Below are 144,179 nucleotides of genomic sequence, written 5' to 3' on the forward strand. Positions count from 1 at the left end.
CCAGTATTAAAATACATGTTTTGTTCGTTTTCTTGAGTTTTTCTTTAATTTTCAAACATTTGAATGCATTTTCTTTTTTTTTTATCGTTTTTTGTTTTGGTTTTCTCGTTTTAGCTACGTTTTGAAATTGTTTGTCTGCGCTTAATTCATAATGATATTGCATATGCCACGAATTTGTATGTTGGCCTTGGTTGATTTTTGTTTGTAAGTTGTTTTTTGTTTTTTATCTCTTTGCTTACATTTTACGAAAAAGGTTTACTTTTCACTTTTTTTTTCTTGCTCACAATTCGAAAGAAAAATGATAATAATATTTTTATATGTCTATATATACTTATATATATGGCAAATCAAATGAAAATCAAAGTGTTTTGCATTTTACATAATGTGCACATTTTGCTTTTTGTGTTCTTGTTTCTGTCTCTGTCTTTGCGTTTTGTTATTGAGGTGTGTGTGTGGGTGTGTAGGTGAATGTGTTTTAATTCTACTCTTTTTTGTTTTTTTAATGTTTAACATTGATTTGCCCTTCTTACAATTCTGTTGTTCATCATCTTCAGTTGGTTGATTTCTTTTCTGTTTGTTGCACTTTAATACACTTTAATTGCTTTTGGTTGTTGTTGTTGATGTTGTTGCTCGTCCTTCTGTCCTTCTAGCCCCGCGTTTAGATCTTTTTGTCTTGCTAAGCTAACTACTACTGTAATAGATGTTAATTTTTTCTTAATGCAATGATGGTCGTCGTTTTTTTAGTTATTGCTTTTATTTGTTTTAAGTATGTCAAAAGTTATACTGTTTAGTTGTTGTTGTTGTTGGTCGCACATGTTTCGCATTGGCTTGTTTTTGTTGTTAGTTGTTTCTGTGTTGTTGTTGTTGTTGTTCTTGTGTGGTTGTCGTTTGCCTTCATTAACTGTTTTGGTTTTTTTTGTTTAGTTTGTTTGTGTGTTTTTTCTTTTTTGCATTTTATCACAGCTTTCACTTCATTTGTTGCTCCTTTTTTTGTTTGTTTTTTTCATTTGTTTCATAACTTTTTTTGTTTAAGCATAACTTGCAATATACATGTGTATATGTTGTTATATATATATATATATATATAATGTTCTTATCGCTTGATGTTGACATTTGACAATTGATTTAATTCATTTCTTATATATATTAACATGCTTCATCTGTATCTCTTTGTTTGTTTTGTTGCCTGCAGACATACGATATACAAATACGATATATGTGTTAGCATTACTAACTAAGTAGTAGTACATGTGGAATGATTTACATAAATTGTTGCTTTTGGTTTATTTTCCTTTCATATTTCATACGCTCCAGCGCTTTGTTTTCAAATTTAAATACAATAAATGGCATATAAATTATATATATACATATACATATATATAGAGATTGATAATATATATGTATATATATACATACGTAACTTGTTGGTTGCAATTTTTGTTTGTTTATTTGGAAGTTGCAAATAAAGTAAAGGGATAAAAAATTAATACTTTTTTCGCATTTGATTGTAACTCATATATGTACATATATATATATATATATATATATAATGATTAGTTATCCGTAATTGATCGATCAGTTTTTTAGTTGGCTTATCAATTTGGAAAATTCAAGTTAACTACAATACATTATGCCTTTTTTTGAGTTCTTCCTCTACACACTATGCAACAGATTCAACTTTAAATTCTTTTTTTTTTTTCTTTGTTTTTTTTTTTTGCCGAACTAACAACTTTTTGAGATATTAAGGCAGTTTTTTTTTGACTCCATTAGAGAGTCTTTGTATTCCAAATCACATGATCTATCTGTCTAATCTGATTCAAGTTCTTTTCACATTGAGCAATTTTCAAATAATTATTAGTGACAAGGTACAAAACGCAAGTTAAAAAGTTGTTTAAGGACTTAAATTGCACTAAATAAATGTTTATTTGACTAACTAGACGAATTTATCGCTTTAAATTATCCTTGTTACATATGAACCAAGTATTATTTAAATCAATGAGAAAAGTGAGTATGAGTTTTTACTTAAAATTGGATACATGAGTCCAATTACAATTTCATCATTATTTTTGAAACTTATTGCAACTGAAGTCCACTAAATCTAGTCAAAGATAAAATGGGGATTATGTTCATTAACCAGGTACACTTAATATCTATTTTAATGTGAAAACAAAACTGGGCTAAATACATATGTATATGTATGTAATTTGTTTTGCAAATAATCAGAAACTTGGAATTACAATTTTTGCTTCTATTCTATTGTCAGACAAAGATAGATAAATCTTACAAAATTACGAAAAAAAAAAACAAATTCGGCATGAATCTTTAGATGTTTACATTTGCTCTCTATCAAAATTCTTTTTATACTTGTTGCATAGTGTAATTTAGAAGGAGAGAGAGAGATAGAAAGAGCAGCGCATAATTCGATTTTTCATTTTGCTTCTTCAAATGTCAATTCAATTCAATTTCTTTGTGATTTCTTGGAAGCAGCATGACACTTTTTTTTTTGTTTTTATCACATTTTGTTGGTTGCTGTTGTTGTTTGTTTCTTTTTTGTTGTTGTTGTTTTGTATGTGCTAGACTTAAATTAATTATACAATTGCTGTTTACTTTTGATGTTGTTGTTATTGCTGCTATATATTTGCTTTTAGCTGCACTTTGTTTCGTTTTTTTTTTTTTTACATTCTATAATCATATTATATTTAGATTGCTTCATTTTCCATTCGTGTTTTGCATACAGTTTACAAATTAATATTCGCCTATTATGAAATTTGTAACAAAAAAAAAAAAAAAAAACATAGATTAATACAAATTATTACATACATACAAACACACACATATATATATATATATATATAAATATATAGTTTTGTGGTAAATTGATTGAATAGTAGAGTAGTTATAAGAGTTGTTGTTATTTTTTGTTGGTTGTTGTTGTTGTTGTTATTTGAGATCGATCGCATAATCCTTTTTAGCCAAAGAACTCCCCAATGTGCTATATATGTATATGTGCTCTTAGTCCCTTTTGCCATTTTGTCTGTTCGCTTCAACGGGGGGCCACACAACATAGCAAAACTTTTGTTATCATTCAGTCTTTTATTTAAATAGAAATCTAAATTTGAGCAATATAACATCATAATACATTATACATATATAATGTATATACATAAGCATATACATATACATATATATACATACATATATATATATATATATATATGTATATCTTGTGTTATTTGTTGTTTCATTTGTTTTGTTTTTGTTTTTTTTTTCTTTCTTTCTAAATGCTCAAATTGTGTTTGTGTGTGTGTGTGATGTTCAGGTACCATTGTTGTTAATGTTGTTGTTGTTGTTCCTATTGTTGTTGTTGTCTCCAGTAGACGGCAAAAAGGTAAGTGACTTTGAGCGGAGGCGGCTACTTGGCGAGTTCTTTGGCCATATACATACATACATACATATTTTTTTCTGCTGCGTTTTGTGCAAACATACATACATACATAAATCGAATATATATACATAGACATATATGTATATACATATATTGTACATAGTTGTATAACTTAATAATGCCTGTGCTAAAAAAATACTAAAAAATTGTTTTTTGTTTTGTTTTTGGCTTGTGCCTGTTTTTTGTTTTTGATGTTGTTCAACGTATGCCGACACACACACAGCAAATACACACACACGCACATACACACAACAAATGCACAATCGAATGGCAGCAATTCTTTCTACTCTCATCTTTCTACATACATATATTTCTAATTATGTCTATGCTTCTTTCTACCATTGGATTTACTCTTTCCCGAGATAATTCTCTTTTGTTTCTAAAGTAAAAAAAAAAAAAGAAAATTATAAATTTCCACATACATATATGATTGCAAAATTTTGGCATACAAGTTTCTATTGAAGCATAACACTAAGCCAATCATTCAAAAATACAAAATCTATATTTATTTATCGATATACCTCGAAAGATTTGAAACAAAATTTTACTAAAAAGTGTTTTACAAATTAGATGTCGAACAAAAAGAGGTTTTCTTCGAAATGTTTGCACTTTTTTCCTATAATACTTTCTGATTGGACTTGACATGGAAGCAGATTTTTGGGAGAATAGATTAAGGTATCAAATTTTAAACTAAATTCAGTATTCTACACATATTTAAATAGTTCCGTGATCTATTGGAAGTAATTGCAATTTAGCATAACTGTAAAGATAAACGTAAACTTTTCTTTCTATTAAGATTTACACTAGGATTTGATAATGTGTGTGTGTGTGTGTTTCTGTGCGTATGTGTGGGAGGTTTACATTTGAATAGGCGTGTATGTGCTATAATTTTGCTGGTATTGTTGTTGTTTTTGTTGTTAATATCACTTAAAACTTTACAAAAGGCGGCGCTTTACATTTGCTTTTGTTGTTTGTTTGTTTGTTGGTTGTTATCACAATTTGGCGCCAAGCTTCTACATATTTGTCTTCATCATTATCATTTTCTTTTACTACATTCTTCCTAGTTCTCTTCATCATCATTTCTTCTTTTCTCATTATACACAATATTACAAAAAAGTTTAACAATTTGTGCCAATTGATTTTTGAGCAAACAATTTGACATTGGTCGTAGTTTTTTTTTTTTTTTTTTTTGGTTTTAAAAACATTTTTGTTTTCAACATGTTTTTTGTTTTGTTTTGTTTAACTTAGCTAACTAGACAATTTGCTTAACAATTTGTTTCATTCATATTGTTGTCATTTGTGTGATTTGTATTTTTTGTTTTGTTTCTTTTGGTTGCTGTTGTTGCCATTGTTGTTGCTTGTTGTCATTGTTGTTAATGTTGTTGTTGTCACACACATTTGAATCACAGTTGTTGTTGCTTATAAAATGATGTTTTTCTCTAGCAGGTCAACACATTTTTTGCGCACATTTTCTCTTTGCTTTATAATATCTGATTTTTGTTTCGTTTTTCTTTTTTTACATTCTTTAGTAAGATTTTAAATGTGAAGTGCTCAAGTCTTTCATTCTATTCCTATTCTGGTTCCTGTTCACAATTTTTATTTTCCTTTTTTTTTTTTTTGCTCCCCCTTAATAGACCAAAATTACAACAAAACAAATGGAAAATAGAAAACAAAAACTGTATAAGGTCAACAAAATGGGTAAAAAAGAGTCTTTCTCAAGTAGCAGATGTTAACAAATAAAAAATAATATTAATAAGTAAATTCTACACAATTAATGTTTGCCAATTAGCTAAGATTTTTGTTTTCATTTTCTGTTTGCTTTGCTTGCGTTTTGCATAAAATCGATAAATCGTTTTAAACTAAATACAAAATAGATGAATTTGGATTAATTTTTCTTCTTTTTTTTTTTTTTTTTGTTTCTTAAAGTCTTTGCTTAAATTTTGTAAGAGTTTCTCATTATCAGTTTTTCGTGTGTTTTCTTATCTATTTTTTTGTTTGTTTTGTTTTGTTTTTCTTGTTTAGCTACGTAAGTAATTAATTTTCTATAATTATGCGTCATGATAATTGCTGTGTTTTGTTTTTTAGTTTGGTTCTCTGTTGTTTTTTTTTTTTTTGTTTGTTTTTTCTTTCTATTTTTTTAGTGGCTCCTTAAGTCCTTGCGTAGCAATTCGTAGACAAATTGATCGCAAACCTCATAGTCGACAGGACCATAGTCAAGCGATGGCGGCAGTTTGTCCGTGCTAATGGGTGCCCACTGTTGATCCAGTAATGTGCAGATTTCCTATTAGAAAAATAAGAATTTAAATGTTTAGAGAGTTACAAGGCGACAAAAAAGATTCAACAGGTGCTTATCTATTTAAGAGGAACTGAATTTTGACTTGAATAATTTAAAAAAAGAAAATAGTTAGTGAAATGAAATCTCAGAGAGCCCTTTGGAAGCGTTTAATACTCACCTCATTGAAGGCATTTAAGGCGGCCGCACTAGACCAATCGATCATGGATACCTCCAGACGTTTCAATTGTCTACCTCGAAGTCTGGCAATACCCACCAGATTGTGCGGATCCATTACATAGCCGTGCACCACTATTTCCTCAAGCTGTTTGCAACGCCAGGCCATCATAACGAATGGATCCTGTCGCATAAAACTGTGCCGTGTAAAATCCATGCGATTATTGGAATGCTTGTAGGCCGAATCAATATAATATATGCTACGCAGTGTATCACTATTATGCACTGACATCCAGTCCAAGGCCTCAGCATTCATGTACTCACAGAAGAGCAACCGGACATCCGTTACGGGCATATTGCGTCGCAATATACGCATCTGGAGCAATTCAATTGCCTCATAAGCATAGACCAAAGTAAGCACCAGACGGATACTATTGAAATGGGCTGAAAAATTTGCCCAAGCTGTCTCCGAGACAACAGCCTGCTGCTCCTCATTGCTATCCAGACCATGGACAACAATTAGAAATTTACTCAAGGGCAGCACTTGAATGGTGTGCAACAAATCATCACTTAGTGTATCATAATCCAGAGATAGCACATGCAAGGCAGCACATTTCTGCATTAAAGTTGTATCCAGCGTTAAGATGGGATAATGACTAGGATCATATTTAATGCTCGCCAAAGTTAGTTGTCTTAACTCCTGAGGCTTGCCCATGGCTTTGAGAAAATCTTGACCATAATATGTCAGAGCCTCAATGGCACCCAAATCCAGTATCTGGCATGATTGACGCTTGCGCCCTACAAATAACTTTAAAGGCTCAACAAAGCATCTAAGAACAGATAGAGAGAGAAAGAGATTTATTTATAGATTCAAATGCAGTGCAAATTCATATACATATGGATGTACATGGGTTTCAAGGGCAACTTACTGTTCTATGGCCACCAAATGTTCACTATGCATACTCCCAGCGGCCACAAGGCCAACATTGTGGGTTTGGAAACGCAAGGCCTGGATGTTATCACAGCGTGCCACTCTATATATATGAACATAATTTGTAATAAACAGACGAAATTGACCGTGAATGGAATTACTTACTTGTACAGTAGCCGTCGCATTTTTTGTATGTGAAAAGCATTATGAAAATCGAAGACTATGACCAGCTCTTTGGCCAAATTGGCCATACTACGATGGAAGAACGCCAATTGATCATCGTGTGCCACATCAAGTTGAAAGCGAAAGTTCTTAAAGTAACTGAAAGATGAAAAAGTATAAAAAATAAATAAATAACATATGTACATAATTGCATTTCTCTAGCTCTATCTCTTTTTTGTACACTCTCTTTCGCTCTGTCTCTTTTTGTGTGTATTCAAGGTGAAAAGTGCCAACAAAGCAAACATATTGCTTCACTTCGCTTCGATTTGTTGTTTTCCTTTGTCTTGTCTTATGTCTTGTTTTTATTGCAGTTTTATAAAAATGATTTCTTGCTCCCTGCCAAAAAAGGCAAACAAAAGAAAGCTGGCTCGACATTCATGTACCCTAGACGTTCCTTCTTTAAGACATGAACCTGGTATCAGCAAATTTGAATTATGAAATCTATGGGGAAACACTTTTTAAATTTATTAAATTATAAGAAACATTTTTAGAAAGAGTTTTTGACATATCATTAATATTTACTTCCTTTTTTTAGAATAAAATGATTATAAATTACGATACTTTCGATTTACCAGTTGAACATAAACAAAAAATAGAATTTTAAAAAATTATTCAAATAATACTGCTTAAAATCACTAATAAAATATAAATTTTTAAATTGTTTTGATGTAATTTCGATGAATTATGTTTTGGCCTAACAAAAATATTTGTAAACGTTTAGCTAAAAAGTGTTTAATACCCTTCAAGTGAGAGTATAGAAAGCAAAACAAACGCCCCCGCCCCTTCGGAAACTCTCGAACAGCTGTGCGTCACCCAACAACAGCAGCAGGAGGTCCCCTCTCGCTCTCTCGCCGTCTTTCGACACAACCAGCAATCTTCCGCAACTCTCTCTCTCTCTCTCTCTCTCTCTTCACCTCCTCCTTCACCCACTTCTTCCGTGTGTTGTCAATGCCAACAATGTTTTTGGTTTTTCTTTTTCTTCTTTTCTTTAATTTTGTTTCTTTTTGTTTTACTGTTTTTTCGAGACGCAAAAGCAAAACACACGCACACATACACACAGAGAAACAAACAAATAAATACATAGACGTAAAGACGCTGCTATTGCTGGCAGGTAGAATTTTAAATATTACTTACCGTTTTTGAAATAGACATTGCCGCCAGAAAAAGCAGACACTTGACGCTGATCTTCGGGAAACTGGATCCAGATAATCAAAAATTTGAGTTAATGCCACCGCTGGTAGGGAATACCATTGTGGTTGGCTTAAATTCATAACTCTTAACTTCGACTGGTTAACGTATTTGTATTATTCGCGGGAGTTGCCGTTGCCTAATACATGCACAAACACACACACACAGAATGGATTACAACTTCACCAGCACCGAAAAATTGCTTAACTTGGGAGGGGAAAAAAACTGAAAATTATATTGAATTTATTTTACTTCGATTTTAACAGCAAAAAATTCGTCGTCATTTAGATGTCCGTCAAGATAGCGTTGTAATGCACCTTTGTGCCACTTACGACAAGGTAGCAGTGTAATTTGTTTGCTTTTTGGAACGCTGAAATGGAAACAAGGCACGATTGGAGAATTGGGAAATGCTTTGCAGAGTGTAAAATTATGATCAGTGGGGTGTAATTCACAGGATTAACGGTATTTGGTCTATTATACATTTAGTTTTTAATATTAGTTTTCCTAATTTGATGTTTCAGATTTCTTTAATATCACAAAGGAGAAAACCAAAATTAATTGTCGATGTTTTTAAAAATCTGTTGGTTATAGTGAAATTTATGTTAAAACAAACTATTGATCAATTAAACTAGAACTATTTTTTCATGGTATTAATTAAATTCAATTAAATGTTAAGTTCACAAATGTATATAAATGAATGAATGAAAATAACATATAATACTTTACACAAGGTCTTAACAAATTTTTAGTAGAAAGCAACCACCGGAGAAATTGTCTAAATGCTAGAAACAAAACAGAGGCATTTTATAATTAAAAATTTCCTCCTTAATATAACATGTTGTTTGCAAGCTCCATATTAAGAATATTAAAGAAACTATATTCGAAGATGAAATATGTGGGAAAGTTGATTCTTACGCCTTATCGGAGCCAGAATGAGTGTTGGGAATATATACTGTATTGCTTATAAATGCCCTTGTGTTTTTAGACATCCAAAATCTTTAGAAATCCGTGAAACTCATTATTATGTGAATTATTAAATGTTAAAAAGTTATCGATTGTGTTGTGTTAATATGTGTTGTATCTTCTATAAACTGCACGATTTTATGTGGGGTTATCAAAAAGAAGAAACGACAAACGTCTAAATTGGCATACATTTACGAATCATATATGGTTTGTGTTTTGGTAAATATTTTTGTCCCAATTCCACTGTTTCAAATGTAAAACCAATTGTTGACCATGAACTGTTGCGCTTAACAGTACACTGTTAAATCAGCAGCAGCACCCACACTTACCTACCCACACACAAACATACATACACAAACACACACATACATACATAGGAAGCACAGACACACGCGCGCAGAAAACAACAACAAACAACCCACAAACTGGTGACTTTTGTTTAATATATTTTTTTTATTGCGTGTTTTACAATTTACGCCTTTTACAGCCCACCCACCAAGTGCAAAAAAAACAACAAAAAAGTACCAAAAGCTCTCTCTATGAACATTTCCTGCACTGGAATCAGATGTAAGTTTCGTCTAACCCTTTGGAACAGATTTGCTTTGTCTTTGTCTTTCGAAATTTTGCTTTTTGCGACTTGAAAGAAGTGACAACAATAACAAAGGTTTCTCTACATGTTTTTTTTTTTTCATTTTCTAATATTTTGGTTTTCTCTTTTTAGAACATATATAAACGATGTCTTGGTTTAGTCCCTGGGACGGGTTAAAGACAAAGACATGCCGATATTTGCTCCAGCGATATTTGGGTCAATTCTTTGAAAATAATCTAAATTTGGAGCAACTGAAAGTGGATCTGTATAATGGGAAAGCTGTCGTTAAGGATATATCCCTTAAAGTGAATGCCTTTAATGATCTCTTTGAGGATCAAGGCTGGGCCTTTGAAGTGGTATCTGGGCATATTGGTTGCCTCAGTGTTGTAGTGCCATGGAATGCTCTAATGACAAACGACAGTTCATTGGAGATATCAAATCTAACGATAACATTAAGGCCCGTAACCCGTTTACAAAGTGGTACCACAATGCTGGAATCGATGTGGTCATCGGTAAGCAGTTCGATGCAAATGGCCGAAGAGTGCATGAAGCAGGTGGATGATGATGTACCATTTCATAATCATAATAATGCCCTACTCGGCCTTGAGAAATTCGCAGAGACAATTGATAATGTCCTCAATCGTATAAGAGCCAAACTAACCAATACAACACTAAATATTGAGTACGTGCTGCCAAATTCGGCCAGAAAATTGATAATCTCCTTCAAGGCTAATCATTTGGATTATAAAAATAAAACTGGATACGAACAGCCATCCAGCAGCAGCAGTACCAGTGATAATCCTAGAAATAGGCATAGAAATCATAGCAATAGCGATGACGACAATGGAGATGGAGGGCATCGCGACGACAGTCACGACGACGATGATGATGATGATGGGAGAAATGTCGAGCCAGATGACAATAATTTCAATGCATTACCCATGATTGCCAAGCACAATCTAGTTATAAATGGCCTCAGCATACACACATCCGAGACAATTGACTACGATTACGATTGCTGTCCGACCCGATATGGGCAATTGTGTAAAATTGTTGAATTCAATGGTTCGCAGAACATACAGATTAGCATAAAGCAGACAGAGAATATTATTGGACCGAAAATCAATCTAGAGATAATACTAGATGATATATTTTTTATGCTAACGCCGCGACAAATACATCTATTCATTGAATTCTCTAAGGGATTTACCAAAGAGCGTCCCAAAGATCAGTTAATGAAGAAATGTCGCAGCATAAAGTCGCAACCGCAGACGCATCTGGCGGCGAATGAATATCCAAATAGTAAAATGACCGGAATATTGGGACAAAATGTTGAATGGTCATCGGAGGCTCATCTAGATGACTATTCCACATATTCAACCTACAACAAAACATCAGCCATTAGTACGGCAACAAGTCAAAATACCTATGCTACGAGAGGGGGACGTAAAATGTGCGAATCGATTGCCTCCTCGTCCAATAGTATGCTAACATCATGCACAAATGCTCAAACTGAAATCGGCTATGCAGAGACATCGGGTGAAATATTGAAGTTTAAAATTCAAATATCCCAAATCTATGGACTGGCTTTACATAATGATATTCTAATAGCAACTACAGCGAATATTGATGACTATAGGATCATATTTGATCCATCTAGTTATGACCGATATGTGGATATAGCCGATAATTATTTTTTAAGCACATCATCATCATCAGCCACTGGACAAATTGTCACAGATCCCACAAAACGTTTGCCGCTGGAGAACCAAAATTATTTATTTGTCAAGGCATCGCCGATCATTATAAATGGCAATCAGCAAAGATATTGCCAGGAATTGACATCGAAAACAACATTATCGGCCACAATGGTCGATCTGTGTGAGGTACTAGACAATCAAATGGATCATCTTATACTTTTCGATAGACGAAAGAATTGTCCCGATGGCTATCACATACGTCCCGAAATCGTACTAACCCAGAGCTCATCGTTTTTGTACAAACAGAATTCTAATCGTTGCACAAATAAATTGGAATGCATTTTCGATGAATGCACCACCGATCTAGATATATCGATATATGATCGTCTAAGCGCACTATTCGGCAGATCACCATTTGTACAAGGTTCGAATACAAACGAAATTCTTCTAGATGAGGCTAATCAAACGGAATTCTATATTAAATGTGAACTATTAAAGCTTCAACTAAGGTTCCCCATAGTCGATGGTCGATCGGAGCAAGATCCACAGAAAATTCCATGGTGGAAGAAGAATGTTCGAAAAGATTTTCTAGCTCTCGAGCTACGAAGTGTTTTAGTTAATTTAACAACAAATATAAGCATCAATGCGGATGAAATCGATGCCTTTTACTGCGAGACAGATGATATGCGAAATGCTGTGCATTTGGCCAAGTGTAAGCAGCGTGCAATGAATGCGAATAGAAAAATACGCATAGATATATTTCAATTGGAATCCAATAACAATGATATGATGATAAATAATAAGAGAAAACCAAAACGCAAATCACCATTTAGTTCAAAATGTCCATTTGGCTATACATCGAATGTTGAGGGTCTGGATGGTCATACAGAGAAGACGGATTCGTTTCTGCCCGGCGAAACGGAGGAGATCAATGATTTCTGTGACAGTTGCACACAATCGTCCAAGTTAAAAATAGAAGCGTATATACCACAAACAAAAATTGTCTTGCAATCGAAAAAGATCTATGAAATAATCTATAATCGTTTGAATGGTGATCTATTCATGTGGGAGCCGCGATCACCCTATTACGAGGAGACCCCTGAAGAGGAACAACAAGGACATGGTATGCGGGGGAATGCAGAAAATTTATGTTCAAGTGCCATAGATGATTATGAGGAGAGAAATATACTATTAAGTACAAGTACATTGGAGAGTAGCATCTACTTTTCAATGGCAGAACCCACATTGCCACAATCATCATCATCATGTTCATCATCAGGTAGAGCAGGAGTAGGAGCAGGTGCGACAGATCCTACTTCAAAAAAGATCAAACCCCGAGACGATGCCTTCTCATTTGAGGCCATCATTGAGGAAGGCTGCCTAATTTTATTTGCCCCAGTACGTGACTCGGATAATGTTGTGGGTAAATTTCAAATCAATTTGAAAGAACTTAAACTATTCACAGTCACTGGTTTGAATAATGACAAAAATTTGGGATATTTTTGCATACAATTGAAGCAAATGGAGGCACTGCATTGCGGTAACACTTCCATACAGGATGTTCATTTGGCGTGGAGTGATCAAATTGATCCCAATCTAATGCCAACAATTTATAATTACCCACAAGTTCATCATAGTTCGTCGAATAAGCGTCAAGAGGTTCTATCAATTGTGGCAGAGATTAAAAAGCAACCCGAGAAACGTATCAAACGAATGAAAATGTCGTTTGGAATAAATGGTGCCATCTTGAGGCATAATCCCGCCTATTCGGAACACATCTGGCTTAATCAATTGATCGATTTTATGGATGTCACTGATTATCCGATTGAGGCCTATGAACCATATGCCTTGGTGTCGGAAATTCAACTTCATGTCTGGAATGCTGCCATCGATTATCGTCCAAAATTCTTTACTTATCGAGCTTTCATTGATATTGGCTATTGTACGCTTAGCACAAATATCATATCATCGATGACTGGTTGCACTTTGAGGATCATTGCAGAGGATTGTGTACTTAATATGGGATTAATTGGAGCTGCTGGATCTGGGGAGGATTGCTGTGATATTTTGATACCAGTTTTAAATTTGGGATTACTTAATATTTCGTTTCGCTTGAACGATGACAACAATAGGATACATCCTGCTGTCGATTTGCGATCCTCCATACATGATATGCATTTACGAACGTGTTTTGACTCAGCCGCTGCTTTGGCTCAACTTATTGCATATGTGGCCAATGATAAAGATCTCATCGCTACCGATGAGAATACAACCCTTGATGATTCGGACGAGCACTCGTCCAATGATCCCAAATTGAATGAGAAGGACAATTGTGACCAAACGCAGATACATGTCAATAAACTGATGGCCGAAGCTGTTAAAGATGTGGAAACTATACCGGGAAAACATACCCAAAAGCAATCCAAGCGTGGAGAGGAGGGAATTGAAATATTTTACTTCCCCGATGAGCCAAATGAGAAGCCAGTGGAATATCATAAGAGGTCATCATCATCCACAGCATCATCGGTGACATCCCAGTCCCCATTATCGCCCTCAAAGTACAAAACGTCGGACAATCGAGAGGCAGAAATTTGCAATATATTGGATTTTGAGTCAAATGTTATGCTACAATCCTATTACAATCAAACAAAATCGCAAATATCCTTGCCCCAAGTCCAGGAGGATTTGGGAGCCTTAACATCGGCCAATTCATCGTTGGAGGAGAAAGATTTTGATATCATACACGATGATGAGATTTTACCCATGGATAAATTTGGTGTCAAGCAAATCTATGTCTCCGAGGATCCTCTACAAATTGTCGATAATCATTTCTGTTTGCCCCATGAGAAAGTGGACTTACTACGTCCACCAGCTAATTTTCCCATTCCTGAGCATAGTTATACGCTATGCGAAATGACTTTCACATGGCATATGTTTGGTGGCAAAGATTTTCCCGATAGAACCGCAAATGAACAATCCAAAATGAAAAAGAATCCAGGTGGTGGTGCTGCTACTTCTCCTGCTTCTGGTATGTCGGAAACCTATAAATATGGTGTTTCCCAGCCACAAAATGAGTTCGATAAAAAGTCAAAGAAATCGACATTAAAAGAACCAAAAGGATCAAAGCGAAACATGGATGTGTTGGTCGAAATACAGCTTTCAAAAATTCGCTTCTCCTACGAGATATATCCAACAAATTCCATTTACTCATCGCGACAGGTTTTGCTTATTTCGGAAATCGAGATACGCGATCGTTTACGTTCATCGGAAATTAATAAATTTCTCTATCATCCGAATATCAATAACATATCACATAAACCCGATGAGAATATGGTTATTGTCAAGGCATTGAGTATACGACCGAATCCGCAGAAAAATGCAGCTGAAGAATGCTCTTTGAGAGTATCAATATTACCCATTAAGCTGAATATCGATCAGGATACATTGCTCTTCCTGGAAGATTTCTTTTCGGCTGTCTTTAAGAACTCAACTGCAACCAGTTCGTCAGGTGGTAGCCCCAAAATGGATAGCAATTCATCAGCGGAACGTGATATGCCTGTAATGTCGGTTAATAAATTACCCGAAGAGTTGGAGGATTCAGAAGTTAAGGAGTTGGTGGAGAGAAATTTAGATGTTCTCATCGATGAGAGTAAAGAGGATAAGGATGCCATGGAATATGGCGAGGATGCCGCATCGAATGATGTCAGTCCCGTTTACTTCCGTGAGGTAATTTTCAGTCCGGCTCTGCCTATTTGCTTTGACTATCACGGCCGGAGAATTGAATTGTCTCGTGGTCCCATCACAGGCCTTATAATGGGTCTTGCCCAATTGCAAGGATCGGGCATTTGTCTGCGTGAGATTGTCAATCGTCGTGGTATTCTGGGCTGGAATAAACTCTTCGAATATCTATGCAGGGAATGGCTCAAGGATATTAAACGCAATCAATTGCCAAACATCTTAAGCGGCATTGGTCCAACGAATGCTGTTCTTCAACTATTCCAGGGTGTTTACGATCTCTTCCGGTTGCCCATTGAGCAGTATAACAAGGATGGTCGCATAATACGGGGATTCCAGTTGGGTGCCCAAAGCTTTACGGCACGTACCGCCTTAGCGGCTCTCGAGATAACATCGAGAATAATTCATCTATTGCAATTTACGGCAGAGACCACATTCGATATGCTATCGGCTGGACCGTCATTGAAGAAACGCAACACCAAGCATGGTAAGAAGCGTCAGGGACGACCCAAGGATTTGCGCGAGGGTGTTGCGAATGCCTATGCCATTGTCAAGGAGGGCATCAACGATTCGGCCAACACACTAATTGAGGCTGCCATCACTGAACACGATCAAAAGGGCTATAGCGGAGCTGTTGGGGCTGTTGTGCGGCAAATACCACAGCTGGTTGTATGCCCAGCCGTTTTGGCCACACAAGCAACGACTAATATATTGGGAGGAGCCAAAAGTTCTCTTGTACCGGAGGCGAAACTAGAGGCGCGGGACAAATGGAAACATGAGTTACACTAAATGTTATTTTTAGCTTAATGTTTTTAATTTTAAATTTTTTCATTTTTCGGGGTCTATATATATATATAGAAATATATACTTATACAAATATTTTTTTATTTTATCAAAAATACTTGTAAATAAAAACAAAAATTGATGGAACATGAAAAAAAGAACAACTCAAATTCTTTGAATGCAATGCAAAATATTTTGGAATTACAATTTTGATTTAGATTTTATTAAGTTTCATAATTTGGTTTCGTTTGTCAAAATTTGGTAATCATCATTATATACTATATACAAAGAAGGATATATGTGTGGAAAGTGTGTGTGGGGGGAGGGACATTGATCACAAATATAGTAGTAGTAGATATACACAGAGACATCATACAAAAGAATAGAAATGCCGTAGAGTTGGTGGCGGTCACAATGTTTCACAAGATTTTAGCGTTTTTTAAACGCACATCCTTAAGAGGCAGCCGTTTGTTTAGATTATCGACTTAAAAGTTCTCCTTCCTGCCCTTGCTTTAACTGCTCTCTAACTCGTTTGCCACTGCAAAGATAAAGAAACATTAATTAGAAATTTCACTGAATCACAACCTCAAGGTGAACAAACAGAAAGAATGATATCAAAAACAACTAGCTTAGTTTATCCATCTTGAGTAGAAAATAAAACTTTGTCGTCTCATATTCTTTGATGAAAGTAGCTTTCTCTTTTTATATAGCTTTCTCCCTTCATTTTATAGACTCTTCATTTTGGCTGTGCTTTTCTTGAATCTTATAGAAATTATCAACCAATTACCTATATATGTATGCATATATACCTATCTGAAGACTCTCTCACTTTATTCGAAGTTTATTCTATGAGAGTTTCTTTGTTGCTTCTGATTATTATATGGAACGCATATCTAAATAAATATAATACAAGTGGATCAACCAATTTGTATGTAAACTTCCGATGCCTAATTTAACTAATGCAAGCAACTAATTCCTTTTGGGTTGAGGTAAATTACTTATTACAATTTTAACCTGAATACTAGATTAGTTGACAGAACATTATAGTCGAAAAGTGACTCTAGTTTTGAACATACTCCAAGAGAAGGAGAAACAGATCTGTCTATATCTGTTGATCCTGGGAAAACTAACGATTAGAAAACTGAATTAGTAATTATACCCTTAAAGCAGGACCGTCCTGCCTTTGGCGTGCCGCCTCCGCTTCTCTACGCTCCAGTTCGGCAGCCCGCTGCTGTTGCTGGCGCACTCTGTCCGGATTCTTAACGCCACGGGATTCATTCTCCTGGCGACGTTTTTCGGCTGCCTCCAATTGTTGTTGACGACGCTCCTCCTGAAAGAGGTAAACAAAAGGAAAAATAATTATTCGACAAAGACTAATGTTGTTTTGTTATTCTCACGGGTGAGGGCATTAGATTTGCATTTTCGGCACTATCGCCGCAACAGGAGAAACACATGCCCATGATGTGGATGTGGGTGTGTGTGATTTTGGGCTAGAAGTTACTTCAGTATAAACGGAATGAACGGATAGGGCTTCCGTCTGCGCAGCTATCTTTCCTTTTCTATATTTTGTGGACTTGTTTTGCTGTTGACACTTTGCACAGCTGTTAGGTTACGTGAAGTTATCGTAACGTATCATCACAATCGATAAGTTATCGTAGTTTTAACATTGTGCTGTTAAATGCTCAGATGTTTTGTTAGTCTCATGCAATGTGCTGTTATACGCAACAGCTGTTTTGGCTCTCGCATTCTAATTAATATCTGTTCTTCTTGTTATTTGTTGCGTCTTCGTTTCAAAAGCTGTTGTTGCCGTCATTCAAAAAGTAACAGAACCAAAGTGCCCAAAACATAATTTTTTCCCCTGTGTTTAAACAAACTTCGACAGTTTCTGCCAGTTTATTGCGTGTTGCGGGTGGCTGTTGCCAATATTTGAATTTTGCCTCTCTTTGTGACGTGCGAGCTACTCTTTGTGTCTGTGTGCGTGCGTGCGTCGGTCTAGTGGTTGTGTGTGTGCAAGTGTTGTGGCTTTTTTGTTATTGGTGAATTGAAAATAATAAGTGACGCTTAATTAATAAACTATTTGAGAATAAAAAGACCATTCTCAATATGTTGGATATTCCCCAAGAAGCCAAGGTGAGGCAGTCAAAAATAATTAACCTGTATTCCCTCGACTCTTTTCTACGCGCGCATTATTTATGTCTTACTCGCTTGCACTCACGGTGTAACTGCATCATGCATTCCAGCGTATGCAACAATAAATTTTTGCCGGCTCCAGTTTCTCGCTCACTATTTTTAGACCCTTCTCAAGCCAATTTTCTGACAGGTTTTCCAACCGGTCGCCCGCCCACCCATCTTTGTTGTCTGGTTGCATTTGATTTGACATGTTAACCTTCAAGTGACCTACCGCCAGAGAGCCAAGTACAAGTACACAGCCAGACCCAAAGAAGCATAGGCATGTGTCGTCGCCAACATCTGTCTCTTTGACTATGTGTATGTGTGTGTGTGTGTGTGTGTGTGTGGGTCTCTTTGGTTGTGTATTTGTATTTTACGTGCCCCCAAAAAAACAGTTTTTTTTTCATGGAAAATCCGTTTAACACAAGTTTTAATGACCCATTTGTTATCTTGCCTTTTTGCCTTGATTTAGTCAACAAAAAACAAGAAGAAAAAACAAAAAAAAAAAACTGAAACAAAAATGTGGAATCTAATCACTATTGCTGGTAATTTGTTAGTTTTTGTTTTTTGTTTCAAGTGATAAGACTAACAATAATCGGGAGCGGGTTAACGACATACACACGCACACACACATGCTTACAGTGGGAGTGTGTATATGTATAACTGTATGGGGAGAGCGATGGCAAGGGCGTCTCAAGGGGGAAAAGGGCAGTTACAGAGATTTTGCTACCAATTATGACGAAATATTTGTATTTAATATGAAATGTTTACAGTCAAGGGATAACAAATAGCTGTCTGTTAGCCTACAAGTTAATCAACTTTTATGAGTAATGTTTATGTTAATTGATTCAATTGAATTTTGTTAACTATCTCATTGCGTCTCAGGCGTCAATTTTCTCGTGCAGATTCTAAGTTAATTAAGAAATAAATGTTGAAATAATAAAAGTAGAATTTCCCTAGAATAATTCTTAGTTACAAGTCAGTTAGTTGTATAACCCAACACCGAACACAGTCATTAATGGTGTGGGAATGCGGGTGCTTAACGACCCCTTCTGGCCAGCTTCTGTGCACATCACTGACAAAAAACTATCGTTTTGGCAAATTAATCGTCAGATGCTTGTATGTGTGTCCATGTGTGTAGTGGGTGTGCGTTGCCTTTGATAACAGCCTGCGGCTTTGGCCTCCACTCTTCTTCTTCTTCTTGGTACTTGACCGTTACGTGCCAGACTCTATGTATGTCGTTGGTTCTTCTTTATTTTTCCTTTTTGGGTTTTTTTATCTTTTGCTATTATGAGTTTTGATTTTCTTCATTAAGTGGCCGGCAACTACACAACTTGCTGCTTTTTTAACATTTTATTTTTGTTATGTTGTACGGACACACACACACTTGCAAGAAGGGAGCGTAGGAGAGGCACTGTGTGTTTGTGTGTGTGAGAGAGAGAATTAATTTTTTTTTTGTTTTTTTGCTATCACTTGTTGCTTGTCAGCGCAAAAGTGTCTGTATCGCCGTCACTGCCGCTGTCGCCGTCACTGCTGCTGGTGCTGCTTCTTCTTCTACTACTATCGACTGCTCTGTCTGCTGCGTTGTATTGAAATTCAAATTCATATTGAATTCTGGCTTTATATTCAATTGCACACTCGACGTGCTAGCTTCGCGCGCGTTCTTCAAAAACAAAATATAAAAAACACTCATATATTTTCAAAAAAAAAAATAAATAAATAAAAAACGTCAGTTAAACCTTTTTTTTGTGTTCAAGTGCAAAAGACACAAAACAAATTATTGTTAACAAAACATAAAAAATGACAGCAAATATACGACCCATTGATGTTCTGCTGCAACGTGCCGGTGTAAGTTTTCCACGAATCGCGCGATCTTCATTATACGTTACCCGATACGATATACGATATTTGGCACAAGTTTGCTTTCAATGTCATCCATCTTCAATTCCGTTACGCCGCAGACCTCAGAGCTAAAAATTTCTTTCCAAAAAGTGTTCTTAACAATATTCATTTTGTTCGTTTAATTGTGTTTAACTAAGTATATTAATTTCCATATTTTCCTTTTGGGGCCCATGGAAATTCTGAAAATTGTTATATGTATGTACTGGTTATTGAGGCTTGTTGTCACTTTTTTTTTCTTGTACTACAAATAAAGCATTGAAATCAAATAAATATTAGTTAGCTTTTTGGATTCTTATATAGAATTTACAGAATACTAATGATGGCAAATCGTGTTTAATTTTTTGTTTATTTATTTTTTAAATTTACTCGCGAATCAGTTTTTTGGTCGTAGAACTTGTCATTTAAAAATTAAATGGACATTTTTTTAATCCTCAGGCTCACACCTATTAATTTGGTCATGAGTGTAGAGAATATATTCATTTAAAAGAATATATTAAAAGTGATTGGAAAACATATAAAAGTTTGTTTCGCAAAATCTTAACAAACTTAAAAACTCGCGAAGAACAGAACTTCAAATATACCAAGGACTCGACATTTGAGTTTGTATTTTCTAAATTCCAATTTATAATCTTTTGAAACTGAGAAGCTCAAACATTTTCCTAAACAGATACCTTTTTTTTATTGTGCAATTATTATAGTCTAAACTTTATTGTTTGTTTTTGTTTGATTTCTCAAAAACTATTAAAGACTTTGATTTTAAAATCATCCAGTAAATTTTATTTTATTTTGCAAATTGTTAAATCTAATAATACATTTTCTTTTCAATAATTGCTTTATATTTATTTTCTCTCTCCCTCCTAAATTTTGTTAGTTTAATGCATTAATGATGCCTCCTTTCTTTTCAATCTTAAACTTGGCCAAACTTTGTTTCCCTTTTCTAATAGATTTTTTCTTAGTTTTTTTTTTAACCGGAAAATGTCATCGTTTCAGAACATGGCAGAATTTTGCACAAATGTATCAGTTTTTAATTATTTTTCTACACAAGTGTGTTTCTGTCAAACATTTTTATACTCTTGCAAAATGGGGATATTAATTTTGGTCAGAGCTGTGCCACACACAGGATGAAGCATCTCCGACCACAAAAAGTATATATATTCTTGATCAGCACGATGAGTTCAGTCCGTCAGTTTGGATCGACGCGATCTCCTTCTAGACCTTACGAGCTACAGAGCTGAAATTTTGCATGTCGGTTTCTACATATATACTGCAGGGTTTGTATATCGTGGATCGGATCATTATTTCATATATTTATAGCTCCCATACAAATGTCACGAACAGTGATTTTTCTCAATAACTTTGTTCTTTTCTAAGTCATATCCATAAAAATTAATATTTGTTAGTTTTGTATACCTGTTAATCATAGTCCAAAATTTTATTAAGATCGGATGACTAAATCATATCGCTTCCATCGGTCAATAACAGTGACTTTTGTCAATAACTTTGTTACTTTTGAAGCGAGTTATATAAAAAATTAACATTTGTCAGTTTTATATACCTATATTCTTCTAAATTTGATCGAAATCGGATAACTAAATTATATAAGGCCTATGGGTAAGGAAAGAGTAACAAATACACTTGCAAGAGTATAGAAACTTCGGCGCAGTCGAAGTTTGCTCCGGCCCTCTGGTTTTTGTAGAGTTTTCTAAAAAAAAGGCTGCTCTCAAAAGTTTGGGGCACGTGTCCGACCTTTAAACATGCTGCAATTATAATACAATTTGTGAGATGTCTTTTTAATGTGACATTATAATTATTGTAACAATCAAAATAACGAGGAGCTAGTACATACAAAAATAGTTACAAATTTAGTTAACACTATAAATAGCAAGTCGGAAATCGAAATAGTTTGACAGGGGAACAGCAGCCCCAGCAAGGTTAATATCTTATCGAAGACACTTACAAAAGAAAGCAAAAAAAAAAAAAAAAAACTAAAACATTTAAAATTATCTAAATTGTTCGATCCAAAGACAGCGAGACAGAGTGCCACACGACAGGCAATAAGTTAACAAGTAAAATTACCTTTAAGTAATTTTTTTTTCTGAAATGGAACGGAAATTCTTTCAATATGTTTGATAATGTTTAATATGCGGGTCACAGCAGAACACAACAAAATGCACAAAACAAACCTTTTTGATGACAAAACCTCGTCGTTTCTATATACAGTGAAACCTCGATATAACGAACTTCGTTATAACGAAAAACCCAATATAACGAATTTTTTGTTAAGTCCCTTGAAAGGACTAAGGTTTTACATTTCAGTACCTATAGCGAATCAATAGATATAACGAATAATTTTGCGATCCCCCTCAGATTCGTTATATCGAGGTTTCACTGAGGGGGGCACCCATCTTTTACTTTATCTCTCTGGTTCTCTCTGCTTAAGATAGCATATGGAATTTTTCCCTTAATTTTTTGCACAATTTGTGTGTTTTTTTTTTGCAACAAACAATAAGTTAATAACAAAATAGTGTTTGAAGTATAAAGTTATCTAAAATTTTAAAACTAAGAACTATCCAAACTTGATGAACTTGATGGATTCCCATTAGTTGGGCTTAATGAGATTTTTGTTAATAAAAACATCAAGAGAATCAAAGAGAGAGAGGGAGAGAGAGAGAGAGATGTGTCTCAAAGCGACATTCATATCGAACGAATCGTTGTTAGCGCACAATTATAATTATCTTTTGAGCAAGTTGACCTTGCTGAAGTTCAAGCACCTGCCCTCTGACTTTGGCTTATCACACAGGCACTCGCACTCGGTGGCAGTGACATGCAATCCCCATTTAGGCATACGCCTATATTACCCATATGGGCGTGGCATTTCAATTTATTTCATTTTCTTATTTCCTATTTTTTTATATTTTTTGTTTTTGCTTTCTATAAATTTTCACGTAACACTGGAAAATACACGCAAACACACACATATGTGTTTGTGTATATATATGTATGAATGTATGTATTTGGGCGATTACCTCAACAATCAGTTGTTGTTATTGCTGCTTTTGCATAATTCAATTGCATTAGTCAATTTTGATTGACATACCCCGAAACCCAAAAACGTTGAAATATTTGCACCCAAAATAAAAATTTAAAAAAAAAGCAGTGTCTATTTCCTGTAAATGATTTGTATTGGTTTCTGTTTTTATTTATTTGCTTCTCATGGTTCAATTGACAGTATCGATCGATCTGTTCTCTCTCACAACAATTGTCTTCATCTTGAGATGGTTAAGGCCTTGTGTCACACTTTGTATTACCTATATCATAAATATTTACACAAATTTTAAAAGTTTTCTTAGTGTTTTTTTTTCGTTTTGTTGTTTTTCTTCTCTTTGTTAATGACATATTAAGCAGTTAAACAAAATATACTTGTATAGTGTATAGCTAGAACCACAAAATATTGATAGCTTTGATGGTTGTTGATTGTGTTAGAATAATCACTTTGATTCTTTTCTAGTTTCATTAGAATATTGAAAAAATGAAGTGTCAAATGCGTGTAAGTTCTATAAACATTTTACGCGGTATTTATTACGTTTCTTTTTGACCTTGCATCACCATTAATAGACTTGGCCATAAATTGCTATAGGTTAGATAGTGATTTAGTCTTTATTCTAATGACAAAAGAAACCATATGGCCGGAGTTAACTTCGATCGCGCCGATGTTTGTATACTCTTCCTACTTGACGGATAGTTGTCAACGTGAAAAAGGTATAGTCGTGCTGATCAAGAACATATATATGTACTTTACATGATCGGAGATGCTTCCTTCTATGCGTTGCACACTTCTGACCACAATTAATATACCCTTTTTGCAAGGGTATAAAAATTATACCTATGATAATGTGCACAGAATCTAATCGATATTTATTGGGGCAATTGCAATCTCTACTGAATATTTCATAAAACCAAATTTTGATAAGTGAATTCACTTAACAACAAATTCCCAACTAGCATTTTAGTAAACGATTGAACTAAGCCAAGATTCTTTGAAGGTCGTTTCAAGACACATTATCCAAAGTCTCTTTGTTTGAAGTCTCTCCACTAAGACTTATTTATTTTTCTATACAAAATCATTAGTAGTAAACTTTTTCCTCTAAAGCAAACATTAAAAAACAAAGCAAGGTATTTTTGAGTGTTAGAACTAGTTTTATCATAGAAAGCTAGAAATATGTATACATGAACAATTTTTTTTAATTCGCAATCGTCTTAAAAGAATCTTTCTTTAAAAATGCTGTTTATAAAGATTTAGTTTTCACAAATTAAGCCTTTATAGGAACCTAAACATGGTATCTGATTGCACCTGCATTAATGTTTAGCCATGAACGATCCTTTTGTCTAAGAAATATACTTTATGGTACTCGAAGGACCACCATCATATATATTTTTACATGTGCATTTTCGTAGGGTAACGACTATATTCGTAATTGAGTTAAAGTTAAAAACGACAACGTTACTATTAGTAGTTAGTTTACTTGAACTAGAATATCATCATTGGCAGGCAAAAAATAATACAAAAAATTTGTTCATTTTGCAACTGATGAAATATATTCTTGATATTATGTTAATAGTCTTCTTATCAATTATGAGTGCGACTAAGTACTAACCGCTACAAGTCACACAGAGATAAATATAATATTTGGGTTTTATAATTTTATTTTTATTGGAATGCAATGAAGATTATATACATTAGATAGGACCAGGAACTGACGGGTAACTAAAAACTAACTAGCACGCCTACGTAATGTGATGGCAAGTTTACGCAATTATTGAAATTATATTATTTGGCTTATCAATACATGAATCGAGCGGGAAAGAACCATTAGCCAAGTTTAAACGGCGGCATCATCATTATAACCTCCAGATAATCTAGATTAGGTTAATCTCATCGATGTGATTAGGTTTTTTTTTGACTGATTGATTGAGACTGACGTCAGTTAATGTATACCTAAGCCAAATGATGCTAATTGGCTTTAAATTTTACCTCAACCAAAATGGAATTTCGAATCGAAGGAACAAATGTAATGTGGGCAACTATGAGGGATAATGAAGATAACATTATCAGCTTAGTTGTTGATAACAACAACCAACTATCTAACAAACTAACTAACTATATAGACAGTAGCAAAGCCGGGATGACAATATGACCCAGACAAATATATTACACAAGTCCAATTATTATATTGCATTTTTTGTTTTCATTTTTTTTTTTTTTTGTTAGAGGTCGTTTCATGGAACATTGGGTTTATAAAACCCAAAAACATTCAACGCGCTGATGCTTAGCTGCGCCTTATCACAATCAGAATCGAGTTAATTACAAAAACAAAATACAATAAAATTATATACTATATTTTTTATATAATAATACGTATTTATTGATGAACTAAAAATAAATCAAATACAAAAAAAAAAAACAAAAAAAAAGAGAAATCGAATTGGAATTCGAAAACAAATTATTATGATGATCATCTGAAAGATTATTCAAATATGTATAATATATGAAACAGAGACAGCGATTATTTATGCAATAGAACAGAGTTTGCATAATGGAGAAACCTTTATGTAGTATTCCAATACTTCAGAAATGAATTTTTGGTAGTATTTTCATTTCAATTTTCTATCAAGTGTTTGATTTCTGGGACAATGTTTGGCATAACGTATTTCACAACTTGAACCATGCTCACGAAATTCATCCATGGTGGGTAAATGTTTGAAAAAAACTCCCGTATTGAAGTAGCTATTATCGCCTTGATTATAGTCATCCATTTCGGATTCGGAAATGCCACTTAAACGTTTCTTTAGCGATTTTTGCATGCCCCATATGATGGGAGAACTTTTGCACATTAAGAGTTTAAGGCAAGCGGCCTCATTGCCCGTTTGAGAACTCTCCTTGGATTCGATCATATCGACAATACGTTCGGGTAATTCGCTATCCATAATCTGGTTGAGCAATTGTTTCGTGTGACCATTCGGTGGTCGTTCTAAAAACCAATCGATGGGCGACCCCAAGGGCAATGAACGCGGCTGATGTTCACTTGGCTCGTAAAGGGCTTCGGGACCAGTTGAGGCATTGCCGCCCCCACCTCGAGTCGCCTGCATTAGAGTGCTGCCAATCTGAAAAAAAACAATCACAATTTATGTATATTCCCCTCTAATTTTGTGACACTCACCGCTTGTGCAATCATCACTAGAGCATTTATGGCCAGGGCACCCAATTTCCTTGCATCGAATCCCACCATGCGCAACATATTGCTCAACATTTGCCCACTATTGAATTCGGATGGCCTATTGGCTGAAGGACGCTCCATGGGAGGTGTTTCTTGGGCATTCTCTGGCTCTGCCTGTTGGGCCGATTGATCCTGTTCAACTTTCTGATCCTCCTCCTCCTCTGAGTTATATTGATTTTGTTGAAAACCATGTTGCAGGATGTTCATTAGATCGGGTTTACGTCTGTTGCTACTGGTACTCCCACCACCTCCACTAGAGAAAGCCTTGGCCACCAAATTGGCCACATCGGCTGCTGTATTAATGCCAAACATTTGACCAGCCATCTTAAGGCCATCATTGAAATTATCCATAACGCCAGCCAATGCAAGCTCCTGCTGTTGGCTTATGAAAAAGACTATGAGCAAGAGCCCAATTCGTTGACGACTTGCCATCGCTATTGCCTAGGGAAAACTGTCCTAAACAACAACAAAAAATTAAGACGACTCTCTTACTCGAGCGGGTGACAGACCAACCAAGAAATTGGGCAAACAATTTGTCTATGCCAGACTTAATGCCTGTTGTTGTCACTTGAGTGCATTTGACAGTTGCGCTTTGCTAACCACTTTAATCGATTCCATTTGAAAGTTTTTCATCATAATTTTCATTCATTTATTTAATTTTTGTTGTTGTTTTTCTTCTTTTGATAGGTGCGCGGCCATCAGCGTGCTCCATCCGACTCCAAGGAGTTCCATGAGGTAACCAAACGTGATGCTTTGCGTCTGTTGGAGAACGATGTGGAACGCTTGCTCAAAACCACAGAGCCGGCACGTCGTCCCGCTCTGCAGGCGGAAATGGGACGTTTTGCGGATCTCTTTGGTCGCTTCTTGCAAGAGGGTAAGTTTTCGTATAACAGCTATTCTTACAATTAGGGCTAATTCAGTTTAGTTGGTAATAAATTTGACACGTTTTTACACGAGCAATGTGTAAACTGATATGAAAACAAAACGTTGTGTATTGCGTCATCAAAGTCATAAAGGCAACTAAAAGCAACGAGAATATTTAACTGTTATTTGTAATACTATTTCTGTTTATTGACAATTGTAGAAGATATGGCAAAGTTATTAACCCACATTGGGCAAGGTGTGAGGGCAAACACCAAAAGGCCAATAGATAGAACAGTTTTGTATAATTTGTAATATGTTTTAGTTAATTGTTAGTTAACTCTTTAATTTTAGTTGAATTTCACAACACTGGTTTGCGAACATTAATGGCATCGAGTCAACCTTAAAATTAAAGACTATTTTTAAAATGTATTAACAGAGAGAGAAACACCACAATTATTTTCGCGAAAAGTTAGTTTTTAGGCAATAGCCAAATAGCTTCAAATAGTCGTTAATATCTCGTGAATTGTATTGTCAGGTACATATAATTTAAAAGGTATATACCATGGTATAGTGATCGAGAGAGTAGATCAACTTAAAACCAGAGGGCCGGGGCTAACTTCGACCGCGTCAAAGTTTGTATACCCTTGCAATTTTTTTGGTAACTCTTTCCTTACCTATAGCCATCAAAGTGGAAAAACGTTTAAGCTAAAAAGGCTAATGTTTCCGAAAGAACGGCCTACATAGGAAATAACGAAGGTATTGATCAAAGTCACTGTTTTCCACCGATTGTTCCTATGGGAGCTATATGATATAGTTAGCCGATCTTTATCAAATTTGGCACAGTCATTAACAGATATATTAAACTGACAAATAATCAATTTGAAAGCAATCGCGTCAAAAGTAACGAAGTTATTGACAAAAGTCACTGTTTTCGAAAGATCGTTCCTATGGGAGCTATATGATATAGTCAGCCGATCTTGATCAAATTTGGCATAGTCGTTTATATGTGTAATTAACTCACCAATATTAAATTTTACGACAATAGCTCAGAAAATAACGAAGTTATTAAGAAAAGTCACTGTTCGTGACTTTGTCATTTGTATGGGAGCTATATGATATAGTGATCCGATCCGGCTGAATCCGAAATATACAACGCCTGCAGTATATACAAGCCTACATGCAAAATTTCAGCTCTGTAGCTTTAACGGTCTAGGAGGAGTTTGCGTTGATCCAGACGGACGGACGGACGGACGGACGGACATGGCGATTTGAACTCGTCTCGTCGTGCTGATCAAGAATATATATACTTTATATGGTCGGAAATGCTTCCTTCTATGCGTTGCACACTTTTGACCAAAATTAATATACCCTTTTTGCAAGGGTATAAAAAAAAACTACTTGTTATGCTCTTTCGACCATCAGCTTCTTAAGTCGTAGTTTATATTAGAATCTAGGAAAAATCTAGGAAAATGTTGGTACCGAAATATGACTAATATCAAACGATGCTGCTAACGTCTCTGATGACATTATAAAATATGAAAAGGACTGAAAATAATTAAATCATGCAGAACAGATAAATACTCCTTGATTTATGTATGTTGAATCAGTATGTTATATACAGCTGCCAGAATATATACTGTAAAATTTAAATTTAATTTTGCAGTACATAAAGAGACACTTTTTACTTTTGTATTACGTTGTATTACGCTGAACTTTTTTTTGTTGTGCTAAATAAGTTTTGTTTTCCAAATATTTTGGAATTTAATAAGAATTATATATATAAGATATTTCTCAGTAAGCCTACTTTTATAAGAGTTTTCTATATTTCTACTTTAAAACTTCGCCATAATGAAGGACTTATCGGTCGGAGGTTTCTATATCAGCTATATGTTATAGACGTCCGATCCGACAAATTCCCAAACTTGATCTTATTTAGGCAATTCCAGAATATATGAACATTCTGTGGTCGAAAACGTCTCCATTACAAACATCGGAATAAAGTTATAATACCCTCAAAGTAATTTAAATTTTTAAGTTGTAATACCCTCTTTAAAATTTAAATCAATTTGATGAGCTCACATAGCTCAGAGCTGAATCATTTTATTAAATTCGAAGGAATTAAAAGAGGCACTCTTAATTACTTTTACTTGTGAATTGGAGCTTAGGGAAATGTATGTTTTGACTGAAAAGTCTACTTAATAAGTGCTAACGAATTTGAAGTTTTTTATAGCCAAAACTTAGTTTTTCTAGCTTAGTTTTAGTGTTAAACACAAATAAAATTCTTAATTAATTTCAATTAACTTTATTTCAGAGGGACCTGCTCTGGATTGGAACAAAATTCAAAAGTTGCCCGAAAACGCTGTCATGAATTACTCCAATTTGAAGTCGCCGAAAAATGAGCAGGTATGTTAAAAAGTGTGTTTTGTGCACAGACTTATTTGAAATTGTGTAATCAAATTATAACTATTTATATTATTAAAAATCTACATAAATAAATATCTTACTTATATTATTATTTTTTTCCCCCCTCCCCCCTACACATCACAAACTTTTGCATATTTTCATGTTCTTTGATTTGAATATAAACTGAAATGTTTCCATTCCGTTGCCGTTTGTTTGGCAAATCCTATATATATATATATATATATATACATATATATATATATTCCACATATATAGAATGAGGTAAAAGCGTTTTCTCTTACCTAATCTTCTACGCTTCTCGCTGTACTACTCTCTTGCTCTTGCTCTTAATATAGCTGTCTTTTTCGCTCTCTTTCTCTCTTTGTTGTTGGAACCAAAATTAATTGGCTTAAATTCTAATTCTAATCGGGCTTATGGATGCTTATTAAAATTGATGGTTTATTTTTTTAATTGTGTATTATTGTTTTATTTTAATATTTTGGCTGTAGCTACTAAAAAACAAAAAAAGTAAAAAACAAAATAACTTAAAAACTTTTGCTATAACCTCTCTGTGTGTACAAAAAAAAAAAAAAAGAAACTTAAATAAGTTAAGCTTAATATAGTCAATAGAATATAACTAATAATGAAATCTGTGTGCACATAGATACGTCACATGCTGGACAAATTGGTTGTCATCAAGTTGAATGGTGGCCTGGGCACTTCTATGGGCTGTCATGGCCCAAAGAGTGTTATACCAGTGCGTTCCGATTTAACCTTCCTGGACTTGACGGTCCAGCAGATTGAACATCTGAATAAGACCTATGATGCCAATGTGCCATTGGTATTGATGAACTCTTTCAATACCGATGAAGATACCGAGAAAATTATACGCAAATACAAGGGTTTCCGTGTCCAAATACATACCTTCAATCAGAGTTGCTTCCCACGTGTGAGTCGGGAACATTTTCTACCTGTAGCCAAGGACTTTGATGTGGAAAAGGATAAGGAGGCGTAAGTATTCATAATTGTTGTGAATGAATAAATCTTCCACATTGTCCTTTTTTTTTTTGTTTTGCTTTATAGTTGGTACCCGCCTGGTCACGGCGATTTCTATGATACGTTCCGTAATTCGGGTCTATTAAAGAAATTCATTGAGGAGGGTCGCGAATACTGTTTCCTATCGAATATTGATAATTTGGGTGCAACTGTCGATTTGAATATATTGAATAAATTGGTGGGTGAGGAACGTGCCAGTACACCAGTTGAATTCGTTATGGAGGTCACTGATAAAACGCGTGCTGATGTTAAGGTAAACCCCTCCCTCTCCTCTCAAAATCAAATATGAGATTGTTATGATAATCTTTCTTCTATACAAATATGTCTTTATAATAGGGTGGCACACTTATACAATTTGAGAATAAGCTACGCCTATTGGAAATTGCGCAGGTGCCCAATGAACATGTGGATGATTTCAAGTCAGTGAAAACATTTAAATTCTTCAATACCAATAATATTTGGGCCAATCTCTCAGGTGAGTAGTTTTTTCGCTCATTTTTTGTTGCCTACTTTTTGGCATTTGTCATAAACTCTCATTTAAATATATCACTTTTTGCGATCACACAGCCATTGATCGGGTGTTGCGTGAGCGCACTTTGAACATGGAAATCATTGTGAACAACAAGACATTGGAGAATGGAACACGTGTCGTTCAGCTGGAGACTGCTGTGGGTGCAGCGATGAAGTGTTTCGATGGCGCCATTGGTGTCAATGTGCCACGTTCACGTTTCTTGCCCGTTAAGAAATCTGCCGATTTGTTGCTCGTCATGTCGAATTTATATACTCTCAAAAATGGAAGTCTTGTAATGTCACCACAGCGCATGTTCCCAACCACACCCTTGGTCAAGCTGGGGGATAATCACTTCTCCAAGGTCAAGGAGTTTTTGGGCAGATTTGCCAATATACCCGATATAATTGATCTCGATCATTTGACTGTCAGTGGCGATGTGACATTTGGACGCGGTGTTTCTTTGCGTGTAAGTATTCCATTAACAATCTAACAAAACCATCTCAAGAGCTAAAGCTAAAATTGTTTCATTCTTTTTGCAGGGCACTGTGATCATTATAGCCAATCATGGTGATCGTATTGATATACCCGCCGGCGCTATATTGGAAAATAAAATTGTTTCTGGCAATATGCGCATCTTGGATCATTAATTGCAATATCAAATCAAAAACCTACACACACAGAAAATTGGAAAAGTTCGCTGCTCTATTTTATTATTATGTAGTAGCTTAATTTATCTAGTTCAAAATTCCAAAATTAAGAATTTCATTTAGCCAAAAGCAAAGAAAAAAAAAAACAAATTGTTGTAAGCACAAAGTGTCATTTAGCCATTTGTTTTTTGTAGCATGCATAAATCTCTGATTTGTATATATTGTTAAATTGTAAACTGATTTTAAATCGTAAAACTAAAAAATCAAAAAAAAAAAAAAAGCGTTTTCAAAATTGTTAAACTGTAGAAGAAATCGTAATGCTGTTGAAACATTTTTAATAAAAGCATGTTTATTGCCATAAATTATGCTAAATTGTATTTTACAATTGAGTATCAAATTGATTTTGCCTTAAAACAAAGATAAAGCAAATGTAAATGTAATATATATGACACAGTTATATATCTCTAATTTTTGTAGCTTAAGACCAATGTGCCCAGTTGGCAAAACTTTCATAGAGCATATCAGCCTTGTAATCTTACGAATTACAGATTACAAACTACATATGCATATTGATTGCATATATTTATCAAAGCTGAAAACCGTAAATATTATTTAATTTTATCTTTTTTTTTTTTTGTGGCATCTAAGGCGTCCAATTTGTAAAATTTGCAAAACTTTCGTAGAGCATTTCGGCCTTGTAATCGGTAATAGTTGGCTCTAGATTGACGGCCGCTGTCAAACGATAGTTTGGTGCAATTTTGCCCAGACTAACACCATTTTCGAGTAGTAATCGTGTGACACTCAATTGTTTGGGTGATGGCTTTTGCTTTCGAAAGGAACCAATGTAGGCCAGACTTAGACTACGATCATTATAGCCACGCATATGGGCTCCAACCTGATCCCAACCGCGTCCTTTGTATACATTGCCATCGCCGCCAATGAGAAAATTATAGGCTATATCATCCTGTTGCAGCGATTCAATATCGAATGTCTGACGGAAACGTACACGGAATACACATTCCGCTTCTGTGGTGCAATTTTCGCTATTGGTGGGCATTACAATGACAAGGGATACGGGTAGGTTCAGAGTCGGTAAAGGTTTCTGTGCCGGTTGGGCCAACCATTCACCGCGTTGCAATATTCTCAATGTTGAATTGTTATTACTATTATTCTGATCAATCATTTGATAATCCTTTTGTATGTGACCCAATCGTACGCCCTGTTGTATGAGCTCGTGGGCCAATAATTTTTGTTTGGCCGATGGCTGCGTTTTACCCATAAAAGCCAAAACGAATCCAGTGTAATTGTCCTGGGAATTGAAATCCCAGCCCCTGCCCACATAGACATTGCCATCATCGGCCATTACAAAATTGTAATTGATATCGGACAGTTGGAGGCTCTCAATGTGATACGTTTGTAGGCTACGCATTCGAAATGTGCACTCAGCCTGAGTGAGGCAAGTCTCGGTCTCAGCTGCCACAAACCGGACACGTTCGATGGGCGGCTTCAGGGATGTAAGCGGTTGGGTGGCAGGTTGGGCCAACCAATATGCGCGTGGCACAAACTTGAGTGTTTCATTGTTGAGGCGACGCACTGCAAAAAGGCAAAAAGGTGGCATGAGTTACGCTTCGCCCCAACATACATACGAATTTCGACTTACATGAGTCTACCTCTTGGGTCCAGCGTGGCCAATGCTTCATTAGGTTGTACAACTTCTCGCCGGGGCTCTCCGTGGGACTTAGTTGCCTATGGGCATAGATATGATAATCTGGATGCAGCTTATGTAGGCGAACACCCTCTTCCATTAACCTTTTGGCCGCTTCGATTTGGCGAGCCGGTGGCTCCACATTCACAAAGGTGCCAATGAAGGCAATGCTAATTGACACCGGACCGTAGCCCTTAACATGCTGTCCCTGTACATGCCAGCCTCGTCCCACATAGACTTGACCATCGCCGCCGACAAGAAAATTGTAGCCAATATCTGACCAGCCCAAAGATTTCATATGAAATGTTTGTATCACACGCATCCGATAGATGCAAATTTCCTGTGAATTGGCAAACGAAATCGAAATTCATTAATAATCATTCTTTCAAGTGTTTGTTTTCATTCTTCTTTCATTCGATGTACTAATCCTTTATCCCATTAACCCTATCTTATTGATCTCTCCAGTTTGAGTCTCTGTGAGTGAGTCTATGTAGTCTCTATAAATTTGTACAAAAATAAATGAGGGTTTCAAAAATTTTAATTTCTTGGATTCGAATTTCTCTAAGATTCAAATTACTTAAAGGATTCATTTGTAAGTGTCTATTACATTTTAGAGCAACAAATCAGAAAAGAAGGAAACTAAACTGCTTTATTCATATCCACAAAAAATTCATGCATTCATTTGAATTCAATTTTAAAAATTTTTCAAACAAATGAAACCGAATCATTGAGTGATATGTTTCATAGAATAAAATGTCGCAGTATGGCAAGATGACCAATTTCTTAAAAGGTTGTTTTGTTTGTCTGAGTACTCATTCGTCTCATTTGTTTTATTTAATTCTATTCAGTCGATCATAAAACGAATAAATAATTGGACTCAACTCAGCACTACAATTCTACAATTTCTAGCTTTAAGACTCATTTATTCAATTCATTATTACTAATTAATTTGTTTTTTTTATATTCAAATTATTAAACTTGGTGGCTCTAGCTTTTATAGTCTCCGAGATCTAGGTGTTCAAACGGACAGACGGACGGAAAATACATCATTTAGACGGAACTTCAATTGTTTTAAAAAACAAAATATTGTCAGTTTTAGAAAATATCTTAATTATAAGGAAGAGTTTTCTCTGTATGTGCACTATTGTTGGGTCGTTGTAAGTGAGTGATAAAAATTCACTCACTTGTTCATTCACTCACTTGCTCACTTGTTAAGTTTTTCCAACACTTTACTTAATTTTAACCAAAAGTAAAATTCTTTAAAAAAAATTTTTTTTTTTTTTGTTTTTCGTAAATATTTTTAAATAATTAAATGAACTGTCTGGATAATCATTGTAAGCTTTGGAAGCTCGGAAAACAATAGAGTCAGTACAAACTGAACAAACGAATCAGTGAGGAAACTGAACAATTGAGTCACTGAGTGAGCAACTAAATGAGTTAGTAAATGAACGTGTTCAGTCATTAAAAGGAAAGTAACTGAACTTGTTTATCAAAATAAATCGTTGGTCCTAACAGCGATAGAGTAGACTTTGATCTGATCATATCAAGATTAAGTAGATTTTTGAGAAAAGTAATTATAAGAAAACCCCGGAATGATTGACTAGTTTTGTCTACATAAATTGGATCATTAGTTGTACTTACCTCAGTGTCGCATCCCTCGGATGCGGTGTGGTGAATAATCACATTGGAGACAGGCAATCGAAGATGTGCATATAATTGTGTCGGTGGTTCCCCTTGCCATTCACTGCGATCGAGTATATGAAGATTTTGATTATTCGCTTCCGATGAATGAGCTTTAGGGGCAAACATATTGATTAATCATATATATGTACCTATTAATAATAAAGTCCATACTTACTTATTAACCATAGAAAGTAACCGACTACAGTGGCCACCACAATCAAGAGTATGGCACATAGCACGATCAGTTCTCTTGGCTGTTTTTTAACATTTGTATTCTGAGCAGTTTGCGTATTATGGGCCTGGGGTTTTAACATTTTCGTCAAAAATTTACGACTCAAGGTGGGCCAATTTTTTTTTTAGTTTTCGTTGTGTTCGCTGTAATTAACGTTGTGAGCCAGCCAGCGACTTGTTGTGAACTGAAATGGGAATTTAGAGACCTCCCTTCCAAGTGAAAATGTTGTTAAACAACTCAAATAAGTAAATGATATTTTGTTGTTATTGACAGACCGAGAAAAAAATCCCCGGGTTTTAAACTGCGCAGCGGCGTAGTGCGATCAGAAAGACAGACAGGCAGACAAACAGACAGACAGAGAGACAGATAGAGAGAGAGAGAAAGAGAGAGAGAGAGATAGAGAGAGAGAGAGATAGAGAGAGAGAGAGCTTTGAGTAAAGCTCTTTTAGAGAAGAAGAGAGACTGAGAAAGAGAGAGAGAGACTTTACTCTCGAATGACGCCGCCCACTTACTTGCGGGGAGATAATAATGATGATATGCGTACCATCTCGAGGCTTTGCCCTATAGACAGATAGATAGATGGATTGGATGGCATAGATGAGCGTGGCCAACCACAATCGCAATTAAGTCACGTTTTCCGGTTTGCCATTAAATTCCAGAAAAATCCCCGTTTTTTTTTTTCTTTTGCTATCAGCGAGTCTTGAACCTCTGACACCCAATTGATTTCCTTAAGTTTGATTTTCATTCTTCATCATAATAATATCACAATTTTATTTTTAAATGAATCTTAAGATCTAATACTTAGACAAATATGCCACATAAAAAATAAAACGAATTTTAGAAAAAAAAAACTTACGAATTACAGATTACAAACTACATATGCATATTGATTGCATATATTTATCAAAGCTGAAAACCGTAAATATTATTTAATTTTATCTTTTTTTTTTTTGTGGCATCTAAGGCGTCCAATTCGTAAAATTTGCAAAACTTTCGTAGAGCATTTCGGCCTTGTAATCGGTAATAGTTGGCTCTAGATTGATGGCCGCTGTCAAACGATAGTTTGGTGCAATTTTGCCCAGACTAACACCATTTTCGAGTAGTAATCGTGTGACACTCAATTGTTTGGGTGATGGCTTTTGCTTTCGGAAGGAACCAATGTAGGCCAGACTTAGACTACGATCATTATAGCCACGCATATGGGCTCCGACCAGATCCCAACCGCGACCCCAATAGACATTGCCATCGCCGCCAATGAGAAAATTATAGGCTATATCATCCTGTTGCAGTGATTCAATATCGAATGTCTGACGGAAACGTACACGGAATACACATTCCGCCTGGGTGGTGCAATTTTCGCTATTGGTTGGCAATACAATGACTAGGGGAACGGGTAGGCTCAGGGCGGGTAGCGGTTTCTGAGCTGGCTGGGCCAACCAAGCGGCACGGGGTACAAATCTCAGGACGAGGCCACCGCCTATATTGTCCCGATCTGTGAAATAGTTAAAAGTCGAGTTATTAGAAATTAAAATGTAAAGGTTTGGCTGTCGTTAAATTTCCATTGCCGCAGTGTTAGTGTTGTAAAGAAGCATATGATTTGATTTTTAGTGTGGGCAAAGTGCATATGAGGTATGTTAGTAGTGTTATTTACAGAAAAAGCGTTTAACAACTAAAGAGTGCTTAAAAAAAAAACAAAATAATAAAAGTACACAAGTGTTGGGTAAGATAAAAGTTTTGATATGTTTATATATATATATATATAAATATGTACATATGTATATCTTTATTTTAAAATTGAATACAATAGGTTTCTCCTGGTTTCCACATCTATTTCTGATTACTCCAATGTGGCCAAGTTGTTATTATGTTGTAGAGTGCATCACCGGGACTGTCCGTGGCCACGAACTGTCGATGGCCATATATGCGATAGTCCGGAGCCAATTTCTGGTGACGAACACCATGGTCTAATAGTAAATGGCAAGCCGTCACTTGTACATCCGTTGGTTTCTCCGTTTGGAAAAAACCAATGAACGAAATACCAATGCTTCCCGTATTATAGTTCTTGGTGTGTGCACCAACAGTGTCCCAGTCGCGACCTACATAGACACGTCCATCGCCACCAATTAAGAAATTGTAGCCAACTTGTGACCAATTTAAGTTCTGCATATGATACCTTTGAGCTGAACGCACTCGATCCTTGCATGTATCCTGCAGAAACAGAGATGTCCCAGAGTGTCTAAATCTAAACAAAATTATTTTCTTTTGCTCGGACCAACTCACCAGCGATCTACACATTTCTGTTGCAGTATGCGATATTATCACGCGATGTACGGGCAGCTGTTGGGATATTTTACTTGTAGATGGCCTGCCACCCCATTCCGCGATTTTAAGGATCACCAATGTACCATTTGTTATATCGGGCGTCTCCTCTGGATCATCGAGAACAACGGGTGCTTCAAAAAGAACTCTCTTGGTTAGTGTATGCTTCAATCGACAATCGACTATGAATTGTGCACTTAAATTAAGGTATGTATGTATGTATACACGTGCAAAATACATACGAATAGGTGAGATAATATACGTGCTCCTAAATTCCAATCAATTTAACTCGGACAACGCAAAGAAAACACTTCACAAAGAAAAACAAAACAATTTACAATTTTATGTTTTTTGTTTTTTTTTTTTAACACAACGCGACACAGACGTCAAACCTTTTTTTTTTTTGGTTCTTATGATGATTTTCTGATTTCAGTGTTGGACAAGCAATAATGAGGCGAAACTGTACTTAAATTTTTTTATTTCTTTCAATTTGACAATGAGTATATTTTTGAAATGATCTTATTTATATACATATATTTACGCACAAACATTTATATTACATAATTAAGCGTCTAAAATTTGTGCGTTTGGTATTTGATCCGTCCAATGTGGCCATTTTGTGATAATCTGATACAGCAACTCGCCAGGACTTTCGGTGGCACTCATTTGCCGATGTCCATAGAGCTGATAATCTTTGGCAAGCACTCCAAGTTTTACACCTTCGGCAATTAGCAACTGACAGGCCACTTGTTGTCGCTTTGGTGGCTGTATTTTCGTAAATGTACCAATGAATGAGATACCTAAACTATCTGCATTATAGCCTTTAGTATGAGCTCCTTGTCTATCCCAGCCACGACCCACATAGACACGTCCATCGCCGCCAATAAGAAAATTATAACCAATATCATCCCACATCCAGCTGTCTCGATGAAACGATTGTACAGCTCTTACACGATCCGAACAGACGGCCTTCCGAGAGGGGATATTGTAATTGCATTTTATTTTATTTCGAATGGATGGATGGGTTGACTCAACTTACCTGTGAGTTGCAACCTTCGGCTGCTGTATGCGATATGATAACACGATGTACAGGCAAATCAAGTTTTGTCAGTGTATGTCTTGGTGGGTTGCCCACCCAATCCGTAACATTTAGCATTACCAGAGTTCCATCATCGATCACATCGTAGTCGATGTCTATTGAAAAGGTATTTCATCGTTAACCAACACAAAATCACACCTGCACCAATTGGTATATTCCATTCAATTTAACTTAGGTAACACTTTCTCTTTGTCACTCACTTCACAACACTACAGCAACAAGTACAGTTTCGCATTTTCAATTAAGTGGAAAGCAAAAGTAGTAAATAGTATGTAGGTATGCTATGATATGCACTTTACTTGGTTATTATTATTTAGTAGTAGTCAGTTAAAAAAAAAAAACAAATTAATAATAATACAGAAAACAATACATTCTACATTTATGTAACGGTTAAGCATGCAAATAGAGGGATTTTGAGAACAGTGGGAGAGGGGTTCAAGGGGTTAAGCATGAAGTAAGCATTTTCCCTTGGAATTTTGTCGACAATTATTAAATCTAACACCAATTTCTTGTGGGATTTGGGAAATTTGATGATTATAGCAGGTAAACGTTTTGGTTTCATTTTTTTTTTTTTTTTTTTGGTTTGTGGGGGGGGACAAGACTGTACCTATTGTTGAATTGATTGGAATATTTAGTCTGGGATCATCGCCATCACCGACAAGAAGCTTACTTTTATTCATTGTCTTGCCAAAAAGATTTGTTGTGGTGGCCAATATAATGCCCAGGATGATGGTGAACAGTACAAATGTTACCGTTATTGTGATGGCCTTGCGACTTATGGTATTAGGCAGATATGGGCATAATAATGGCGCCTGTGTTGGAGCATTCAATTTGGCATCTGCAAAAGAACAAAAAACAAAAAAAAAACAATAGAAATTATCAACAACAGGATTTCGCTCTATCTATATATCTTGCTCTCTCTCTCTCACTTTGTTGAAGACTCTCTTCTAGTATCTCCAAACGCTTTTCATGCTCTCTTAAACAATTTTCCAATTTTTGGCTTATTTGACACAAGGAACAATATAAAATTGGCATTTGATCACATTTAGGACTATAACACTTGTCACGATCCTCAATAATTCTGTGACATTTGAAACACTTTTCAAAATCATCCCCGTATTTCGACATTTTGCGTTCGCTGTAGTTGTTCAACTGCAGTTTCAGAACAAATATCGGCCTGTTTTTAATTGAAATGTACTTTTATTTTTTTTGTTTTCTTGTTGTTTTGTTTTTTTTTCAATCTATATGTATTATAAAGACAGTGGAAAAAACCCCCATTTATATACTGGTAAATTATATATAGAGCTTGATTCGTATGATGGCGAGGGGAAGCACATATGCAGGAGTCTTCGTTAATTTCTTTCAACATTGTATGATTTAATTTCTTTGCTACAATTTAATTATGCTAATTGTGAAATGAAATTCCATTGTAAACAATTTTCGAAACTGTTTTGCTGCCACTTTGACCAGAAGATTTGGTTGTTGTTTTTGGGCTTTTGTTTAAATTCGATTAATTTATGACTCTGATTATTTCAGAAAAAATTGCAGTGTGTGTGGGTTGTCGATATTTGGCCTTGGGATTTGTTTTCCCCGTATGGCGTAACAATAACTAAATATGTATATGAATAAGAATAATGTTTTCAATACAAATCAATCGATTTTATATGTATGTATGTACATACATATATGTATACTACTTATGTATAATATGTATACATATAAATATGTAAATATTTCAAATTTGTAAAACGAGAGAAAGAGGCTATAAAACGACTTTAATATGTCTATGGAATGAATTCGCAGTTTTCACAAACTACCTGATAAAGATATTGTATTACATATTGCCATTTACAATGTCTTTCCTCATTTTTTAAATTATGTCCCTCATATTCTTTTTTTTTTTTTGGGTAATTTGGGGACTCCGGCTTCGCATATGAAGTTGGGCTTACTCGGTTGAATCTAGTTTTCAAGATTTTCAAGCAAAAACGTCTATAATAGTTACTATAAGTAATAGATTCAAAATGATTTACATTACACTTTCTGTCACTATTTGGGAAAAATCACAACTAAGTGTGGAGAACAAGTAATTTTTGAAACTTTTTTCAAAATTCAAAAAGCTGTTATTTAAAAACGTTTAAAAATCCTTTTTTCTAATTTGTACTGCGAGTCACAAAATACTAAGAAATTCTGATACTGAGGAAGGGCAATAATAATAAATTTACAAGTTCTAAATTTCGATTTAAAATAATCTTATTTATGTAGTTTTTTTTATTCAGCTTGGATCGAGAATTGGGTGTGAAAATTGTGTTTGCCAATATATAAGGTATAAACTTTTTTTAAACTCGAAAACGATTTCAAAATGCAATCGATTTATGCTATAAAAGATTCAAAAACGAGAATAAATCGTTCCAGAATTTGATAAGTTTTTGGCTATTTTTGACTACATTTGGTATTTGTTAATCTTTTAAATCAATGTCAATAATTACAACTATTTAACTAAATTTTATTTCAAATTTAAATTAAATTTAGCTAATGGATTTTCTTACTCTTTTGTATATAAGTCAATTTAAATATTAATATTTTGTTTAAATAATTTTTTACGACTTTCAAGAATGCGCTATGAAATTCTGAGCTCATTGATGATGAAATAGTTGTTTTTTTTTTTTTAAGTTATTTTATGCTTATAAATTGAGACACAGATAATAATACTTAAATTAAAAAAATAGCAATTTAAGATTTGAATATAATTAATTTGACTGTGTTAGACTAAAAGCTAAAGAAAACTTAGTTGAGAAACCTTTTAAGCTAAATTGTTTCTGCTTTATGAAGTTTTGAATATACATTTTCTTGAAGGGTATAGGAATAATATAAATCAACTTATTTGTTATTATCAAGTTGATAACGTACTTGAACGGTCAAAGGGCAAGATCTAAGTTCTTGATGAGTTTTAATTATGCCCCATTTGCATGGCAATTAAATATTAAATTATGTAACTACTTCTAGATCACACCTCGCTGACCAATGGCAGATCAATAAATTAGCAAAGTTTATACATGTGTCTGTCTATATGTGGTAGGGGCTGGGCCATCTGCTCTAAACAATCATCACAACATGTGGAAGATCGTAAAAATTAAAAACAAAGACAAAGGAGCACACTCACCTCCATTTGCTGTGGCCCTACCGCCATTATAGGCAGGATTATCCTGACCCCCTTCGCCATCGACTGGTTTCCATTTCTCGCGATTATCGATAAGAAACTGTTGGATCGTTACGGGTCCCTCGTAGAAATGTTTATCACCAAAGGTTACATCTGTGGAATTATTGACTGCCACATGACCGATCTCCGCCGATGGGCTAGAAACAGCAGAAGCAGCTGTGGCGACCACACCAGTGGATGAGGCCACATTTAGTTGGCCATTGAGCAGCTGTTTGGCCACAACACCAGCAGCTTGAGTGGGCGTGGGTGTCGATGTCAGTTGCGTTGTCGGTGTCACTTGACGACTGATTACTGTAACACCGGGTGGCAGGTGCTGATTGAGATCGCCACTGTTTGCCGGATAGCTAATCTGTTGTCCCAGCTTCTGTACAGTGTATTCATCGTTTATACCTTCGCCATCTAGCTCTGAGTCGCTATCAATGCAACTGGAATCGATGGCATTCTCATCGATGGAAACAATTGATATTGTGTTGCTTCGTATTGAGAGAGTAGGTGAAATTTTATTATTTCCCACTTTATTGACATTTATTGTATGACTCTGCTCAATGCTGATACGAGGAGGCTTGACTTCCGTCTGAGATTTCGCCTTGGCAGACTCCTCTCCTTCACTGCTGCTACCGCTGCTGTTGCTGTTGCTGCTGCTGCTGCTGTTGATATTGCTGTTATTATCTTTGGTCGTTGGCTTTATCTCCGATTTGTAGGCAGCTGCATTATCAATTAATATTACACCCGAATCTGTGGAGGATGTGCTGCAATTTTTGCTTGTCGATAGATTAATTGTGCGACTGTTTAAATTTGGACATTGATTCATTTCCGTTTCATTGTTGAAATGCATGTCGATTGATGTCGATTAATTCTAACAATTTGTACAAAAATTTTCCGTTTTTGTTTTTAGCTTTTTCTTTTGTTTTTTTGTGGTTCTTATCTTTTTAACTTGTCTATTTAGCACTTATTTTGTGGCATCTTGTTTGAGGAAGTGACAGACAAAAAAGGCGAGACAGAGGGAGAGATTTTGCATCTTCTATTGCCGGTTGGCAAATATCAAATCACATCATGGACACCACCTGTAAGTAGATTTGTTTGTTCACTTTTTTGTGTTGTTTTTGTTTGGTTTTTTTTTTTATATAGCACTGATAATAAGAAACTCAAATTGTGCATTTTGAACAGAAACACATTTTATATAATAAGTATATTTTGGGTAGGTGCCTATTTTAATTATGTACACATTTCACTGGAATTTTTCAGTTTGTCAGTTGATATATCAGTTTTTTTTTTTTTATTTTTTTTTGTTATATTGTTATACATTTATTTGTTTAATTGACGAATGAAAATCATTAAATTAATTGTTTTAATATGATCAAAAAATGTTCATTGTCAGCATTTTGTTTTATTACATATTCCTTTTGTTTGTTGGCCTTAATGATGGGCAGTTATCATTGGGAAATATTTAAAAAAATTGTTGATGGCAAGTTAACCACTAATTTGCATCCACATACCCCCCACATGAATAGAAATTTAAAATTCTATTTAAATATTATTTTAGTATATATAATTTAATATATATAACATCATTTTTATTGCAGATATTTCGAAAAAAATTGATTAATTTTTGCATAGTTGCTCAAAATTTAGATATGGCATTAGTCACGCTTGGTAAAATTAATCAGAAATTCACCATTTTTCTCTTTTTCTATCTTATTCTTTAATACTAGAAGTCCTCGGGGTACAATTTCTACCTTCTTTCCTATTTTCTGACAACATAAACTTATATGTACTCTTGATCAGATTGATAATCCAAATCGATATTGCCATATCGGTCTGCTTGTCTGTACATATTAATTTCAATGGAAATGCTATCGGAATGAAATTTCATAATTAAGTCTTTTTATTGCCCTATTAAGGTCAAGTTTAACAACTCGTCGAATTGGACCACTTTAACGTTTTGCTGCCATAGGTTTCTATGCCTACTTTAATGGGACATATGTCAGTAGAAATATAGGACAGTATTTTAAAAGTAGGTTTAAAGAAAAATTTCTCATATAAAACAACGTTATAAAATACAAAAATATTTTGAAAAGGTAACTTCTGTAAGGCAGAAGGAATTACAAGGTTAAATGACGTTCGGTGTAGGCAAAGTTAGCTTCTTCTCGTTTTCTTGTACATTTCTAAAAAATTCGTTTGAAAATGCCCGTACTAAATACTTTACGAAATTTTAGAAATACCCTAGGAATCAAGAAACTTTCCATAAAGATTCCCTTATATCATCCCAACACAAATATAAGTTCTAAAAAAAACCTCTATTTGAACAAAAAGCTACTGAACTATTTTAAGACCAGTGTTGCTTTTAGACCGCATTTTGTGGAGGGAAAAATTATATTTGGTTAATATTTATGACCGTATTAATTAAAATATTCCATAGTTCGGTTCACAAACCGAGAGACTAGTTTGTATAGAAACAGAAAACAATATAGAAATGAATAATTTTAGTTAACTTTTTGCAAAAAATATGAAAATAAATCAATTCATTTGCAAAAGATTTGTTCACAAGAAATGTTTTAAACATGAATGTTTGTAAAAACAAATTTTTGGAAATTAGATATGAATTATCGTGGAATTCGGGGGATACGCCGAATATTGTGAGTGGCAAACTTTTACCAACAAATTTGCAGGAAACTGCATGAGACTTAGTCCAAAACTATCCACTATATCCATTTCAAATTAAAGTTATAACGGTATATTGTAGATCTTAGCTAAGGGAAGACTTATCTCAAAATATAATTTAAATGAAAATAAATGGTGACATTTTTGTAATAAATCTGAGATCTAAGATAAGATAGTCATAAGAATCCCAAATGGATTAAATTTTTAAAGAGCTTTAACTACTCACAAACAAATGTATATTATTTGTATATTTATATAAATTCTTAATGCACACACACAAATAAGTTTAACTGTTCCTGGAATTTTGAACCGAAAGGTCTTATCCAGTTGTCGCTTTTAATCTATATCTTGTTAGCGTAATTTTGCAACAGTAAAAACTGAATATAATGTAGAGCTATTTGAAAGCTTTCCAATAATAGACTTACATTTTATTTAATCTATGCAAGTATATCTATGTATCTATCTATCTTTATATTTTCACTTGGCATTTGTTCAATTCGAAAGTGTTTATATGCTGCACAGTGTTCATATCGAGCCAAAAAATGGGGGACCCTCATAGCAATGAATGTAGGTGATAACCAGAGCTGGATCTAAAGATGGGCGGGAGTATGCCCCGGTATTAGTATTATTTGGCCGATTTACAGATGTACATATGTTATCAAAAATATTTCATTTCTACATTGTAAAGTCTATGTTACTATACTTGGTTTGCATTTTTTTTGTCTTTAAGAATCATAAATTATTAATTTAGGTTTGCTTTTGAGTTGAACTCAAATTGTTAGCCGATTTTCTCATTTCTGACATTCGTCAATTTGGCTCCATTGACTATAGCTTATGCAAATTATAATCATTTACGTAGTAAGTTTCCAAAGTGGATTCCGAGAAATGATAGCCAACTAAACCGCCCCCCTAGCCCCTTTGCCCGCTGTCACTCCTTCTCTATAATGAATAAAAATATCTCAAAAGAGCAAAGTTTGAAACGCTCTTTCCCAACGCAATTTTATTTATATACCTTTTTTATGGAAAGTCAAATAAGTAATAAATAGTTTATATGTAGCTAATGACGTATAGAGTTGCCTTTTTCTTTGTGGTGAGGGGTAGGGGTGGAAGTATTGAAAAGAGTAAAATTCATTCATTATGTTGCAAAATTCGCAGAATTTTGATATTAGCAAAGTGAAAATTAAAATCGAGGTGGAAAGAGTATGGAACGGACGCCCAGAGGAGATAACAAACGATGGACGATGACAACAACGGGGTTGTTGGTTGTTGTTTTTGCGGGGCATGGCTGGGGCGGGCAGGGAAGGAGGGAATCAATGAGGAGCCGCAAAATTGTTGAGCGCACCAATACATTGGCATTTAAGCGGCAATGTCGGCGGCCATTATCACGTTGTTTCTCTGCCTCTCTCGCTCTCTCTCTCCACCTTTCTATCTCTTTTATTTTCTGTATGTCTTTGTTCGAGTCTGGAAGTCTATATAGCGGGGATTTTATGGGTATGGGTATCGGTATCGGGCAGGGGGTGGGGCGCGATCAGAAAGGGGGATCTATGGGAGCGCGGAGTCTGTTAAGGCAATTGTCAAGTTTTCGTGTGTAAAAAAAATTATCATTAGATATGGCTAGGTGCAAATTAATTGATTTTTACGAAATGCTGAGAGAAATTTTTTCCATTATAATTTTTCCAGTTAGTTTTAGGGAATACCATGAAAAAAGTTATTTTAAGACTAAAATAAGATTTCCATATAAATGAGACTACTAACACTAATTAAAAAGTTGATTAAGAACTTTTATATTATTGTTTGATTTATATATCTATCTGCATCTAAATACTTAGAATTTAAACATGAGCTTTGCTCGATAAGTTAGAGATCTAAATTCTGAGAAGAATTTAGAGGGGAGGGAAGTTCTGATGCTGGACATAGAAAATATGGAAAAAACGGAAAATCTCTCCGCCCCCTACAAGAGATTCATACACGAATTTAAATCCCATTTTTGTGCAATGCGCAGGGTATGTGGATGTCGGATTTCCATTCAGTGTACACTTCACTTCTTATACAATGTATGTACGTTTTTTTTTTGTTGTTTTATTGCCATTTTCCATGTCCTTGGTATCGCTATGATTACACATTAAGTTAAATAAACCAATTTATTTAATTTATAAATATTAATTTAAATAACACACGCATCATTACCATGAATTTCACACATTTCTCGAATTCAAAACAACAAAAAAAATTCAACAAAATACATAATATATTTATGTATATGAACTAAAAGCACGACGTTTTTAAAACGCCTCTTCAAACTGAATAGCTGCAGCGGGAACGATAAAAAAATATCCAAACAAATAAAACTTCAACAGCAGCAACAAAAAAAAAATAAAACAAACAAAAAAAAAAAATCAGAAAACACGAATTAACAAATGCGAATGCGTATCAAAAATATATATTTGTATACTATATATATTCCTCTATATGTAAGTATGTTGAAAGGCTTTGTTTTTTGCGTTAATATTGTTGGTTCGATTGTGGAAGCAAAACGCGCCAAATGAATGAATAAGTTTCGAGCACCACAACGCGACGCGTTCGAATGGCTTCAATCAACTGAGCGGCGATCGAAATGCTACAAAACCTCGAGCGACGATGTTGCTGCTGTACCTGTTGTTGCCGTTGTCATTTCTGTTGCTGTTGCTGTTGTTGCCATTGCTGCCGTTGCTGCTGCTGCTGCTGCTGTGTGGGAGATAGAGCAAGAGAGAGAAATCCGAGAGAGATAGAGAGCAAGTACGTTTGGGAGAGTCATGCTCGTGCTTTTAAATTAATGTTAAGCACATTTAAAGCAATGATTACATTTTCCCCGTCCCCCCTTGCCTTGTTTCATTAATATTGAACCTGTTCCAAGCTTTTCTTGAATATAATGTTTGTTGTTGTTTTCGAGAATTTCCAAAAAAACAATGATGACTTTTAGAATCTAGTAATGAGAATTATCTTTATAAATGTATATTTGGATACGGTTTATGCTGAAAGTTCAGATGTTGTTCCACCAGCTTGACAACTTTTATTTAAGTTATGTATATAAAGGAATTCATATGTTTTACAACTAGTTAAGGCCTAAAAAAGAAAAAGAAAAACGTGTTCTTCCCCAGGTGTATATAGTATATAGATTGCCTAGAACTGGAACAAGTGCAGTATTATGAAAGTTTTTTTTTTTTTCGATAACCAGTTTCCAATTTTTATACATTTTTTTTTTGTTTTGGTTCTTTTTTTTTTTAGTGGTTTTTAATATTTTCACATTTTTGTGTATTTAGGTTCTCTCGTGCTCTCTCTTTTAAAAATTCGAGAAATTCTATATTGTTCAGCCCATTCTGGCCCACCTGACTTGACTGTGGCTGTGACTATTTGTTTTTGCTTACTTTTTTTTTTTTTGTATTTTGTGTTTTTGATATTTGTCTAACCAATAAACAAAACAAAAATCACAAACACACGCTCCCACAAGAGCCACAAATACAGTTTTATATTCGCAAATAATTTTCGCTAAACCGAAATTTCAAAAAATAACCAGAAGACTGGGATAACTTTGATTGTGCCGAAGTTTTGTTACCCTGTATCATTCGCCTGTTTTCTAGGAAGCGTGTTAAACGAGGGACAGGTGGACATGGTCTATTGATATCGGAATAAGAAACAACAATATTGTGTTAGCCAAAATCGTTTTTATGGAAATCAGTATGATATAGTGTCCCGATTCTTATAACATTTGGCCCATTTGTCAATAATAACATTGAACACGCATTTGTTAATTTTAATCACAAACGCTGAGAAAATATTAAAGTTATTGAATAAAAACTAAAGTAAATTATTCGGCCGATCGTTCCTATGAGAACTTTATGATACATTGTTCCGAACTGGCTGAATGCAAGAAAATAGTGAATATTATCATAATTACTGTTCACGGACGGGAATCAACTTTATACAGTCAAATATGACTTCTTCTACGCTGACATCGGGACAAAATTAATAAGCCCTTTTTGTAAGAAAAAGAGCAAAAGCAATTTCATCACCCTGTGAAAGTACCTTAATTGGCTAAAACTGATTTAATTAAATTTCAAACGTTTACTATGTTTTTCGAATTTTATTAAAAAATGAATATATCTTTATATTTATAGGGTACAAGTAACAACTGTGGCACTTCCAGGAATTGTTTTGTTTGAGTTCGGCCAAATGCGAAAATGGAAAGAGATAAAAGAGATATTGTATATCTCGTTGGTGTTGTTGTTTTTTTTTCTTTTGCTTCTTTTTTATTTAGACATTTTTCTTGTATTAAAAATAAATTGCGCAAATTGTGGCTAAAAAGTTGTGTTATTGTAAAAATCTTCATGTAATTATTATGTTCGAGATAGCAAATGATAATAATGATCGACGATTCAATGGAGAGCAAAAGACCCAAAGAACCAATGCCATTTTGTGACTTTTCGATCATTCTGTGGTGTGAATCTAATTGAAACAAAGGCGCAATTTTACTTAGTTTGCATCATTTATTTGTAGAATTTTTAAACTATTTTTAGGAAAATATAAAACAAGTTTTGACAATAATTGGGAAATAAAATAATTATAGCCAATTTTTTTTTTTACATCTTTTTACATTGTTTAAGCCCTTTTAATGAGTATTGGGGAAAATATGGTTAGATCATTCTAAAATACGTCTTTTCAATTGATATGCATACATATCTAGTGAATTATGTCTGATCCTTGGCAAGTCTGTCTGGAGATAATGGTTTTAACTAGCAGATTAGGGCTTATTAAACTAGCCATGATGTGAGTTTCAGTCTATTATCAGTTGCTTTAGTTCCTATAGTCAGCGAGCACGTTAGTATTTAGTTAAAGAATATATTCAAATATTTAATTATGTTATGTTTTAAATTTTAAAAGAAAACTTTGTCAAGTTTTTAAAATTTCACTTAAATCGAATAATTTTTGTGTTGCGCAAGTTTAATTTGAATGAAATAAACTAAAACCTGATTCATTATTATCAGTATGCAAAATAAACCAGAGGGCCGGGACTTACTTCGACCGTGCCTAAGTTTGTATACCCTTGCAAGTGGAAAAATGTTTTATCTTTTAAATTAGGCTAAAGCTATGCGGCACTTTTAACATGACATTTCATCATATGTTTATTTATACAGCTGTATACAGCTGCATATATGATAAAGCTATCCGATTTTGATCAAATTCGGCTCAGATTATATGAAACTGTCAAATATTAACTTTTATGACAATAGCTCAGAAAATAACGAAGTTATTGATAAAAGTAACTGTTCGTGACTTTGTCATTTGTATGGGTGCTATATGATATAGTAGTCCGATCCGGCTGGATCAGAGATATACAAACCAACATGCCAACATAGTATCTACTCTGTAGCGGTAATGATCTAAGAGGAGTTCGCGTGGATCCAGACGGACAAAGGAAGGACGAACGAACAGACGGTCATGGCTATATATCGTCGTCTCGTCGCTTCGATTTGTTGTGAAATTCAAGCTGGATGAATCACTGACGAATATTATAATACTACTTCGATTTTGTTTACTTTAACAATAAAAGCTGCGAAAGTAATATTTCAAAATTAAAACTATTGCAACTAGAACTAATGTAACCTAATAATTGAAACGTAATTGGAACTACTTTAAAATGTTTTAAGATCAACAATGAGGCGTAAAGTCTCAATAATTTGGTAATATTTACTTTAGGAGTTTGCTTTAAAAAAGAAAACTAGGCACATCAATTTTTGCATTAAAACGTATTCATCAATTAGTCTTTTAATAAAAATAGTATTATTAAATACATATTATTGATTAAAAAATAATACCTGTTCCTGGCAATTTAGCTATTTAGAATCCATATATGTACATGTGCATAAGTAATGAGGTACACCTTGAAATAGGAGTAACTAGATAGGAGGAAAATCTATCCGAAATTTACGTTACTTTTCCTGATATATGATCTAACAAAATTTTGTATGGCATCGGTACTGTTTTTTTTTTGCCAGCTACAAACATTTTGGCTACTTTAAAATACCATTGTACCTCATTTGTGGATGGTAAATAAGAGTATACAAAATTTGATTCTAAAATACATGTATTTTTCTTGTGTATGATTCGTTGCTTGCTTTTTTTCAATTGTTGAATTAATATTAATTATTCTCATTTAATTTTGAGTTGCCCATTCGATTGGTTACGAACAAAATGAAAAAAAAAAAAATATATATATGTATATATATTTATTTTACACGTGTCGTTTTGGCAACGTTTGTGCAGAGTAACCAGAACTTCGTTAGGCTCTTTGTTAGCGAAAGAGACTGAAAAGGCATCTGAAAAGTGCGTTGTATAGTAATTAAAGTAGTGAAAGAACTCTGGGTAACTCCGTTACTGATAAAGAGCAAAAATAAATCTAAAACAAGTAATGTCTATATAAATTAGCTTAGCAGCAGCTCGGTCAAGTCATCAGTTTTCCCCCTGACTAAGGCAAATCAAAAAATTAAATGGGAAAAAAATTCCTGCTGCAAACTGGATAAAAATTTCCAATTTGAATTGGGGATAAGGAAAAACGACTCTCAGTTATCAATTTCAATGATATATATGTATGCTTGTTCCTGTTTTTATTTTGTTGTTGTTGTAATTAAGTTTGAAAAGCAACAACAACAAATAAAATGCTTTAAAGTAGAGGTACATACTACAGCATCAAATGTGGTTCATTTTTGTTTTTTGGGCTGGTTATTAATAATGACGACAAGCTACCGATAATGATGTTTTACTCATATATACTCTATACACACTTACAAATACATATATTTCTGTATATGAACATATGTACTGATAGGTTTGGTTTCACGCTTGGGTATTTCCAGCTTTTTCAGCGACAACAAGTTAGCGGGAGAATGCGAGAATCGGAGAGAATTTCGAATGGCAAAAAAAAATTACTGGTAATGGCATACGGGAGAGTTTTCAGCACTAACACCTGACCATGTCTGTGCATATGTATATATACATATATATATATATAAATATGCACCTCTTAACCGGTTCTCGCTTATGTTACTTACTTGGTTAATCAATGTCTAAAGCCATATTATAACCGTTTAGTAATTCAAATAGTCAACTTGTCTGGGTTTTTACTTTTAAACTAGTTTTATTATTATTATTTTTACATTTCGTTTAAAAAGAAAAAAAAAATTAAAGTCTATTATCATTGGAACCTAAACAAAAAGTATTCATTGCTTGCCATTCCAATTCTCCTCGGTCATGCCCAATTCGTTGCCACATTTATCTATATATCCATAGCCACATTTATAATAATGTTTCCAATTTTTGATTTCATCGATAACTTTTTTACCAGGACTATTTGTGGATTTCACCTGAAATTTAATAAAAATTAATAATAATTACAATTTTCTATAAATAAGTGTTGATTTTGTTTTTTTTTTTAAATTAATGTGATGTATGTATAAGCTCTGAAGCAATGTAAATATTATATCTTTACTATCTTTTAACAATATACTTATTAGAGAATATCTTAATAATTTTCTTTTTTGATTCTGAAGGCAAAATTGTTTGTGTCTTATTAGTTCTTCTTTTTAAAATATTTTCTAAATTTTTAGGTTTTGTTATACAAATTGTTATGAATTACAAATTGTTATGAGTTACTAGGCAAATCTTCATTAATATTTTCAAAATCATAAAAAAAAATAGTTGGCATTTCGATAATCATGTCATTTGCTAAACTTTAATACATTTTGTGAAATTATATGATCACATGATTTAGAAATGTTGCCAAAGATCCATGTATCAATTATACTCTATCTTTTATTTGGTTGTGTCTCATTATCTTGCACTTCGTAGAAAAAGACATAAATAATGAGAGCAGCTTAATTTTGATAGAGAGCTAACTAAAGTTAGATTCGATCGTTATTAATATTTATTATTCACAAAATATATTAATTTCCATCGCTTTCTCTCTCTCTCTCCTTAGATTTAGTTGTAAACCAAACTTTTTTATAAAAATTTAATTACAAATTAATTAAGTTAACCATTAATTATTAAGTTTTTAATTATTTATTGGTTGATAATTTCTTCTATTAATCTATTAACATCAGTGTATTTTTTGTAGTGATATCTAGCCTCTGAGTCTGAAGAGAGTTCTAAAATGTACTTCTTTTCAAAACCATAATGATATACTTACTTATAATACTCGTAGTCCTAAAACATAATTTATATGCTTATATATGATGGCAAAATATTTGTATTTTTTTGATGACTTTTTAACAAGATTGTATTTTCTAAAGACTTTTTTGAGAGTAGATTCTGCTTACTCTTGTTAGATATTTCCGATTATAATTACAATAACTCATTTTAAATTCGACATACAAAGGTTAAGAAATTTCATGAAAAAATTAGAGAAAATTCATTTGTCCTTTTAAAGATCAGGCTAAAAAATCAATAAGATACCAAAGAAGGTATACACAAAGGGTAATCATACACTGCCTCTGTTGTTTCTAAAAGTGTAAGCTATAAAGTAATCGATTACAAAACTGTTTTCTATTGGAAAAAAAGCTAGTATGGGAGAGTAAGTTACAATGTGATCACTTAAAAACTCAAAGTAGAGCACTGTATGAATATATTCAAAAGCCCAACTAAGTCATTGGGTTTTTGAAAGGTCTGAAAACTCACTTTACTCGTCTGATCGAGTAACGAATAGAGTTACATCATGAGTTTGTAAGTTGTAATTCAATGGCTTCTCACAACTGAAAGAACATTAGACTCTAAAACTCGAATAGTGCTGGACATTTACTGATAAAAAAATGTTTAAAGTATAAAATAGAAAATTTATCTTTCTGTTAAACTTCTTTGAGTACTTGAATTACTTGGCAAGAAAAATCCTATTTCCGAATACGAGTTAGAGTTTAACTTGGTTTCGTTTAACTGTGAGTTGAACTCTATTCTATTCGTTTTCGTTTGACTAACAAATACCATTAGCTACATTATGTTTAGAAGGACTCGTTTCCTTCATTCACAGCATAGTTTTTAAGCGTCAACTGTATATATAGTAATCACAGAAATGACCCACAAACATTTCAAATTGTATATTTTCATGGGCTGGATGACCGACAGTTATATGGGATCCACTTAAAGATGGGATAGTGCAATATCGAAACGTGACTCATAACTAAAACTGGAACCCAAATGACATTGCCGTCAACACTTCTGAAATCGAGCTGATTAAAGACTTACTATATTATCACCAATGCCTTACAATTTTAATGATAGGACGGCTATATTTTCATTAGTTTTTACAAAACTGATCAAAAAGCAGGGAGACTTTCTTTACTGTTTACAATGCTGTCACACGGTGAAGAAGCGAAAGTATCATCGGCACGCAAAACTGACGCAGATCATTGATTATTTTATTTAATTCAAAAACGGAGTGCTTGGCGGTTTCCGTCTGGGGAAGTTTAATAAATATGGAACATTACTTTATATAGCTGCGCTGGAAACTTGAGTCATAGGAAGTCCAAATATTTGGTTTCCCCATTATTAAACATGTTTGAGGTTTGTAACAAGAAATTAAGGTGTTTCCGATAAGGCAAAGAACTCAATTTGATATCAGCTACTAAATAGATTGTAGTTCATGGCTAAACAAAATGATAACTTTTTATCATATATCCATTATGTTATTAAATAGTGTTATCTAATATGAAGAATAAGCAGAAAAGGTTGATATTTTTTAAATTTTCAACTCACCTGCCTTTGAGCAATAATCTTATAGTCCGCAGCAAGATATTTCTCTTGTTCCCCATAGTCTAAGATCAGTTTTAATCGCTTTAATTGCTCAATGGTGGGGTCCAAATTCTCATAGTCACCCATTAGGGTTATGCATATTGAATGATTGGCATAGGAATTGACCATATCCCAGCCGCGACCCACGAAGATGTTGCCGTCCATGGAGACCTGTTTCATTTGAATGACCCAGAAATTGGTGTTGGGCAAATCGTGTTTTGTAAATTAAAATGACTTACGTAAAAATTGCAAGTTATATCGCTATTCAGACTTATTGCTGCTTCTAGCATGTTTCGCATTTCAATTGAACACTGCTGAAAACTGTCACATGGAGCCAATTGGTCATCGAGGTGAGTGATTAGTACATAGGGTATGGGTTTGTCGAGACGTTTTCGCAGACCTCGATTGCCTTTTGGGCCATTTTCCCACTGATGACGTTCCACAATTAGATGCTCTGTATGGCTTTCATATTGTTCAAGTGCTCTAGCTATGGACTTATTTAATTCCGCATAGGTAATAATCATGCCGGCAATAAGGACCAGGCAAACTAATGTGACAACTACAAGAAAATTGCGTGTAAAACATGATGATGGATTTGCATTCACTGACTGTCGATTGATGTTGATTCCTATATGAAATAATACGAGAAATTTGTATTATGTTGTATCTGGTTTAGGCTTATAAGTTTCACTATACTTGATGAATCTCTCGATGGTGGCAGTATGGACGGTTCTGGTGTGGCACGTCTTCTACGCGCAATACGTTCTGAATGCACTTTCAATAGCAATTTCATGACCCCAAAACAACAACAATAAAAAGAAAACAGCCAAAAAGTTGATGAAAGAGAGTGAGATCGGAAGAACTTTCTCTTACAGTAGGCAAAATGGAAATGAGCGTCTTATCAAAACTTATTTATTTGCCATAAATATACATATATATATATATACACACACTCACTCGAAGAGACTCATACATTCACACACATATAAACACTGAGGTCTAGTTATTGTTAATTATAATAAACAAAATTACGATCTGGATATATATAAATTGTTTAATGTTCCAAGTGACTAATTTGTTGTATTCTGAATCATAGAAATATGATCGTATAAGATACAGAGAGCGAGCGTGTAAGCGAGATAGACAGAGAATGGGGGCAAATGGTGGCAAATTATGGGCACGAGGGTTGCCCAAGTGGCACTCAAATTGACCGATAATTATCTGGGCAAAAAAAGAGACTATAATGTAAGGAGAAGCCACTGCCCCACCTGAACTCGTCACTGAAACTGAAACAACTGAAAACGTTGCCGAAGTAACGCCAAGTGGTCGTCGGCGATGGCAAAAACAGCCGGTGGCTCTCTCCCTCGCGTCCCAGCTTACCCTGGGTTGACATGTTTTTGTTGTGGGGGAAAACAAAAAAAAATACTTACACACACAATGAGGGCATACCGCTGTGGCGGCGGCAAGAAGTGAGGAAGTAGTCTTTGACTGTGTTGGCTGCGTCATCATTTATGTTTTTGTTTTTGTTTTCTTGCCGGGCTTTATTTGCGATATCACAATTTTGCGCTCTCTTTCCTTTATTCTCTTCTCTTCCTTTAGTCTCTTATGAAGGTCTGCTTTTGTTTAAAACTCATACTGGCATACGTGACGTATGCGCAATGTGTTACGTTGTGCATTCACAATGCGATCGAAACCCAGACACATACATAATGCCATGCAATCCCACAGAGTGTATATATGTATGTGTGTGTGTTTGATTGAAGTGCTTTTATGTCTTATCAAATAATCTATGTTCTACACCATTTATGATTTTTCACTAATACACTTCTATATACCTACCTTTATTTACAATTAATATTCATATATGTATGTATGTAAATTATTTAAATATAAAATAAGTTAATAATATGCGCCTTACCTGAAGCTGATAGCATGGCTTCTAATCGCCCATATAATTTATGGTAACTGGTCTCCGATATAGGGTCAAAGGTCCAATGATCTTATTCATATGGAAATTCATGACGGAAAGAGATGGAACCGTTTTGTTTGGACTCGAAAAAACTTGTCCCGATTGGGTTTAAATGCTATGTCTTTCTACCAATAATTTATATAATCTAATCTCTTAAATATGATATACGATTTCATATATTTGAAAAACTTTCGAAATCTCTGCGGTTTCTTGTAAGAATTATTAGAAATCGCATAAACATTTTCTTCTCTTTGAAAATATCATAAACATTATTAGTAAAAGGAACATTTCAATTAATGTTATAAGTAAAAGGAATATTTCAATTAAAACTTGGTTATTTCTACGGCTATTTTAAGTACTATAATAAGTAAAAGAATATTTCATTTAAAATTTCCATAAAACCACTCAAATTGTTATAAAAAACTGGTTAAATCGCTTATAATTCGGCTTGGTCCCTTTGGCTCATTCAAAAATCTCTTTGAATTATGTTTAAGTAATTACGTTTAGGTAATCTATATTTCCACATCTCTTGAAAAATCGTTTGGAAAAAAATCAAATGCACAAAAATTACTTTATATGGTCGGAGATGCTTCATTCTATGCGTTGCACACTTCTCACTAAAACTCATATACCCTTTTTGCAAGGGCATAAAAATCGATAACAAGAAAAAATGAACTCTAATTTTCAATTGAAAATAAAAGTAGGCCTTGTGTTTCTTCTGTCATTTTCATTTTCAATACCCCAGATCCGATTCGGATTCATTTCAGTAGCAAAGCAGCAGAGCAAGTAACAACATCAATAAGACACTAAACAAAATTAAGGTAAGTAAAAAAAACCCAAAAAACAAAAATAAAAATATCATAGAATAGAAAGGGTATGCCTTAGGTTATTTAAATTGGGAAGGCGACACACACACACACCCTCTCACAACTTGCAACAGGATGGATGTTACTGTAATCCTTTTTCCAACTTTTTTCTTTTTCTCTTCTAGGGTACAACGTCTCGTCTTATCGGAGAGACTTCTTTGAACGTCTATTTTGTAACGTTATGGTCGGGCATGGGGAGTGAATTTTTCGTGGAAACGTTTACCCCCTTTCGCCGATGAGAAAGTCGCCGTAATTTGCGTTCATTTGAAGTCGATCCGGTAAGGCATCACATGGAACATATTTTTCGCACCACACAATCCATTGTGACTTCATTGGCTTCATTCTCCGTCGTAATATCAGCATTCTGCAGTTCCAGGAGCTTGAGAATTAACTGCAAACACTCCTCGACCTTTGGCCACGTAACTCTGGCCGGTGTTAGGTGTAGGAAGTTTATAAGACTGACGGCCTGATACGGCTCCATGGCACATACGTTGCGCCCCACCCACTCCACTGTATCTTCGTTGGCCGCTGCAATGTATAGCCGCCCATTGTACTCAGTTACCGGAGTCACCTCATTAAAATTTAAACAGCGAACTTTCCTGAAATCAAAAAAAAATCCCAAAGAACTTTTCCAACAGATCGCAAAAGTTTTTATCACATTCTGAGGAAGAAACGATCACAACAAAGAGCCTGTTCTCTGGGAGTATGTTTACGTAAGGGGGCCGCTGTCCATTTATATCATTCGGTTCCATTTCCATTTCCAATTTCACCGAGCGTGGTCTGGATTTAAAGTCGCAGCCTCCCTTGCCGCATGCCTCCTGCATACATCCATACGAGGAGCTTTGCAAACTCTTCTCACTGGACTCGAGAACCTTTTTGAGAACCTATTTTCGTACCTTTGGCCTTTTCTTTTAACCCCGCGTTTGCAATCAAATGTGGATGGCTGTAAGTATTCGCTACTAGATCCTGAGGAGAGCTCAATGCCAGAGAGCTGGCTACCATCCGATGACTAACTCAATGCTAGAGTTCGATGAACTCTGACTATCAACCAGGACCATAATCATAATCAGACCATAATCAGACCCACAAAAAAGGACGACAACGGAGCAACTTCTGTCATGAGATCTGACTCGGCCAACGTTACACCTGAGGCAGAAATCTCCAATGTTTCCGGCTGAATTTTGGGCAGATATTCAAGCTCTGTCTTAAGGTCATATATGGTAGCTGAGATCGATAGTTTGATGACCAATTGATGGAAAAGAACACTTGGTCACAATTATGAAAAGTAACATCCTCATGTCTACTAACCAATTGAACAGTTAACATATTATCCCGTACCTTTTTCCTTTTTAGATTTTCAGAAGTATAGCAAATTTCTTTTTATTTTTGATGTTCACTGTATGAGTTCACGAAGTAGAATGATTGAAGTACTGTACTCTCTGAACGGGTCGAATTTTACAAACATCCCAGGACTTCTTGGACTTCAAAAATTTGTGATTTGCTTGTCTAGCTGAAAATACTATAATTACAACATTGTGTAATTAAAACATCGTTTGTCCGTTTCTCATTAAAATAACCGGTAGAAATCGTAACCGTTTTTTATCATTTCAAAATATAAATTCTAAAAAAATAGTGATTGGTATGTTGATTGCTATACTCTTTTCTTCACTTTAAATAATACATGTATATATGTCTATAGCAGAGCTAACTCAAAGCCATTTTTGATATTCACTTCTGCGACGAATGAAGAAACCGATATAGGAGAACGGAGTATTTTCCTAACAAATAACGTTTTCATCGTGATATCGTCAAAATTGTATCAGTCTGTCTCGTTGCCAAAACTGTCTCTAATATGGAACACGCACCTCGTCGCAATCTTTTTTGAATTTTCCCGCACCTATTTCCAAAAGAAAAACCTATTCTAACGAACGGACAGACGGACGGACGGGCAGACATGGCTATATGAACTCGTCGTGCTGATCGAGAATATATATACTTTATATGGTCGGAGATGCTTCCGCATAGAAGGAAGCACACACCATTTTGCACACTTCTGACCAAAATTAATATACCCTTTTTGCAAGGGTATAAAAATTACATTCACACTCATTAAATTCTTAGTTCTCACATAATTTTTTAAATAAATATAAGTATTACATTTTAATGAAAAACGTTGAGAATAAAAAAAAACAAAACATGTTCAAATTGTACAAAGTAAAAGTTAGTATCGATTATTATATGTACTTTATTTTTTAGGGTTTTCAACAAATTTAAGTTCATGTCATTTTTATTGAAGCTAACCTGCTTATGGGTGACTCAAAGTCGTGATCAAAACTTTTGTCCTGGTGGATTTTTACACTAAATCAATCAGTAACTCCAAAAAACACAAGTTTTTATAAAGTTTTAAAGATATAGACGCAAGGAACTCAAAATTTTCCCAGTTATAGTTTATTGAGAAAACACCAAAATAAGGTAAAAGAAAGAATACGTTTATCTACTTTCTAAGGTAGTAAAAAAAAAACAACGTAAACAAAGACAAGCTATTTTTATTTTGTAAAAAAGTGTTTTTAAATGCTTAAAAGCTTTCTTTTTGTGTATTTTGTTTTTGCATTTTTTACAAAACGATTTTATTAGTTTTATGGTAAAATATTTGCGAAACGTTCAGAAACTTTGTCACGTTCCAAACACTGATCTTTTGTTAATAAAGAATGCACAGATTAGTTTATCTTTTATGAACTGTGTTTTTTTACATTTCAGTGGAAAATGATAATTGAAATATAAACTAAAAATAAACTTAACAAAAAATTTTTAAACTTTTAACTTTTTAATAGACATCGAAGCATATTCTGAAATATAAATGTTTCTTTATTACTTTTCTTCAGTTTGGGATAATCAACTTTTTAAGTTTGAAATAAACATTGCTTAAGGGGTTTTCCGCTTTTTTTCCTTTTTTATTAAAATTATCGACAATAGGTCTTAAGAAATGTATTTATTTCGAATTTTATGATGTAAAATATACAATATTCAGTAGAATGTACTCTATTATTGAATACAGTAAATAATTGTATTTGGAATAAGCGAGTACAACTTATTGACTGTTGTACAATACCTTTTACGATTTTATATATTATAAGTAGCATTTTACTAAAAATCAAAATAGAGACGTATTTCATAGAGTAGCTTCATAAAATTGCTATACAGATAATAAATAAATAAACCAGAACTTTGCAAGTTTTTCTGTTATTTTTTCCTGACCCACAGACTGGAAAGCGAAAAAACATTTTATCAGAAATTTCGAGCTTCTGTAAAAGAATGGCCTGCAAATTCAAGCTGGAGCGCTGCGACTTATTTATCATATTGTTTTAGTTTATCTATATATAGCATAGTCATCCGATTTCGATAAAAATTTCTGAAATAAGAGATGGCTATATGCTTAGATTAATAACTTACTTTGGTGATAAATGCATACTGATAGTTTCTATATATGATATGACTCAATTTCTGCTGTAGGTGGAGTGGCAGCTAGCTCTAGACTAGAAGAAGAGTGCGTTGATTCATTACAAGGCTATTTTAATTCATTTGACCGTGCTAATCAAGAAGATATACATATGTAAATAGTTTAAGAGGATGTTCCTTCCATGCATTGCACACCCTTGGTTGAAGGATCAAATAGGGATTTTCAAGAGTATAAAAATAAAACAGAAATAATAACAGCTAATACAGTATTATACCTAAGTAGTAGACAAAAAATTATTTTTTATAAAATTGTTACAGTGACGCCATCTATTGGCGATTATTAATCAAAAAAGCTTTCCGAAAAAAGCTCAAATTAGTTCAAAAACCAAACACTTGGCTTATCTCTCCGTCCCCTTCTTCTGTTTAGCCTTTATTACTTATACGACCCATTGACTTGGTAATATAAATGAATGTTTAAATTATTAAACATAGTAATTTTCAACATATTTTGGTTATAACTGTTTGTAATATACAATTTACAAAAAAGTTGAAGCCACTTAGCCGGCACCTGTAATCCGCATCAATTTAATGTTTTCAACAGTTTATCCATGGCCCAAAAAACCAAGCAAAATGTCAGACAATATGACCAAAGGGTGGAAGAGGAATTGCTGCTGCTGCTGCACAATGTTCATGCTGTGCAAACTTCACTTTCGCCACACGATGGCAACTGCAACACTTGACTTTGCTGTTGTGCGCCGCACCTGGAGACCGCTGGCTGTGTCAACTCAGGCAATGCCAAAAAGGGAATGGATTGGGTGAATGTTCAAGAGCGGGAGCAGGAGCGGTAAGACGGATTGTGTGTGTTGGCGGCTAGAGAAACACGGTTACGGCTACACGGGTGCCTGGCTATTAACACGCTGCACGGCACACGCAGCAAAAACAAAGCGCATACTTTGACGTCTGCCCTCCTAATGACGACCACGAGAATAACGACAACGAGACGATGAGAATGAGAATGAAGATGAGGATGAGGATGAGGTTGACGACGATGAGGCACCAAGTAACACTGGTCCTTTGCGGTGGCAAATTCAACTCCCCAAAAGGGGCACGACTTTATTCATGTTCAGATGGCATTAGTCGCTTGCCCTGCCTGACATTCCTTTATTTCTCTTTTTTTTTTGTTCTCTACAACTTTTATTTTATTTCAATTTTTTTATGCTTTATTTGTGTGTGTGTGTATTTAAATGGGTGTATGTGTATGTGTGTCTCTTTACCCATTGTGCCAACATTTGCCAGGAGTAAAAAGAGAGTCTAGGGATGTAGCAGCAGGCAGGAGGCGGTATGCGAAGTTGCAGGTGAAAACCCCAAAGTGCCCTAGGACAGTGCGAAGTGCTGAGTCAAGTGTCAACTGCAAATGACATTTGCATTTCGCTGGCAGTTGGCACGTGGAATAGGGAGGGGTAAGTGGAGGGGGGGGATCGCTACGTTTTGTATGTGCGTCCATTCGTCTGTTGGTCCGATGGTCCGTTGGTTTGGTGGTGGCAACGCGTCAACTACTACTGACATTTGTTTTAGTTTTTCTTCCGCTTTGCGCAAGCCATTTGGCAGTTCGTTGTGTTTCCTTCTGCTGCAATAAGGGGCACAAAATAAAAAAAAAAATAAAAAACTAGAAAAAGAAAACGAAAATAGAAATAAAAAAGAAGAGGAGAGAACCAAAGTGAAATATGCAACAAAAGCGTTGCGAAAAATGGCGCTGTGGAAATTTAAACTGTCATGGGGTCTGCTAATACGTTGGTGTTTAGCAAGTTAGTCAGCAGGCAAGGCAAGGTGGGTAGGACGACAGCAGGCGGCAAAAGAGCAAGTGAGGGGGTATGGGGCGACGACGACAGCAGGCAGCAAAAGAGAATGAAGCATGACTGCGGTGATTTTAGTTGAGAAAAGAACAAATAGAAAATTCAGCTAGTCTAGGTACATGAAAGTTGAACAAAAAAAAAACCGAAACTAAAACAATTTCTGTAGACTTTAATTTGATAACCTTTTCATTTGACTTAAATTTTGAAATAAAGGAATTTAAAAAAGAAACAAGAATTTCAAACAAGTATAAGTTATCACGTGAAGGATAATTTATGCAAACATTTCACTAAAATTTGAAAATTTATTTATATGAGATTTTATTTCTAAGCAACTCGGTCTTTCATAAGAGTAATGTCTTTTATTCAATGGAAATCTATGTATCTACACATCACAAGAAGGTATCTCTATTTCTCTAAGTCTTTGTTTCTAATTTCCTTCACAGTCGCCAGGCTAATTTTGTTTAAATTAAGAATCTCTCGAAGAAGAAAGTTTCTTGATTTTCACAATTAACACTCTCTCTTTCTCTATTTCTGTGACTGTCTTTTACCTTTTCTAGGTTATCGCAAGGCAATAGAGAAGAAAAAGTTTTATAAACACTTTCCCATTTGTTTTCAGAATTAATTTTATGACTAATAAATTGCTGAAGCATTCTTAATTTGTTAACATTTAAAGTAGTTAACAGTTAAAGTTATTTGATTCTAATTTTTCTTGTGGATACGAGAATGGTATTAATCTTTCATGCCGAGAAGTAGGCAACACATTTGGGTCAATTTAACAACATTTTGTGATCTACTTTTTTCGCTGAAGTTTATCTGAATATTTGATATATCTAGCATATACTTGCATTAATTATTAACCAGAGGGCCGGGGCGACCGCGTCAGTTTGTATACCCTTGCAACTTTTATGGTAACTCTTTCCTTACCTAAAGCCATCAAAGTGGAAAAACGTTTAAGCTAAAAAGGCTAACATTTGCGAAAGAACGGCCTACAATCTTAGTATAGGAAATAACGAAGATATTGATCAAAGTCACTGTTTTCCACCGATCGTTCCTATGGGAGCTATATGATATAGTAACCCGATCTTTATCAAATTCAGCACAGTCATTAACAGATATATTAAACTAACAAATGTTTAATTTAAAAGCAATCGCGTCAAAAGTAACGAAGTTATTGACAAAAGTCACTGTTTTCGAAAGATCGTTTCTATGGGAGCTATATGATATAGTCACCCGATGTTGATCAAATTTGGCACAGTCGTTTATATGTGTAATTAATTCACCAATATGAAATTTCATGACAATAGCTCAGAAAATAACAAAGTTATTGAGAAAAGTCACAGTTCGTGACTTTGCCATTTGTATGGGAGCTATATGATATAGTGATCCGATCCGGCTGAATCCGAGATATACAACGCCTGCAGTATATACAAGCCTACATGCGAAATTTCAGCTCTGTAGCTTTTACGGTCTAGGAGGAGTTTGCGTTGATCCAGACGGACGGACAGACGGACGGACGGACGGACGGACGGACGGACGGACGGACGGACGGACGGACGGACGGACGGACGGACGGACGGACGGACGGACATGGCTATTTGAACTCGTCTCGTCGTGCTGATCAAGAATATATATACTTTATATGGTCGGAAATGCTTCCTTCTATGCGTTGCACACTTCTGACCAAAATTAATATACCCTTTTTGCAAGGGTATAAAAAGATGAATCAGTAAATTGTTTAAAACTTTTGTTTTTCTTCTCTTTTTTATTTTTGTCCGTTATTAAAAACTCACTATAGTTTGATGAGAAAAATTATAGGATAAATTAGTTAATTTCCATAAAAGCAGCCTTTAAGCTCAATATTTTGATTAAATATTCTTAGTTTTTAACCCAAAAACGAAATTTAGTTACTCTGGCTAAAATTAGTTTTAGTTGGATAAACTAATTCACAATGATAATTCGATAACATTTTTCTTAGATTTTGCACAAAGATACATACATGGGTTTGTATGGACATTTGTATTGGTAATTGGATTTTCATACTAAGAAATTGTTTGAGCCAAGTTTAGCAGACTGTTTTAGCACTGATAAACGTTTTAGTCAAAAATGAATTGATTAGCTTTGTTCTTGTTAGCTTGAGTGAAATGCAATTGCATCGGAAATAGACAATATGCAAATTAGTTAAACCCAAATGCACTAAGTGAAAATTTCAAATGTTAAATTGTGGATATAAACTACATTACCACTCTCTCCTGTCCAACCCTCTTCCCTCTTCTTTCCCTAATCCTGCAGTGCTTAAACTGTGGAGGCAAAGCAGTGGCAATTTTAGTTGCCTTGGCAGCAGAACCATTCAAATTGCCAACGATTTATCTATGTATCCCTATATATGTGCATCCGTATGTGTCTCTCTCTTTCTCTCTCTTTCTTTCTCTTTTCAATGAAGAGCGCTTAGGTGAGGCAAAAAGTGAGGATGCGTATCAAATGAGTGACCAATTTGATAAATCAGTAAATATATTACTAAAGACTAAAATGCTTGTTTTTATCGCTACTGCAAAGCTGAAATGGCAAACAGCTGAAACAAAAAGTTTTAGTATAGAAGAGCATTTTAAGGGTAAGATTACAACATTGATAAGCTCGAGTACGAGGTTTTTAGCTTTACATAAATGTACTAACAAGGAAAGTACCCAAAGGTGATAAGCGCCGATCTTGATAAGCGAAACACAAATAGAAAGAGCTTGCTGAGCTTATTTTGCATCTCAAATATCTCGAGTGAATAAGTCTAAAGTTTAACACCTTTCATATTTAACATTAAGTTATACATAATTACACCATTAATACTATGTATTAAAGAGGCTTAGCATAATTAGCCATGCCAAATGCTGCTGACAAATTTAACATTCATACAGTCCTGTTTCCATTTCTGATTTCAAATGTTATCTAAATCAGATTTGAGTCCTGTTTGCCTTTGAGTCAGTGGAATGAAAAGTAGATGCAAATATATCTCATATTTCATATTTCTATTAATCTGTACTATGTTCAGAACAGCTCTAAGGATTGGTCTATTATTTCGTTCTCACCATTAATGTACAAGAAAATTCTTGGCAATAAAAAAAAAATTGAATTTTAAACAAAGTTATGACAGCAGTGGAAATGAAACTGACCTGTTCTCGTTTCCGAAAGATTTTAATCGAAATGCTTGTGCTACTTTTTATGGTTAACAATAAGCGACAAATGAACGTTTGACGTTGTGTAAAAACAAAATTTATTTGGCAGGACTCGTATCAAATTAGTTAAAAAACCATTCACAAATTAAATCTAAGTTATTTTTGTCAGGATATGCACTGAAAAAGAAATTTATTCTAAACAATTATAAAGTTCGGCAACCCTGTAAGCTGATTGAATAGGCTAAATAAAAACTCTTTATTAACTCTTAAAGCTGATTAAAATTGTGAATTTTGTGTAATTTTTTTTTTTATTCTAAATTTGTTTTGGTAATGCAACTAAATTTTTAAAGCAATTTATGTAACTAAAGTGAAACATAGTACACTAAAGCTTTATTAAATTAAGTTTTCTGGTTTCCGGCAAAATAAATAAATGAGTACTGAAATTCCCAAAGAAACAATTTTCTAGACATTTCCTTGATGTCGAAACAATTTGTTTCCAGCATATAAAGAATTCCAAAAAAAAAAAAAAAAATCGTCAGAAACCAAAAATTGTTGTTACTCGTGTCTGCACTTAAATATTTACAGCAGCATTTGCTAGAAATTGTGCCTATAAGGCTCTCCTCTTATCTTAGGTTAGTGTTAATAATTTTTCACTTTGTTTTTTTGTTTTTTGTCTTGCAACCAATTATGCTGATGGAAACTTCCTAAGTAGTCCCTAGAAACTATCCTTTTTTTTGCTCCGTTTTGTTTAGGGAATTTTATACACGTGCTCTTGGATATTCCCTAAAGAACAAGGAATTTCCTTGTGAAGGCTCCTTGAGAGAATTTCGACTGCGTGGTCGGCATTGAAGGTGTCCAAACGCTTTATTATTTTGTTATTATTAAGTTATCAATTTCGTGCACCTATTTGTATGAATCAGATAAACAATAACTTATTAAATATGAAAAGACAACTATTATCTTTTGGCAGGGCAAAAGTTGTTTCGCCTGGCGTATGAGCAATTCGTTTGACAAATCGTTAAAGCACTAATAATATTGCAACCTTTTGATTGTTTTACTTGCATGGCTTTATTAAAGTTTAAAAGTTCTCGTGTGCCAGCCACTTGTCGTATACGTAATTTGTGTCTTTATGATCTTAAATTGGCGGCAACGGCGGCACCGTTGACGGCTGGCATTTAAAAATAACTACAACAAATGGCGTTTGAAACTATTTCAGACTTTCAATTGCCGGCAGCTATATAAGCTGCTACTGCTGCCACCGTCAATGTTGCCGCATTGACTTCCATTGCCATTGGTTTTGGTTATATTTATCGCTGAGAGAACATTTCGATCTGCTCTTCTAAGGGCTGTCAGAAATGAAAACGAAACAAACAAGAACAGACAGCTCAGACCCGGCTCCATCGTCGCCGACAACGACCAGCCAAAACCATACTCAGCTTCAGACCAACACCCCTTCATCCCCACACCCTGAGCCGTCCGTCGCCTCTCACGCCCATACAATAAAATCGAAACTTTTGCATTGTACATGAAAATTGCCATTGCCTTTGCCAATGATGGCAATGTTGTTGCCGTTTCGGGCGTTATGCAAAAGAAAAACTTTTTCGCATAGCGCATAAAATTTTATTTGTTGCTACTTTTGGGCTTGCGCTTGATTTGGTGCTCGCTGCTTTAACAATAACCCACCAACACACCCATCCACACATTCAACCCATTCAACTAACCAACCTTGTGTACATATATACATAACACTCCAAAACTCTGTCCCTTTCAGGCGCCTATCACTACAGATATTTGGCATATTTTGTGCACATCAATATCTAGCGTACTAGTGGGGTAACACGTCCGTCCGACCGCCGCTCTGTTCGGCCCGCACCTCGCAGTTCCTCAACTCGCATTCCGGTCCCATCCAAAAGTTACCAAGGACCCCGTGGGCGTATTGGATGTGCGTTTTGCGGTACGTTAAAATCAGCTGTGCCCTTGCCTTTGCGCTTATTTCATTCTTCAACTATCTGAGTTTTTGGTTTGCGGCATTTAAGCAAATATTTTTCAAATGCAGTCAACATATTTCGCTACATCTAGTTTCTGGCAGCCTTTCTTGCAATTATGATAAGTACTTAGTGTTCTTATACAACGTGTGTGTGTGTGTGTGTGGGCGTGGCATACGTACTCACATATAAAATGCATGTTCGTGACTTTGGTTAAGCTAGCTGATAAGTTTTTCTAATGACTTTACCAAACATTTTTCCATGTACATAATTGTCTGAGAAGAAGTAAACGACTTAGCAAGAGAGAGAGAGAGAGAGAGAGAGAGTGAGTGAGCAAAAACGAGTGCTAGGAAAGGAAAACTTTTGGAACTTTTCTTGAAAATTATTTTAAAAAAAAACTTCTACGAAAATGAAATATTATAAGAATTAAACTTTTACTGCAACAGTTGCAATCCACAAGTAAATGAATCCTAACAGAGTAGGGGAAAGTGGGAACAGTTTTTCGGTCCACAATGTACTGAGGATTGGTATTTTACAGAGTTCCACAACAGAATTCACTGTTAAGGGGCAGAGTTCAAGCAGCTCTGCAACAGAGACCTGGAGTTAGTTTAAGGGGTGGAAATGCTAATTTTGCCTTTAATATAAACTTACAGTTGGGTTATTTTTGTCAATAAGACTGCATAGAAAATTCATTTACAGCTTCCATATAATGTTAGTATAGCTATTGCCAAGGGGATGGGAACTCTAGCAGCTCTGTTGTTTTGGGGTAGGAACATTAAGTAGAAACAGAGCTATGCATGCTAATGGCAAATTGATAACAGAATTTATGGTAAGGGATGAAAATGTTATGCCACATAAGCAAGAATTTCTTAGAATTGCAAATTAAATATTTAAGGGGTGCAAACTGTTAGCATTTCCTACTATATATGCCACTGTTAAGAATAACAGAAATTATGGCAAGCGATGAAAATGTTATACTACATAAGTAACTCTATGCTATAACTGCTTCGTCCTTAGAATAGGCAATGCCAGGTAGCAGATTAAAAGTTAAAGGGGGGAAATGCTAACAGAATTTATGGTAAGGGGTAAAAATGTTATGCACGCTATAAATTAACCTACACAGCTCTATGTATGTTATAGAGTCTGCTGATGCAGAGAGCAGATTTACTTCATAAGGGGCTGAAATTGTTATTGAAACTTGCAGGTTTCATTTTATGTTAGCGTAGCTACAGATTCACTCGCAAGAGTGTAGAAACAGCTAACACATTTAGCTAACAGAGTCTGCTAATGCTCCTGCCATTGATTGATAACAGATTCATTGCATTGCCGTAAGATTAACCAACAGCTTCTGTTGTTCTGTTCTGTGTTTTTGTAGTAATTCAATGGCAAGTGGACAATGTTATATTTGACTACCGAATAACCAAAAATAACCTTGCAGCATAAAGTTAAATTGCCTATGGGGCTTTAATACTGTAATGTTGTTACACAACTGAGATGGCCTTAACATTTGCAACGAATTTAGAATCATAGACTTTAGCATTATGATTTACATAGAAATAACTTGTTAGTTTTATCAAATTAATATTCAAACTTTTTGCCAAATCTCATAGGCTTTTCGAACAAATGGCTGGCTAAATCATTGTAGGATTATGTTTACGTCAAATTTGACTTTAATCAGTTTAATATGTCAAAACTCTCTCTAAACGTTGATTATTTCTATAATATATAGAATAATTTTAAACTAATCGATTGCTTTTTACCAATTAATTTTGTGGTTGTTCTGTTAGAATCATTTGTGTAAATTATTGACACTAAAACAATATTAAAAACTATTTTAAAAGAAGAAGCTGTATGTATTACGAGAACCATTTCCAATTGTTTAAAATGCAAATCTAATAAAATGTGTTATTAATAGTGTTAATAGTGTTATTTTTTTTATAATCAAAGTAGAAAGTAGTAGTAAAAGTAGAAAATCTTTAATTAAAATCAAATTTGTTGCTTTTCATCGGTAGAAAATATATTTATACTAATACGTTTCTAAGAGTCGTAGGTTTTTGAATATTTAAAAATATAATTTTTATGTGATTTTCTGAAGAATTCCTAAAAAGTAGGAGTCTATCTTATAGTATGATAACTATAGTAGATAATAAGTTCTAAAAATTCTACAGAGAGATCTGAGAAATTGAGAGAAATTTAGTACTTACTAAGCAAAAGCGGGGAATTTCTATAATGCAAAAAATGTTTGTGTGTGGAATCTGTTTTCAGTTTTCTGTTATTGTCATTGTGGAAATGTTAAGTTTTCTGTTAGAATTTATTACTTTGTTGGTTAATTGAATTTGATTTTCAATTAGTGTTCGATTTGATAATAATTCAAATGAATTGCTTAAGTGAATTTAACATAAAATAGAGTAAATATTCAAGTGATTTATTGTCCTTGTTGTGCAGAGAGACACAAGGAGAGGGAGAGAGATGCAAGGCAAAGATTCGTAAGTGCGACCGACCGACTTACCGACCGACCGACCGACCGAATGACTTTCAATGGCCCAATGGCCCAACTACTCTTGTGCAATTTAAAGTCTCTGTCTGGTCAATTTCACAGAAAATGTAGTTCAAACCGAGGCGACAACGTTCCACAGTTGAAGCTCAATGTGGGTATGTGGATAGCCTATGTGGCTATGTAGGGAGACGAAGGGTCAGTGGGAAAATGGTTGCCATTTCGATAATTAAATGTATGCATGTCTCTCTCTCTCTCTCTCACTCACTCTCTCTCCCTTTCTTTCTCTCATTCTCTGTATGTGTGTGTGTGTATCTGTATGTGCCATTAGTGGTAAAATGTTGTACATTTTTACAGTGTGCTGGAATTATGCAAATTGAACCGCAGAAACGCTTTTAAAATGTTTTAAGTGCATTTGCATGAATATTTTGGCGGCGTACACCACACACACACACACATACAGATACAAACAAATAGACACACATCTATAGTCAGTTGGCTGCAATGTGTGTCAACCAATTTTAGGAAAATTGAAATTGTAAGCGAGTCGACCTTCTTGCTGTTGGTGCGACCTCATTTTTTGTTTTTACCCCCATTCCCCACTATTTCTACTCATTTGCTTGATGAACCACCGGAATCTCCTCACATTTATTCATTTTACTCACTCCTCAATCAATTTTTGCTTTTCTCTTTTGTGCAATTGCTTTTTTGCATATTGAATTGAAGAAACCATAACAAAAACCAAAAATCGACAAGTAATCATGATGAGAATAAATATGTAACTCATATTGTTATGCCACAGACTGGTCGACTTCTCTCTATATATCTCTAACAATCTCCATTTCTCACTCTCGCTCTATCTCTGTCTATCTGTCTGTCTGTTTGACTGTCTCTGTCTCACACGTATTCATAGCTTCATATTCTTGGCCATGGTCAACTAATTGAAGTGCAGTGAAGCAGAACCGTTTGCCAATCTCTGTGATAAGCCATGCAGAATCGTGCTGCGAGGCGTAAATTAAAAATATAAGTAAAATCCCATAGAATGGTAACTGGATGGTTAGGGAAGGGGGGTTCGGCATCTTTGCCGATATATATCTATATATATATATATATATATATATGTATTTATATGTGTGTGTATTGTATTGTATGTAGTAAGTATGTAAGTAAGCCAAATGCGCTTGAGTTGATTAAATTCAGTATCAATCACAAGTTTATGGCCTCAAAAGTCGGCAAAGATTTTGATGGATTTTCGAGGGAGAAATTGTCAAGTTGGGCCCCGAAGGCAACGGTAAAGGCAATGGCAATGGCAAAAGGCGACTGACTGCAAATCTAAAAGGAAATTGTCGCCCCTGTTTCGACTGGCAGCCAGGCTTGATTGCTTTGGCCACGTTTATATCTTTATATTATCGATGAGGTCCTTTTTTCCTAAGTATTTGTGCAGCTTCTTCGATTTGGCTTCGGTCAGTGCAGGACGGAAACGGAAGCAAGTCTGCAATGACAACGGCAACGGCAACGAGGATATCGACGACGACGACGACGACAACGACAATGACAGCAGCAACATCGAATACTGAAGATGCTGGCAATGGCAGACGCCGCTCAATTTGGTAATGAAGTCTTGTCCTAGTCTTCAGTTCCTTCTCCTGTAGCTGCCACTGCTTCTGGCATAGCTTCATTATGTTTTCTTTTGGCGCTGCTATAACAGGAAAATCATTAGGCCACGCCGATTTGGCCCCGCTGATTGCTGAAGCCAGTAATTCTAGTGGAATGCTGTTGCTGCCCTTGCTTGTCCTTACTTCCTTCTCCTCCTTACACTCTATTGCTCACTCCTTGCTCTTGCTACTGTTGCTGTTGCTGCATCCTTCCATCTGCAATTAATTAAATTTTTGCCCCGTTTGTTGTGTTGTCTGTCGCTCGTGGCTTACAGCAACTCCTGGCTACAGCAATGCGTGTGGCTTTAATAAATTTACAAAATTCATTAAACGTTTTTGTGCAGCAGCAGTAGCAGAAGCGACGACGACAACGGCAACAGCAACGGCGGCTTCATGTGGGTAGGATGCTCGGATTGGTAGGATTGTTGGGACTTGAGGGTTACGGGTTACGGGTTATAACTGTTCGAGGGTCGGTCTGCTTTTGGTCTGACTTGGCCTGGGCCAAGCTGGTCCTGCTCTTGGGTCTTGGTTGTCCTCTGTGGCTTGGCCTTTTGCCTATGTTGTTGGGGCGTGGCTCGTTTGTGCGAATTAAAAGTGAATTCCGACCCTATGCTTCGGTTCTTCGTTCTGGCTAAAGTAATATAAAGCCCATTTATTTGGCCATGCTAAAGGAATTTAATTTCAAACTTGTTGCCAAAAACTAAAATTGACTCAATTTTCAGGACAAAAACAATTATTCTAATTAAGTTTTTGTTGTACTAAATAAACTGAACCATTTTGTATTTAATATTTAAGAATCCACAAATACATATATATGGGACTGCTTGCATTTGTCATATAATGATTTATTTGTCGCATTCAATGCATATATTTACATATTTATGTATTTGTTTACCGCAAAATTAGCTCTTCAATTTCCGAGACACAATTATTTTGATTAAATACTATTTGTAATATAAATATTAAGAAAGTTGTTGCACAACTTGAAATGTAAATGCAAATTATACATATTTGAAACAGTGTAATGATAATGTTTGTTTTTGAGATTCATTTTTAAATTCATTTCAAGCGAATTCATTGCTGTTTGAAATTATTTAACTATATCACACAACCAAAGTAAACACTTTGCAGATATTATTAATTAATATATTTAAATCTTAAACACACTAAAGGTTTCTTTGTCGTTAAATGAAATGTAATAGTTTATTGCGATACATTATTTATCTTTGATATTTGTATATGTAAGCCAATAAGTGTCAATATTCAAGGTATAAAACTTTTAAGGTGAGGGTCTTTTAACGTTTTCACACAGTGTACCAGCAAATTATTTTATTTTAAGAACCCTTTGCACGAAGCTTACTTTGTTTTAAAACTATCTGAATTAAACAACCATAGATCTGCTACCTGAATCCTCCAAAAAATACAGCAGAAAGACCAAGGAAACATTTTCGTCGAAATAATTTTAGAAGTATTTTGGAAGAAAAAAAATATGATTTAAAATCTAATATATATCAATTGGATCCTCAACTTGACAATGTATGAGGAACATTTTAACTCAAAGGTAGGGCGGATGTTTACTTTTTATTTATAGATTGTTGAAAACGATTTAAGTGATATTGCAAACTTCATGAAGGGATTTTAGGCCACCGACTTTAAATGAAACAGTGTTAAAATAAATTTAATTGTATTAAAAAGTCGCCAAAGTGCATGTAACAGGCAGAAGAAGGCTTTTCCAGCCCCATCAAGTATATATATTCTTTATAAGACTTAAGGGCCGAGTCCATCTAGTCATGTCCATCTATCCTTTTGTCCGTCTGCATGAACACATAGATATCGAAAACTAAAAAAGATAGAGACACCAAATTTTGTTTGAAGTCTCGTGTGTACATGAAGGTGCGGAGCCATTTTTTGAGCACTTAATTCAAAAATGTATGTTTAACAATAATTTTCAGTCTCATTGCATTGCATGAGGTAATAAATATATTTTGCAATTATTTTTAGAGAAAATGGGCGTGGCATCGCGGCTCCACGGTCAAAAAGCCGTATTTTGCCCAAAAAAGTATGCTAAGTATTTCATTCAACATAATACTTTTCGTACAACCGTTATTATACCATACACCATAGGGTGAAATGGTATATTAAAGTCGCCAAAATTCTGTATGTATAAAAATTTTACCACGCCCTTTTCCGCCCCCGTAATTTGAAAAACTTGATTATCTCCCGTATTTTTACCTTATGCAATCAAATTTGGCACACTTAAATTTGATACTAATATGTAGCAAAATACCAAATTTGATCAAAATCGGAAACAAAATTAAAAAACAGTCGAGTTATGCATATAAACGTTTTTCCATAAGGCCGGAGTTGGCCGTTGGCTGGTGGGGGCGCTAGGGTGCTCGTATGATTGAGTGAGCGAGATACTAAGATATGCTTGTAAAAAGCATGTGAAAATGCATTTGTTTAATAAAGTTGAAATATTTGCTTTCCTGGTGTTTAAGCAAGCAACTGCTTCTGTCGGTCGTGGAATTAGAGAAATGCTTTTTTCTAGGCTTAAAGCGAAAATCCAGGGATCTGAACATCCACTTTTATACGGAAAGTGTTTTTAAAATATGCGATTCTGTTGTTCTTCTTGGCGTGACGATTCGCCTTATATGTATAGCAACCAGGAACTGTGTAGTACTCCTTACCGCTTTCGGTAGCTAACCTCATTTTCTGATTCGTTCTCCTCTTTGTGTATGCACAAATGAGACATTAAAGTCGCACAAACGATTATTGTGTTGTTATTGGAGCTATTCCCTATTATTCAAAAGGTCGTTTGCATCTTCCATCTATAAAACTGAACTTAAAAACATTCGAATTGGTCCTAAATGTTTTGGTGCAAAAAAAAAAAAACGCCCACTATTTACTTATAATTTCACATCCAATACACCTGGAGCACTGTACACTACATGCGCCTGCAACCTATAAACATTAACTCCATATACTTAATTCCTAATTCGTTGTTTCCTGCTATATTAAAATCTCGTCCATATGCAGGAATTTGAGGTTATGTGCCAAAAAGTTAAATTGAAAAAAAGTGGTTATTTGTGGATATTGAGACTTTTATATTTTACAAAGAATCGAATAGTTAAAGTTTTAGACTAGACACTGGTAGGCATTTTTTTAAAACTCTTCCTAAAGTTGAGATTTCGTAACAAGTTTTGTCGTTGAGAGTCGCTCAGAATTAGCCAGATTTTAAGAAACACACCTAAATTTATAACAAAACAAATCTACTAACACATAGTACAAATCCGACTTTTTCAATTGCATCTTCAGTTTTATCCATAACATCTTTCTTTTAAAAGACCAAATGAAAGCAGTTTTGTTTTGTTCCCAACACTTGTTTTCGACAGCGTTATTCTCACCAGTGTTGAACAATTTTGAAAAACCTTGTATATGCAGAAATGTGATTTGATTTTTTATCTATAAATTGGCATCAAAATATTTGGGTTTCAAAAACTTGTAAAAATTGCCTTAATTGTTTAAAAAACGGCTCAGCGCCCCTACGTGGTGTGGTGTGAATGAAGATGAAGATCATTTAAATTTTTTGATACGCCCATTTAATCTAGCAATTTAAATAGTCATATTTCATATTATATTCTCAAAGACTACAAAAACATAAGCAACTAAGGCTTGGTATGTATGACTCGTGTAGAGTAAACGCACAGAATAAGTTGCTTAAAATTTAGACTTACTTAAAACATTCACAAATCAGGATTGTTTTTAATTTTAGCTACTGTCAACTGAAAAGTTCTCAAAAGTTCTGCGACATTTTACTTCCGGGGATACACTTTAGGGATTAAGGGAGAAGAAAAACCGTCTCGGTGGTGATAATAGGCCTTGAATGGCTAGTAGAGTAATTCAATTCTACATACATTTAAACTGACCATGATCATTTTTACCCTCTCAGAGACATTTTGAATGAATTTTTTTCAGATGCGTCGAATGTTGGATAATATTTATTCGTTTTTATAAAAATTTTAATTAAAATCTTTTATTCGCCGGCGAATTCAATTCAATTTTTTCATAGTTCTTATTATCAATTAGTGATTTAAAATTATGCCAAATCAAGAGACCCAAAAAATGCATACAAATTGGAAATTATCAATTGGAACCAAGTTAGATTGTGGGGTAACAAATTTGTTTGATAGTCTTGAGCTGCTTTAAAATTTTGGGCTTTGCATCAAAACTTAGGAAAAAAGGCTTAAGCTTAAGCGAGAAAATTTTCTGTAAACCATCTTAATATAATGATCAAATCAAAACTATAAATTAATACATTAAAACTGTTTATGTCTCAAATTTTTACCGTCACTGTAGACTTGCTGGGAATATTCACTGTAGTCAAATTTGGATCAAGACGTATGTATACGCTGCGTATGCCAGCTAAACTGATAAATTAAAGAATATTTACGAATTTTAAAGCCACTAAAACACGAAAATTAGTTAAAGTGGCAAGATTTGGGGCCATGACTACGCCAAAGGAGTCCAAAGGCTTTTCTAATCAGATTTAAAAATGTGTACTTTTATTTGGGTTCAGCTATTATATGCTGATTATATACTGTAAATTTGCTTGTAATCGAAATAACTATATTCAATTGGCATGAGAAACAATTGTGATTCTGCCACATATGTATGTATGTATGTATATTTGGAGGTCTTCTCATGCAGTAAGAAGCAACAAAAATATCCTTGACATTTTCATCTTGGCTATAATTCAATTAGGCAAGATATAAGAGACACCAAGTTGAGCAGTGTTGGCAAGACTGGAGCATGGACATGGCGGGGAGAGGGAGGGGGTATGTGATGGAGTAGTAGGAAGGGGAATTCTTCTGGCAGAAATGTAAACATCAATAAGCCCTCGTCGTATATCTGTTAGGCGGCTGCTTCATTTTGCCTTCATTTCCGTGTGCCTTATTCTGGTTGGAATTTTTTTTTTGTTCTCTTGTTTTGGTATGTCTGGCAAATAAATCACATGCACTTATTTATTTAATTAGACTAACTTCTTACAAACGCAACAATAGACATATATACACATATACACACATACATACTTAACACACACATGCTCACAAATTGACTGGCTGACATGCCACGAGATTGATTAGCTCAGCCGCAAGCTTTGCTTTTGCCATAGCCAATGCCTTTGCATGTGTGTGTGTGGTAAGTCTCCATGTTTGTGTGCAGATTGGTGTAAATTGTGCATGGAAATGTAACTTCTGCTCTCTTCTTTCTTGCTTTCTCTGCCTCTTTTATACTTTGATTCTTTCTCTCTCTCCTATAACTTGGGCTGCTGACATTATAAATTACCAACAAGAAGCAATAGCAACAGCAGCAGCACCCGCTAACCGCTGCACCCGTGCCCCTGCCCCTCCCCCTCCCACCCACCTGCTTGCCACAAGGCAAGAAAAAGAAAAGAAGGGAGAAAAAAAAAATATAACACAGAAGCAACTTGAACTCATTAATGTAAGTGATTTTTCTTGCGGGCGCTCGTTAGGTGGCACAGGCAGGGAATGATAGTCTTGGTGGCTAGAAGGGGGCAGGGGAGTGGGCGGTGATGCTTCGGGTGGTGGCAAGGAAATCATCTTTCAATTTCAATTGATTTTGCTTGTTGCCACTGCACGTTGATTGATTGCAGCGATTTCTTAGGGAAATTCTACCGAGTGAACATTCTTCTCTTCATCTCTCTAACATTTTGTAAGCTTTTCTATCTATGTGTTTTTCCAATTTCCTACCTACCCATTCCATGGCATACCCACACCCATTTATTTCATCCATTTCTCTATCTTTTTGTTGCTATCTATCGCCTTATCGGTCTAAGTAATTGCCATTCGTTTTGCCTTTAGTTTTGCCTCTGGGCCAATTATTTGCCAGTTTAATTTACATAAATTAAATTTGTAGCCGAATATGCGTTTTTCTTTTCCGGCTGTTTGCCATCTACTTTTGGTGCTTTGGTTCTTTTATGACCACAATGGACATAATATTTATGACCTAAAGGATGGGGGGAGAGTGGAATATGGGAGTTTGTTTTGCTGGTGGGTCTTTATACTGGACTAGTCTTAGGCTTGCCTTATTTTTGTTTCGGTTTTCGGTTTTTATTGCGCCAACTTTACGAGTGGCAACTTTGGCACTTGTCAAATGACCATCCCAAAGGGGTCTACTGCCATACTTACTCTGTAAACTGAGCCACCCAACAAAAACAACACCAAAAAACAAAACCAAAAAAAAAAAAAACTCGCACACGAATTGTTTTACGACTTGGACGCGTGGCGGCTTTTCATTTTACTCCAAGTGTCATATACATACATGACAAAGGGAGAGAGGGGGGCAGAAAGGGGTGTGTGAGAAGTATGGGTAAATGTGTGGGGACATCCCAACTCTCTACTCTCATCCTCATTCTCGTCCTTGTTCTCATCGTTATGGTCCATGGTCCATAGTCCTGCCAAGTCATTAGTAGTCAAGTCTTTAAGCTATTAAGGGAATGTTTGATAACTTTTTTTTAATGAAAACATTATGGAGATGACATGTGAGTGTGTGTGTGTGTGAAAAGTTTATGTCTCTTTAGTTTTATTAATGGAATTAAAAATTAGATTATAATTATTTCAAATCAAAACTTTTAATCAGTTAATTGCGGAATTCTTGAAATAAACATTTTGCAAGAAACTTTGTTTCAAAACCCGCAGACCTGATAACTGAAAGTCAAGTTACTATAAGAAAGAAAAAAAAAACAAAACAAGAAAATTCTGTTCCGATTTCATGGAAATATACATAAATATATGTATATCAAATGAATAGTTTACTTCGTTGAATAATGACAAAATGCCCAAAAAAAAAAACCTAATCCTCATCTCAATGATATTTTGTGAACTTATGGATGTAATATTTTCTTTGCCCACTGATTCTGATAAATTTCTTGACTGGTTTCCAGTCCATTTATCTAAGTATGGTTCTTTCAGACAAGTGCGGTAATGTACAGCATAACTTTTTTTACTTTTTTTTTCATTTCATTATAATTTGACATCAGGACAAACCTTCAAACTGTCATTTGTATAAAATATGTCACTTCCTGGCATTTGCGAAGCACTTAACAAAAAGTAACTTTTTGATTTGACTCGCTGAATTTGCCCAGCATATCGTTGTTACTTTTTACTTTTAATATCAATCTTTTTCGAGAATTAACAGGAATGTTGTTGTGTCCTTGTAAAGTTATTTGTAGCACCTTCGCGTTCCCTGTAATCACGATTAAAGTTTTTATGTTGAATCCTGTACCGTCTGAATAGCCAATTAATTAGAATTGATATTCTATCTATGTATATTCAGAATGGAATAAATTTGACATGTATTCACCAGGTGGGAAAATATTTTAAATTTCAATTCTTTTTACATGCCTCATAGCATTTGCTATCTCGTTCACTCTTACCAACACACTCTAGCGCCGCCACTAGCCTAGGTCCAACTCCGGACTTATACATGATATACTTATATAATTTTTCGACAAAATCAGTTTTATTTAATTTACAGGGGCGGAAGTAGGCGTGACAAAAATAAAATAAATAACAAAAATAAATGAAATAAACGTGATCACCGTAGGTACCATAAGAATCTACATACCAAATTTGGTGTCTCGATCTAGAGTCATATAAGAGCTTATAGTATCTGAGATCCCGGCCAATCTAATCTTAAGGCTAAGGCCTAAGATGACTAAGGTCATCAGTGGGTCAAGCGCCGAGTCAAGCACATTGATATTTTGTTTTGGGCTCTCGTTGCCCTAAAAAGGTGGCTACATATTTGTTACAAAGTTGGCTGCTTTCATTTAGCATACCAATTTGTTTATATATTTTTTTTACATTAAATGTGAGCAAAGTTTTTTTTTTTAGAGGATTCTTTAAATAGAACATTGAAAAGATTACACAGACCAACAAATTCGACCTTTTGCTTCGGTGCATAAGGCTTTTTCAGTGTTGTTTACTAACCATCTTAAGTGTCACTCATTTCACTCATGTATTCAAAAGGGCTACTAAATCATTCAGTCTGAAAACGAGTACATATTTTTACCATAGATATGTGATATTTTCAGTTGGTTGTTTTTTTGGCGTCCGTTTTAATTGAAATGAACCATTTTTGTAGAGTTTTTAATCCCAGACGAACACACAGACACATCAAACGTTTGAAATATTTCCCTGAAGACGATCCTTAAAGAAAATCAAAATTTATTGGGAAACTAAAAAAATATAAAAAAACTTTGTGTTTTTAATTTTCGGTCTCAAGCCTCAAGAAAACGGTTTGAAATTTTTGTCCTTATATTTTCGGAGTGAAAGAAATTGCTAATGATATATAGAGATTGTTTAACTCATTGAAATTATGCTTCAAGCATCAGTTTTGTCCTTCCCTTTTAAGCATTTTAAATTTCCTAAGTTCTGGAAATGTTATCACATATTTTCACGTGCGACAATCGACATTGTTGCTGGAGAAACAGTTAACTTGTTGAAAAATTTATAAAATCCAAAGAAACCATTAAGGCTTAAAAAATCTTACAATGTACCTATATATGTGGTAGTGTTTTTAAGTTTATGTTTACATATATATTAACTAAAATTTAGATATTCATTCTTCTTTTATTCTGAAAGTCTAATTCAAAAAGCAAAAGATATTTTAATATAATCTGTTATTATATTGACGTTTCAATGGGACAATTTGCCTAATTACATTCTCAAGAATTTCATTTTGTTACTATTTAAAACACATTTTTTAGTTTAAGTTTTCAGATTCGTTTAGTTTGTTGTAATTGAATTAGATTTGCTAAAGAACTTGTCTTCTTTGCCCTTGGCTTGAAATCATTTTTGATGTTTTAAAATTAGAAGCCAGATGCTGGCTTCCCCTTCAAATCTGACATTTGGTAATGTGACACAAAGTGTCCTATCTCAATTTACCTGCAGGAGTGTGAGAGGTGCGTTTTCTTTTTCTATTAGACATTACACAATAGGCACTTGAAAATGTCTGTCACTACTAATAGTATAAAACGGAACCAATAGACGAGCTAGATAGCTGACATGCAAGCTTTTTGACAATGAAGGGGCACAGTCACACCTCCAACACCATACTGACGCCCCCAACACACATACACACCGCACCCCCCATCCCAGAGTCGCCACCTTTCCTATGTTTTCTCAGTTTTGTGCTAATTGAATCAGAAGAGAACGCGAGACGGAAACGGAAATGTCAATGGCAGTCAGCTTAAAAATGTGCGTGCGCGTGTGTGCGTGTGCGTGTGCGTGTGTGTGTGTGTGTGTGTGTGTGTGTGTGTGTGTGTAAGGCGTCTAATTGAATATTGAACGAGGCTTTTAGTGTTTGACTTTATTAGCGTGTTGCCACGTTGCCCAAAGTGCTGACGGGAAAACTCAATTAGGCAACGAAAATGGCCATAAAAATCAATTGTGTACTTTATAACTATTAGAAAATTCATTCAAAAATAAAAAACAAAGAGAAAATTGTCTGGAAATAGAAACAGGGCAAGCCAAACAGACGGAGTGTGTGTACGAGAGAGAGAGAGAGAGGGAAAGAGAGAAGTGCCATTAACTTAATTACAACATTGGCCGCAATCAATGCGATGCGATTGCGATTGCACAACAACAATAACAAGGCAATAGCAACAACAACAACAACAACAACCGACTGCATCAGTCAACAACTTTTTTGCCAGGGACACAAGCATAGCACAAAGGCAGCATTTTAATTGCATTTACATGTCCTGCGGGCAAAACTTCGTTTGCTCTCACTTCTTTCGATCCACAACGAAACCCACATCTCTTACCATCCAGCCAGCATCCTCCTTCGTCATCCCTTGCCATCCCTTCCCATCCCTTGCCATCCTTTGCTCTTGGCCACTCTGTTATCATTGTTGTGTATCATGTCATTTGTTGGCTTCATCAGTTTATTAGACAAAATGCAGTTACTTTTCCCTCTTTGTGTGTGTATGTGATTGGGTGTGGAGCCTGAGGCAACCGCTAAATGGACCAGTCCACAATGTAACATCAATGACAACAACAGCCAACAAACCAGCCAAATATAATTATGCGTCATTTTCAAATGCTCTTAATGTCAGCGAGGAGAACAAAATACATATAACAAAAAAAAAAAAAAAGAAAACAAAAAATTGAAACCAAAAGTCCATAGGACAAAAAGTTTTCAACATATAACCGCAAAACCCCACAGACAATTGGAAATACTCTTCGTTAGATCCAAATGTAAAAATTATTCAATAAAAACAGCAGTTTATGTCAATTCTTTCACGGAAAGAATCTATAGCTATATACTTATTACTTCTATATTAAAAAAAAGTTGAAAATTGGAAAACCATTCCTGTCACTCATCTTACTCTTCATTTGGTTATAAAGCTTAATTCATTTTAGTATAAAGAAACGCCATTTCAGAGTACTTTAATGGGTAAAAGTATTAAATCGATTTAAGCATAAAATTTTACCTATTAATATTTTTGTAGTAAAACTTCTTTGGAATCATACTGATAAAAGGCTTTTGTAACTTTTGTAAAAAAAAATTATAACTTATTGTTAGTTATTTGAAACTTTGAAAGAAGGGGAATGAAACAAAATACGCCAAGTTTGGGAAAATAGTTTGAATATAAATTTATAAAGGCTTCAACCTCAAAGCAGCGCCAAAAAAAGGCCTAAGTGATCATTTTTGAATACCTAAGATGATTTGACACCATTCTTCTTTTCGCTTTAGCCATACTCTACTAATAGATTTGTAGAGTATAAAATGATGAAATAGACTAAATGTACAATCACTCCCACGTCCATTTTGAAGAAAGGAGGCGAACCGTGCGTTAACTTTAATTGACATGTGTCCAGGACTTTGTCTCCTCTTCCATTTTTACTCTACTACAATCAAGCAGCCACTACCACTACTACGACTACTACTTGTTCATTTTATTCTTCTTTGGGTTATTTTTTTTGCTTCTTGTTTTTGCTTGTTGGTCCGCTTCGAGTGCTTTTGTCGATTGTGCGTCTTAAGTGAAGGGGTCTGAGGGTCTCGGCTCTGGACATTCGCATTGTCATTATTTCGCTTGGCGGCCCATCGAAGGTCAACTAAAATCGATGATGCGTCTTTTTCGTACAAATTTTGTTGTTGTCTTTGTTTTTTCTGCTTCTTATTCTTTTTTTTCTCCATTTGCCGTGGGAGGCTTTTGCTTCCTTTTTGTTTCTCTTTTTTCGTTTGCTTTTTTTTTTGTATGCTGTTAGGTTACTTTTTGGAGCTTTCTTTTTGTTTGTGTGAGTTGGGGGACCGGCATTAGACATTAGATTTAATGGCGCAGAACGATTATTTTCCTGGTTGTATGTCGTTGTAGCTGACTGTGATTTGCGAGACAAATGTATCTTTAATTTGAAATTGAGAATTGAATTTGTGTTGGGCGAACATTTTTTCAACTTGTTTCAAATGATTGCAAAATGTAAGTTTATCCGAAATATATTAAATAATTTGATTTCAAATTAAATTATCAAAAATCATTTGCAATCATAGTACAAATTTATCGATCATGAAAGATGTTTAGTTCGATTTAAGTATAAATTGAAGAATTTATATGCATCAAAAAATTTCTTTCTTATGGTTTACATTTTGTATTCAATTTTCTCTACTGGGCGATTGAACAAAACTTTCAAATATAATTACATCAAAGCACACTGGTCCAAATTTCTAATTTCTAAATTCGAAAAAAGTGTTTAAGTATTATGAAGCTTTAATAAAGTTTTCTTAAAAAACACTTTTATCCAACTGAGTTTAGTCTGTTACTTTTTCGGCAAGGAAAAGCAGGACACTTTTACCAAACGTTGTGCTTGTGCAATTAAAAATAAAATAAAAATTCTTATTGTAATTTAATTGTGATGTAAAACAATATCTTGTAATGGAAAATATTGAGCAAAGTATGTCAAAATTGTATTTACATGTATTCTACAAAATGTTTCTATTTGTTTATGTTAATAGCTTATGTTGTGTATTGTTTTGTTGTGTACTAAAATAAAGAAAGCTTAACCCTCCTGTGTGTCTAGTGTGAAGTGAAAGCTAATTTTCTGTCAATTTCTGTCATTTAGTTTTTACGACTAAGTTTTTACGGCACATTAACTTTTTATCTATGTTTCTTACACGGAAAGTGATATTGATTCTGACGGGGAAACCGGAGATTTAGATAATTAAGATAATTTTGAATCAAAAATATTTACTTCCAATTTTTATAATTAATTATGTACATACATAAATTGTACTAATTGTAAGTTAAATTACGCATACGCAACGTAAGCTTGTATGGCCTTGCATGGGCGGTAAAAGAAGGCGGTATCAAATCGGTCAAATTTTTTGTTAAAATAATATTGATGCTATTCATTAATTATCATATATACCCAGTACCAAATCTGTAACTTCATTTTTAAAATTTTTGCCACAAAATCTGAAATTTGGACCATTGTGCAAAGGTTAAAAAAAGTACTTCAAAACTTCTGCTAAGTTCTGTGGATTTGAGTATAGAGCATTAAATTTCTAATATGGTTTTGAGTGACCAATCGTTTGTTATAAGATTATGCAGCTATACCATAAAATAGTTTATTAATGTTTCCAAAATGTGTGTACATATGTAACACATAAAAGAAGGAGATTTTTCACCCAAGTTTCCATATCATGGTAGTTAGGTCATTTCAATTATTCAATTTATAATTTGCACTAATAAGTGAAAAGTCATTATTATCAAATGATAAGTAGTTGTTGTTGGCATTCCAAAAGGTAAACTTAATAAACATGTTGGTCCTTGCTCTAATGTTTGAAATGCCTGGTCTGGCTTGTCTTTGATTGAAATCTGTCGCATTATATGCTATTGCCATAACTTTGTCCACAGAATGTCTACATGCTGAGCCACTCCCCAAGTTATGTTCACGGCTAAGCAAGTATTATATTACACATACAGCCCACACAAGCACACACACCTAAACCTACTCCTTACTACTACATACATAGATTTATTAAATGCCCCACAAGTTGACTTCATATCACATCAGTGGGTCTGGCATCGCATATCATCATTAATATGCTTGCCATAATATGCATTTGTGTATCTGTGCAGTCAGCTATGCATATATGTAGCTACATAACTGCGTAATTATATAGACTTGATATGGTTATGCTTTTACTTCTCTAGGTGCTTTAAATTAACAAGAACATTCTCGATCTGCATAGAGAGAGAGATAGAGAGATTAACGATGAATTCTCTTTTTTATCTCTTTGTTGTTTTGTTTGTTTGGCATGATCCCGCAATTAATCGTCACATTGGTCTTGTAGCCACTTGAAATGTTTATCTCTTTCGCCCGATTCCAAAATTCAATTCCCCCATCCTTTTGAGACCCATCATCTGGGTTTTTTTTTTCAATCGCTCAACATATTGGCGCATCTATCAGCTGAAGACACACACACACATCTCCACACACACTCACAACAAAAACAAAGTCTAATGAGACACGCACGTGCTGCTGTCTCTAGATTCTAGCGGAATCGGGTGAAGGAATAGGACTGGGGATTGTGGTATTGGTATTGGTAGATGGGATAAGCGAGAAAAAGAGTGGGTTTTTTTTTTCAATTGCATTAAATGAAGCATGACAACCTTTATCCTCAGTCCCCAACCGCATCATCTATCCTTTTGCTGATAAGTAAACATGTGTCAATAAATAAAACCATTTACTTGGTATGCTGTCGTCAATATTGTCTGGCCCAGACAACATAAAATAACAAATGAAGCGAAAAACTGGTAAAAGGCTTTTAAAATTCACTTAAAAAATCAACAATGTGCAATCATGGGCGTAGCTAAAAAAACAAAAACACCAAAGGGTTGCACTTAACCACTTATCAAACTCGGGCAAAGCTCTTTCACAATCAGGAGAAAAAACTTCCTCTCCGAGAGTATTTTTTTTTCTTCACTAACAAAAGGCAATTTTTGGGGCGGAAACATAAGAAACTTTCTATAAGAAAGTTGGAGCAAATTTATGGGGTTTTTTTTTTTTTTTTGCTGAGTCTATAAAGCCAATTGTCTCAAATATAAAAACACTGTCCATAATGTTACATAGGATCTCCAAGGGCTTTACGTTCATTTAGGTCTCGAAAAGAATGTAAAAATTGTCATAAAAACAAAGAAAAAATGAAAAAAAAAAATATATAATTTGAATCATAAACGAAAAATGATCTAATAATTTCATCGTAACCCTCCTTGTAGTTTAATAGACTTATCTTTTTTATGCACAAGCTTTAAATGGCTAAAAGATTCGCTTGAGTTTTCGACTTAGGTTAACCTGTTGGTACGATGTAGAGGATCCAAACTTCCATTTATCTATTTAGCTTTAAAAAAGTTGGAGCATTTTATTCTAATCAATTATTGTAGTAATAATCAAAGTAAAATTACTCAAATTTAGAGTTTAGAATTATGAATTATGGGAATAGTGTAAGTTTTCCCCTCTCTGAAGTGAAATAACTCTAACTACGGCCATGTGCAAGTTATAATGTACATTTATTTATTCGAGAGTTTCTTTATGAATCAATTTTAGATTCCGTTTTCGGTCCTTCTCTCAATACATGGCAATATCCTTCCCTCCCCCCTAGTTACCATCTCATTTTAGTTAATGTTGGCATTTGTTTCAGTATCGCTAAATCGGTTAAATGGCTTAAAAAGTTTGCGATAAAATGTTTCTCAGAGTTTTTAGTTTGCCCTCTCTTTCCTTATTTCGTTTTCTTTCCGAGTCACGTGCCCTTTGTAAATGGCAATAACCATAAAAAGAAAATCGGCCTAAGCGCGTAGTTTAATTCATATATGTAGAAGATATTCCAGTTTATACTATCTACATACATATATAAGTTTGATTTTGTTTTTGTTACCATTGCAGGTAGTCCAATTGTAACTAGTTAGAATGTAACAACAACAACAAAAACACCAATCGAAAGAACAACTGGCCAGCTTTAACGACTTAATAGCCAAATTCAATATTATTACAATTTTCCACTTGGTCGCCTATCTACCGCCTATCTATATATACATACATATGTACATATATATATATATATATATATATGGAGGAAGGGAGAGTCCAGTTTTTCGAGATCTGGTTGACAGCAGTGACCGAAAAAAAAACTTTTGCAATTCAATAAAAATGCAAATTTTTTGTATGCAGTTGGTTGCAATTTTTGGCAGTTTTCATTTTCGTTTTTCGCCCCAAAATATTTTTTTTTTTTTATTTCTTATATTTTTTTTCTGTTGTTTTGGTTTTGTTTTTGTTGTATCTTGCTACGACAGTTTTGTGAAAGTTATGACAAAAATGTGCGCGTTTTTATTTTCCAGGCATTGGGTTTGTTTTTCGATTCATTCACTATGGCCAAGAAAGAGTTTATCAAGTTTGCTAATCAAGATAACCACAGAACAAATAAAAGCAAAAGAATCAAAGATATAAAAGGTGAAAGAGCAAGTTTGAAATGTTGCGAATTTTTTGTTGATGAATGAATGGCTAACAAATTTAAAACAAATTAACATATAAAAAGTCTTAAATGAATAATTTTCCATTTTTAGTTTCCTTTGGTTAGTTAAGGTTTCGTCGAGTTTTTTTTAGATGTTTATTTATGGAGCTTAATTTTCAACAGATTTTATAACAGTCGCATTGATATTTTGATGGAGAAATTATGTCACCCAACAAATACATATAGAAAAATAAATTCTAAGATACAGTATAGAATTGGAGGAGCTTGAAGGTGTTATTAATCAAGCCCTCTGACGGTCAATTATTCTGTATTCTTTTGCAATTATTTAACATTGTTTTCAAAAAGTAACACGATTTTCGCATTTTCTTGTGATTCTGTCGTCAAAGTTTTCTTCATTATTTTTTTTAGGTTAGGGTATTCCATTTTTCGGGGTTTCGTGCAATTTTTTGGCGACATTTATTGTTCTTGTTGTTGTGTAATTTAATTTAGTGCAGTTATGCAAAAGTCAACTCCCAAATAAATAAAAATTTCCATTGAAAGGGTAAAAGAGTCGGAAGATACAGATATAGTGAGAGCAAGAGAAGGGAAAGGAAAACAAAATGGCGTTAGTTTCAAATGGCGACTCGGTGTCTAACAAAAAGAGAGAAAAAAAAGAAAGAGACGGAGCGGGGGAAAAAATTCACTTTCTCTCATTGAAATGTAAATCAAATTTGGCTTTAAAATGCCGCAACACAGATTTTGATGTTAACCAAGCAGCTGCTGCCCACCACACCCCTTTGGCCACGCCCATTTAGAGCTTGAGTGTCAGTGGAGAAAGAGTCATGAATTTTCATGTACTTGAGAGTCATGACAAAGTCACTGGGATCTGTTGGATGTGCAATTTTTTACGTGTTCTCATCACAAAATGTCAGCATGGTCGTCACCTCATACTGGCACACACATACACTTACACACAAACACACACACACACACACACACACACACACACACACTCATTTTCATAGCCATCGTAATACTCACACTCTCTTCCCCCCTCCTTTTAGATGGTGGTACTTGTAAATGAGAATTGAGCAGCCACAATTTATAATGCAAATGTCAAGCCTCCAATGTGGAATGTATCTACTTGTTATAAAATGAAATGGGCGTGACATAAATTGAATTAATTTACTTGAAAATTTCATCCTTCTCTTACTTCATACTCTGCTTAATGCTCAATGCTCACCTTCATTTTCTTTTGGGTACCAGAGTTCAAAGTTTAATTAAATTTTCTTTTGTTGTTTTGCGCTAATTAAATGATTGAATTTTCGTATTTAGCCATGGTTGCGTGACCAAGAAATGCTCGCGGCTATCGAACACCTTCTGCACCTTGTACCCGCCTCCACACGAAATTACCTCGTGGGACCGACACCAGACCATAAATCATTAGGGCCACCCCTTTTCCTTTTTTATTATTTTGTTAGATTGACGGGGAGGAGGGCGGGTGTTTTTGCGAACCGGCAGACAGCAGCTAGACGGGCCAAGTGATTGATGAGCCTGCACAAGGAGGTGAGATGCAACCTGTGTGAGTTTTCTGTAGGCTTACACGTGGCAAATGTAAATTTCAATTCAAGTGCTGATTGCAGTCATTAATTCTTTTCCAGCAGCAAAAATAAACAAAAGAAAACAAGACATCAATTAATTGAAACAAAAGCATTCGGTATGAGAATATGGCTTATCTTGTTTAAATGTTCAATTTGTGCTCAATATGGGAAATATGCCTTCTTATTTGATCTAAAATGGAGTTGAAATCAATCATTCTAAACCTAGCTAGAGGATTCGATAACAAGTTTTCAAATCCAATGAGAGGACAGCAAGTTCTTCTCAAGTTGAGAAGACTCTACTAAACGTTTGAGATTAAAAACTAATTTAATTATTTTTCAAAACGTCTAGATTCTATGAAACCTTAAGTATTGGTTAATCACCCATATCTTTTATGCTCTAGCTTTGCTCTGCGTGAGGGACTAAATAATGTTTTTTTGAAATATTTTAGATAAGACAGGTAAATTTCAGTCAACAATATCTAATTTGACCCAAAATATCAGTCAACTAAATTATTGTTGGAGAAACTTAGTGCATTTTAATTGTTGTAAAATCTGAAAACTTTTCTCCGTCTTTTCGAAAGTTTTGAATTTAGAAAACTGAGAAGGATTTTATAAAATCAGAATTGAAAGAAAATGTAAATGTTATATCTTCTTTTCCACATGAACTTACTTACTTACTTATAATTAATTAATAGTAAAGAATTCATTTTTTTAAGTTTTTAAAAATATCCATGAAATAGAATGCATAGAATTCTATTAAACAAATGAATTTTTGTAAATTTCACTTAAAAAATAAATATGTGTATAAAAAACTTACTAAAACAAACCATAACTCTGTGATAGTATTTAAAGTTAAATGAATTTAATAAAGTCGTAAATGAATGGAATGGATTGTTAAGCTTCATTTGATTATCGTTTGAGTGCAATATTATTGCACGTCATCAGTTAAGCAAATAGCATTAGGCAATAATGTTAATTTTTTACATATTATGTTTATAATGCATACAAATAATAAATCTATTGAATTATGCAAAATAATGCATTTTGATGGCAATTAAGTATAATTTAATTTCAATAATTTAAATTACTATTTGCTCACATTTTAATAAAATTTTTGCATTTAACTCAATTTCAATAAACTGCATAAAAGCAATGCATAAACCAATACCAAAAGACAAAAAAAAAAAAAAAAAAAACAAAATACACAAAACAAAACATGAAATACAAAAAAAAAATGAGAGCCGAGGTTTACTTTGGGCGTGCCGAATTTTGTATACACTTTAAAGGTTTTCTATTACCTTTTTCATTTAACTTACAGACATCAAAGTGTCAAATAGTTTTCTGCCAAAATATGGCCTACAAACTCAAGTGGGAGCGTGAGTCCAACTGATATAGTCAATATGATATAGCCAAATAAAACGGACAAATATTAATTTTTATTACAATCACCTGAATAATACCGAAGTTATTGATAAAATGAACAGTTCCAAAATATCAAAAATATCGGATCTAGGAGGAGTTTTTCAAGAACATATACATACATATGTATACATGTGTACTTTCTATGGCCTTAGCTGCTTCCTTCTAAATAAATATACTCTTTATGCAAGGGTAGAGAAAAAAAAACACAATATAAAATGATAAAAGCAAATTAAAAAGCAAAAATGACTTTTGTATAAAAGCCTCAAAGTCATGTCAAACATTTGTTTTTAGCAAATTCCATTTAACTATAGCCATGGGTAGATAAACAACAGCAACTACTACAGTAACATCAGCAGCAACAGCAACAATGGACAATGAACAACCGCAACATAGTGCAGCTAATAACAAAGTGTGTTTACAGATAGCTTGCCTCACCTATGCCAGATGATAGTTCAGATGAATATGGTATTATTCATTGCCAATGATGATGCTTTCGGCCTGTCTATGAAAACAGGTTGCTGTTGTAGTTGTTGCTGCTGCAGAAACAAAAACCACCGACCAAAACAATTGTTTTGTGACCACTAAAACTAAAATGCCGCCGGGTCGAAATCGCATTTTAGCCCAGGTGAAATATTGCCCAATACTAGTAAGGGTTGGGGTGAGTTTTTGAGAGCAGGAGACATATAAATATACGTATATATATATATACATACCTATATATCCACCGATTGGGTGTGGTTTTCAATGCTTGTTGGCGGTGGTGCATTTTGTGGCTAATTTGAAATTAATTAATATTATAAAAACGAAATGCACATTTGTGGTGCCTTTGTTCTGATCCCATGGCCCCTGGCACCGATAGCGGCTGTGGCCCTTGTCATATTAATTACAAAAATTGTTATCCCTTTCCCATTACATGATACTATTTTCGACCTATGTATGCACATATCGCTAACTATTCATATGCCATCTTTATGGGCCATTGTTGTTGTGCTGCATTGTTGAAAAAGCTTTAATATGCAATTCAAATATCTGAAATTGAGACAAAAAGCTTCGAAAACGGAACTATTTATGGACTTGAATGCACATTGAATGCACGATTTAAAATGTTTTGTGGTTTAACCATAGTAAACAAAACACAAAAAGGAAAAAAATCTTGTTGATTTCAACCAATAAATCGGAAATAAAGAAAATTAAAGTCTGAAGACTTTTATATACTCTTCAAGCACGTCAAATTAAAACAATCTCTTTTTGGATAAAATATCATGATACATGTTAATGAGATAAATATTATAACAATAATCTTATAAAAAAACTTTAATTGCTCCAAAAAATGAGTATTAGAATGTATGTATCTATTAAAAAGCTGTATGAATAATAGAATCACCAAATATGAATAAGTATATTCAAATTCTGTACATTAAATAATTGAAACTACGTAATCAGAAGCCACGAACCAATTCGAATAACTCAGTATTGGAAATAAACGTGCCTCCACGTCGGGGTTTGAAGCCAAGAACAACATTATTATATTTTAAGTTGGTTTCCACTGAGGTCTCAGTAATAACTTACATATATTTAAAAGATATACACACAAGAAATAAATACTAAATCAGAATTAGCTGCTCATTGTCTTAGATTCTAACTCATTCAATTCGGGTTTGTTTCGTTCAAAATTTAAACTTTCAATGTTATTCGACTGAGTGTTATTCACTTGAACCTGATTTTCGTTTACATTCAATTTATTTACAATGTTGACTTTTATATATCTATATATATGCTTGTACCTACATATACTTATATTATAGATATTCTCATTTTATACACATCTTACATCACACGTCAATATTAAAGTCAATCTTGATCTTTTCATTGATCTTAGTATATGGTATCGGTTATACTTAGTTCAGTAAATAGAACTTGAATTAAATTAAATTTCAATTCGCAGAATTCATAATTTTTTTGCTCCATTTTATTTAAGATTTAACTGATTATTGATTAAGTATAATTATAATAATTACTAGTTCTACTGATGAGATCAAATATATTTACAACTTATATATACATACATATATGCATAGGCTTGTATCGTTTTTATTCTTGGGTAATATAAAATTGGTCAAATATTTGTAAAGCAGCGAAGATGTGTTTGACCCCATAAAGTATATATGTACAATGTACATACATATGTATGTATTTTATTATTTTATATGTATATTCTCGAAAAGAATCCGTTTTCCTTAGCCTAAGAACTTGAAACTAGACACTTACGCATTTTACTATCATTGTCTAGATATGTTTTTTGTATTGGCATGCTAGAATATATTCATATATATGTATCATATCGTTCGAAAAACCAAGGCTTAGTAAAGGAAATTTTGTTTGTTAAGTTTTCTGGGCTTATATGTGCATATGCTTGCAAAAGAGTATAAAAAATCATTTATATAAACATAAAACATATTCACATATAAATATTTACAATCGGTGGGTATCTATCTTTTGAATTGTATTGAAAAGAATACCAATTAAATGCATTCCAACTGTCGCTTTCCTTTTTTTTGTGCTCGACATTTTTTTCTCTGTGATTGCTTTTTTTCTATTTTTGATATGCTTTTCGGTTTTTTTTTTAAAGTTGCCATAAATTGTTAAAGGAAAATGAAACATTTGCTGGCGACATTTTGCCAGAAGTTTCTTAATTTTTTTTTCTGTTTTTTTGTGAGTGGTGAACATTTTCGCTGGGCTCGCGCGATTTGATTTATGTAAGTGAAGCGGCTTGAAGTTCATAAGTAAGTTTTTTGGCCTAGGTTAGGGCCAAGCCACAAGTGAAAAGAGTCGAGGAGGGGGGCGGGAAATGGTAAAACCCTAGCCAACAGTTGAAAATAGCATTATGGAAAATGGCATAACTAAATTTACTAATTACATGGGCATCTGTCATAAACAATAATTAAATTTTTTGGTTAAATCAATGTAATTTATTTTTCTGGTCATGTAATTAATGAAGTTTCTTTGCTTTCAGGTTGTTATATTTGTGTTTTATTTGGTTTTTGCTTTTGTATATAGTATATTATGGATTTTTGTTTTATTTTTATGTTGGCAGGCAATTTAATTGAATTTAAGCCACATTTCAAATGCACACACTTAAGTCGAAATATTCACACTCACATTTAGTTTGTGTGTGTGAGTAGGTGTGCCACGCCCACTGGCGGCTTCATTGGGCTAAACTCAAACCAAATTTCTAATTAACACGCAATGCGTAAATAGCTTTGGTGCCTTTGATGCTACTGATGGCAAAGCTTTTGGCTGTGGCTGCCCCCAATAGATGAATCGCAGTGTGTGTGTGTGTGCGTGTGCCTCCATTGTCATTCAGGAACACACATACACACACCTGTTCCTGTGTCTGTGCTTGTGCATGGGCCAAAGCCTGTGCGTGATGTTTCAACTTAACGCAATTAACATGTCCAACTTAATTGATGCAATAAATGTTTGCGCTTCGTTCGCCTGTGTAACTCGAAGTCCTTCTGTAGATAGGCATACACCCATACACACACACACACACACACACACATATATATATCCACCCACCCACCGACATGAGTATGTGTTGAATATACATACGTGTTGCCCAATTGCGGCTGCCTTTTGCGTGTTGCCAAACTAAAATACCGATTGCGAATGCGAAAGGGTGCTCCGCGTTGGGCAAACCAATCTCTACACGGAGTTACACACGGGTGCGAAGAAGTGGGCCGTGCCGTTTGCACAACAAATTTGAATCAATTTGTTGAAATTGACTTTAGGCGTTCACTTGATTAATTGTCATTGTATTTAAATTCCACATTCCCTCATTCACCCCAATAACGCCCAAAAAACGCCCTAGGCAATCGGAAAGAATATGACACCATGAAGGCGGATCCTTATGCAAAATTACAATTGATTTAAATGAATGAATTCGTTTAATTGTTGACTTTAACACCAGCTCAGATCAGTTGATCAACAAAATATATTATAGAGATTCTATTGTATTATTTAAGTATCCTTAACGTTTTGAGAGATTTGGATCTACTTGGAATTTTAACCTTTTCATTAATTATTAACAAATACTAAGCAATAATAAATCTTTCTTTACTTAAAATTACAAAGAATTCTAATAATTTGGTAAATTTAAAAATAAACTTTAGTTGCAGTCAAAAAAAAAAAAAAAAAAGGATAACATAACTTTTAGCGCTATCTTCGAAAAGACTTCTTTAAACTTTATCTTTTTTGTTTAGCTAAATAGACTTTTTAGGGAAATGGGAATATATTTATATATATATATATATATATATGTGTGTGTGTGTCCAACTATTCATTAATGCCAAAATTTTTTCGATTTTTGTTTGCACTGTTTATTTGATGTCTTCACTGAAGCACACGTAATACATTAAAATAAGAAGGGATGGAGCAAAGTAAGAAGAAAGCAAGAAAAGGAAAACACAAAATGCAAAATAGAAGCCCAGAATTATGTGAAATCTTTGATACCCAAGAAGCTATAAATATTTAAAGAAAAGAACAATAAATTAAATTGGGTTTGGATTATTTAAAAATAAAATGAGCTCTATAGGGCCCAAAATTAAAAAGAATTAGTCATAATATTTATACATTATTATAAAGAGCATCAAAGGGCTACTGCTTTGGCTAAATATAATGAGTATGCCCCGTTATATGGCATATGAAGGGTAACAATATATGAAATAATGTTCGTCATATGCCCAACTCATTTGCAAAACTTTTGCACTTCAGAGCCAAAACTAACAGCGTGACAACAAAATGACAAAGTATATATGGATAAAAAGTCTAAGGACGGAAGATGAAAAGTGGGCAAGGGGGGGATGTATATGGGTACGTAGTTGTTTGGGGTTAAGGGAAGGGGTCTCCAGATCAAGCAGCAGTATAGTCCCATTGTCTGCAATTCCCATTTGCCATTTTCAATATTTATTTTCTTTATTTCTGCTTGGTTTTTTTTTTCACTGTGCTTTCTTTCCGTTTTTGGTGTCGTTTTGTTTTTTTGGTTTGCCATTACAACAAAAGATTGGAAGACAGATATAGCGTGTAAAAGAGAAAGATAGAGAGAGAGAGAAAGCTACAACATATAATAAAAGTAATATGCTCGGCGCAAATGCATTTGCTGCCAAGAATATCAATTTCAATAAAATACAAGAGACTCCTCTAGTGCCACACACTGCGAGTGGTGTGGAGTGGGGCCAAGTGTGTGTCTGTGTCTGTGTCAGTGTGTGTGTGGCGTGTGGCATTCGCATATTTTTGCTAGCAATTTCGAAAGTGCCGTTTGCAACGGTTTCCTTTTCTTTTGCACATAGTTTTTTGTCGAAACTGTCAATGCTGCCAAGGGAACTAAATGGCAAAAAGAGTGAGTGAGAAAAAGTAGAAACTAAAAATGCACGCAAGATAGAAGCATCATCCAACACCCACACCATATCAACCAACCTTCCCTTGCTCTCCGCTTCCCTACAGCTACCGATTTCTATAATATTTGCTTTGTATTTTTAAGAAATTATAAAAACGTTTCTATGCAATGCAAGAGTGAGAGAGAAAGAGAAAGGGAGAGACCCATGGAGTGAACAACAACAAATGCAATCAAAGCTAAAGGAAAGGAAAACCTAAAGCAAACCAAAACACATAGCCAAAAACCCCAACTCCCTATTCCCCATCCCATACCTAAACCAAATCAAACTAAAGCAATGCAAAGTAAACCAAAGCAATCCAAGTCCTGGACAATGCTGCTTGACTGCGCTTTTGGTAATGATATCCTTCGAGCTAGCTGAGACGACAACGGCGACACAATCAAAGCAACGCTTTGTCCTGTCTGTCTTGTTCTTTCATTTTCCAGTTCGCCATTATTATTTGTTCTTGGCCCAGCCATACACACATACACACACACACATACACATTTATAGACACTCATATGTACATATATATATATATAGAGAGGTGGGCGTGGCCCACTACCGTGTGCCAACAGTTGCAGCAGGAGCAGAAGCAGAAGCAGATGCAATAGCAACTCAAGCTTAAGTGTCGCTCTCCACATAGTTTTCAATCTAAAGAAAATCCAAAGCGTATTCCGTCTGCAGTTTATATTAACCAGAGACAAGTTTTGGCAAATGTCAAAATTCGTATACCCTCTATACACAAAAAAAATAGGAAAGATAATAACTAACATCAATTGAATTTAAATTGAATGTTGTTTTTTTTGTTTCGTGATAAACCATTATTCCTTAAATACTTTTGCTTTTTGCCAACTTGTACTACGAGTTTCACATGAAAGCTAAAATAATCCACTTAAAGAGCATAAGCATTTGGAGTTCGATGGGTGGTGGTTGTGGTAAAATGGTTTGGGAACTGCAACACACGAAACGATGCATGGAAAATCAGCGCCCAATGCAAGTTGAAAATGGAAACGATGCGAGAAGATTTGCAGTAAGAAATCATGTAATTCCTATAAATCGTGAATCGACTTAATACAATAAAGAGTACATACAATAAAAATTTTGTAAATTGAGTGGCCAATAAGATTTTGTAATGGAATGCTAAAAGTACGATACTAATTCAATTGTTCGCAGAATATTGTTTAAAGTTGACCAAAAGGTTTTTTTGCGATCCCTTAAATACACGAGTGAGAAGAAATAGCATACTAACAAGGAATTTTTCGAAGAACTCACAAGTGCTTCAGTAATGTGGGAGAACTCAATGCATGGAACAACTTATCGATTGTTCCTATGAGAGCTATATGGTATAGTCATCCCAAATTGATTTAATTTAGGTACATACATACATAATGTATATGGAAATTCAATGTATTTTCTTAAACATATTTGTACTACTAACTTATCTACTAAAAACTAAACTAAACAAACTTAATTGTTGCATCCGTAAAAAACTTATTAATAGATTTCTACTTTTGCGTAACAAAAAGTCCAACAGTCCAACAACAACGAATTTGGTTCAAAAAGATCTGTTTCTCTACAGCGAGGGCGGGCGCTAAACTCGGCGACGGCGATAAGTTATCGTCGTTTATTCGATGATGACTATCGACTTGTTGCACAGTTCTGCCTAATGACGCGTTTCTTCGTTACTTTCGTTTGTTGTGTGTCTAAATACATAGTTTAAACTTTAAAGTGCTTGGTATTAGAAATAAATTAGATAAATACATATAAAGTTAAAACAATTAGCTTTTAAATAGTGCTATTCAAGTGAAAATCTAGTAAGATTTGTTTTTGCATTGAAATGTACATATGTATGTATGTATGTATTCGCGTTGCAAGAATCCCACAACGAAATATGCTAGAGAAAAGGAAGAAAGAGAGCGAAAGATGAGTGTGTGTGTGTCAGTGAGTAAAAAGTAAACGTGATCGCGCGGGATTAAATATTCCAATTGGGAAGTTTATCTGTTTTTTGCTTTGTTTTTTTGTTCGTTTTTTTTTTATGTGTTTCCATGTATAAAATAAGTTAGAAACATACATACATACATATGAATGCAAAGAAAGGTAAGCAAAATGTTGAAAAATACTTTAATTTTACCGCAAACAAAATGTAAAACAGCTGTTCAAGTTGGCTAACTGTTTTGCTTTAAAGTTCAACTACTATTTCTTTTACTACATAGGGCCGGACTTGGAGAAGTTGGCTCCACGTGATTAAAATGGTTTTAGGGGAAAACGATTTTTCGCCATTTGTCTGTGGACCGTCCCGTTCGCACTTCCTTAAATTAGGCTCCAAAAATACAAGATCCAATCGTTAAAAAAATGAAGTAAGTAAGTCGTCTCACCGACTTCGGTATACCATGCACCAGGTAAAAAAATTAGTAAAACTCGTTTATACGTGTGTTTTCCATGTTTCTAGCCCGATTTTAACAAAACTTGGTAGGTTGGTACATTTTAATAGGACTTTAAGTGTTTCGATTATCAAGAAGTTGCAGCAGGCAATCGGTTTTTTCTAGATCTGGAGTCGAAAGTAGGCGTAGCAAAAATGTTAAATATCAATAATCTGCACGCATACTAAACAAATCTACATACCAAATTTGGTAGTTCAGAAAATCAGTTCAATTTAATTTGTTGTTCACGCTATGGGTGCATGGTATAAAAATAAGTATCCTCTCCGGTAGCAGAGACTTATCAACCGATTGAAATAGGTTAAATAAAGTCTCATCTGTCAATCGAAAAATTTGTAGTGATTCATTCCTTGCAACCACTTGCCCTCAATCTCACTTCTTCCTTGATATTGGTCGTACATATTGAAATAAAAATAAAAATGTGAAATTGTTTGTAGCTTGTGCATCGCATCGTTTGTCTTTTTCAGGCATTGCATTTCCCTTCCCATCCTCATCAAAACCATCGGCCATGGCCCATAACCCATTTGGCCATGCTGTGTGTTCGATTGCAAAAAGAAATTCAATTTCTCTTGAAATTATTTTTCCTTCTGGTTGATAAGAGGGTTTTGTGGGCGGCAGTCCTAGGTGCTAAACATATGGCATAATGGACACACACATACATATACATACATATATATGTATATGTATATATACACTTCTATTGTCATACTTAATATGCTTGCTGCAACATTGGGTGAGATGTGGCTAGAGTTTTAGGGACTTTTGCTGATTGCATTTGATTTATATGACCAACAAACCACAAGAAAAACACGAAGAGGACATGCCGCAAAATCATAAACGGATTTGTCCTTTCATCTATTCCATCCGACTGCCCCCTACCCGTGTGTTTTTTATACACACATTTCTTTCTATATTGGTCAAGCACAATGCTTGCCACATTTGTTATACTTACTTGTATGTAAGCTGCGGCTGAACAGGTGAAAATTGCCAACATGATTTGACAACACAGAGTGGGAGAGATGAGGAAGATGGAAAGGGGCATGGGAGAAAGTGTTAGAGAGGATTGCGGAAGTGATATAAAAACTATTTTCTATGTCAAGCACTTGGTAGAAAGGGAGACAGAGATAAAGAGGTGAACTGACTGACTCTGCTGGTTCAACTGCTTGCATCTCTCTCTCTCTCTCTGTCGGTCTCTGCAACAGTCACGTTCTTGCATCAACAACAATTGTCCATAGGTTGCCACAAATATGACAAAAACAACAACAACCAAGCGGTCATCCGGGGCATGCCAAGTGAGCTGAAGATATTTTATTATGATTATTGTCAAATTGAGAGTCCCGATGGGCACATGGGACTCCAAGCTTGCACAATGCTCTTCTCTTCTTTTTGTTTATTTATTTTTATACCCTTGCAAAAAGGGTATATTAATTTTGGTCAGAAGTGTGCAACGCATAGAAGAAAGCATCTCCGACCATATAAAGTATATATATTCTTGATCAGCACGACGAGACGAGTTCATATAGACATGTTTGTCCGTCCGTCTGGATCAACGCAAACTCCTCCTAGACGGTTAGAGCTACAGAGTTGAAATTAAGCATGTAGGCTTGTATATACTGCAGGGGTTGTATATCTCGGAATCAGCCGGATCGTATCACTATATCATATAGCTCCCATACACACGTCAAAGTCACGACTTTTCTCAATAATTTCGTTATTTTCTGAGCTATTGTCGTCAAATTTAATATTGTGAGTGAGTTTCTTACATATTAACGACTATGCCAAATTTGATCAAGATCGGGTGACTATATCATATAGCTCCCATAGGAACGATCTTTCGAAAACAGTGACTTTTGTCAATAACTTCGTTACTTTTACACGATTGCTTTCAAATTAAACATTTGTTAGTTTAATATATCTGTTAATGACTGTGCCGAATTTGATAAAGATCGGGTAAATATATCATATAGGACCCATAGGAACGATCGGTGGAAAACAGTGACTTTGTCCAATAACTTCGTTATTTCCTATGCTAAGATTGTAGCCCATTCTTTCGCAAACATTAGCCTTTGTAGCTAAAACGTTTTTCCACATTGATGGCTATAGCCATCATTATAAGGAAAGAGTTACCAAAAAAGTTGCAAGGGTATACAAACTTTGACGGGGTCAAAGTTAGCCCCGGCCCTCTGGTTTTTTTTTTTTTTTTTGAAAGTTAGCTATAATAAGAAATTTAATACTAGAATTAAGTAAATATAAGAACGCTAGCGTCGAAGCCATCACCTTATAAAATGATCTTAATTTTAAAAATTAAATTTTTTTAATTTTAATTCTAAAAGTTTGTTGTAATATTGTATTTGATGTTTCAGTTTAAATGCTTTATACTTAATAATGTCAGAGAAAAAAGTGACAGCTTCTGTTTGGAATAGGTGAAATAATCATAAGTTTAATGAAAGACGTTAGTATTTTTTCTTTTAAATTAATGTTTATTTATATGTAAATAGGTACTAGCACATAATGACTAATAGTTGTCGCAACCAACACATAAATTCGGTGGACTTTGGAGCGAAAATACAAAGGTAGAGATGGGTCCAAAGACACAGCGATGCACACTCTACGTAGCTACAATTGGTATCTGATCTTACTAAGTATTGGTATCTGATCTTACTATCTTCTTGGTCTTTTTTTATAGTAAAAATAGAGAGCTCACCAGTGCATAGTTCGACATAGTGTTAGGTCATCAAAATACGTCTTTATTGCTAACTGCCGACCATATCAGGTCTACTTATGACTAATGAGCCATCTATATCTATAATCGGGTTACATACGTAGTATCTTCTACTAATTTTAATATACATTTCCGTCGTTCTATATTATGTTTTCGTATGGTTATATTTTGTTATATAAGCTTAACACCAACATGTTTTTTCCTTCTCGCCTGTCATTGGTTATTGAGTTGAATTTTGAATAAACATATTATCACGTAATTTTGTGAAAAAAGGGAAATAAGATAACTGTTTTAACGGCTGAGCATAAAGTATAAACAATTTTCAATTTTCGAAAATATGGTTCATTACAATAATATACACAACACATTGGAAAATAAAATCTGTTCCTATTTTGAATTTGAAGAAGGAAATTTGTTGTTTTTTTCTTCTCGCCTGTCATTGGTCATTGAGTTGAATTTCGACTTAACATATCACGGAATTTTTTGAAATAAGGAAAATAAGATAACTGTTTTAACGGCTGAGCATAAAGTATAAACAATTTTCAAACCTCGAAAATATGGTTCATTACAATAATATACACAACACATTGGAAAATAAAATAAGTGATTATTTTGAATTTGAAGAAGGAAATTTGTTGTTTTTTCCTTCTCGCCTGTCATTGGTCATTGAGTTGAATTTCGAATTAACATATTATCACGGAATTTTTTGAAATAAGGAATATAAGATAAAAAGTGCTTCAACGGCAAAAACCTTGTGGGCAAGTTCTTGGGTTGTTGAGGATAAAAAATACGTTAATGTTTTTAAATAATGAATATTCAAATTAAATTGAAATAAGCTGCTGTAACGAGGCATCAAACTAATACAGTTAAAAAAAAGAATCCCTTGGACATTACCTACTTAGGTAGGAAATGTTTAAATGCTTTTTAATAAAATGATTTTAAATAATTAGGAAAATACGACGAAATATAATATAACGGTATTAATTTTGTGGGTGAAGTTCATTTGTTGAAGTTAAAAATTTAAATCAGCTTATAATAAGGAAACAAAATGATTTAGTTGTTACCCCAACAGAGGGAAGTAATTGAATGAGCAAACCCATGAGTTGTCCCAGTATTTAAAGGATTTTTGAGCGAATTTCGCCATGGAGACTTGATGAAAACAAACTCTAAGTATTATGCAACACTGACAATGCTATCGATAAGTAAAACTTACTGTTCAACACGTTCAGTGTTGAAAAAGAGTAAAGAATAAGAATGAATATAAAAAGTCGTATGTAGGAGTATAAGCCAAAGGCCGCAACAAATAAAATTATTTTATGCAAAAATAATGGCATTAAAAATAAGAAATGGATCAAAACAGCAAAATCAGGCCATGGCTACTTGATAAAACTAAACTCTTCAAGTATTATGCAACACTGACATTGCTATCGATAAGTAAAATGTAAATATTTACTTAAGCTACTCGGGCCCAAAACGCGCTTAAACTACATAAGTTTGGCATCAAACGAAAGAGAAAAATTCCACGAGCACGACCTCAGGTGCGCCTTGACGATTTATTTTGTAGTTTTTGTGTAATTGACAAAATAAAAATTATGTTTTTAGCGGGATTATAGCTAAAAGTTGCTTTTTTCGGCCACAGGAAGCTGTCAAATTTTAAAATATTGTTGCCAGATGCCAAATTTCGGACACTCGATTACGCGGGCTTCTTGAAACTTTTGTTCGCACTATTCTCAACAAACGAAAATATTGTTGAGTTTTACGTTTGATAAAAAGCTTTCATTCAAAATCCACATTGGACGTACAATAACAAAATTAACAAATTAATTTAATTTCTATACCCACTAATAAACCGAAAGTCTAAACTATCAATTCACAACAAATTAACCAGCACTACAGTGGTCACTTGTGCTTAAACTAAAAAAAAACTACAGGGCCGGTGTTAACTTTGACCGCGTCAAAGTTTGTATACCCTTGCAACTTTTTTGGTAACTCTTTCCTTACCTATGGCCATCAAAGTGGAAAAACGTTTTATCTAAAAAAGCTAAAGTTTGCGAAAGAATGGCCTACACTCTTAGCATAGGAAATAACGAAGTTTTTGATCAAAGTCGCTGTTTTCCACCGATCGTTCCTATGGGAGCTATATGATACCCGATAGTTATCAAATTCGGCACAGTCATTAACAGATATACTAAACTAACAAATATTTAATTTGAAAGCAATCGCGTCAAAAGTAACGAAGTTATTGACAAAAGTCACTGTTTTCGACCGATCGGTCCTATGGGAGCTATATGATATAGTCACCCGATCTTGATCAAATTTGGTACAGTCGTTTATATGTGTAATTAACTCACCAATATTAAATTTCACGACAATAGCTCAGAAAATAACGAAGTTATTGAGAAAAGTCACCACTGTTCGTGACTTTGTATGGGAGCTATGTGATATAGTGATCCGATCCAGCTGAATCCAAGATATACAACGCCTGCAGTATATACAAGCCTACATGCAAAATTTCAGCTCTGTAGCTCTAACGGTCTAGGAGGAGTTTGCGTTGATCCAGACGGACGGACGTACGGACGGACACGGCTATTCGAACTCGTCTCGTCGTGCTGATCAAGAATATATATACTTTATATCGTCGGAGATGCTTCCTTCTATGCGTTGCACACTTCTGACCAAAATTAATATACCCTTTTTGCAAGGGTATAAAAACGGACATTTTTATAAGAAAATGGAGAGTTTTTTAACAGGTTTGATCACATCAATAAACATTTGCATTCGTTCGAATTATTGGTCGTAGCAGTTTTTTCTCTCGCCTTGAGCCACATTAAAACCATGGATTATGAACTCTTCAACTGATTCTTCGACGCTCGTAAATCGTTGAAAGTAATAAATAAAGGCACTGGTTGCCGTGTCAGGACTTAATTCGATTGTTAAAAAATTTAAACTGTCTCCGGAGATGTGTAAAAGCTCGCAGAGCTCTCCGGCAGCTGGTTTCTGAGTTTATTTGCGGATCTACTCTCCTGAAGTGCTTCGTACTTGTCTTGGAACAATCGCACAGTCAATTGTTTTTTAGTTTACGTCTCATAAGTATATATCCATGATTTATATCCTGTCCCGATTTTATAAACGTCTTTTAAAGCACAAAGCAAGCCCCTATCTCAAACACCAGTGATGTTTTGTGGTGCTTACCATAAATAAACTAAGCTCATCGACACATTCTTCTTGGGATAATCCATGTCGAGAGTTGTAAGAACTAATCCAACGAAAACCCTCTTGTGAATGTCATTATTTTGCCAAATTGATTCGTTTAAGGGGGGTTTTTACCTTGTGTTATAAAAAAATTCGACTCTTTTTTTTTGTATTTGCGGATAGATATGTTTCAAGAATACTGTGTAAAATTAAAATAATTTCAAGTTGAAATTTGTAAAATTACGCAAAAATTAACCAATCGCTATGAAATTTTTTACACATAGTAGAATTGGCGAAAAATATTAAAAATTGTTAATTTAATGAAGTAAGTAAGTCGTCTCGCCGACTTGGGTATACCATACACCAGGTGAAACAAATATTTAAAATTTCGAAAACCAAATGTATGTCTACTAAATTGTTTTAACATGCTCATACCATTTGTTATCTCGCTCACTCTACAAACACACAAGCACTCTAGCGCCGCCACTAGTAGTCCGATTTCAATCAAATTTGGTAGTTTGATAGAAATAGATAAGATTTATTAGTCTGCCAAATTTGATCGCGATGGTCAAAAAATTGCAAGAGCTAATCGGTTTTTTCTAAATTATGGAGGCGAAAGTGGGCGTGGCAACATATTAAAATATATGTATTCTGCGCGCATACTAAGCCAATATACATACTAAATTTGGTGACTTTAGCTTTGTTAGTTTTCGAGAAAATCAGTTTTGTTTAATTTTCGGGGGCGGAAATGGGCGTGGCAAAATTTTTAAATAGTCAATATCTGCGCGTCTATTAAGCTAACTTACATACCAAATTTAATGTCGGTAGCTTTCATAGTTTTTAAGAAAATCAGAGTTATGTAAATTCCGGGGGCGGAAGGGGGCGTGGCAAAAAGTTGGAACAAGTTTTTTTTTGCGCGCTAACTAAACGAGTATATAAACCAAATTTGATGTTTTTATCTGCTATACTTTTTAAGAAAAACAGTTTTATGTAAATTCTGGGGGCGGAAGGGGGCGTGGCAAAAATTTGAAACAAACTCGATAAGCGTACATACTACACGAGACTGCATACCAAATTTGGTGGCTCTAGCTCTTATAGTCTCCGAGATCTAGGTGTTCATACGGACGGACGGACGGACGGACAGACGGACATGGCTAGATCGACTCGGTTTTTGATCCTGATCAAGAATATATATACTTTGTGGGGTCGGAGATGCTTCCTTCTGCCTGTTACATACATTTTGGCGACTTTAATATACCATTTCACCCTATGGGTGTATGGTATAAAAAATTAATTAAAATTCACGGATCGCCGAAAAAAAATTTTTTTCTACATAGAATAAAGTTTTTCCAACAACTGTGGAAAATTTCATTCCTTGATTTATTATACTTTTCTCAAAAAAAAAAATCTTACTTAAAAGCGCCTTTTCGGCCCAACAAGGTAGAAACCCTCCTTAACTTATTGTCAACAAAACAAAAAAAAATATTTTTGCAATTGAAAAATTATAAAACTTGACCTGATTGCTTACTTTTAGGCAATTTTTTAAATTGTTCGATATACACTTTTAATTTTTTATTATCATAATTTTTTTTTTTTAAATATATACAGATAGAGTTTTAAAAAACTTCGTATTAATAACACAAGCAGACATAGTTTTTTGTGACTTTAATTCAAGAGTGCCACTAACTACTTCGCCCATCAAATCCTGGAAAATATGCACCCAGTATACTATAGAAAGTTAAACAATTTTTTTTTTTTCACATTTTTTACGGATTTTAGAATATTCCGTTTGCAAACATTACTTATAAATAATTTGTTAGATGCAATAAATTCCAATAATTCTTAAAAATTGAAAAACAGAATATTCTTCGATTTGCTATATCATACTTTTGGATTCAAATTTTTACTCATTTTAGAACCATATCCAAAGTGTAAGATATTATGCATTTTACCAAAGAAGTAGCTCTTATATATTAATGGGTTAAAATAATAATGTTTTTAGATTAATATTATGTTTATATTGAACAAAAAATATTGCAAATCCGGTCACTTTGAATAATTTCAACACAATTTTCTCGAAAACCTAACATTTGGTCCTAAGTAGGCTGTAATCAGCAATCAATGTCGGCCTATATAATAGTCTTGGTATGTAATTGTCTTCTTAAGCATAGCATAAAGTCGTTGAAAACGGACGTAAGATTCCGACTCCTTCGACTATTCTCCATTTCATATTGTTCAATCCCTTGCAAGCTCTATCTCATTGACAAACAACTAAATTTTCAAAAAGATTTTTGTCTAATTTGTTGTGTAATTTGTATGCACTGTAAAGCTGCAAAATTAATTCAATTTGTCACTCTCCAGTTTTCTCTCATTGATGCTAATTGCGCAGAATGTTATGATTTTGAATTGAGTTTGATTTTGCCCCCATCCTGCTCACCAAAGCATGGGTGACGCACACATAGACATACATACATACATACAAACATAGACTCATATGATTTCGAAAAATTAACTTTGCATTCCTAGCCTTTTTTTGTTATTGTTGTTTTTCCTAGGTTGCTATTGCATAATAGAGCGCACACAATTTGGTTAAAATGTTAGGTTCTAGCTATGTTTGTATGTATGTATGTATGTATGGGGACCCGAGTCGGTTCTATGGATGATACGAAACATAAGCAAACAGTTCATTATGCAAATGCAACATGAAACTTGGGCCCGTTCCATAGAAGAGTGAGGTGAAAATGGGCGAAATGAGAGGAGGGGGAGGGGGAAGGGCTTGGAGTTTATGCTTTGTACCCGCTCAGTTTTACCTGTTTATTGTGCACTGCTAGAAGGCAGACAAGAGAGCACAAAAAGAGAGAAACATCAGCCAAACCCAGTTCAGTTCAGAAGGTTGATGCAGAATATAAAGGTGGGGGAAATGGTGAGGGAGTGGGATGGGGTGGTGGAGGGGGACAATTCAGAGATTCAGATTCAGGTGAGTCGTTGCAGCGGCAGAAAAATAATTAGAGCCTGCCACCAGGTTGCTGGCTGGCTGGCTGGCACGCATTATATCCAGACTCGGGGCATTGTTTACCAGGTTACCGCCTCCTATGCTCCCAGTCTACCAATCTCCTACTGCCTGACTATCTCTCTGGCCTATGTGTGTGTCAGCTACTGTGGTAGTTACTCCCCCCACATCCCCTCTGCCTCATCCCACCCATCCTCTCCATTTTTCTCTTTGGCAGTTCGTTGCCGTTGACAGTTTCAATGTGCAAATCTGCATAAATGCGCATTTTAATTTTGTTGCACATTTTGCCGGCGTCGTCTAATTGAAATGCATGCGGCGGGAAGGACAGAAAGGATAGCGGCGGCGGGGAGGCAGCGGCGACGTAGTCGGTGGCGATGAGGGAGAGGCTAGGTTATATCGGATACTTGACTTTTGCTTTAAAGTTGTAACTTTAAATATTTGGCTAGGGTCCATATCATACACACAAATACACACACAGAGAGAGAGAAAGAGAGAGGGAGATACACCCACATACCAATTTTGAGGGCATTTTTTATGGCCCTCTTCTCTCTGGCATTTATTCCTTTGAAGAATGTCTGTTTTTTTTTTTTTTTGTTGTTGTGCTCCTTTTCTTTCTTTCTGTTTGTGGGGGGCCATTAGCCTGAGAAAACCCTTTTCTCTTTTTTTTCTTGCCTTTGCGTTTATTTACCTTTATATTTTATTTATGTATTTGCGTTTTATTATTGAACGCGGGCAACACAGCATGAATTTCAATGAATGTCAACAGCCATCCAAACAACCAACCAACCAACCAGTCAGCCAAGCAGCCAACGGTTCATCCAGGGCGGTTCGCCCAGTCGTTCGTTTGTGTATCATTGTCATAAAATGAGCGTGTCATCACAAATGGCAACAAATTTGGCAAATTGCCAGAAATAAAATTTAAATTAGCAGCAGTCAAAGAGGCCCAGCTAGAAAGAGAGAGATAGAGATAAAGAGTGAGACTGAAAGATACCCCAAACCCATCAGACATCAAACGATGCGGCCTATTAAATAAGCAGCCAAAAAGGAGTTCAAACTTTTTACGGCCGGACGAAAATTTTGAAAAGAAATAGAAAAAAGGAAATCCTAACGCAGATAAATATTTGAGATCGTGCCTACCAAGCACCGCAAAGGATCTAAGGAGAACGACTTATTTACCTCCCAAAATTGCCAAGATCGATTTCCTCTTTAAAATAATTGAATTCCCACCTTCAAGCTTAAGCTTGAAGCAGCATGCTATTTTATCTATATGTCTTATAACAGCTACATATCTAATTTAGTTATTCCATTTTGATCCAATTTAGCAGAGTCTGACAAATGTTAATTTTATGATATAGTCACACGATCTAATGTTATATTTTCTCATTATATATGTAGAAAACTAACAAGTATTAAATTTTAAGACAATAGCTCAGAAAACAACGAAGGTGTTTAGAAAAGTCACTGTTCGTGACTTTGCCGTTTGTATGAAAGCTATATGATATAGTGGTCCGATCCGGCTGAATCTGACATATACAACCTGTTCACTATATAGAAATCTACATGCAAAACTTCAGCTCTGTAGCTCTTACGGTCTAGGAGGAGTTTGCGTTGATCCAGACGGACGGACGGACATGGCTATTTGAGCTCGTCTCGTCGTGCTGATCAAGAATATATGTATACACTTAATATGGTTGGAGATGCTTCCTTCTATGCGCTGCACACTTCTGACCAAAATTAAAATACCCTTTTGGCAAGGGTATAAAAAAACGTCGACACCAAACAGTTGACAGTATATTCAAAACGTTGATTATTGGTTTTATCTTTAGATAGATGAATATATATTTTATCATTAAAAAGTTTAATTAGTTAATTACAACAACAAATAAGACATTGTTAAATATATAATAAGACTTTGAAAGTGAATAAAATTAGTCAAGATTTAATAGTTATGGTCAGTTATATGTTATCATATACATTGGTATATAAAAACTTTAGGCCCAGTTAACACATTTTCATTCTTTCTTTTTTAAAATATCTCAACTATCTTTGATTGATATCTAAATATACTCTGAAAATATGGTGAACTAAATCCTAATTAAATTCGAACTCAATCAGTTTCTTACAACATTTATCATAATTCTCAACGAATATGTTAATCTTAAGCAAAAGAAAAGGAAAAGGATGGAAAAAAAGGACCATTTCATGCCGGTTTAGGCACTCGTTTACGCCATCTTTATTCTTACTTTACTTCATATGTTGTTGGCCCCCAAAAACAATTCATCAAGTTGCCAAATATGCCACAAAGAAGCAGATATATACATATATATATTTTATATATAATATGAGTGAGCGAGAGAGCGAGAGAGAGAGGACGTGTGTGGAAAGAAAGTGGGTAGAAATGAGAAAACCTCAAGCTTGAGTGCTTATATATCAACACTACTCAAAAAGTGTCAGCAATGATTTAATTTTATTTCATTTTTATGCCACACACACACACACTCACACACAGGAAGGGCCAGCCGCTCATTATGCAAATTGCATGAAAATTCACATAAGCAGCTAACCAAAACTAATTTGTCACTGTCTTTAGCTTGTTAGTCAAACCAACAAAAAAGAGTGCCCACAAAGACAGGCTGAGGAAGAGCGGGGAAAGAGGAATTCTTTGGAATGGGTAAGGAACTTTGTGGCTTACATTTTTATCACTTTTCTGTGGCATAACAGGAGCATCGTGTCTGTGTTTGCGTGTGTGTGCGTGTGTGTATATATGTATGTAAGCCTGTGTGTGACATGCAAACAATTTGATAAAGTTTGCCGCCACAACACAAAACTCTCTGCACACACACACGCACATAGTTGGGCAACTCTAATCGTGCACTAATAAATACTAACTAATATTAATAGCATAGTCAACTCTACATACACACATGCATACATACATATCATTTCAAGCTGCAAAACACAAACAAACGTACACTTTTTATATAGGCCAATCCCCCCGCTTCACCTCACTCACCGACCTATTTCATCATCATAATCTAAAACAGTCACATCATTTGCATAAACAAGTTGACAAAAATTTGTAGAATGTAACACCACAGTGCCAACTTTTAGACACCCTGTTTACAAAGCAAAAAGAGTTAAAACCTGACAGAGGGAAAAGGGGAGCTTAGTATACTTTTCGGATCATCATAGAGTAACAGACAATTCAAAAAGCATGGTGCCAAAATAACTTTTATTTGGCAACCATTATTTAATGATATTTGTCACTAAATAAGAAGGGTTATTAAATTCCTTCAATGCACATCTGAATCTGGTCACACCTTTCGTTCTCTAACCATTTTTGTATACAATCATTCAACGAGGATCCTCCAACAGCATGAAAAGAAGAAAAGTTTCACTTTGGGTCTTAGCTGGATCTCTATACAATGCCTATTCTACCAGTTTTTTGTTTCTTCTCTCTCATTGGAAAACAGGGTATACAAATCCTTGCGAAGGGGTCTTACATAATCATGCGATGGAGGGAGGAGGGCAAAACGTGCGATGGCAAATGTCAAAATACTGAGAATAACAAAATTTACTTCTGCCAAACGTGATGTCAGGATGTGTGTGTGTTGTGTGTGTGCGCCGATCATATTGATTATTTTACGATTTGCTATTATAAAATTAAGTGCTTAAGAGGGTTTTGGGTTCTAGTGTCTTATATTCTAAATTATAATTAAATGTAGCATACTTTGCAGCATTGCTCATTTTTCAATTGATTTAAAATATGCAAATTTTTTCGTTTTTAATTAGTCACCAAAAATCAAACGAAATGTGAATGTTAATTTGATTGAATCTTTAAATTGGCTAAAATACCACCATCTACCTCACTAAGGGCCAGCCGGCAATCCAATCCAGTTTTCTATGTATTTCTGTCACTCGATACACATGCTGTCAGCAAACTCAACATTTTGCCAAGTTCTGGCCATAACTTTTTTGTTTTTTTTTTTTTTGTATTTCTTTTCTGTGGCGGGGTAAGGGGAAACTGATGATGGTGATGCTGCTGCTTGCTGGTGCTGGTGGTTTTTGTTCTGGGACCCTCCCATCCCGATTTTGTCCTGTGATTTTCGGGGCTTGGCTCGTGTATAAACTTGTCAAATTCAACTGTCAAACGCACCTGTCAAGCGTAACAATTAGCACGGCAAGCAACGACGTCGACGTCGACGACGACGGCAACGTCAACTGGCAAATGGCAACCTGGCAGTCCGCAACAAAAGCTTCCACTCAATCCTCTTGGTTGGCCTTTTCCACGGCTAACAACAACAATAAAAAAAAGGAAAAAGAGAAGAGCAGAGAAGAAAAAAAAAAGGTGGCAATGATTTACGAGCATTTGTCGAATTTGTCAAATTTTCTTGCTGTTGGTGTCGTTGTTGGTGCCTCGAAAATGTTTCGTGTTTCCTCTTACTTTCTCCTCTCCTCTCACCCTCCCTCCCCTTGCCTTCACACTCTTTCTTTTTTGTTGTATTCCCAGGTCAAAGGTTACATTCATTTTGGCCACTATCTTGCCGCAAGAGCTAAACATCTCAAAACTAAACAAGGCAGCACAACAATCAGCAAAAGGTCACATTATCCTGTCGATTCCACTCAACTCATTCATTTTTTAACCTTTCTGTCTGTCGATTTGCGTGGGTTAAAGCAATTTTTTGGACTCGAAAAGTTTTCCTAACTGAAAAAAATTATATTACCTATGACCATAATAGCTTATAAACTTTGCACAAAAATAGTTCAGATAATAGAGACCCCGCAAAGCTTTGCTGTTACTTGAATCTCTCAGTTTTTCCTCAAAATGGTAAGTACTTCATTAGCCATTATAATAATTTGTTAATTGAACCAGTTTGCTTTTGATTCTTTAAAAATTGATGCAACAAGTTTACGATTGTGCTTTAATCTCATCATCGATGTATTACAATTTCACACATGTACGTTCTAAGGCTAATCGGTTATAGTCAATATTAAGGTCACGATAATTTATGTATTCGTCAATGCTTACTATATTAAATGCGTGTTTTCAGAAAGCTGGTAAACATACCTGGTCATAGAAAAAATATTTTGTTGGCAGACTTTTAAACCTCTATATCGCATACTCAAAACATTGACCACTGCTATCCATTTGGTTGGATTAAGAAGCAAAGTGTTAAAACAATTTTAAATCGCCCTTAAAATAAAATGAAGTAAGTAAGTCGTCTCGCCGACTTGGGTATACCATATACCAGGTGAAACAAATATTTAAAATTTCGAAAACCAAATGTATGTCCATTAAATTGTTTTAACATGCCTCATACCATATGCTATCTCGCTCACTCTACAAACACACAAGCACTCTAGCGCCGCCACTAGCCAACGGCCAATTCTGCCCTTATGGATAGCGTAGCAAAATACGTTCATACGCATATTTTGCATGTTTCTAGTCCGATTTCAATAAAATTTGGTAGTTTGATAGAAATAGATAAGATTTATTAGTCTGCCAAATTTGATCGCGATGGTCAAAAAATTGCAAGAGCCAATCGGTTTTTTCTAAATTATGGAGGCGGAAGTGGGCGTGGCAACATATTAAAATACAGTGAAACCTCGATATAACGAATCTGAGGGGGATCGCAAAATGATTCGTTATATCTATTGATTCGCTATAGGTACTGAAATGTAAAACCTTAGTATAACGAAATTTAAAGAAATCTGAAAAAAAATTCGTTATAAACATTGTTTCCACCAAAATAATGCTAAATTGCACTGAAAGGGGGTAAATATACAAAAAATAAACATTTTTTTTTTATTAGACTTTATTAAAGTAATTAGTTATTTTAGTTTGTTTGCGCAAGTTTTGAATACAGCCATCTATAGTTTGTGCAACAGATGCTAAGCCATCAAAAGTAGTCTGGGGTGTAGCTTCTTGTGCCTCAAGAAAAGTTTGTAGTTTTTCAACCATTTGCTTAGCTTCTTTTGCGGTGATAACCGTTTCTAGCTCTTCTTCCTCCTCGACAACATCGACTGTCTTCGCAAAACTACCAACAATGTCATCATCAGTTAAAGGCCCCGAAGCACTAACGTTGTCATCGAAGGTAACAAAATCGTCAAAATGTTCATCCAAATTAAAATGGTTTTTAATGACAAGCCATTCTTCACTGTCTTGAATACAATCGTTTGTAGCCGTAATATTTGGACTGTCGACAAAGCCACATGTCGCAAAACAGTTGACAATCGTTGATTGTTTTACGCTTTCCCATGCTTTATGGGCCATTCTGATACCTTGCAAAACGTTAATATTGCTCTTGCGCCCCTCTTCCATGTCATTGATAAAAATTTTGACCACCTCTTTGCGATAGAAATGCTTAAAATTTTTAATTATTCCCAGATCTAGAGGTTGTAGTTTCGATGTTGCGTTTGGCGGCAGAAATTGTAATTTAATGGATTTAAGCGAAGTAGGTTTTTTATGCGCCATGCAGTTATCAACGAGCAATAAAATTTTACGGTTGGCTTTAGTCATCTCTTTATCAAATTTTTCCAAGTAATCCAACCATATGTCTGTAGTCATCCAAGCTTTCTTGTTTGCGGTGTAGTCCACTGGTAAACTTTTAATATTTTTAAAGCATCTTGGATTAGTCGATTTTCCGATTACCAACAATTTTCTTTTCTCAGTGCCATTTTCGCTACATAGAGGCTTTTAGGCTCAGAAATTCGTTATACCTATAGTGTTTTTTTGTATGAAAAACTTCGTAAAAACGAGGTTTTTTCAAGGGACTTAACAAAAAATTCGTTATATTGGGTTTTTCGTTATAACGAAGTTCGTTATATCGAGGTTTCACTGTATATGTATTCTGCGCGCATACTAAGCCAATATACATATAAAGCATGTGCATAAGAACTAGATTTTTGTGAATATTTTGAAACGGTTTTTAAAATCGATTTATTCGAATATTGGGTTAACACGTGATCTGATTGTAAGGTATTTTAGGGTCTATCTGACAAGTAAAAGGGTATAGAAAATTTCGATGTCAAATTTACGCTTTATAATTCTATTGCTTTTTTCGGAAAAAGATTTTTCAGGTGGGAAAGTGCAATGAGCTTTTTGTTTTTTATTGAAATTTCGGCAAAAATATGATTGCTTTTATTTTAGATTTATTTCTTCTTATTAATTTTGTTTCGTCTTGATCAATTTTGTTGTTGTTGTTGTAGTGGGTGGTGTTGGACTAACATCTTCATTATGTAACTGGTCAATTAGGTGGTCAACTATGCTCAATGTGGCTCATTCATTTTGCTGGCGCCCCAAACAATTTGCTAGCCTTTTCATTGTAAATTGGGCGCACACCAAAAACTTGTTATAAATGGTGGCAATTGCGACGAAAATGTGCGACGAAAAATGGGTGAAACGGTGCCACCGGGCGGCATCATTTTCGGGCGTTTTTATGCGGAAATGACATTGTTAGTTAGATGGCAGAGTAGTTGGCTCACACACACACACATACACAGTGAGAAAATTTGCATAATAATAAGGCAACAATATTTTTTCCACTATGTGTGTGCGTGTGTGTGTGTGTGTGTGAGGGAGGCTTATAATGACTGCAAGCCGTCCATTATGTGCATTTTGTTTGGGACTAACAAGCAATTGGTGGCTGGATTTCCCTTCCCCTGCCCCTGCCACTTCATTGCCATCTTTGCTACTCTCTGTTCCACCTAGGCATATTATCGATGGCTGAAATCAATCAAGAGGAAAACATTTTTTGTGTTGCCTGCCATGTCGATTTGTTTGTTTTTGCTTTGTTTTTACAACTTTGTTAAAGTTTCAATTTGTTGTTTTTGGTTTGAAAATTTAATAAGACAATAGCTTCAAGAATTTTACGCGAAATATTTATGATATTTCATCGACGGGAAAGTTAAAACTTTATGTTTTTCTTTCTTCTTCAGTTTCTCTGATTTTTTTTGTTTCATTCACTCTCCTTCCACTTTGCGTGCACTTGCTTTGGGGCGTTTTCGTTTCGTTTTCCCGTGTGTTTTTTCATGACGAAATTACTAATAGGCTAAAACACATTAAACGGTGGCGGATCGACCTTATGATTTTGATGGGGGAGATCGGGGGAAAAAATCGTTCTTGAAAGTCGAAATTTATTCAGTTTTAGAGGTGAAAATCTGGGAATTTCGGGAGCACCAGTTGAGGTCTGTAAAGTAGTGAACCAAATATAAATTAAATCGGGTTTTGTCACATGGTACCCAATATTGACCATGCCACCGTCTCTCGGTTATTAATACTCCAGTTTTCCTGATTCTTGTCAGTTTTTCGTCAGGATGTCCCCAGAGTGCAAGTTTTTTTTTTTTTTTTTTGTATACAATTTGTTGCAACGTTAGACAGAATAGACAGTGAAAAAACTGTTGTTTCATTCTCTTCGCAGAGGACTCAAGCGTCCTTTGACGTTAGACGCCCACTGTATTACCATATTATTCTCTTATACTTAAGTAAGACTGTAATTATTATCAAGGGTATCTACATGGCGTTGCTAGTTTCCCGCATCTTTTGTTGTTGCTCTTTTCTTTTTGTCTGTATACCAATATGTATTTTGGATATCAAAAAGTTATTTAGCCAGACGTTAAGGCAAAATGTTGGTATAAAATATGTTTAATGTTGCCTTTTTTATGTTGACCCAACAGGAAAAACGGAAACCAGAAATAAAAAAAGAAGGAAAATATAAAGTTGGAAAATGAAACGAATGGGACGGGACGTGCACGTTAAAATGCGTGACGCATTTCCAAAAAAAAAAGAAGCAAGGAAGAACTGCACAAAAAGTACAAGCCCAAACAGGTGCGACCACACAACATACACACACCCACACCCACACCCACACATATGCATGCTGTGTGTGAATTATGACAAAAAGAAAAGGAACAACAACTCAAGATTTATGTGCAAGAGTTTTACAATTTGATCGTCTGCTGTTGACATTCGTTTTGTTGGTCGTCGTTTTCTTCTTCATCTTTCTAGTTGGGACCCTGCAAAATGCTGCACATAAATTTTAAGGATTCCAAGGATTTACCCGCTTCGCATTTCATTCAACTCTCTCCCAAGCTCACTCTTTCTCTCTCTCTTTCGTTTTAAGGAATGATAAACTTTAATGTGCACACACACACGCACACATATACTGGGACCCACACATATCCAATTAGTTGGTTCCTAATTTATCAATTTTTCATCAATCAATGTCAATGGGCGCCTTTCAAATTGAAGTAGAGCCAAGTTAAAACAATTTCAGCCAACGTTTTTTTTTTCTGATTTGCTCTGCTCATTCAATAAAATTCAATTGAAATATTGTGTAACAAATGCGCCAAAAAATGTGAGTGAGAGAGGCACTTTCGTGCCTTTAGTTATCATTTTCTTCCGCCATGACCTTGAAAATAGAGTTAACTAAACAGGTTCTAGAACTTTTGATTGCCTCTCCGAGTTCTTACTTCTTAAAAGATATTAAATTGTTGCTACTTGATTTTTTGTTCCCTCTACTTAGTTTTTTTTTTTTGCAACATTTTAGCAATAATATTTTTGTTGCGGTTTGGTTTTGGCTCTGGGATTTTTTTTGCTCTCTTTTTCTCTTTAATAAACTTTTACGTTGCTCATAAAACTTGGCAAAAAGTAAAACTTTTTAGCAAAGAAATTTATGTAAAAAGCTGAAAAAAACAACAAAAACAAAAAAGAAGTCAACTTTCGATTGAGACGCACAAATGAGACGACGACGATGGCTGAGAATAGAAAACAGTTGGGTGGATGAGGGCGCAGTTCAGGCAATTGAAGTTGAAACTTCTTCATAAAGATTAATTCAAGCAAAGTAGAAACGAAACAAAAAAAAACAAAAGAGAAAAAATATTAAATCATGTTTAAAACAAATCAATTAAAAAAATTGATCCAAACCTAAATAAATAAACACAAAAAACAAAATATGTGTGTATATTTTAAGTATATCCCAGTAAGCATATTTATTATTTAAAATTAAATGAAACAAATCGTTAATTGTTGCTCTTTTACATGGTCTTAATTACTTCAATTTAATGTAGAAATTTGAAAAATTCGCATACAACGCATGACCATGCCCTATTTACCGCCCCTTTATAGTATAAATATAAACTATAAATATAAAGTTCATAGAGTTGGTGTTTTCACACTCTAATTTAACTACCTAATAATTTGTTTTTCAATTTTTTGGGATTATTTGTTGTAAAATCTTTAAAGTAAACTTTCTTATCTAATTTAAAGTTACCGTCCCAGTTCAGATTAGACTAATTTAAGATGTTTCTTCGAAGATATATCAAATAACCGATACAATTGTGGACTAGTCTAGTCGAACTAAGAAATTGTACATCAGAAATTTGTAGTTTTATTCCCCGACACAGTTTTCAATTGTGATTTTAGCTCCTACTTTCAATTTGGCCTCGTTATATGACTTTCTTTTGGCAAGTAGAATTACTGAGCTAATGTCAGTTAACCAACGAACCAATTATCTAGGACAACATAGTTTAGATATAGCGTTCTGTTAATTTAAATAAATATTAAAGTGGTGCTTAAAAGATTTCAATCGGATAAATAATAAAACCAATATATTTCAGGTGCGTAAATGTAATAGAGTACTATTTGTTCACCTACTTTATGTGCTCTGAAAAAGTTTTTTTTTTTTTAAAAGACGTTTTTAAATAAGCTTTCATTTATTAAGATTAATAAATAGCTAACAATTGTTAAAATTCCCAAAATAATAAATCAGCCATAAACTAACGGAAGAATTTTTTAAAGTGAAGTGATTTCAATGTTGGAAAATTGGAAATGTAAACCATATACATCTGGGGATGACCATATTTAAAAAAGGATGAAATTGACATCCGCATCCTTTCAAAAAATAAATGTCCACCATATGCTTGCTGGGATAGATACACATACACACACACACACACGCACACGCACAACGCAAAAAATCAAATGTCAATTTCTATGGTCATTATTTTAATCTCTAACATGTTTGTCATCAATCACTTGACTTGTTGAAAATGATTTCAATCAAATTTTTCATGTTGTTGCTGTTGTTCAAGTTTTCTCTGACTCTGTGCGAATGTGTGTATGAGTGAGAGAGTCTGTGTGTGCGTGTGTGTGTGTTCGAGGCAGGTAACATGAGAAATTAAGTTGCCATTTGGTTTGAATTGATTGATGTGTTCGTGAGGTTTGTTCTGCGCATATTTAAGCACAATAACAATCTTTCTGTCTGTCTTTATATATAGAAATTGTAAGAGCGAAACAGGCAGACAGAAAGAGGGAGTAGAGGAATGCGTGAAGCTGAGTCAAGCAATCGAGTGGAAACGTTTTTCCCTTTCTCTCTGTCACTCTTTTCTGAATCTTGGTATTTTGGCCCCAAAAAGGATTTCCGAGTGAATCTCTATGTTTTTATTTTATTTTGTGTCCCCTGTTATTTGTCTGTCTCTTCGTCTGTTTGTTTATTTGTTTATTCTGTTCGACAATGACAATGACGACGCCTGGCCAAGAGGCGGCAGACATCATTGGCCACCATCAGCATCAGCATCAGCACTAAGAAGCAGCACCAAGTTCCTTTCAACTCTCCATCTCCAACTCTCTAACTGTGTGCTCTGTTGTTGTGAGTGTCCTGCCTTAGTATGCTTTTGTTTTCCTTTCCTTTTCCTTAGTTATCCCCCCTTTCTCTATTTATTTTTGTTTTTTTTTGCGTTTTGCTGTTTGCTAATCTGTACAACGACAAAAATGATTTTAAAATTCTATGGTCTGTATTCGTATTTATATTTTATATTTATTTGTGCAACTCTCGAAATTCCCCGAACCCCCAGGTCTGTCCACTTGGCCCCTTGTATCTCAGTTTCGTGGTACTAAAGGAAGCTTTTCATTTTTGCTGCATTTGACAGCAACTGTTGAATAATGTAATTGATTTAGATGACTTTAAATGATTTTTACTAGAGAAAGGGATGAAAAAAGAAGAAATTTCAACAATTTCGCCAACACACACAGGCAGCAGGCAGGATACCTCATCTTCTCACCTTTCGACATCACATTACTCATGTTTGTGGTGGCAGAAAACACAGCTGCACAGCCATCACCAACACCATCACCAACAACAGCAACAACAATAAGCGATAGAACATGAAAAAAAATGACGAATAAAGTTACTTAGTTAAAGCATCGAAAATGATATACCCTGCATCAAAATGGTCGTGCACAAAGTGTTTTATTGGCAAAAAAATCATTCGTTCATTCATTCGTTCTCTTGTCCGACTTTTCAACAATTTGAAAAATATAAACCATGATCAGTATGTTTCTTTAGTTTTATAGTCTTCATTCGGTGGATCATTTCTCTGCTAGATCACCAAATGATTTTCAACTTTTCTAGGAGAGAGTAAAATAGTTACAGAAGTGATTTAAAATGGGTTAACTCTGAAAAATAGTTAAGACTCATCTCAACTGTTACATTTTTGCTTCTCAGTTTGTATCTACTTTTGGAATTATTGTTTAAATTATTTATTCTCTCCGTTGCATTTCAATATACTCTTTTTTCACCTTATGCAGTATGAAGGGTATCAAAATATAAGGAAAAACTTCAAAGACATTGCTGCTTGGCGTTGAAGTGAAAAATATGTGAAATTTAATTTTCCTAAGTGATTTTTCATGTAATTCGGCACCTGCTATTATTTCTTTTCAATTTTTCTTATTGTTGTTGTTCATATTGTTGTCGTTGTTGTTACTTTTGTTGCTGTTGTTCTCGTTCCCTTTTTTTTTTCTTATCTTGATCAATTGTTAATGCCATGTGGATGTATCTTTTTACCAACTTCCCTTTACCCAGCCTCGTTTTCTCTCTCCCGCCACACAGAGTCAAAATTTCAGCGCCTTGTGAACTTGGTAAGAGGCCAGCCCATGCATCAACCATGTCATTGTCGCGTTGGCTTGCCAAAACTTTTGCCAAAGAAATATGAAAATTACATTTTCTCTATATGCTCTATGTTATATGCTATATGATGCGATGCGTTCCGACTCCTCCTTCTCTCTCACTCTCCCTCTCTGTCTCTGCTTTTTTAGTCCTTGTTTGGTATCTTCTTCTGTGTTTCATTTTCCCGAACCAAATGAGCCTTACAAATGTTGCATGCAAAGCGTGAGAGCGCTGATTGCGCAGCATGATTGTGCAAAACGACGGTCGCAAGCATGACGGAGCGTTTTGTCCATGACATTTTCACTCGGGAATTGGGTTAGCAGCAGCAGTAAGTAACTGCAACGGCAGCAGCAACAACACCAACAACCACCACATCACATTAGAGGAGGCAAAACAGAGACAGGCGACACAGTTAGCATCCCAACGCCCACAAATTTTGACCCCACACGTAGCTCGCTTATAACTTACTCAGCCAACGCAAGGGATCTCTCTCTCTGCCGCTGCGGTACAAAAAAAGTTTGAACCAAGTTCATAAAAATCAACAACTAAACGAAATGTTTAGACATTACGTGACACTTATGCAGGGTATATTACATATTCCATAAATCGAGCTTAAGACATTTACATACATACATTAAATTCACTTGATTATATAAATCAGAAAAATTGTAGACGAAAAACTGGAATGTTCAATTTGTATAGAAGGAAATGTATTTAAGAAAATTCATTGACATTTGCAATTTATTAATATTTACAGACTAGAACATTGCAATTATTTATTTGCCATTTCTCATTTTCTTTAAACTTTTCCTAATGTTGCAATAGCAAATATATTCATTTCAATTTATTACTTGGTAATTTTTTATGTGTAACAGTTGAAGTAATTAAACTGTCTGCTTATGAAAAAGGGCCAGGACAAAAATAAGAAGCAAAAGCATTAGAGAGAAAAACCAACAAAAAGGCAGAACCAAGGAAATAGGGTACAAAATGGGCTCTGTTAGTTAAAACCCAGAGGGCCGGGGCTAACTTCGACCGCGTCAAAGTTTGTATACCCTTGCAACTTTTTTGGTAACTCTTTCCATAGCCATCAAAGTGGAAAAAAGTTTTAGCTAAAAAGGCTAATGTTTGCGAATGACCGACCTACAATCCTAGCATAGGAAAAAACGAAGTTATTGACAAAAGTCACTGTTTTCGGCCGATCGATCCTATGGGAGATATGATATAGTCACCCGATCTTGATCAAATTTGGCACACTCGTTTATAGGTGTAATAAACTCACCAATACCACGACAATAGCTCATAAAATAACGAAGTTATTGAGAAAAGTCACTGTTCATGACTTTGCCATTTGTATGGGAGCTATGTAAATGATATAGTTGTCCGATCCGGCTGAATCCGAGATATACAAACTGTGCAGTATATACAAGCCTACATGCTACACCTCAGTAGCTGCAACGGTCTAGGAGGAGCTTGCGGACGGACGGACATGGCTATTTGAACTCGTCTCGTCGCGCTGATCAAGAATTTATATACTTTATATGGTCGGAGATACTTCCTTCTATGCGTTGCACACCTCTGACCAAAATTAATGTACCCTTATTCAAGGGTATAAAATATAGCAAAAACAGTTTTTTGAGCTCAATAAGATCTGCATGGTATATTTGCATTGGCATAGATATATTCAAAACGACAAAGACATGCATGCTTAATAAATAAAAAAAAAAACAAAAAGGATCAGAACTGTTGAATGTTCTTTGTACAACATTCGCACAAACAAGGGAAATTAAATTAGTATGCGTTTGAGTCATTCGTACACAATTTATTTAAATGTAATGTTTTATCTTGGCATTAGTGTTTGTAGGTTCTGGACTAGAGATGAGTCCAGGTTTCTAAAAATCTAATATAGCCATTCGGACCAAAGTTACAAATCCAAAAGACTCATCCTGCCTAATAAATTATCACTCATATCTTAAGCAGGCGAACCATAGGCAAAACAGACTAAAAACTTGAAATATAGATAAACTTTTTGAATTGGATAATTTCCTTGGCGTTAGTGAGGGAAAGAAAGAAAGAGAAAATAATGGGAAATGATAGAGAAAAACTAACAGCCTACTGATGAAGGATTCGGTTCGGCGTTCAAGTTATCTATTCGAAAAAGAAAAAACGTTGTCAAATTTTTCTTTTTTATTTTTGTACTCATACACATTTGTTTCGCTTTGCGCTCTTTCTCACTTTGTTCACGGATATTTGAATGTATTCGTTTTGTCACCACATAAAAGACAGCTTATATTTATGTATCGAAAGATTAATAATTATTTATAAATAATATGAATTACGATACATAAGTATATCGTAAGATCTTTAATTATTTAATTTGACTTTGTCAGTATTTTCGAATGCACTTAATTGTATTCATTACAGTATTCATTGTAGTAAAAACTATTTATTTCAATTCCATGTATTTAATTATAATTTATTTCTTTTGCCAGCCTTTTTGATTTTCGTCACCAATAATAGGTATATGGAAGACAAAGAATTCATCTATTTTCAGGCTTTTCAAATGTAGTCAAATTAAGTGGAGGCTAAATATTAAAACTTTTGTCCGCATTTATTATTATTTTAGGCAACAAGTGAAGGAAATGATATAAAATCAAAACGATTGCCAACTGTTGCCTATTTGTCCATTTAATTTGTTCTGGTCAATAAAAGAGAGAACTGAAAATAGTTGTAGATAGAAACAAATAATTGAAACAGCTTAAGCACCAACAATTAGTTCAATTCAAGCGGAGAAAGCGTATTCAATGGTGCCTCTTTTAATTTCACAAAATTTAACGCCTTCTGCAATTTGATTTCAAGAGTTGTGCGTGTGTCAGGGGAACCGGGGGCAGTGGTAAACGGGTGATTTTAGGGTAAGTGCGGGGTTGCCGGTGGGGAGTGCGGTGGAGGATGGTTGTTTGAGCTCCATAAATTTGCGGCGCTAATGCCATAATGCCGTTTTATGAAGATGAAAGTCGTGCGTTTATTTCATTAAACAAATAATAACAGCCAAAAATAAACCGCAAGAGCCAAGAGCAAGCAACAACCAACACCCAGGACCCTACACCCAGGACACCCTATGGCACCCCGCTTAATGAGTTGCTGCTGGCACATGCCACATTGAAGGTCGAAAGGCTTACGCCAAGACACGCCCACAATTGAATTTATGTGGTGACGGTGATGGCTTGAGAGAGAGTAAGAGAAGGGAAGGGGCGGTAACGGGGCGAGGAAAACCCGCTGCTGGTTGGTTGGGGATGGAGGCTAAGTAGAAAAGTAAGGAAACTGTATAAATATTTCTTATGGCATTAACGCAAATTTGTTAACAAATTTGTTTGTGCCTACAAATGAATTGGCCCAAAAGAAAGACTGAGAGAGAAAGAAAGAAAGAGAAAAAGCGAGAGACCGAGAGAGAGAGAGAGAGAGAGAGAGTGTGTTATGGGTGGGGATGTCAGCTTGGCGGCAATCTCAATTAAGTTGTTGTTGATTTGGATTTTTACTCTCTTAGCTGACTTCTACAGTCACTATATATTATACATATACACATTCAAATATATGCATATATGTATATGTGTGTTTTGACTCTCTACTATATAAATCAACCTCAATAAAATGTGCAAAAATTTAAGTTGCCGAGTTTCTTCGCCTTTGCCTTTTGGCTTGGCCACATATTTCAAGCTGCTTGTTAAGTGCATGTTTTATGATTATTATCGCAATAAAAACTCTAGAGCAAGCAGCCAAAGAAAGTCCTCTTACACACACACACACACACACACACACACACACACACACACACACACACACACACACACACACACACACACACACACACACACAAAACACACACACAAGGAGTGAGCGAGAGGGATGTGATGAGAGGAGAGTAAGCGGGCATGAAAAAAAGTCAAGCGACGCCTAGGCGTTTTGTCACAAACAAGCAAATGATACGCCAAGGCGCCGTAGCCATAACGTAGGTAGATCCCCTACCTTCACCTACCACCTAACTACCACCTCCCTTCCCTCACTTCTCCAAAAAAAGAGAAGAAGACGAAAAAATGTGGCAACCCTAGCCAAAGCTTTGGCATTTTACAGACAGGTGGGCCCAACCTGGTTCTGAATCTGACTCTGACTCTCTCCCTCACTTACTCTCTCTGTCCTGGCTCTGAGCATTATAAAGGCAATAAGATTTCTCAAAATACGACAATTTATGCAATAAACTTTGAAATTTATGCCATTTCGTCGACACAGACGCAGCAGACGTTGCCATCCACCTTCACCCGCCACCCTCGATTCCTCTTCCCCCAATCCTACCTTCCCATTGGCTTACTCTTTTTTTTTCTTCTTCATCTTCTTCGTTTTCTTTATTGTCAGGCAGTTCTCTTATATATCCAGTGTGCCACTTGCCGCTTTTGCCTGACATCTTAAAGTCAATCCTTGCGCTAATCCCTAACAAGTGCGCGTTGTCGTGACTTTTGACTTTGTCGTCCTACAATCCCCATTCCCCCTACCCTTCATACCCCTTCCAACCGAAAAAACAAAAGAAACAAAAAATGAAACGCCAAGACCATTGCAATGAGTTCACTTGAGTTCAGTTCAGTATAAACTCAGACACCCGATTGTCGCTAATGTAAATTTATTTTCCCTGAAAGTTCAGTTCCAGGGATTTGCATGAAATGAGATAAGCAACTGGCATAAACTGGGCTTTTGGACTGTGTGACTACAAAAACCTCCTATATAGATATGTATGAGTATGAAAATGTTTATGGATTGCATGTGTGGTTGTTCTTTATTTGTTTGTTTCCTGGGGTGTCTAATAAGCGGTAGCTTACTACCAGCTTAATGCATAACCAAAGCAGTAATGGGGCAAAAAGTTGCACCACTCTGAAACCTTTGGTCCGGGGTCATTCTCGTTAATAAATTCTCTTATAATTTTGAAGTATGTTTATATTATATATTCAAAAATTAAATTAATTGATAGAAAATTTTAATTTATTTTCTTGGACTTGTAACTAAAGGTCGTGGGATTATGGTAATACAATTTCGACCAGTTTCAACTTATTTGGTACGACTAAAATAAAAATAAACATATTTTTTGTTATCACAATCGACTAAAACTATAAACAATTGTTGACAATTGTTTTAAATGCTCTTAGTGTTTTTCTTTATTGTTTAAACAAATTTTATTAAATTTCTTTTACTAGGAATATTATTTGTTTCTTCTTTTTCTACATTACACTTAAAAGTTTTTTTTTTTTTTTTAATGACAAAACCATTTGTAAATTCGACCCTTCTGAGATTTGATTTGAAACAGAAAATCTCTTTACTATTTTCTATTATTATCTTTTATTAGTTAAAAAAAAAAAGGTCGATCTACATATGTAATAATAGTTGAATTTCGAAAACAGATCGTTTGAAACTGACAACGTTATAGAATAAAAACTCTTCTATAAATCTATAAAAACACAGTTTTTATTCAAAAATATCAAAGAAGACTATTTTGGCTACGTCTAATGTATTGTAATTAGCTAAATAAATTTTATTGAGTAAGTTTTCAATATTATAAAATACTTCTCATTTATTTTTAGCCTTGTTAAATAAGATTTTTATAGGTATATCTACCTAGGTATATACATAATTTTTTAAGAAATAATATATTTGATAACACAATAAACAATTCAAAAATTTGATCAGACATTAACATTACTCTATCTCAATTGGGTAATAAAAAGTTTAAACCCAGTAGTTTTCAAATTGAGGGCTTGTAGGCAATTCTAACAGACGGACAAACAAACTTGGCTGGGTCGACTTGGCCTATTCTACACCCTTTATGCTTTACAAACATCTGAATAATTTTGAAATACCTTCTGTAAGGATAAAAAAAATGATGCATCTTTCAACAGTTTTTGACTAAAGTCTTTAGTTTTCTCTAAACTGTTTGATAATTATTCTATACAAATTTCATCTAAATTCGGCTACGGAAATCTCCTAACGTTGGTTTAGAAAATTCAATGCAATAAATCTGAAATCTAATCTAAAGATAGTCTTAGTCCTTTTTAAAGACTACTTGTCTTAAAACATTCCATTTTTAGAAATTTTTATGCAGTTTTTCGTTTTTCAATTTAGCAAAAAGTTAGCATTTACATTTTCTTTATTTTATTTGTATATTTTACAATTGGCATATCAATTAAACTTAGAGTAAACAAGACTTAACTCCTTTTTTCACTCTTCACTCATTTGGTAATTAAAAATTTTTGTTGCCCTCTTTCGACCCGCTTGGCTGACTCTACTTGACTGCCTGATGCAGAAAGGAAATAATATGGGAATACTCAGAAAAACACGCTGGTTTATTAACTCCTAAAAAACAGTAAATTATATGACTGCTGTAGGTGTTTATATAGCCATAGTCATAAACCTCGGTTCCGGACCAAAGCGGCAATTTACAGACTTTCTTTAAAATATAAAAAAGAAAAAAATATATTGCCTACTTTTCTGCTGAACTCTTAAGCAACCCCACACAGCAGCAAAAACCATTTTCATTCAGTATGTTCATCTCGTTGTTGTTCTTGGTTTTTTTGTCCCACTTTCCTCTTTGCTTTTTTTCGCAGTTTTTTTTTTTATTTTTGTTAAGGCGATTAGGTAAGCTGGCCGAACTAAATCTTTGGGAAAAAACAACAAACATTTTGAGCAAATCTTTTTTACTCAAACACCTTTCGTTTAGGCCGTTTCAAATGGCCATTCTGGGTAACAAAAAACAGAAAGAGGCAAAAAAAAAAGAAGAAAAACGTGAGCAAGTCGATGTCAATGTCTACCCTCTAAAGTTTTTGCTTTTTCGTGACAATATACTCACACCTTTTGCTGATTTTTATTTTCTTTTTATATCGGCATTCGGCATTTGCCATTTTATTGAGACACCCTTGCCACGCCCTATTTGCTTGTGTGTAAAAGTGCTGGAAGTGGAAGTGGGGAGCAAGGGCAACCTTTTCCTTGTGATTATTACTATGACTTTGACGTTCTTGAGACCTCGAGGCTCATAAATGGCCAAATGAGATTTTGAGCGCAGTTATGTTTTATATAATCGACTGCCTATTTTGGCCACGCCTCCCATCTCCCCATTTCCCCTCCCTTCTACAGACACACTACATATAAATGTGTGGTATGCTGACTGCGCTTGTGGGATTCTGTTTGTATGTGTGTGTGGTGGTAATTTCCTAACATAGCCATAAAATATGGCTACAAATTTTATGTGCAAAAGAAAAATCTCAATTATTTGGCAATCAATATTAAACAGAGAAGAGGATCTCCGACTACGACTATGAGGCGCCAATAAATAGGCTATAAATTATATAATAAATGTCATTGCCAGTGTCCTTGAAAATGGAGCAGCACAGCGTTTGTAAAAGGGAGAAGGGACGGATGGATGGATGGATAGCGGATTATTTAATATAATTTAAATTTATGTTTCGTAATCTAAGCCACAAAACAAAAAATACAAAAACGAAAACGAAAACAAAACAAAAAATGAGCAAAAAGAGAAAAAATACAACAACAACAATACTATACAGTCAACCATTCGGCCGCCACTTTGACCGGAAACAAAGTTCTAAAGCACTTCACTTCAGTTTCAGCTCAGTTCGGTTCAGTACAGTTCAGTTCTGTACGGTTCAGTTCAGCTTTAGCCAGCAGTATTAGTAACCTGGACCCCAGTCAGGACTCAAGGGACTCGTTAATCAGCATTTTTACGCTTGCCTTGCTAATGATCTGTCTGTGTGTAGCGGCGCCAACCAAATGGCCGACCATCCGGCCAACCGGCAGGTGTTGTTATGTCTTTTCGCACCTGTAAGATGAATGGCATAGTCGGTTGTAGCGGTGGCGGCGCGGCAATAGCTGTTTTACACCTAAATTAAGCTAAGTTATCCTTTGGGGGCTACAGTACCTAGAAGTAGCGACCAAAAAAAAACGAGCGACGAAGAGACAACGAAGCGGAAGCGCTATGGAAGACGGGGGCACAGTGACTTGATTTTGGACAGAAACTTGTTGCTTTAATCAAATTCGTCGACAGATTTCAATATTATCAATTTATCAAAAGAGTTAAATTGTAAAATAATCACAAGTTTCTTGTTGGGAAATATTTATACCTTAGTTTTATGTAAGAGAAGAAAAAAAAAAAACAAAAGTGTAAACACTTTTGGCCATCCTCAAGGGATTAATTTTCTTGAAGAACTAAAGAAACAGTTTAACTTTTTGTTTGAATTGTGTTGATTTTTCTGTGCATTTATTGGACTGTTTATTGGAGAAGTAGACGAAAACTTGCGAAACATGCAGGGGACTTAAGTAACTGATGATGATTATAATGATAATAATAATGTCCATGATGATGTATGTATTTATTTATTTGCCTGTTGTTTGGTTTATTTACTGAAACTGAAAACTCAATTGATACTGATGTGCTTTGAATGTAATAAATCTTAAAGTCCATTATCTAATAAGAAACCTTTACTTGCTCAAATGCAGGCACAAATATATTCAAACAGTTTGTCTCCTGTCATTTTGACACACTTTCAGCAATTACAACAATGTTTGTTTGCACACTGTTGCGGCTACGGTCACCTACGTCACCTACGTCTCCACCTTCAATATCCGTTTCGCCATTTGCTACTGCATCTACACGATACTCTTTCTCACTCCATGTCCCTCAATGTACAAGCCTCTCATGACTATGATGATGATGATGATGATGATGGTGACATACTTGCAAACACCTACATAACACGCCAAGCAACATTTATAGCAGTTTTCCCCAAACCAACCGCCCCGTACCCCTTGGTCCTGGAATATGTTTGTCGGTGTCGTTATCGGGGTGGTTATATAAGAGGGAGAAATAGGAGATTGAGGTGGCACCCGTCTCGTTGGTTAACTCGATTGCTGTTGCATATTTGATTTCAATTGAATTGCCGTTGAGTGCTGCATACACACTCACACACAAACACACGCACACACTATACACACACTCACAAACGCACAGGCATAGATGGGGCAATGCAACGCTTATTTGACAGTTGATTTGACTACATTTTCAAAGTGATTGACATTTGGCACATGCCACAGGCCAGCCAGTCGAGAAGAGTCTGAGCAGAAGTAGTAGGAGCAGGAGGTGGAAAATAAGAACAAGAATTTCTATGGCAGAATCGATCTCTGGCTCAGTCTCTGCCAGTAGTGATTTGGTCAGTTTCGGTTAATGGTTTTCGCTTCAACTTAAGTTGTTGGACTCCTCACCCTCAACCTTCTTCTCTACCATCTCACTACATAAACTGTACAGCACTTTTGGTCGTATATACATACGTACAAATTAGTTATTCAAAGGTTAATGCTTATAACTCTCACACTAAACTAGAAAGAGATTCAACCTTAGCTCCTACTTTTCTCAAATGTGTTATATTCTATAGTGAAGAATGGCTTAACGGACAGCACATCCCGGACTTGACCCATTCCAAATGGAATAGTTAAAGCAAAGCTAAGACACTTGCAATAGCATTTAGAAAAAGAAAAAAGTAAGTAGTAAAAGTAAGTAGTAAGCCAACAACTGGAGTTTTCACTGTACAAACCAAGTTGGCAACAGTTTAGCCCAAACCCAGGACCCAAGACAAGCCAATTTCAATCCCTTCGTTGTCCATAAACTCATTTGCTTATCAGTTAAGAAGAAGACAATGTCGAAAGCTAGCAAATTGTTTTCTCTGGCCTAGCCCGTTGCGCAAAAACTTGTTTTGAAATACTTTTGGTAAGCAGGAAAAAAAAGAAAACAAAAAAGGGGCCAACATGAAACGAAAACGACGACGATGAAGATGACTACGCCTGCACATTGCTGTCTCCCATTGCCTCTGAATGCCCCTGACTGCCGACTGCCTGCCAGTTACCCAGAAACAAATGATGCAATAGAATTTTATGAGCCACACTAAATGTGGCTAATAGATTTCAACAACGTGGCAATAGAAAAGATACAGCCAGGCGTCTGTCTAAGCTAAGCATCAGCATCACCAGCAGCAGTAGCAGAGCAAATGTTCTACCAGCTCTTGCCCTTTGCGTATGTGCAATTGTATGTGTGTGTGTTCGTTAGTGTATGTGTGTGGATTTTGCGCTTTATTACAACAATTTATTTTTATATTTGTTTGGCAAGTTGCGTAGAAATGGCCCAATGTGAGAGCATTGAGCCACTGAAAATCGCTCAAAACTTGCAAAAGGCGGTCCTTAAGTATATATATACACACACACACACACACACACACACACACGCACGCACACACACTTAATCGGAGAGAGACTTACACTAATGTGCATACTTTGGGGCTAGTTAGCCAAAAAGTATTTTAATTTCTTGCAGCAACTTTTTGTGGCTTGCCCTGGTCGCTCCTCCCATATATGAATATGCATACATATATAAATTTAAATTTATTGCTATGAAAATTTTCTAAGCAAAAATATCTTTAAGATTGAGAATATGAAACAGAATTTATATTCAAATTTTCTCATCTTCCTATTCCTCTCTCTGAATTTGTCAATCTCTTTCTCTCTCTCTCTGTTCCTGTCTCTCTAAACACATACACATTGTCGCAATAAAAGCGACACTCATTTCATTTGATGCCACCTTGGGGCATGATTATGAATTGTGTGAGCACAGATTTTGATGTTCCTCCTCCGAATTGAGCATCATGCAAAATACGAAATGTGAGCCACTAAAAATGAAATGAAGCCATTAAAACATATTCCGGGGAAACCGGCACAGAAACAAAAAATGAAACCATTGAGAAAAGTTTTTTCCACAAAAAAATTCCATACCCATATCCTACGAATTGCTCCCATTTCCCGCTCTCTCTCCCAACAGGAAAATTAAAGGCAAAATGCCTGCCAATGAAATGGCAGCTGTCCAAACACACAGACCAACCGCTGAGTACTTAGTTAAGTTAACCTTTTCGCCAGTAACCAGAAACCTGAGCTCGGCCAATTTGTTAACAACAGTACCAAGAAAAAAGGAAGAAATGAAAGGAAAAAAAAAGATGAAAAACAACAACAACAACACACAACAAAACGACCGAAAACGAATGAAAAAAATGTTCTGTTGCTTGCTGAAGAAGCTGAAAAAAAAAGAAAAAGGAAATCAATTTTCATGCAATGAGGGAAAAAAATAAAGATGAAAAATAGAATAATTCAATGTTCGCTGCCCAAACAAACGACCCATGTCAATTACGCGCTGAAAGCAAATATATTACAATATCATAAAAATGGAAAATGGCAAATGAAAATCAAAATGAAAATGAAAACGAAAAACTCAAACAGGCAAAAAGTCCCATGCACAATAGCCAGAAGAACCTCCTTTCCCTAAAGCACACAAAGCAACAACGTAGAAAAAGAAAAAAAAAAAATAACGAAAGCATGAAAACATCGAAACACGAAGGAGGAGGGAGAGTCAATGAGTAAAAAAAAAAAAATATTCCAAAAGTAGGAAAAGGAGGTGGGGGCCCAAGACTTTGTAGCAAAGTGCAAAATGTTGCCAATAGCCCCTCATTATACCCTACACCATAGGAAATCACGTATACAACTTCCTTCTTTTTTTTTCGTTGTGGCCAACACTGAATGTTTGTGATAGTAAGGAAAATGTAACAAAATTTCAAGAGGTATATTTTGATATTTTAGATACTTTTATTAATTTAAGGATTTATTTTCACTTGTAATTTCCATTTAATAATCCAATGTCTAGAGAGATCACATTTCATATTGTACATAGAATATGCCTTTTCAATGTAGTTAACGGTACGAAAATGATTAAACCCATAGGACATTTTTACATTGATACATTTTTTGAATTTTTAGGTTCTCACATCAACAAATTAAATAGTTATAATAATTAAATTAAATAGTTATAATAACATTGAGTATTACTAACACATTTAAATGTTCTTTAAGCATAAATTGAAAGTTTCATTTATATTATTTGTTTACATTATTTAAAAACTAAATTAAGTTTTCATTGTTATACTTATTTATCAGCTTTGATTTAATAGATAAATTAAATAGTAAGAGCATAATGCAATTCGGCTTGCAAAGATTTCGATTGTATCCTTTTGCGCGTATTCATCTTCTTTTTGGATGCTTTCCTTTTGCTGTTTTTTTTTGTTCCTTCACTTTTTTTCTGTGTTTATTTTTAGCAAATTGCGCGCATTGACTAACTTTCGTTGAGCACGAAATAAAAGTGGATGAAAGACTGGGTAGATGGATATAGAGGAGGGCATTGGAATGTTGGTAGGACATGGGACGCAATCAGTGGGGTTGGGGGATAGAGAGAGAGAGAGAGAGAGTAGGTGGGAAAATGGTGGACCATTGAATGTTGCCGATTTTACTTTGTGCTGAGTGCAACTTAAATAAATTATTGAAAAGCAGAAAACAGAAGTTTCAGGCAGTTTTCAGGCAAGGGTCTTTATGCCAGTCAAGTCTTTAAATTGCCTCATTTTCAAGCCATTTGCTCTGTGTTCTCGTTTGGAACCATAATTTGCCTTTGTCACACATATACACACACAAATACACACAAGTCCAAGGCACATGCACAAATTGTTTGAACAATTGCACACAAACACACACACACACACATACAAATACAGATAGAAGAGAAAGATATATATATATATGTTGGTATATATAAATGTGTAGTAAGAGAGATTGAGAGAAACGCGGCCAACTGGCGCTTGGCCATAATGAGCGAACTAACAGTAAGATAGCCAAATGATAAGCAGGCTTCAGTTTGGCTTAGTAGTAGTATATTTGGTTTGGGTTGAGCCCGAAAACGCATTTCCTTTTTGTCCTGCTGCTGCCTCAATCTCTCTCTTTCTCTCCTGGTTGGATCCTGTATTGATTGAGCTCTAAGGGGAGTTTGGGTCCGTTTGGGTTTCGCTTGGTTTGGCAGGCTCATGTGTGTGTGCGCCTGAAACATGGGCGATAATTGAAACTATCATTAAGCCAAGTTCAAATCCTTTGCCAAATAAGTTGCCAATGGTTGCTTCTGATTCTAAGGCGATTTAGTGACCATCCACCTCAAATAACCTCCATCTCAAACTCTAACCCAACTGCTGCACCCAGGTAAGCTCCAAAAAACTAGATAAAATGATGAAAAGGGAACCAAAAGTTGAAAAACTTGAAAATCTGCAACTTTTGTCTGCAGTTTGCCTGTTGCCTAATCCTGTTAACTTTTACTTTAACTGACTTGACATGCAATTCTCTTTGCCACCCTCTGTCCGAACCCTCGCTGCCACCACCCTTCTGTTTCTGTCATGGGTTGAGATCGGAACAGGGGAGCTGGGGTTTAAAAACAAAAGAAGGCCTATGCTTGCTTATAAAATATGCAGCACAAACACTCCATGGGCAGCACATTTATGCGATTAGATGCAACAGGATGTATGCCTGGCCAACAACTGGCAGCTGCCATCTGCTGACGTTCGCCCAGGACACACACAAAACCAGAAGCCAGGATTGCTAATATTAAAAAAAAAAAAAAGAAAACCTAACCTAAGGAAAGAAACAGAGACAGAAACTGCTGCGTTGACAGTTCGTTTTTGGATACAGCATAAAATGTTACCCTCTTCACATACGCATCGAAAAAAATACAGACAGAGTGAAAGAGGCAAAAAAAGTCGAAGAAAAGAAAATAATAAAAAGGCAACAAGCCACTGACAGTTGTTTTTGTCTGCTTTTCCTTAGACATGGCAAAAAAAAAAAAGAAAAATAGGAAAAAAATAAAAGGGAACTAAAAGAATAAGAAAAAAAGGTGACAATGGTTCTTGACAAACGGAAAAATGGCCAGAAAATGGGCATTTCCGGATCTCTTGTGTGTGGGTGTATATGTGGGTGTGTATGTGGGTGTGCTTATATGGCTAAGTCGAATGTGCAACATATGCGATATTGGTCAGTCATCAAGCTGTAAGCGCTTTGGGCCCACTACTTTAACATCTACTTTTACTTTGTAGCTATCTAAACCTACGGCTAAATGGGCAAATTGAAAATTGCTCTCAACAATAAAAAAAGCAAAAAAAAAAAAAAGAAAAGGTAAAGCAAAGTCAATGAAATTTTTAAACTGATGCATACAACAGAACAAAACAAAGTAAAGTACGTTAGTCAACTGTCCGACTTCGATATACCATGCACCAAATAACACAACTATTTTAAATTTATCAGGGGTTTTACAGAAATCTCTAGTGATTTTGAAATGTTCGCGTCACAGAAATCACAACCGACATTTCATTTTTGGACTCACTGGTACCGATTGGCAAATTACCACAAACGATTACCGATACCAGCTATTTGGATAGTTGCTGAAGACAATAGGGTAGCGCAATGTAAAAATAAAAATATCTGTTTTTGGATTAAACGTTTTCAATCGTTTCGGCAAATGGAAATATATCAAAAAGAAAAAATTTGAGACATGGGTGAACGAATTATTATTATATTACAAACTCAAAAATTTTAAAATTTTAATCCCGCTCAATATAGATTGTTGTGTTGAGAACCCTATTGTTTACATTTGAAGCCAACTAACGTTAAATTATATAAATACTTATGATATTTTATGGGTCTTTAAAAAGAATTAAGCGGTGGCAAAAAAAATGTGTTATTTTCTTCGATCATTTATGTATAGTTTTGCTTTGTTTTCTTAATCAACTTTCAACTTTACTTTTAAATTCTCATTTGAAAATATGTAGAATTCTTAATTTTTTCAATGGCGTTGTCGTAAATTAAATTTAAATTTAACATAAGAATAAACATTTTAAGCGATTCCTTAAATAAATTTCGATCCAAAAATTATCAAAGTTCATTTCAACAGTACTTTATTCCATACATATTTCGATAGAAGCACAATATTATACAAATGTTGGAGGAAAAGGAGCGAGATTTTGAACCTGTCAAACGACATTTCTGTGACACCTCACATACATACATTTGCTTCTGGGTTGGTTTCAGGTTGTTATCGATTTCTGTAACACTCCTGATAGTATCCTAAATCTGGAAGTCCATACGGACGGACGGATGGACTAAATCGACTTTGCTGTTGATCAAGAGGATATATCTATACTATATAGGTTACATACATTTTGACGTCTTTTATATACATGGTATAACAAACGAAACAAAGTTCTTGAGACTCTATAGTTTGGCCAAATTTGCAAATATTCATTCATTCAACCAATAAAATAAATAAAAATATAAGAAGTAAATTATATGCCTTTACAAGTTTTAAAACCTTTTTGTTTGATCGATTAAGAGAAACACAACGTTTTTTCTTTTTTGGTGTTCCCAATATATTTTGATCGACGCGAACTCCTAGACACAGTTTGTATATCTCGGATTCAGCCGGATCGAATTACTATATCATATAGCTCCCATACAGACGGCAAAATCACGAACAGTGACTTTTCTCAATAACTTCGTTATATTCTGAGCTATTGTCGTAAAATTAGTGACTTTATTACACCTAAAAACGACTGTGTCAAATTTCATCAAGATCGGGTTACTATATTATAAAGCTCCCATAGGAACGATCGGTCGAAAACTGTGCCTTTGTTCATAACTTCGTTACTTTTTACGGAAATGTCATATTTTCTTATAGATAAAGCAATCAGCAAAAAGCCTTAAACTATTTGTGAGAGTTCAATATTTGTACGTCCGTTTTATAATCTAATTTCAGATTTGTTGGTGCATCTCAAAAATAAATCTTTATTAATTACCTCGAAAATATGGTTCATTACAATAATATACACAACACATTGGACCATAAAATAAGTGATTATTTTGAATTTGAAGAAGGAAATTTGTTGTTTTTTTCTTCTCGCCTGTCATTGGTCATTGATTTGAATTTCGACTTAACATATCACGGAATTTTTTGAAATAAGGAAAATAAGATAACTGTTTTAACGGCTGAGCATAAAGTATAAACAATTTTCAATTTTCGAAAATATGGTTCATTACAATAATATACACAACAAATTGGAAAATAAAATAAGTGATTATTTTGAATTTGAAGAAGGAAATTTGTTGTTTTTTCCTTCTCGCCTGTCATTGGTCATTGAGTTGAATTTCGAATTAACATATTATCACGGAATTTTTTGAAATAAGGAATATAAGATAAAAAGTGCTTCAACGGCAAAAACCTTGTGGGCAAGTTCTTGGGTTGTTGAGGATAAAAAATACGTTAATGTTTTTAAATAATGAATATTCAAATTAAATTGAAATAAGCTGCTGTAACGAGGCATCAAACTAATACAGTTAAAAAAAAGAATCCCTTGGACATTACCTACTTAGGTAGGAAATGTTTAAATGCTTTTTAATGGAATGATTTTAAATAATTAGGAAAATACGACGAAATATAATATAACGGTATTAATTTTGTGGGTGAAGTTCATTTGTCGAAGTTAAAAATTTAAATCAGCTTATAATAAGGAAACAAAATGATTCAGTTGTTACCCCAACAGAGGGAAGTAATTGAATGAGCAAACCCATGAGTTGTCCCAGTATTTAAAGGATTTTTGAGCGAATTTCGCCATGGAGACTTGATGAAAACAAACTCTAAGTATTATGCAACACTGACAATGCTATCGATAAGTAAAACTTACTGTTCAACACGTTCAGTGTTGAAAAAGAGTAAAGAATAAGAATGAATATAAAAAGTCGTATGTAGGAGTATAAGCCAAAGGCCGCAAAAAAAAAATTATTTTATGCAAAAATAATGGCATTAAAAATAAGAAATGGATCAAAACAGCAAAATCAGGCCATGGCTACTTGATAAAACTAAACTCTTTAAGTATTATGCAACACTGACATTGATATCGATAAGTAAAATGTAAATATTTACTTAAGCTACTCGGGCCCAAAACGCGCTTAAACTACATAAGTTTGGCATCAAACGAAAGAGAAAAATTCCACGAGCACGACCTCAGGTGCGCCTTGACGATTTATTTTGTAGTTTTTGTGTAATTGACTAAATAAAAATTATGTTTTTAGCGGGATTATAGCTAAAAGTTGCTTTTTCCGGCCAAAGGAAGCTGTCAAATTTTAAAATAGTGTTGCCAGATGCCAAATTTCGGACACTTGAATACGCGGGCTTCTTGAAACTTTGGTTCGCACTATTCTCAACAAACGAAAATATTGTTGAGTTGTACGTTTGATAAAAAGCTTTCATTCAAAATCCACATTGGACGTACAATTAACAATATTAATAATAAACCGAAAGTCTAAACTATCAACTCACAATAAATTAATAATCTTTCAAAATATTTTTATGCCTTAGAGAAACGGTTGGGTAAGGGTTGTCCTGCCTCTCTTAAATAACACTATGCAACAAAATGAAGGGTATTAAAATCAAACCGCACCGGACCTTTTTTTTCTGAAAGTACAAGTATTGAATAGCAAAACCCTATTTGGGTTTTTCAAAGTTAGCTCGTTTTTTTTTTTATAGCGAGTTGAAATTTTTCATTTTGGGGGTATTTTTTAGTATGTCATATGAGGTAAATATGACTTATATATCGATTTCTTCTTCATGCATTCGACCTAAATCATCCTTATTTATTGTAGAAATGTTGATAATGGTTAAATAAATTAATTTTATAAATGTTATATAACCCAAAATGACTTTTTCAGCTACAGTTCTAGACAAAAATACAATTAAGCCCCTTTTTAGAGTAGTTATGGAAGTATTTTTAATTTATAACTATTTTTTTGTGAGAATAATAACACTGTGATAGTCGAAAAAAAAGACATGGCAAAATTCGATGGTTTCACCCTATTTCGGGTCCTGCGAATCGAACTGCATCATTAGTTTTTTAAGTTATCACGATGGTTTCATACAAAATTTTTTCCGAAAGTTTTTCATCAAAGTTGCCATTTTTTCGAAAAGGATGTTTTTTTCATTTGCTTCTAACTTCTAAAATATTAATTTTTTTTACAAACTTTCTTCAGCAACGTTTCTTAGAATTAAAAGAGCTACAGATGTTGGGAAGACATCTAGCCTCTAAGTGCGTCCGTTCCCGAGCTTTGGGACAAAATGTAAAAAAACGAATCTTGACCCAATTTTTTTTATGTTTTCTTTCTCGCATTTTGCTAATATTGAAAATTTTCCATTCGAATCTGGATCCTAATGTGAGAATTTACTATGCTCAATGGCAGACCTATCTAATTTACGGTTTATAATATAACCATTTAATCAAATGGAATTTTTATACCCTACCTTTCGTTTGATGCCAAACTTATGTAGTTTAAGCGCGTTTTGGGCCCGAGTAGCTTAAGTAAATATTTACATTTTACTTATCGATATCAATGTCAGTGTTGCATAATACTTAAAGAGTTTAGTTTTATCAAGTAGCCATGGCCTGATTTTGCTGTTTTGATCCATTTCTTATTTTTAATGCCATTATTTTTGCATAAAATAATTTTTTTTTTGCGGCCTTTGGCTTATACTCCTACATACGACTTTTTATATTCATTCTTATTCTTTACTCTTTTTCAACACTGAACGTGTTGAACAGTAAGTTTTGCTTATCGATAGCATTGTCAGTGTTGCATAATACTTAGAGTTTGTTTTCATCAAGTCTCCATGGCGAAATTCGCTCAAAAATCCTTTAAATACTGGGACAACTCATGGGTTTGCTCATTCAATTACTTCCCTCTGTTGGGGTAACAACTGAATCATTTTGTTTCCTTATTATAAGCTGATTTAAATTTTTAACTTCGACAAATGAACTTCACCCACAAAATTAATACCGTTATATTATATTTCGTCGTATTTTCCTAATTATTTAAAATCATTCCATTAAAAAGCATTTAAACATTTCCTACCTAAGTAGGTAATGTCCAAGGGATTCTTTTTTTTAACTGTATTAGTTTGATGCCTCGTTACAGCAGCTTATTTCAATTTAATTTGAATATTCATTATTTAAAAACATTAACGTATTTTTTATCCTCAACAACCCAAGAACTTGCCCACAAGGTTTTTGCCGTTGAAGCACTTTTTATCTTATATTCCTTATTTCAAAAAATTCCGTGATAATATGTTAATTCGAAATTCAACTCAATGACCAATGACAGGCGAGAAGGAAAAAACAACAAATTTCCTTCTTCAAATTCAAAATAATCACTTATTTTATTTTCCAATTTGTTGTGTATATTATTGTAATGAACCATATTTTCGAAAATTGAAAATTGTTTATACTTTATGCTCAGCCGTTAAAACAGTTATCTTATTTTCCTTATTTCAAAAAATTCCGTGATATGTTAAGTCGAAATTCAAATCAATGACCAATGACAGGCGAGAAGAAAAAAACAACAAATTTCCTTCTTCAAATTCAAAATAATCACTTATTTTATTTTCCAATGTGTTGTGTATATTATTGTAATGAACCATATTTTCGAGGTTTGAAAATTGTTTATACTTTATGCTCAGCCGTTAAAACAGTTATCTTATTTTCCTTATTTCAAAAAATTCCGTGATATGTTTATTCAAAATTCAACTTAATAACCAATGACAGGCGAGAAGGAAAAAACAACAAATTTCCTTCTTCAAATTCAAAATAGGAACAGATTTTATTTTCCGTAAAGTGCTTTCAATATCTAATATTTCAGCAAAATTACTTCAACTTTACAAGTAACAGGCTGAAGGAAGCTTCTCCGACCCCATAAAGTATATATATTCTTGATCAGGATCAACAACCGAGTCGATCTAGCCATGTCCGTCTGTATGAACACGCAGATCTCGGAGACTATAAGAGCTAGAGCCACCAAATTTGGTATGTAGACTCGTGTGGTATGTAAATATATAGAGTTAATTGGAATTTTGGCCACGCCCCCTTACGCCCCCAGAATTTACATAAAACTGTTTTTCTTAAAAAGTATAACAGATGGAGACATCAAATTTGGTTTGTATACTCGTTTAGTTAGCGCGCAAAAAAAACTTGTTCCAACTTTTTGCCACGCCCTCTTCCGCCCCCCGCATTTACACAAAACTGATTTTCTCTAAAACTATGAAAGCTACCGACATTCAATTTGGTATGTAAACTAACTTAATAGACGCGCAGATATTGACTATTTAAAAATGTTGCCATTTCCGCCCCCGCAAATTAAATAAAACTGATTTTCTCGAAAACTAACAAAGCTTAAGTCACCAAATTTAGTATGTATACTGGCTTATATGCGCGCAGAATATATATATTTTAAGTTGTTGCCACGCCCACTTTCGCCTCCATAATTTAGAAAAAACCGATTGGCTCTTGCAATTTTTGGACCATCGCAATCAAATCAGACTAATTAATCTTATCTATTTCTACCAAACTACCAAATTTTATTGAAATCGGACTAGACACATGCAAAATATGCGTATGAACGTATTCTGCTACGCTATCCACAAGGGCAGAATTGGCCGTTGGCTAGTGGCGGCGCTAGAGTGCTCATGTGTTTGTAGAGTGAGCGAGATAGCATATGGCATGTTAAAACAATTTAATAGACATACATTTGGTTTTCGAAATTTTAAATATTTGTTTCACCTGGTGTATGGTATACCCAAGTCGGCGAGACGACTTACTTACTTCATTTTTTTTCGACTTTGCTTTTTGTAAATAAAAGGGTCGCCGAATTACAACCAAGACTTAAAAAGTAATTTGTTAAATAATGCTATCCTAAAATAGAAATTTTTTTTGTTTTTTTTTTATGTTTATGATCCGCAAAATGTAGTGCCAGATCCAGACTTGAAGGAAAACTTGACGCCCAGTTTATTAGTATCAATAGTTTTAAGTAAATGTACTTAAATTTTCGCCTAAACAATGAAAACGACAAAGCCAAGGGACACCTAGCTTTCTGCAAAAAACATAAACCTTTTGTTGTTGTGTATTTAGCAGGTATAGGACTTGTCTAAATTTATCCACCGCCAATTTAAAAAATTTGTAATTTCGGCCATATTGAGTACTAAATTATCATTCAGATATTTCATTTAAGCCAGATAATGGAACACCACATACTTGAAATAGATGCAACTAATTTGATTCTCATAATGCCTATAAAACAAATAGAAGCAGTAAAAATGTTCAATTTTCCATAGAATCGTTGCACTGGACCCATATAATATTGAAATAAAAATATCAAAGAAGCTAACTTTGGCCATGCCGATGTTTATATACCTTTACAGTCCTTGGCAATAATATTTATACATGTTGAAATTTCTTTTCCTGCAACTCAATTCATCAATTTACAAACAAAACGATCAAATTATTACTCGTTTACTACATTTTTTTTTCTTTTTCCCTCATTGCCTAAGCAAACCACGGCAGGCATATAAAGATTACGTAGCGTTGATTGAATAAAAATTTTGGAATCTGATGTTTTACAGACATGTCTATATCGACTCAGCTTCTCATACTCACCAAGAATATATATACTTTATGGGGTCGAAAACATCTCCTTCTGTGCGTTACAAACGTCTGACCAATTTTATAATATCCTCTGCAAGGGTATAAAAAAAAACACAAAACAATTTTGAAAATGTAATCTTCTAGTGCTAATGCAGAAATTTGAAAATAAATCGGCTTAATGAGAGGGCTTTAGAATACAAAAGCAAACAAACAACGAGGAGGTAGGTTCACCCTCTTCCCTGCGCCCAACCCACTCTATATTTACATCACTCAAAACGTTTGGTTAATTTTTGCGCCACCATGTAGCTAGCTCCATTTACTGAATAATCATACATTAGAACATACATAATTCGTCTATTTTCTGTTTCTGAATTGTTGTTCCTCTTTGTTTCTTTCTCTGTCTCTCTTGTTCACTTGATTGGCATCAAATAAGCATTAAATATGCATGCATTTTGAAGTTCGATTGTTGGTTGGGTTAATTGGTTGGCCACAATGAGCATATGAGCAAATTTCTTGCATTATCATATACCACTTAGCATTTATTTGTTTTGCTTGTGTTCACTTAAGATGACTGGGAGGATTGGTTGGGTCAGTTTGTGGGATTGTGTTGGTAATACCTGGTTGTGCCAATCGAATGCATCGAATGTTGCCCCCGCGATAAGCTCATTTCGGAGATAATGCCTTTCGAAAAGTTAACGTAGTTGCCCTAGACTGGACAGTTTTCTGTTCTGTTCTTGTGCTGTTCTTGTTTTGCTCTACTGTGGATATCCATTTGGTTTAAAACCCTTTTACTGTGTATGTGTGTGGCCGCATTGTTGCAACTGATTGAGTTTAAGCTGGAAATGCATTCGGCCAACAACCAACCAACCAATGACTACAACTACAACCACGACGACGACGCAGTCAGTCACGATGAGGACAATAAGAGGCAAGTGAAATTGCTGCAGCAGTTGTTAAGCAGCTAGCTATTCTGTATACATATATGTGAGTTGAGTTGAGTGGCTTGTTTGCAAATGGGCCAACATAATTTTTCGTTTTTGTTTCGGGTTTTTGCGTTTTGTCTTCTTTCTGCTTTGCTCCTCTCAATATCACCATCATCATTACAATCATCATCATCATCATCATCATCATCTCGGGCTGGTCTTCTTTTTGGGCGAAAGCGAAATTGATGAGAAGACTATTTGAAAAGGACAGGCGCAGACACATGGCCGCTGCTTTTGCCGTCTTCTGTCAGTGACAGCAACAATAAAACTTGAAAAATGTTGCCAACAATTTTAACCAACACGAACGATGAAGGAGAAGAACTGACACACAAAGGTAGAGAGAGTGAGAGAGAAAGCGAGCGGAGCAGAGCAAGTCAAATGAAATGGGCACAAGCAACGAGTCAATCGATCAACGTAACCAGCGATGGCCAGCAAATTTTTCGTGATTTTGACATATTTTCATTCTCCATTCACCAATCACCATTCTCGATTCTCTCTCTCTATCTCTCTCTCTCTCTCTCTGGTCTCTCAGCATTCTTCACCATTCACTGTCCTCCATCATCATCATTGTCCTTCTTTTTCGTCGTCTCGGTTCCAATGGTTTCTCAAGTGGTCTTTAAACAAGCAAAGCCCATGAAAACACAAAAAAAATAAAACTTTAATGAAATTTTCACAAAATTGTTTGCCTTGGCTGCAATAACAGAGCAGCAGCAGCAAAAGTTGTAACAAAACTACTGCAAGTTCTGCTGCCTCTTCCAAGGCAGTTTGCTAATTTGTTTGACAAACAAACAGCGCTCGCTTACCGTTTCATTTCTGTCCGCCTACTTTTTCTGTAGTTGGCTCCCCTATTTTGGGTGGGATTTTGAGCTGGCAAAACCGCAGAAGTACCACAATTAAAATTAGAAAACAACGACAGCAACAGCAACTAACTGGCAGTAGAAATAGCGACAGCAGCAACAACTGGCAAGAGCAGCTTTTGTGCTCCAATTTAAATTGTTTGGCTTTACGTTGCGCATACGCCACATAAGCCGCTCACACAGAACTTTGACTTTCCACAACTGATGAGGAAAAACAACAGCAACAACAACAAGAATCAGTGACAAATAAAGTTGCTTGCAAGAGATTTTCATTCTGATGGACTTTTTTCTTTTTTTTTTTAACTATTTGCAACAACAAAAGTAAAGAAAAGCACTGCTAACCCTTACAAAAACAAATCTCTGGAGCAAAAGTTATTCAACATTCCGGTAATTCAATGATTGGGGATTAATTGTCAACATCTAAGTTTATTTTCTCAAGTTGTGGCAAAAACATCAAGGGTTTTCAAAAAATTGTGAAACATTCTCTGTATATAATTACATAAATTGTAAATTATTTCAAAGTTCTGTGACTCCACCACTTGAGTCCGTCCATTATTCCGGTACCTTTAGGCACTCCACAAAA

General features: G+C 34.8%; 7 protein-coding genes and 1 long non-coding RNA gene across 13 annotated transcripts; 3 read left to right on the forward strand and 5 right to left on the reverse strand.

Annotated features, from left to right (window-relative positions):
* Nucleotides 1-5,347: 5,347 nt before the first annotated feature.
* LOC6646491 (F-box only protein 33) lies at nt 5,348-8,537 on the reverse strand. Its single transcript, XM_002069093.4, has 5 exons — nt 8,182-8,537; nt 6,991-7,146; nt 6,824-6,928; nt 5,899-6,724; nt 5,348-5,726 (listed from the first exon to the last, which is right to left on the reverse strand). The coding sequence occupies exons 1-5, from the start codon at nt 8,316-8,318 to the stop codon at nt 5,583-5,585; spliced, it is 1,368 nt and encodes a 455-aa protein (XP_002069129.1). The 5' UTR covers nt 8,319-8,537; the 3' UTR covers nt 5,348-5,582.
* Nucleotides 8,538-9,563: 1,026 nt separating this feature from the next.
* Nucleotides 9,564-16,060, forward strand: LOC6646511 (autophagy-related protein 2 homolog B). Its single transcript, XM_002069094.4, has 3 exons — nt 9,564-9,626; nt 9,686-9,765; nt 9,920-16,060. The coding sequence occupies exon 3, from the start codon at nt 9,934-9,936 to the stop codon at nt 16,009-16,011; it is 6,078 nt and encodes a 2,025-aa protein (XP_002069130.1). The 5' UTR covers nt 9,564-9,626; nt 9,686-9,765; nt 9,920-9,933; the 3' UTR covers nt 16,012-16,060.
* A 146-nt stretch (nt 16,061-16,206) lies between these two features.
* Nucleotides 16,207-17,619, reverse strand: LOC6646512 (small VCP/p97-interacting protein). The gene is made up of 3 exons (XM_002069095.4): nt 17,403-17,619; nt 17,165-17,335; nt 16,207-16,543 (listed from the first exon to the last, which is right to left on the reverse strand). Exons 1-3 carry the CDS (start codon nt 17,463-17,465, stop codon nt 16,529-16,531), a joined length of 249 nt encoding a protein of 82 aa, XP_002069131.1. The 5' UTR covers nt 17,466-17,619; the 3' UTR covers nt 16,207-16,528.
* Nucleotides 17,620-17,781: 162 nt separating this feature from the next.
* LOC6646513 (UTP--glucose-1-phosphate uridylyltransferase) lies at nt 17,782-32,209 on the forward strand. Of its 4 annotated transcripts, none has more exons than XM_002069096.4 (9): nt 17,782-18,135; nt 27,039-27,225; nt 29,527-29,618; nt 29,895-29,900; nt 30,283-30,629; nt 30,702-30,927; nt 31,011-31,149; nt 31,242-31,651; nt 31,725-32,209. In XM_002069096.4, the coding sequence occupies exons 1-9, from the start codon at nt 18,109-18,111 to the stop codon at nt 31,830-31,832; spliced, it is 1,542 nt and encodes a 513-aa protein (XP_002069132.1). In that variant the 5' UTR covers nt 17,782-18,108; the 3' UTR covers nt 31,833-32,209. The 4 variants fall into 4 exon arrangements, with proteins under 4 accessions (XP_002069132.1, XP_015033065.1, XP_015033066.1 ...); XM_015177581.3 differs by lacking the exon at nt 17,782-18,135 and adding an exon at nt 19,938-20,022; XM_015177579.3 differs by lacking the exon at nt 29,895-29,900 and having other exon boundaries at nt 17,783-18,135.
* Nucleotides 25,641-26,828, reverse strand: LOC6646514. Its single transcript, XM_002069097.3, has 2 exons — nt 26,295-26,828; nt 25,641-26,238 (listed from the first exon to the last, which is right to left on the reverse strand). Exons 1-2 carry the CDS (start codon nt 26,781-26,783, stop codon nt 25,729-25,731), a joined length of 999 nt encoding a protein of 332 aa, XP_002069133.1. The 5' UTR covers nt 26,784-26,828; the 3' UTR covers nt 25,641-25,728.
* LOC6646515 lies at nt 32,162-43,151 on the reverse strand. Its single transcript, XM_002069098.4, has 7 exons — nt 42,031-43,151; nt 39,478-39,708; nt 36,415-36,944; nt 35,396-35,576; nt 35,179-35,330; nt 33,493-33,877; nt 32,162-33,425 (listed from the first exon to the last, which is right to left on the reverse strand). Exons 1-7 carry the CDS (start codon nt 42,920-42,922, stop codon nt 32,476-32,478), a joined length of 3,321 nt encoding a protein of 1,106 aa, XP_002069134.2. The 5' UTR covers nt 42,923-43,151; the 3' UTR covers nt 32,162-32,475.
* An 8,797-nt stretch (nt 43,152-51,948) lies between these two features.
* LOC6646428 (peptidoglycan-recognition protein LA) lies at nt 51,949-55,550 on the reverse strand. 2 transcript variants are annotated; one of them, XM_023178088.2, is made up of 5 exons: nt 55,522-55,550; nt 55,261-55,338; nt 54,804-55,192; nt 54,529-54,735; nt 51,949-52,145 (listed from the first exon to the last, which is right to left on the reverse strand). In XM_023178088.2, coding segments are annotated over exons 1-5 (819 nt in total). In that variant the 5' UTR covers nt 55,523-55,550; the 3' UTR covers nt 51,949-52,001. The 2 variants fall into 2 exon arrangements, with proteins under 2 accessions (XP_023033856.1, XP_002069137.1); XM_002069101.4 differs by lacking the exon at nt 55,522-55,550 and having other exon boundaries at nt 55,261-55,487.
* Nucleotides 55,551-57,285: 1,735 nt separating this feature from the next.
* Nucleotides 57,286-58,991, forward strand: LOC124460626. 2 transcript variants are annotated; one of them, XR_006954527.1, is made up of 4 exons: nt 57,286-57,354; nt 57,525-58,344; nt 58,424-58,684; nt 58,753-58,991. It is a non-coding gene; the product is annotated as an uncharacterized LOC124460626 (long non-coding RNA). The 2 variants fall into 2 exon arrangements; XR_006954526.1 differs by having other exon boundaries at nt 57,525-58,684.
* Nucleotides 58,992-144,179: the final 85,188 nt, after the last annotated feature.

Source organism: Drosophila willistoni (assembly GCF_018902025.1).
Source record: "Drosophila willistoni isolate 14030-0811.24 chromosome XR unlocalized genomic scaffold, UCI_dwil_1.1 Seg143, whole genome shotgun sequence".
In the NCBI taxonomy this organism is placed as follows: Eukaryota; Metazoa; Arthropoda; class Insecta; order Diptera; family Drosophilidae; genus Drosophila; species Drosophila willistoni.

Bases quoted from the DNA above. Each gene is read 5' to 3' on its own strand.
- LOC6646491 (XM_002069093.4), bottom strand. From the start codon at position 8,318: ATGAATTTAAGCCAACCACAATGGTATTCCCTACCAGCGGTGGCATTA. The intron at 7,147-8,181 runs GTAAGTAATATT...TTCATCTTTCAG, and splicing joins CAATGTCTATTTCAAAAACG to TTACTTTAAGAACTTTCGCT. The intron at 6,929-6,990 runs GTAAGTAATTCC...TCATATATATAG, and splicing joins ATGCGACGGCTACTGTACAA to AGTGGCACGCTGTGATAACA.
- LOC6646511 (XM_002069094.4), top strand. From the start codon at position 9,934: ATGTCTTGGTTTAGTCCCTGGGACGGGTTAAAGACAAAGACATGCCGA.
- LOC6646512 (XM_002069095.4), bottom strand. From the start codon at position 17,465: ATGGGCATGTGTTTCTCCTGTTGCGGCGATAGTGCCGAAAATGCAAAT. The intron at 17,336-17,402 runs GTGAGAATAACA...TACCTCTTTCAG, and splicing joins CAAATCTAATGCCCTCACCC to GAGGAGCGTCGTCAACAACA.
- LOC6646513 (XM_015177581.3), top strand. From the start codon at position 19,975: ATGACAGCAAATATACGACCCATTGATGTTCTGCTGCAACGTGCCGGT. The intron at 27,226-29,526 runs GTAAGTTTTCGT...ACTTTATTTCAG, and splicing joins TGGTCGCTTCTTGCAAGAGG to AGGGACCTGCTCTGGATTGG. The intron at 30,630-30,701 runs GTAAGTATTCAT...TTTGCTTTATAG, and splicing joins GTGGAAAAGGATAAGGAGGC to TTGGTACCCGCCTGGTCACG.
- LOC6646514 (XM_002069097.3), bottom strand. From the start codon at position 26,783: ATGGCAAGTCGTCAACGAATTGGGCTCTTGCTCATAGTCTTTTTCATA. The intron at 26,239-26,294 runs GTGAGTGTCACA...GTTTTTTTTCAG, and splicing joins TAGTGATGATTGCACAAGCG to ATTGGCAGCACTCTAATGCA.
- LOC6646515 (XM_002069098.4), bottom strand. From the start codon at position 42,922: ATGCATTTCAACAATGAAACGGAAATGAATCAATGTCCAAATTTAAAC. The intron at 35,331-35,395 runs GTAAGTATGGAC...TTGCCCCTAAAG, and splicing joins TTACTTTCTATGGTTAATAA to CTCATTCATCGGAAGCGAAT. The intron at 33,878-35,178 runs GTAAGTACAACT...GCCAATTCACAG, and splicing joins CCGAGGGATGCGACACTGAG to GAAATTTGCATCTATCGGAT.
- LOC6646428 (XM_002069101.4), bottom strand. From the start codon at position 55,357: ATGAAATTGCTATTGAAAGTGCATTCAGAACGTATTGCGCGTAGAAGA. The intron at 55,193-55,260 runs GTATAGTGAAAC...TATTTCATATAG, and splicing joins ACCATCGAGAGATTCATCAA to GAATCAACATCAATCGACAG. The intron at 52,146-54,528 runs GTGAGTTGAAAA...ATTAAATTTCAG, and splicing joins AGATTATTGCTCAAAGGCAG to GTGAAATCCACAAATAGTCC.